Below are 139,088 nucleotides of genomic sequence, written 5' to 3' on the forward strand. Positions count from 1 at the left end.
TTGGTACACTTCACGTAACAGTGACGTCTTTAAAAACATTGGATAAAAATTTTTGTAGTTACCCTTGTGTGTGCTGTTCCCGCCAAGGTCCTTGATTCTCCTTCCTGATTCGTCTTCACGAAGGAAGGTCATTCCTGAGCATCTCAGCCCTCGTGTGTGACAGCAGGACCCTGGGACCCGCTCCCCCCCAGCACGGCCGCCCTGGGACCCGCTCCCCCCCCAGCACGGCCCCCCCGGACCCGCTCCTCCCCAGCACAGCCCCCCAGGGACCTGCTCCCCCCCCAGCACGGCCCCCCCGGGACGCGCTCCCCCCAGCCCGGCAGCTGCAGCTGCCCCCTCTTCTCCTGAGCCTTCCCGACGGACTCCCGCTCGCCTGGTCAGCCCCCACCATCATCTCATCCTGGTTCCTTGTGGGTTCTCGGGCGTCCTGGACCTCCTGAGCCCTCCAACGTCGGGTGGGAGGCTCTCCCGGCACCCTAACGTCGACCTCCGTGCACGGGGCGCATCTTCAGGATTTTCATTTAAGAGCGAACCTCACAGTGGCCGCTGGCCATTTGCCGAGAGCCACGGCGGGCAGCCGGAGGGCCTGGCACCCGCGCGGGCACAGGCTGGACCCCGCCTTTGGCCGTGGACGTCCTGAGTGACGTTCCGGAACTCCTGCGGGAGAGAGATGTGTGGCGTTCACCCCAGCCACTGCCGGGGGTGGAGCGGGCTCGGGACCCCCGTCCGTGCGGTCCAGGCAGACAAGTGCTGGCTCTCTGTGTTCCCTGCCCACGAGACCGGGGAGTCTCCCCCTCGGCCACCATTGCTGAGGACCTCCTAGGTGTCTGTCCAGCTTGTGAGATGCTCCCCGCCGGGAATGCCTCCAGGCCACGGGGACATGGTCTGTGGCTGAGTGGCAGCCCCGGCCCCGGAGCATCTCCTGGCGGGCGGCGGCGGCGGCTCACGACCCCCACAGAACCCACGGGCGTGGTGCTGCAGGGGAGTGTCCCCCGTGCGCGGACGTCCGACGAGCCTCGGGCTTTGCTGGAGCTTCCCCCGGTTCGCTGACGGGACACGGGCAGGAAGCTGCCCGGCACAGCTGCAGCCCCGCGATGAGGCCCGCGTGGTGGTCACACCACAGCTGCGGTGAGCCACCCCCGCGGGGCCCCCGTCACGGGGCAGCAACGGCTCTGACACACGCTCCTTGCGACGGTCCAGGCCGTGGCTAGGACAGACCGAGGGAACGTCCCAGACTGGACGGGGTGAAGGACTTGGATTGGATTCTGAAGACGAAAAAGACGTTGTTCGCGGGTCAGCCGCCCCCGGAGCCCACTGGGCCTGCAAGCCCGGTCCGTCCAGACCTGCGTCTCCAGGCTTTCCTGAGGAGGGGAGCAGGGCGCTGTGTCCCGTCCTCTCCCGCATGGCTTCCCATGACAGACATACCGAGGTCAGACGGGTCCCCAGCAGGGAGGACCCCAGCCCCGCCGAGGCCCCACGTGGAGAGCCGGCTTCCTCGGTGCCCCCGCCCTCCCTGGCTCCACATTCTAGATTGCTCTGCGTGGGACAGGCTCCCGTTTGGCCCCAGGTGGCAGCTTTGTCTTCCTTCCCCGGCTGCGGGACGGCGGGAGCGTGGGGCCAGCGGGGCCTCCCGCTCGGTGCCTCCGGTGCCGCTTCCTTCCGTCTTGTCGGCACGAGCGCCCGTCCTGGGCTCTGGTCAGGGTCTGCGTGTTCGAACCAAATGACTTTTCCAACAGAGGAAAGACGCTGCTCCTGTCCTGTTGTGCGCATGGAAAGTGCCCGGGGGACACGCAGGCTGCCACCGCGGCTGTTGTCTCTGTCCTGATACAAACGTGGATTCTCACCCCCGATGTGGCCGTCAAACAGGGCAGCGGACCTTGTGGGCCTGCCCTCCATCGGTCACCCTGCTCCTCATGACGACCCGTGTCCCCGCGCCCTCTGGGCTGCCAGTGCCCTCCCTGGAGCCAGAGGCGCCTGGTCTGAGGGAGTCGTTCTTACTGGTTCACTGAGCAGGAAGCTCGTCTTGGGGCCGCGTCCTGGCGGACGTGCAGCCTGGGAACAGACGGAGGAGGAAGGGGCCCGGGTGGTCACGGCCGCTCTACGTGCCCCCACTTTCCTGCTCTGGGTCCCCACCAGGCCCTCCAGGAGCCCAGGGCCGTCAGGCAGCCGACCTCCTCTCCTGAACCCCTTGCCGCCGTCTCGCCTGAAGCAGAAGCTCTGTCTTCCCGCTGCCGTTCCCCGCGCTGCCGTTCCTCGTGCGTTTCACGGACGCGGAGCAACTGGCAGGCGTGCTGATGCGGGACGCGGTGGAGGGAAGCAGGGCCGGACCTTCAGGGGGCTGCCAAGGGTCATCGAGGGGCTGGGGACGAGGGCCGTGGGGACGTTGTGAATCCCTAACACCGTTCTGGGACGGCATCGTCTCCTCGGCTTCTCGTAAACCCACTGGGTCTGGCGCGAGAGCCGGTCGTGGAGCCCTTCCAGCGGGCGTGAGGGCCGGTGCCCAGGGGCGCAAGCTCCAGCCTCGGACGGGCCGGCCGGGTCACTGCCGCGTCCAGGGAGCACAGAGCAGGGTCCCTTTGAGCACGAAGGGTCTGAGTTATGCCCGAGGTCTGTCGCTGGTGATGCTGACCTTGTGGGGCGAGAGGTGCCCCCCGAGGTCAGAATGATTGTTACCAAGTCCTGGAGGAGGAACCCAGACGAGGCTCAACTACTCCAGCCTTGGGCCCCGCTGTGTCCGGCGTGGGCGCGGTAGGGATGGCCATTGGCTGAGGGTGGTGGGGAGCGCCCGAACCCTGCTCTGTCCCAGGCTGAGCCACCGTGGGAAGAAGCCTGTGGGTAGGAGCCCAGTTTCTCTGAGCCTTAGCTCGTGGTCCCGTGGGGCTCACGGGGGGTCCTGGCTCCAGGGCTGGGGTGCAGGATGGGACGCACCTCTGAGGGGGCCTGGAGCCGTGTGTGTCTCCTGACGGCTCGCCTTCCCGAGAGCGTCACCGGGTCAAATGATCCCGTTCCCAAACGGAAGACCCCTGTACGCAACCGCACACAGATGGCGTCACGGTGTTCCCGTGTGCTGCCGCCCCTCACCCCGAGCATGCACTTTACTCGGGGGCTGAGCGTGCCCATTAAAGGGACACGCCCGAGAAATGCCATCGGTTACAGGGAACAGAGCGGCTCTGGTCCCACGTCCTGTCTGTCCCTGAGCACAGCCACGGGCGGGAGTTCCCAGGACACGGCTCATTGGGCAAAACCCGCAAGGGCCGGGTGGGGAGCAAAGCCCCTCATGACTGCACGTGCCTAATGGAAACCCTAATGGTTTTTAAGGATTTCTTGTTTGTACATTTGACGGAGCAGCAGGGCGGGGGACAGAGGGAGAAGCAGGCTCCCCGCCAGGCAGGGAGCGGGGCACAGGGCTCCATCCCCGGTCCTGGAGTCACGACCTGAGCCGAAGGTAGACGTTTCCCTGACAGAGAGACCCAGGTGCCCCGAAACATACTTTAAAAGGTCAGACAGCCTCTATTTTTTAAAAAAATTTTTTCAGTTTTTTTATTTTTTTAATTTCTTTTCAGTGTTCCAGAGTACATAGTTCATGCAGCGCCCCTGGTGCTCCAGGCAATCCGTGCCCTGCTCAGCACCCACTACCCGCGCACCCAGCCCCCCAACGCCCTCCCGACCCTCAGAAGCGGCTTCGTCCAGTCCAGCTCCGGGGAAGGAGCCGCAGCGTGAGCAAGGACGGCGCGGCCCAGCTCCTGGATTCCGGCCGCGAGTTGCCGTCCGGCCCCTGCTTGTTTTCCGTCTGCATCACAGGGTTTGGGGCCACGCGGGCGGGAGCGGCCGTGTTTCAGGGTCGCGGCCCACCGCCCGCTGCTGACGCACAGAAACGAACCGTCAGCGTTTGGGAAGCGCCCCCAGAAGAGAGAGGCCGTTTGACGCAGAAGCGGCACCTTCCCAACTTACAAACGTCTCCCTCCGCAGCCCCAGCGTCAGCAGGGACTCAGCACCTGACGCGCTCACACTGGCAGGGCCCCGCCTCCCGCAGTGTGTCGGGGACACTGTGAGGGAACCCACACCTCCGCCTGCGGGGCCACGTGCTCCGGATGGTCCCCACCGGGCTCGGAGCCTAGCGGAGGCAGGGAGGGCTCAGGCCAGCTGCCCCAGGAGGAAGGCATCATGTGGCATCATGTGCCAGATGCTGGCAGGCAGTGGGCTGGGCACAGCTGAGGGGAGACCCCTCGGCTCCACGGCGCCCCAAGAAAGGCAGCTGGATGCCCTCTGCCCGGCACCTGGCCAGAGCTCAGGATCCTGGAGGGAGGAGGGCCCCGTACCAGCCAGGGAGCATGGCCAGCGGCCTCAACTCCCCCGAGCCACACACCCTGATCCACGTCCAAGTCCTCACAGTCGGGCTGTTTTGGGGCAGGGGAGGCAGGAGGCCCATCCTCTAGGGTGTGTCCAGCCCTTGAGAGCAGGGAGGGTCCCGGGGGCAGTTCCTCAGGATGGCTGTGGACCCCACCCCACCCCGCGGGTCTGCAAGGCCTGTGGGGCAGGAGGTGGGAGGGCTCCGGCTGGCTCGGATCTTAGCCGGGTGCTCCCTGTGACCCTCCGGAGGCCTTGTCTAGCCATGTCCCGCCCTCCTCCTTTCCTCCCTCCATCAACCGTCCGTCCGTCCGTCCGCTTCCCCGCACCCACCCCCCCCACACGCACCCCCCACTCCTCCCCCTCCATCCCTTCAGCGGCGGCAGCAGAGAGAGTTTCGGAGCCCGTAGGAAGCGTAGAATCGGGGCGAGCCTCTCGCGTTGTGTCCGGACTCCAGGCGCGCGGGACCAGATGAAGCCCGGAGCCTGGCTTCTGGTTCGCGGACGTGTTCTCGTAGTCATCCCCTGTGCGGCCTTGTGTCGTGACCTTACTGAACCCCTAATCCAACAGCACTAGCTACTTCGTCCACTTCCCGGACACGCACATTCAGGCACGGTCGGTGCCAGCCATATTCTCCCCGTCACGCGGCCGCAGCGGGCGACCTGGGACCTGACCCTCTTCTCATCCAGGCGGCTCTGACCGCTCCCGCAGGCCAGTGTACTCTGGGGCAGGGCACCCACACCCCCAGAGAGGTGACCAGAAGTGGGTTGCTCAGCCCAGGGTGTGGGGTCTTGTCCCCCTCCCCTGCCCCAAGGAAAGGTCTTCACAGGCAGGAGGGGCAGACTCGCGGGATGGGGAGGAGACGTCTGGTCTGTTCCTGCTCGCTCTGGCGCAGAGACCTGGGGGAGGACAGGGACACGGCCCCCCAGGCAGCCACGTGCTGAGGACAGAGCTCTGCCTCACCTCCAGGGAGACCTCGGGCCTTAACTTCCCAGAGACGAGGTGAAGACGAAACCGACTTCATCAGCAAGCTGGGCGCCCTGGAAACGGCTGTGGACAGCATCAGATTTCCTCTTCCTACAGGGAGGTGGTTTAATTAAACAACAGCTCTTAAAAGCATCTGAAAGCAACAGCAGTGTTGACTCAGACTGTCCGGGCCCCTGTGAGGAAGGGCAGCTCCGCCTGGGACCCAGGAAGGAGTCCGGAAAAGGCTGCCTGGAAACCTCCCTCCACAGGACCTCAGCGCTGGGGGGAGGGTCCCCCGGTGCTGGGGGTTGCTGACCTCGGGACACCCGTGGGGCCTGCGTGGGAGCCCCCAGGGCTGGGGGAGCAGCTCCAGGCCTCCCACAGGCACAGCACCTTGGCCAGAGAGGGGCTCTGTGGTGGGAGGTGCGCGGAGGAAATGAAGTCTGATTTTTCCAGGCAATAGAGCAGGAGAGAGACCAGGGGAGCAGGGAGTCTGCCCTGTCTTGGGGACAGTGGCAGCCGCAGGGCCGGGTGACTGGGTGTGTCCCGCTGGCGTCCCCCGGCTGACATGGACCAGGGGTCGTCAGGCTGCGCGTGTGGAGTTCATCCCCAGAGAGTGAGCTCTGTGGTTTGGGACCCCGTGGCCCCAGGAGGGCACCCAGGAGTCCGACTCCCACGCGCAAAAACCCTACCAGGCAAGGACCGTGGCTCACGTCCTTCACTTACACCTTCTTCAGCCTCTGTTGAGTCCCTGCCGTACGCACCAACTGCTCTAGGTCCAGAAAATGCAGGGTGCACCGGCCGGGCATTGCAGCCTAACTGGGCACACCCCGAGGAGTGATGGGGAGTGGCCCTGTCGGACGCGGGGCCCACGGGGGCCGGGAGCTGCTGCGCGGACAGAACGTCTTCCCAGGGAGGAAGGGAGGTTTCGAATGGCTTCTTCCGGTCTCTGGACAGGACTTAACTTCTGTTCCCTTCTTCCCTCTTTCAAAGATTCTGATTCTCCAGAGAATCGAGCTTTTTAAAGAACGTGCCCGTTGGTGCCTTTGGCGGACCCATGCTCCAGACGCCAAGACTTCACGGCCGTGCCCCCGACTGGCCGACGGCCTCCAGCGTTTCGTGCAGAACTTTCCGGTAAGACTCGGCTCATGCCACCGAGGTCACCAGGTGGCTTTTCACGGAGCGTGGATGTCCTGGGTTGCTTTCTTCACTGCCAAAAAGTCCATTTTTAGAAACCGGCTCCAACAGCAGTAACAGAACCACCGCTGGGGCTCCTCTTGGCCAAGGCCCTCGGAAGCTGGGTAGGGGGTGGCTGCCTGCATTCCGGATGCTGTGGTGAAGACGGACCTGTCCACGGCGGCCTCGTTGCCCTTGTCGGCTCCTGCCCCATGAGGCACCTGCACCCCCTCCCACGGGTGCTTGGTGACGGGCATCTGGGGCCCAGGACCAGCACCTCACCCTCAACTAAGGCTGACGTCAGGGACTAGGTCGCCAGTGTGTCCCTCTGGGGACGGCGGCCCCTCCATGTGCTGGCGCCCTGGTTCCATGGGGACCGACCCCATGGCCAGCAAGGCCTTGTCTTTGCGAATGGGCAGACATACCCGCAGGCAAAGGAGCTTCTGAGAGAGGCCTTGGGGTCTGTTTTCTAAACCCCAGTGCTTCTGGTAGCCACGCGCTCTCCAGTGCTGGCGGCCCTGCCTGGGCTGCGTCCCCGGGGAGGCGGGCACGGCTGGCCCATGCCGAGCGGCCGGTGCCAGTCCAGCTCTGGTGACCGGGACGTGCCATCCACATGCACGAGAACAGTCCCATCCACGGAAGGGCAGCATGGGAAAGTCCGTCCATCCGGCGTGGGAACCGGTCCCCAGAGACCGTCAGAGAAGGCTGCTGGCCCAGCAGGGCTCGTGGGAGGTCCCGTCCCCGGACATGGCCCTGCCCACCTGGGAGGGCCTCAGGCCTCTGCCCCTGCGGGCGTGGAGGTCGGGTCTGGGTGCAGTGTGAGCCCCCGTAGCCAGGCGGTGACAGCTTTGTCTAGGAAACCCGGGGCACACAGAACGTTCCCAGTGGCCCACTTGTTCACGGAGAGCCAGAGGGGTCACCAGCACAAGGAGACACAGGACACGATCTGGAACGTCCCTCTAGTGGGTGCGGGAGAACAGAGGACAGAGTCCCAGAACAACGCTACGTGAGGGAAAGGGGTTTCCCTCCTAAAATCCCAAACCAGGCAAAATGAACCCTGTTGCGGGGAAGACACACTTTGCTCCGAGGGCTGAGGGGTGGACGTCGGCGCCCCGGGCTCACAGGTCAGGGACCGTTCTTGCTGCAGACGCGGTGGTCACACCAACCCGAACCCGGTGCTGAGTCCCAACAGACCGCTCTTCCTCTGAGAGTGAAAGCACTTCCAGAAATCTGACTGCGGGGAGGGCTTGGAAAAATGCGGAGTAGGAGAGACCCTCTTTTACAAAGTTATAAAACGCAAGAAGCTGAAGGAAACTTCAGAAGGCCTGGTTTTATTTCCCAGGATGCAACCGAACAGGACTGGAGGTAGAAGGTGCTGGGGCCCGGGGCAGGCACAGGCGGACGCCGACCAGGAGACAGGGGCGCTGAGGAGATGCCGCTGGGCGGCCCCTGTGCGCCCTGACGGCCGTGGCAGCAGGTCAGAGGACCCGACCCTCTCGAGAACTGGACTGGAGACCGTCGGACACGACACCAGACACTCCCCCAGAATTCAGGACGGAGGACAAAGGGATACGGGGTGAGAAGTGACAGGAAGGGAGGACAAGGAACCGCAGAACGACAAGGAAGAGCTCAACAAAGCCACTTCAGACGAAAGGACCCTCGCGCGGGGACTGGTCCCAGCCCAGAACCCCCAGGAGACAGGCCGCCCGAAGAAACCCGGAGATAAATCAACGCGATTCAGATAAAAATCCTGAAAGCATCCGGAGGAAAGGGCAGGCTTCAGCGCCCTGACCCGGTTGCGACGGGGCCGGCGGGCGGGCGAGGACTAAAGCCAGGAGGACCCCGTGCGGCGTGGCGAAGCCGGCTTTCGGGTCCGCGAGGCCTCCGGCAGCCCGACGTACCTTCTCAGGCCACGCGCAACACACCGAACGCAAATCACAAGGATCATGAAACTGTGGTTAAGAAAGACAGGAGGGTTTCCCTTTGGAGCCAAATAGAGGCAAGTTCTGTGGCGCAGGGCAGCTGCTCTGCCCGCGGAGAAGGGGTCCTCACGCGCGTTCCCGTGCGGACTCTCTCTGCACACGACCACGGAGAACGCGCCGCCATCCCGCTCTTCGCGGCAAACGCTCCCAAACCTGCTTGGAAAGACGGCGGGGCCGTGGCTGTGTGCCGGCCGTCTGGGTGGGGGTGGGGGTCTCTCTGTGCGTTCTGACGTCCCCGCAGCTCGCCCTTGGTCAGGGGACACTGCGGACGTGCGGGAGGCTCAGCGTCCGCTCGGACGCACGGGGACAGCGCTCGCATCCCGACCCCGTCTCCCGCAGCGTGTGGCTCCGTCTGGTGCGAATCCCAGGCGTCTCCTTCAGGATGTTCCTGACAACTACGGACTCGAGAAAGCGCGACCTCTCACACGCGCGGCGGTCGAATCGCTGACCCAGGCCGTGTTGTCAGGCCGCGTGCCTGCCCCTCGCCGTTCGCTTGTATCGTGACCCAAATGAGCCCCACGCGGGAGCGGCTGGCGCACTCCTGGGCTCGCTAACCATGAGGGTCCCTCCATTTCTTCCTTTTTCCCCTTAGAAATTATGTTTTAAAGAAACCAGCTTGTCTGTCTCAAGAAATTTCTGAGTCTGGATTTGGGTGCTGGGTTTGGTGGAAACACGGGGGCACCAAGTGCGTGTTCCCCGGCAGGGGAGGCCGGTCTGCGGAGCTGCGCGCTCCGAGTCCTGGAAAAGGCACCACCACAGGCACAGAGGAGCCTCGGAGGTCGCCGGGGGACGGCTCAGGAGGGAGGGAGGGAGCGTGCAGAGGACCTTCAGGGCAGCAAAACCACCGTTCGGTGCTGTGATGGTGGGTTCACGACCTCACCCATGCGTCTGACTCACAGAACACACACCACGTTACCCCACCGCAAACCACGACGTTGGTTGACAAGGACGCGTCAGCGTGGGCTCATCGACACGGACGCACAACCCTGCCGGGGGATACAGATAATGGGGAGGCCGTGCATGTTTCGGGGGGCCAGAAGACTATGAGAAATCTCCACACCTTCCCCTCAATTCTGCTCTAAAAAATAGTCTATTAAAACCATATGCATAAATGGACTAAAACAGCTCATTGAAATGTTAACGTGGTTAAATTTAGTACCAGGATTCTAGCAGTTTTTCTTCCCCTTTGATGGGCAGATGTTAAAAGGTCGCAATGAGATTAATTTTAAAAAACAAGGGAAACGATTTCAGCCAAGTACAGAAAACGCTGCTGTGTGACCGTGAGACCCGGGGGCTGTGAGGGGTGCGTCTTGTTTCCTCTTCTGCACTGGTTTTCCACCTGCGAGGCACTTTCCAAACAGAAACTTCGCTTACAAACCAGACTGCGGCCTTGCACGAAAGCACACCCGTGTGCAAACACGGGCCCCACGCGGCATCAGGCGCCGGGCTTCTCGGACACGACTCCGCGCCGTGAAGCTTCCCGTGTACAGCTGCGCAAGTCCCAGTGTGTTGGGAGTGGCAAACCCTCCAGGCCAGCGCCTCGGCTGGTGCCGAGCAGGGGCCCCCACTTGGCCCCGACTCCGTGCCCCCCTGCCGGACATGGCCTGCAGACGGGGTAGGGGCAGGGTTGTTTGGAAACATAAAAAACTCAGGACGGGAGATCTACTCATAGTCACACAAAATTTCAACATTCTATTTCCCACGGAAGAAAAATTTCATTGAGTTTTCAGTTTGATTTTTCAATGTTTGTAAATAAATGGCCAAACATTTATTACCTACTTGTGCAAAGGTTTCTTGTGGACCGAGAGCTCTCTTCCCATTCCCCAGCACACATCTCCCTACGGCCCTTCTCCGGACCGCAGACGTCTCAACCGGACGTGCAGGGAAGCGGCTGAGTCTCCTGTTACGCTTCGGAAGGCGACGCACAGACAACTCTGTCCCGTGAGCAGACGGCAGTCGGACCCACCGTCCCTCTGCTGCAGTGGGGGAGGCCCTGAGCCCCACAGCTCCCCCACCCAGGCTCCCGGGGGCAGGAGGGCTGGAGTCTGTTTAAAAAGTAGTTTGGTTCATTTAGGGCACAGACACATTATGAAGCAAGAACACCGAAGGCCAGATGGTCAGGGCAGGCCATCGAGGGCACCCTGAGCCGTGTTCCTGCCCAGCTGTCCCACAGGGCACGTCCCCACGTGGACGCCTGCTCCCGGCCAAGTCAGTTCCCGGCGTCCAGAGGAAACCACCACCTGGCAGAGTCCAGCACCTTGAGGCTGCAGAAGCCCGAAAAGCGTCACGGCCCCGACACGCCGGGCCTAGCAGCTGAGCTCACAGCAGGGGCGCCCTTCGTGCAACAACGGGTCGACCTGCGTGTTCTCCTGCTCAGTTGAGCTCAGGGCTGGGCCTCGCCTTCCCTCCCAGACCAGCTTCTCGTGGTCCCAAGGCTGGGGTTTTCCTTCCCGGTCACACCAGGTCCGGGTCTTTCCCTCCGATTTGGTCATTGTCCCGTTGCTGACTGGGGTGGTGGGACACCGGGGTGTCTGAGCACAGAGGAGCGGTCTGGTCTCCCTCCAGGACCTGCTGGAAGGGGCCCAACCAGCTTAGAAGGACACCACTTCCGTCCCCCCCTCCTGGGTGCACAAGGCCCCACCTGCCCCTCGCGAGCCCACAAGGTCGCCGACCTGAGCCCGCTGGCAGCTGCCCGCCTCCGCTCACACCCTCTTCAGCCCCAGCTACCGATCAGCGCCCGAGCCCTTTCGGAAACCGTGGCCTGAGGCTGTCTGGCGTTTAAGGCGGAAATCTCCAGCTTCTTCCGCTTCACAACCCCGGCCCGGCCTCCTGCCTGCAACCGCTGTGCGTGTTACAGAGGCTCCTCCCCTCCCAAGCCAGCCCCTGCACGCTTCCCCGATTGCCGTTGTGGAGAGAGGAAATCAACAGCTACGCTCACCTCCTGGAGAAGAACAAGGCCAAGGCGGTGCCGTGATTGCTGGCCGTGTGCCTGCCTGCCCGCCCGTCCTGTGTGCAGGGTAACACCCCCCCACTCGCCCTGCCCGGCACCGGAAGTACAGACGGGATCTGAGCGTCACACCCCATTGTGCAAAGACCTACCGAGTGCAAGTAGCAGAGGGTTAGCCCGAACTCCCGGAGGGGGATTTGGGTTCTTAATGATGCCTGAGTGGCCAGTGAACACCCAGAACCAGCTATACCTGAAGCTCATCCATCGCTTCTCCGACAGGTGAGTATCACAGCAAGGTTACCCCAGCGAAGCCGTGATTCTGTTACCTGCGCTGGAAGGCAGTGTGCACAGCACACAGCCGTAACCCAGCCTGTTACCTCGGACTCCATGAGCGGTCCGGAAAATGGGGAGGAGAGGCCCGCGCAGCTGACCTATGCTGGAGAAGGTGCGCCCCACCAACAGCGTCTTCCAGCAACACCTCAGACTGTTGTCGAGGTTCAGGAACACGTGCCGGGTCACCTGCCGCCCAGAGTCCGCCGACAGGAGGTGCCGTCCGGGCCGTCTCAGAGGAGGTAGGGAGACCACCCCCACGGGCAGCTTGACCAAGGCTCGCACCCAGAGATCTCTGGGCGCTGTACCAGCTCCTCCTGGAGCTGCATGAACGCGAGGGCTCATGGGTCAGACCTGGACCGAGCGCCAGGAACCAGGTACCATCAGGCCGTCTGGGGGACACGCCGTGTGATGAACCGTTCTCTGGCTTCTCGGACGGCTCGGAGCTGCCCGGGGTCCAGGCCCGTCACCTGAGAGCGAGCACTGACCGAGACCCTCCGTGTTCTCAACGCTTCGCTACGATTACCGCCACGTCGGTCCCACGGGGCGGCCTGCAGGACTGAGGCCCGTCTGTTCTCCCAGCGACGGCCCGCGGCGCGCCAGACCGAGCTTACAAAAAGGAGTTTTATTCAATGAAAGAGAAATTTGCTTGGTGGGTCACCGCGAGATCGATATACAAAACTTTACATCCGAGTCCCGGGGAAGGACCCCGCGCCCCCGCCCCCCGCTGCCCGGCCCCCACTGCGCACTCTGGCCGCCGCCCGCGTCCCACCTGCCCGATCCGCGCCGGGCTGCGCGGGGGGCGGCGACATCTTTGGCACACCGCCTCCCGGGACACCGTCCCTTAGAAAAGTAGACTTTGCGTAGTAAAACCTCTAAAAACATCTATTTCTGCAAAATTATGTGTTTCTGTATGTGGAGCTCCGCCAATATACACGCCTTTCTGGAGAAGAGAGAACATCCGAGGGCCCACGCTGCCTGGAGCCCTCCGGGGACGGAGTGCACGCCCGCCCCGTGCCCCACAGGTCACATGAGGTCGTTGAGCTCGGCCTCCAGCGCCGCCGCCATCTCGTCCGCCTCCGAGCTGCTGCCCTCCTCGTCCTCCCCGCTGGATGCGCCGCTGGACGCGCCGCTGGACGCGCCGCCGACGTCCTCCTCGGGCAGCTTACGCTTGTGGCCCCTGCAAGACAGACGCAGACCATGAACGGCTCGCAGCGGGGCAGGCCCGCCCCGGCACCAGTGTCCACGCCCCGGCACACGCACGTGCAGCCACCCCACAAGAACACCCCGGCACGCCCACGCCCCCATGCTCGCACACACGCTCCACTGTCCTCTGGGCAAGGGCGCTGCCAAGTGCTAGTTTCACGGCGAGAGCCGACGGCCAAAGCCAGCTGACCCCGGAGCAAGGCACTCGCTCCGTTCCCCGTGCCGCCGGGCCCCGCAGAGGCAGCCCCACAGCAAGAGTCCGGCGCGCAGGAGGGAGTCCCAAGCAGGTGAAAGAACGAGGCCGGGACACCGTGAGTGCAGCAGCTGTGGCCGAGGCCCGATGCCCAGCCCTCCACCTGCGAAGCTGTGACCCGCCTCCTTGGCAGCAGCACTCCAAGGACCACCAGACGTGAACCAGGACGCAAAGACCAGCAGAGAGGCTGGTCTGTCCGAGGAACCAGGCCGCCGCCCACACACCTGGAAGCCCAGGCGCACCCCAGGTGACCACATGGGGCCAGCACACGCTCCACTGCCCCCAGACTCCCCGCTCCCAAGTGCGCGTCCTCACGAGCCACCCTGATCACAAACTGAAGGGCACGGAAGGTCTGTTTGGCAAAGTCACAAGCACGAGGTCGGGGAGACTATCTGCATCACTAGGACTCGTGGGACCTAAGACCGCGAAGAAACTTTTCCAAAATGGTGAGACAATAAACCACCCGTGAGAAACACTCCCGAATCTGAAAATGGCAACGGTCAGAGCTCAAAAAGCAGAGAAACCCTGAGGACTCGGGAAGCACGGGGGCTTTCGCATCTGGGGGGGAGGCGTCGGTGGGAGCCCGGCGTGCATCTGTAGGACTTGAACCCGCCGTCGGGCCCAGACCAGGCCCAGGCGCAGCCTGACGGACACGCAGTCCGGTAACTCAGCAGTGGCTGACTTCTGGGTTTGCAAGATATCCCGAGACAAGGTCTGTCACAAGGATTTTACTTTCGAGGGAGCCCACGTGCGTGTGCCAGCCAGGGGAGGGAGAGGCACAAGTGACTCCTCGGGCAGCCTCAATCGGGGCTCGACCCCACGGCCCTAAGATCACAACCTGAGCCGGAATCAGGAGTCAGTCGCCCAAGCGCCCAAACAAGCTGCTTCTGTGCCCACCTGGAGGACTGTCCGCTTGCTGAGCGGAGAAGAGGCCGTATCCGCAACACCAGGCAGGCCAACAGCTGACCCGCTTCGCGTGCGAGCGGCAAGGGGCCGTCAAGTTACTACAAGGGGGTAGTAACTTGTTTTTATTGTTCACACGACTGTCCCACCGGGCACTACCCAGGAAAGCATGCGTGGGCCCGGTGCCCAGACCGGTAGTGCAGGAACACGTCTTGGCTGCTGGCATGCGGTAGAGGTTTACCAAAAATGCCAGTGATTTTGAGAAAACTGGGAAAACACCGGCTGGACCCCATCCTCCGGACACCCCGTCTCCTGGCCCCCAGCCCGAACCCGGCCTGCAGCCGGAGAGCACGCTGGGGGGACACGGAGGCTTGTCCCCCGTTGCCCCACGATCTACCGTCAGGATGTGCTCCCGGTCCTGGGCTTCCACCCACCCCCGGGGTCGTGGCCGGACTGGGAGCCCAGCTCGCGCTGCGTGCACACACCCCGTCACTGCGTGGACACACACCCCCGTCTGGGGGTCCTCTGGTTTGCGCAGAGCCGGCCTCAGGAAGGGACAAACGCGACCGACTTCCCTTGCCGCCTCCTACGAACGGTCTGTTCCCTGTGGAGAGCCCCGTCCCCGCACCCAGGGTCCCTTTCATCCCTTTGAGAGCTTGAGACAAAAAAGCAAGGACAGAGAGTTCCTGGTGCTGGGGACGAAGGCCCTGAGTCCAGGAAAAAGCTGGACCCACTGCTGTGCGGACACGGATCAGGAACCCCAGGAAGCAGCTCAGACGACCCCCCAGGCAGAGGCGTGCCGGCGGGAGCAAGATAGCAGAGGGAGAGCTCGGGGAAGAGCAGGGACCCCCGGGTCAGGACCAGGACAGGCGGAGGAGCCGCAGCGGCTCGGAAAGTTCTTTCGAGACAGCCACCTTACAACGATGGTAATTTTAGGGTAGAATCTTTTGTGAAAACCTTTCTTCTTTTAAAGAAAGATTTTATTCATTTGTTTGAGAGCAAGAGTAGGGGAAGGGAGAGAGGAAGGGGGGAAGCAGGCTCTCCGCAGAGCAGGGAGCCCGAGGCCGGGCGGGAACCCAGGACCCTGGGGCTGTGACCTGAGCCAAAGGCAGCCCCTCACGGGCTGAGCCCCAGGCGCCCCTGTGACCCTTCCGCCGGCTCCAGACCGTCTGGGGCAGCGGCGCCCGGTCGCGCTTGGTTAAGTAACGTACAGCAGGACTGAACTTGACTAATCAAGAACGACCTTGGGACACCTGAGTGGCTCCGCTGAGCATCTGACTCCTGATTTTGGTGCAAGTCGTGATCTCGGGGTCATGGGATCGAGCCCCAAGTGGGGCTCCATGCTCAGCAGGGGGTCTGCTGGAGGCGCTCCCTCCCCCCGAAACTCATCTCCAGAATTGGAGACGGGGCTGCAGGCGGCCGTCAATGCGCCCCTCACAACGCACGCGCTCAGCCTGGAAAACCCGACCGTGGGCTCCAGCGGGAACACCACGGCAGCACCGGCACACGCTTCCTCCTCGGCGTTCCCGCCTCCGAACGCGCTGCTGGTGGCCGCCCCTGGCGCGCACAACGGGTCCCACGGCCGTGACAGCCGCGCACGTGGGTGTGTAACGACGACCAGCGCGCAGTGTCCACAAACCGTGTGCTTTCAACTTGCCGGTTAAAGCAGCTTGGTTTTTGAGCAGAAAGAAAGGAGCCGCCGTGCTGCCCTCGGCGAGGCCGCTGCCCGGGCGAACACACCTGTTCCGTGGACGCGTGTGCCCGTGCGTGCAGGGGGGCTGGGCCGGGCTCCTGCAGGGACAGCTCATACGAGGCCGACCAGGCCACTCCCTTCTCAGACGTGTGTGCGGCACAGAGCGAGGGCGGGCGTGCTGGGGTCTCCTCACCTGAGCGCGGGTTGCAGGGAGCCTGCCTTTTGCTGTGAGCGGGCACCCGGCCATCCGGTCGCCTGACACGCCGGATTAGACACGCTCAGCCTCAGGGCGGCCGTCAACCCCCCACTGTGTGGTCGGCGTGTCACGGCGGCTGTGGAAGGCAGCTGGGCCCGGAGCGTGCGGACAGCCAGGGCTCAGGCTGGAGGCCGGGTCCCCTGTCCCTGTCCGCAGGACCCTCAGCCGTGCGCGGGAGCTGGGCCACACTCGAGGTCGCGCCGAGGAGCACACGCTGCTGTGAGGCCAGGCTTGTCCCGCCCATGGTACGGGCGTCTCCGGGAAAGGGGACCCATGGTGGAGTGGAGGGCATGTCCCCAGCCCTGTCCCCAGCGACTACGTCCATGGAGAGCCTGTCAGGGTACCTGCTCCATTGCAAAGCTCGGGGCCACAGTGACACCGACCAAGGTGACAGCCGCCAGCCCGTGCGGCCCGTTTACAGAAGGACCAAGACGACATCCACGGCTCCCGCTCGGAGACACGGGCAGGCACCAGAGCGGCACACGTGGGACCCGACCCGGCAGTTTCCTACACTCCTGCGCCGAGCGCACCAGCTGCCCCGACGTGCGCTCAGGGACGTGGCCGCCTGTGTGGCCGGGTGGGCCGTGCGCCGCCTCAGGTCACGACGTGGAGAGCAAGGACGCCCGTAGCCCGATGGTCTCCGAGAGGCTCTGCCGCTTCCTCAAGACAAACGCCAGGTCACATCCCAGGAACCACGGAGGGGAGTTTTCACCAACAGAAGCCACGGCCACCGCTGCATCCCCCGGACGGCCTGCAGCAAAGTCCCAGCAGGGGCAGCGAGCGGCCCGGTCTGCGGTCCGCGTGCAGGCGTCTGGCGGGCGTGTCTGCAGTGGAAGGTTCTCCGGACCACATCTGTGACAGCTGTTTTTGAGAAGCCTGCCGACGGCCAAGACGACATCGGAGCGCCCTCGCAGAAGGAGCAGGAAGGGCACCAGCGCCCTCCCTCGCTCCACAGCCCAGTCTCCCGAGCATCCGGCCTGGCGGGCACCGTGGCTGGCACGAGTGTGCGCTCACAGACGCTCACCCCGACCCCGTGACCACTGCCCGCGTGCCGCAGCCTCACCGCCTGGGACCAAGAGGCGGGGTCCTCTGGCTCCTTCTGCCGGCGGCGTGGGCTGCCGTGGGGCCCGACGGTCGTGCGTGTGTGTGTGATGGAGCAGCCGCCGCTCTGCCTCCCACCTCTCGGCCCTCGCCAGGATGGATGGCGGCGGCCAGCCTCTGGGCACTGCCCGCTGCTCCCCCCGAAGGACACGTGGGCCCGACCAACCTGCTCACGCTGCAGGCTCGACCCCGTCCGTCTCCCCTGCCCGCCGGGACGCCATGGGACGGGCACAGGCACGGGCTCCTGGCCTTCCCTCCCGACGGGGGCTATGGACGCCGCGGCACACGGTCAGGATGGATGGTGGCCAGCCTGAGTCTGCCCCGGTCAGACACGGGGATGGACTCTTCCCTCTGCTCAGGCCCTGTCATTCGCATGGTACCTGCGTGTGCCACGCGTCCCCACAAGCCGTACACCGCGCGTGATTCCACATCTCGCATGTGAGCGGGCGGACGGAGCACACACTCACGGCGCGACACACGAACCTTCCCGTTCACCGTTTCTTCCGAGCTGCGTCGTTCCTCCTGCCTCTGCCAGCCGACGGCCGGCTCCCCGCAGACAGCACCGCACACGTCGCCTTACACGCCTGCTCCTGCTGCGTTCCCGTCTCCGTGTGGCTCCCCGGCTCGCGGCCAAGTGCGTCCTTCAGGATGTTCTGAGGCAAGCTGGCTCCCAGTGAACGCTCTCCGCCGCGGGCCGGGGACGCCCTCCTCTTGCCGTCGTGTCTGACGGGGTCCGCCTGCTGCCGGCCTTCCCTCCCACACCCGTGCGGGCCCGGTCTCCGCAGCAGCGGTCACGCGTGCCCGGTCCTTGGACCTCAGCCCGGCTACTATGGCGTGTGCAGGTGGGGGTGTCTGCGCCGACCACCACCCTCCCCGGAGCTGGAGCTGGAGGAGCTTTCGGGGTGTGTGTGAGAACGCCGACCCTCCGCCCCGGGAGCTCTTCTGCCCCTGCCCCGCTGCGCCCCCCGGTGCCCACAGCCCACGCGTCTAAGTGCACAGGCTGGGCCGCTGTGCTCCTCTGAGAACGCTCGCTCCCCTGCTGCGCTTTGCACCGCGACTCGCTCTCACTCCACGGGCTCCCCGGGCCGCGCTCCCGGCGGCTGCTCTGGGAGTGGAAGCCGGCGGTGCGGTTCCCACACCGTGGAGGCTGCTTTGGCCTCGCGCCCGCCGGGGTGGCCGCTGTACGCCAAGGGACCCGCTGGGCTGTCTGGGCGTGAAGGCCCGGCGAGCAGCTCGGCCAACCAGACACGCGGGTGCAAAGCCGGCCCTGCCTTCCTGACGTCCCTCACTTCCGCATCCAGTCCCCGCGAGCGAGAATAGAATACAACTGGACACACACATCGGCCAACTTCTCTGTTACAGGAAGAGCCACGGTCGCAAACCCAAGTCACCCATGACGGCGGACGGGGAGCCGCTGCCGTCCGACTCTGCTGCGGTCGGGGGTCAGAGCCGTGGGGCACCCCAGATCCCCCGAGCTCCCGCCACGGCCACACGTACAAAGCTCAGCAGAAGCAGAGGAAGGCAGGTGGGAAGGAGCACCGTGAGTGTCTCCAGGCTTGGTGACGACAGAAGCCCCTCGGACGTCCCACACAGCAAGCAGAGCCTGAGCATAGTCTGGGGGTGCCCTGCTCTCCTGGCCTCGGGACAGGTGTGGACACCGGGCGCCTGCTGGGGGCTCAGCCCCACATCCGGCCCTACTTACGTCGGGCTGCCCTCCCACCCCGTCACGCTGGAGGATTTCAAGCTTCTTATCGCCTTGCTGGCACCTTTGGTTCCGATGTTCTCCACAGCACGGACAAACTTCCAGCTGGAAGCCTCTCCCTGGGCGGGCTGGCCACCGAGACGCAGGAGACCCAGGCCCCGGGCCTAAATCCACATTGCTCCACGCGCCTGCAGGGCAGAAGGCCAGCACCCGATCCACGTCAAGGGCGCTTTCCGACCAGCCTGGAGTCTGTTGTCGGTGGGCACGGCCCCACGAACACACAAACGGTAGAGCATGTGCGCTCGGGGGCTCAGTGGCGCACCCACGGGCCCAAGAGAAGAGGACACTCCTGGTGGGCTCCCCCAGGCCTTTCTGAATCTCTGCGAAAAATGCCTCAATTTCTTTTCCACTCCACAGGGAAAGGCGGAATCAGCGTCCCATGTCACGGCACCAGCCGGCACCTGCACCCCCGGCTCCGCAGACCCCAGGGCGCCCCCGCAGCAGGACGAAGACACAGCCGGCGCGACCACCGAGCACGGCTTACAGCACCTCACGCGGCATCTTAAACAACTCGCTCCCGAGGCAAGCGACGGGCTTCCCGCCGGCTCTGGAGAGCCCCGCCGTGTGGCAGGCGGGACGGCAAGCGCGCCCGGGAGGCTGAGGTCCTCCTGCTCCGCAGCCGGCGCGTGCACGGTCCTTCTCGGAGGGACATTCCCACACGCGGGGCCACCAATCTCTGCGCCTCCTCCCCCGCTGCTGTTGGCACGTCTGGCCCAGTCCTGCTCTGGAACTGGACTGCTCACGTAAACAACTCTTCTGGGCTGTTTCTTTAGCCACAGAACGTCTTGGGGTCAGACCCGATGGGTGTGCGGACTCAGTGGGGAAAGAGCAGAGCCCCGGCACAGAGGAGAGCCCAGGCACGGGGTGAGCACACGCGTCTGTGCTCTGTGTCGGCCCCGGTGACCCGAGACAGCGCCACCGACGCCCCCGTCTCAGCAGAGGAGCTTTGAAGGCAGGCCCACCGGTGTGTGGCTGGGAGGAGACTCTTGGGACGCGTGTCTGCCAGCTTCTCATCGTGGGGGTCGACCGCGGCTGGGGCGGTCCTGCTGAACCCCCGCGGGGCGTGAGCAGCCGGGGCTCTGATGGGGGGCGTGCAAACCGCCCAGCGCATGGGGCAAGGGTGCAGTCCTCCCCGCGGCAGACGGCGGTGCCCCCGCGGACACCGTGCCGGAGAGAGCTGGAGCCACGCCGTCTGCAGACCCCACCCCACCGTCAGGCCGGTGGGGGCGAAGCCAAGGTGGCCTGTGTGGCCACGCAGTGTGTCCCACACGCACTGGCCCAGGAAGCTTCTGGAAGACGCACGGACTCCACCAACACGAGGGAGCAAAGCAACGAAGTGTTGACGCCGGGAAGTGCGGACTTAGTCTGGAGGTGGGAGGCCAGTCCCAGCATGCCGCGGGGCCCCGAGGCAGCTCAGGCACGTGGGGACAGTGGCTCTGGCTTTGGTGGGATTGAGCCGGGCCACTGGAGTGGGAAGACTCAGAAAGAGGCAAAAAGGAAGGAAACTGAGCAAAGAGCAAATGAGGTGATCAGATCCAAGGGAGACAAAAAGAGGCTTCGGAGAAGGAGAACCGGCAGGCCGCCCTCGGTCCAGGAGAGGACGGGGTCAGTGTCAGTGCTGGTGGAGAGGCGGCTGCGGCCCGAGCTTGCTGCCCACGGACGGGGCCGCGAACAGGGCAGGGCACGCCGGAAAGTGGGCGCTGCGCCCCAACGTGCCAGCCACGGCGCACCTTGCCCTCTGTCCCAGGCTGGCGACCGCTGGCCCCGTGGGGTGTCTCCACCAACAGCACCGAGGACGTGCTCCCCCAAGGGGAAGAAACTGGGGTCCACGAGGAATAAACTGAAGCACGAGACGTGGAGAGAAATTCCTGTCACCGAAAACCACGCCTTCTGGAAACGCCCAGGTCTGAGGACTCTGCTCAGACTCCGGCGCACCCACCGACGTCTCCAGGCTGGGCCCCTCCCCCCGGCCCCTCACCTGGGCCCCCGGCTGCCTGCGGTGGTCCTCTCCCCGCACGGCGTGGCCTCCAGCGTGGCCTGGGGCTCCCGGGGTGGGGGCCGCTCCTGCCGCTCCTCCTCTGGCCTCTTCTTCTCACTGTCGCTGTCATCACTGCCCTCTCCTAGGATGTCATCCACCTGGCGGAGGGGGACAGTCAGTGCCGGAACACAGCCACCGCCCGTCCCGCGGCCCACGGCCCCCACCCAGTCCCAACCACACGCACACACTCCTGGTGCGTGGGCGGCACGTCTGGCTCCTGGGTCTGCAGCCGCCGGGCCCTCGGCCGCGGGGCTCTGGGTGGCACACAACAGGTTCAGGAGGCCGAGGGAGAGCCGAGAAGGCCAGGCTGCCTGTCCTGGGCTCCCAGCACCCCCCATGTGACCCTGCTGCAGGTCACGCGGGCCTGGGCAGTCACTTCTTGGCGGCACGATTCTGACGGGTTTCTAGCTGGTGCGCGAATGAGCTGCGCCGTGAAAAAGGACCCTGTAAAATGCTCGAGACGGAGAAGCCGCACAGAGTGACTGCTTCCCAGGAGGCGCTCTGGAGTGTCGGGGGGGCTGCTGCGGCGGGGTCCCAGCTGTCTGGGGCCTCGCTCTCTGCAAACTGAACCATTTGGGGACATGCCAAGCAAGGGCGATGGGGACGAGGAGTCATGGGCCCTGGCACGGCCCTTGCTGCTCCTCTATAGCCGGGGCAGGGCTGCTTCCAGAGGCCAAGCGCCAGGCCCCCAGGGACGCCAGGTCCCCAGGAGAGCCACCGAGGGGGGCTCCCGCGGCTCTCCCACCGGAACAGCTCGGCCGGGCAGCCTCCCAACACCCACCCAGTCAGACGGAGCTGTCACATCAGGTTGGGGTGGGCCTATGGACAGAAGACAGGGGAGGGTCGGCCTTCGACCTTGGTCTGACCTTGGTCTCTCTGCCTCTCTCTCAAATTCACTCTGGTCTTCTTTTTTTTTTTTTTTTTAAAGATTTTATTTGTTTGACAGACAGAGATCACCAGTAGGCAGAGCAGCAGAGAAGAGGAGGAAGCAGGCTCCCCGCCCTAACCCCGGGATCACGACCCGAGCCGAAGGTGCCGCTCGCCCTGGTCTTCTAACACAGACAGCATATGTGCTGCCGAAGCGAGCACTAACACAGAGAGCAGGTAACGACGGAGATCGGGCGGAAAGGGGAAAAATCAGGAACGGAGGTCACCCACGGCAACGGGAAAGAAGCGTCCTGCTCACTGCACTGCGTCCCGGAGCACCGCGAAGGGCATTTCTGGGGCGCTGCTGTTTTCTCAGGGAGCGGCGCTCTGCTGGCACCAGGGAAACCGCGATCCTTCTTTGTTCTGACCTAGTGTGTGACGGAGAAGCCGGGGGCTTCTCTGTGCCCCACAGTACCCGGCGGCAGGCCTGCCTTCTGCAGCGGCGTGTGCTCAGGGCAGCCAAGGCCAAGGCGGACGCTCGCAGAGCCGATTCCCAGGCCAGAAGCTCTTCTTCGACGGCTCCGGAACGCCCCAACCGCACGCACGCCTGAGAAGTGCCGCAGCGTTTCAGGAGGTTAACAGCAAACGTGTGGCTACGTCACTACAAACATCAACTTCCTACAAAAGGCACCAGTGGAGCGCAGAGGTGACCGCACTAACCCGGGGCCGCTGAGCCCTGGGTACCGCACTTCGGGGCGGAAGGCCTCTCTTTCTCCCCAGAAATACACACACAGAAAAAGCAAGCGAGGATGTCAAACACCATATAAGTCAACAGGATTACGTCTTTAAGACGGCAAAGTGGATCCTTACGTAACAAGATTATCTGCTGTATGAAACAGTGAGAGAGAGATTCGCTGGCCTCTGTCCCTCTGACCTGACACAGCGCTCCCGGCGACACGGCAGACTCTTGGTGGGCTCTGGACGGGGCGGGGAGCAGAAGCCTGGAGCCCTCGGCCCCAGCCCCGTCCTCCAGAGAGGGGAGGGGCCCGGAGATGGAGCCAGAGGCTGGGCCTGGGGCGCTTCCACATCCTGGCAGGGCGGCCCACCCCAACTCCACGGGGGCAGCAGGGACCCCAGGTGGCTCTCCGTCTGGCTGTTCATCTGTCTGTCACGTTCTTTCTTACGTAATAAGCCGTAAAGGTTAAGTGCGGAGCAGCCCTAGCGAAGCGTGGGACCCCAGGAGCGGTGGTGGGAACCCTGATTCGCAGCTGGTCAGTTACCCGTGGGCGCGACAAGCCAGGACCCCCACATGGTGACTGGCATCAGACAAGGGGGAGTGTGTGGGGGCAGGTGGCGTCAGAGCTGCTTGCTGTGACCCCCGCCCATGTGGTGAGCAGAGACGCGTCCGAACGGCTCCTGTGGATCCACGTCTCAAGACGAGAGCCATGGGTGTGTGGGCCCCGTTTCCCCAGGCCACACGCCGCAGCCGAGGACAGAGCCGTCTGTGGGAGGCCTGAGGGAGCGCACAGTGGCTTCCAGGCGTTGCCAAGGGGAGAAAGGCCATCAGAAGTATTTAAGTCACAAAAACCCACTGGGCAGTACCCCCCCACCGGCGGCTCCCGGCAGGGCTGGCCAGCAGCAGCCCCTCCCTACAAAGGCGAAGGGCACGCCCCCCCCCCCCCCGCACACTCGGGGACTGGGCTGCCCGCTCCTCACCTCCCCGCCTCGTGCACCCCAAAGCACCCCTGGGCTTCCGTGCACGGACTACGAGTGAGGTCCCAGCACAGGGCAGCTTCGAACCAAGCCCAGTCCCGTCACTGCCACGCTGACCTCAGTGGGAGCGTGGAAACGGCACAGCGGCAGCTACGGCAACACGGCAACACGCGGGCGTCGCTTCTAAGCTGAGGGCAGGTGCCGGCAAGCACGGGGTTAACTCTGAGAGCGGGCGCACGCGCCCTTCACCGCCGCGCCGCTCTAGGCGGATGAGCCCGCCTCCTGTTGGGATGTTAAACTTCCTCTGAAGACACTTCAGGCCTGAAACTCTGCATCGTACCTTTTCAAGAGGAAAAGGAGGAATTAAAAAACCAGGTCTCCGAACAACAATCACGGCCTCCTGGAGACCGCGAGGCGGCCCGTGAGCGTCAGCACCGTCCCCAGGCAGGAGCCCGTCGACCCTCGCGTCTGCGGATGGCAGACCCGCGTGCGGCCGTCCTGCCGACGGCTGGCGAGATTCAGACGAACGCTCTGCACCGGCGGGAGTCGTGCGTGGGAGGAGCCGTACCTAAGTTACGCTTCAACCTGCTCGGGTTCCTGCCTGACGCGGCCCAAGGTCTGTTTCCGGCCAAGACAGGGTTCCAGGCCTCTCCTTTCCACGAGGGTAACTGGGCTCTTTGAAAAACAGTAAGGTATAATGAACTATTTCATAAACACTACTTGAAAGATGCCGGGTAAAAACTTTAGAATCTTAAGGAAAAACCTAAAAGCCAAGTATGTGAAGAGAAAAAATTCACTTTCTACTGAATTAACGACGGAGGGCTGTCAGAGGGCCCACACGGATCGCGTCGCAGGCCCTGGAAAGCGTTCCCATCGCCTTGTTTGGAAGACGCAGGACCCCGGGGATCCCGAACTCCTCATGGCCTCCGCCTGCGCAGACGTGAGGCCGGCAAGCGGGGCACGGTAAAGAGAGGAACAGAAACGGGCCCCAGGCTGGAAATGCGACCTTCCCGGTCACTCCCTGTGCCAGGCGACCTTCTCTCTTGATAGAACGGAAATGTGCTCAGACACGTTAATGATTCCTTTACCCAAGGAGGACACAGAAAAGGGGACAGAGGCAGTTCCGTCCCAGTCCGCCTCGGCCCGCACACTTGGAGCAGACAAGGCCGAGGGACGCCTGGCGTTCCCTCCAGCTTTAGGCCAGCAGCGCTTGTCACAGCTCCTTTGGCCACGGCCTCCTGGACGGACTGGCCCGGGAGAGTCTGCAGGACAGGCCCTCTAGATCACGAGAAATAAATTAGGACCTGTGTTCCCGTTTCACTTTCCGACTACAAAGACGCCGTTTTCACGTATTATCTTCAACCTCGAGTGTTTTCTCTAAAAGCTAACGTCTGTTAACGATCTCAAGCCGTCCGGAACGTTCATGACGTGGCTCGCGGAGCTTCCCAAGTGCGGCCCAGCACCGAGCGGAGACACGGGAGCCCTCCCGGCAGCTGTCTGCTGAACTACCTCGGGGAGCCTGCTGACCCACATAAAGCCCTGAACGGCACAAGTGAATCGGCTGGTCCACGAGCTCCTGCTCCAACAGAGGCGTGTGAACAGAAGGGTCACTTGGCAAAGTCACGGCGGTGTCCCTGCCTGATGTCCGTGCCGGACTCCAGTCTGAGGAAGAAAGCCCAGTGGGCGTGACCGCGAGCCGCACACACGTAAATGAGACGGCACGGGAAGCCCGACCGCCACGAGGGCTGAGGACGCAAAGGAGACGTTCCAGCCGTCAGACAAACAGGCAGTTGAAGCTCTGCAGGCACGTACCGTTCCTGAAGTGTGCCCACGACACCTAGAACGAGAGACCCGCGTGACCGCGCCTCGAACAACTCTCCGCACGGTCTCCAGCCGTCTCTTCTGTGCACGTGTCTGCCCATGAACACCGAGTCCTGCCAGGCGCCCGGTCCCTGCGCCCCGCCGGGGAGACACGCTCTCTGAACACGCACGAGGACTCCCGGGGCTCCGCAGGGCCCGCGTCGAACACAAGCCTTCCGTGCGCGGCCTGCTGTGGTCCTGGGGAGGAGGGAGCCACGCGGAGACACAGAGCGTGGACGACACTCTGCTTTATGAAATGCTATGACTGGCCAGACTGGTCTGCAGCATCAGAAACCAGCAAATTGATGGCTTTGACCAAGTTCCTGGGGTCTTCAGCCATCATTCCTCCAAGTATCTGGCCCATGCCCCCGTCCTCCCCAGCTGTGGCGTTCCAATGGCGCACACAGAAGGCTCCGCTGCCCACCGGACGTACCTGTGGCTCTGACCACAGACCCCCATCTGTCTTCCGGCTCGTCTCCAGGGGGTCTCCGTGACCCTGTTTGTGGCTCTCCCTTCTTTGCCTCCACTGGGTCGGGCGTGTGGGGCGACCGTCAGGGACCCCGCGGAGCGTGTGTCTCTCTCGGTCCTGAAATCCCCGCTGCTCACTCGTCATTGCGTGTGCGTTCTCTGGAGGCTCTGCGCCTCTGCCCGGGGAGCCCAGCCCCCGAGCGGCTCTGAACGTGCTGGTCTCCTAACCCCGACGACTGGGCTGGCCGGGGGTGGGCGTCTGCTGCCACTCAGGCTGTGCCCGGACGGCTCCGACAGGTCAGCTTCTCCAAGCCTCTGGGGAACACGGGTCTGTGTTTGCAGGTGACCAGCCTGGCGAGGGCCTTGCCTTCCGCGGACAGCGACGTGGATTTTACGCCTCCGTGATGCCATCTGTCCTACGTCTGCTCTCGGAGGCAAGCCTGGGGTCTGCTCCTCCCCAGAACTGGGACGTTCCTTTCCGCTCTGTGGTGTGGCTGGGGCCCCCCAGGGGACACAGAGGCAGAGGAAGGAGCCTCCATACTCTCTGGGCCACAGACTCCGGTCCCTCGACCCTCTGTTTTGGGTGCCTGTCCCAGAGCAGAGCTGGGAGAGGGGCCCCGCCTGCAGGTAAGGGCAAGAGCTGGGGGCATCCTGCTCGTCCCGCCGCACCCACGCTTTCAGGAACCGTCTGCTCCTTCTTCCGAAGCGGTAACGTGTTTTCTTCCTTAAAGAAAGCTCTTGGTCCAACACGGGGCTCAGACTCCTGACCCCGATGGAGAACTGCCCGCCCGACGGACTGAGCGGGCGCTCCCTTCTCTGTTCCGTGGACTTCAGCTGCAGGGAGCGGGAGGCGGGGAGGCGGGGAGGCCGTGCTGGCGGCTCCCCACCCGGGGCCGACACGGGGGTCAGCGACAGGCCCGTCTGCCTCCCGCCGTGACGCTTCCCCGTGCTTCGCGTGCGCCGGCCCTTCTCCTCTCTCGTGGCCGGCGCTGCCCCGCCGATCCGACTGCAGGCACCTCTTCTGTCCTGATGGGGCTGCGAACGTTCCCTGTCGGAACAGACTCGTGCATTTTAACTGGAAGGGTGGACCTTTCTTTCATTCTGGAGACCCGACCCACACACCCCGGCACAAAACCTGCTCACCAGCCTGTGGCCACACAAGAGCGAGAGCGCCACACGCCTCGTGTGTTTGGCTCATGCGGCAACACAGGTGCGCAAACCTGGTCCGCGAGAGCAGTGCAGGACGGCGGGACACGCAGCCTCCGGGAGGGACACCCGGTGAAAACACACAGCGTCCGATGCCCCACTGACCCCAAGCATCGTCACTTGGGCAAAATGTTGTGGACGTGTCCTGAGAACAGCCCTGAGCCCGGAAGGCTCAGCCAAGACCGCGGCCACACCCACGCCCGCACCCACAGGCACCCCCACCCGCCCCAAGCTGGGCTCCGCGGTAGCTTCTGAAATACACTTGCTTCATCTCAACATTCCGAAGCCAAGAGACAATGAGCCCGTTTTACTCCGCATATACTTGCAAAACAGCACTTGCTCCGGGTGGGGCACGCCTGCCGCAGGGATGGGACAGCGGCCCTGAAGGTCTCCCCGACGCACGCGTCCCACACGGAGTGCGGCTTCGAAGCAAAAGGGAGAAGGCGGTGTGCGCGGCAGGAGGCCGAAACCACAGCCGGGCAGCGTCGTGCGAACCCTCCGAGAGCCAGCCCAGTGGGCGAGACCGTGTGCGGGGACAGACGCCAGTGCACGAGCATTTTGTGGACACTCAGGTCAGCTCTCAGGGGACCACCTTTCAACCCCCGACAGGGCACGCCCATGCCGGCGGCCCCACTCTCTCAGGAAGCCGTCCCCGCACACAGCAGCGACGGAGCCGTGACCTCACGCCGCTCACCGCCGCCGCTTACTCGGCAGCAGCAAACCCACAAGCTCAGTAAACCCAGAGCGCCCAGGCCACACGGGAAGGCTCACGGTCTCACACGTGACAGAACCCGCCACCGTGCCGGAAGGAAGCTGCTGCCCACGGGGGACACTGGTGTCCAGGCCCCAGCACATGGTGGTCGCGGCCCCAGGGTCTTGGCAGAAGGCTCTTTGTGCGAGCCCCAACACACACGAAGTGCAACCCTAACCCAGCACAACTACCCACAGAAATCCTCACACTAGACACACGCGGACCGTAGTCGGTCCCTCGCCCACGGGGCAGGCTGCAGAAGCCCGCGGACGCCTGAAGCCTGTATGAACACCGCGAGGACAGCGCTGGACCGACACGGAGACTTCCCAGGGCCCCGCGGTGACACAGATGGTCACAGCAACACACGGCCGGGAAGACGTGTGTCAGCGCAGGCTCTCGGGAGCTCGCGCCGTCTCTCACCGCCCCTGCCCTTCCTCCTCCGACGGAGACGTGAGGGGGCGAAGGCCGTGGGCACGTGGTGTGCCGTCAGGGCACTACCGGCTGTCTGAGCACATGTCCAGAGGATGGCCCCCAGCCTCCTGAGCGCAGCTGGCCACAGTACCCGGGACTTGAGCTGAGCTGTGTTTACAGCGAGCTCTGGCAGAGGAGGGACAGAATCGAAGGGGACCGTGGCTGCTGGGGGCCGGGAGAGGCGACGGGTCCCAGATAGGGCCTCTGACAGACACGCTGTGGAACACCCATCAGTGTGAGCTACAGCCCATCGGAACGGCCCTCTCCAAAGGGTTCGACAGACACGACAGGCACGGGTCACCGCACAGGTGAGCACGGGGGCATCAGGACAGGGCACAGGTGAGCAACGATGAGAACGAGGAGATGGAAACAGGACACAGATGAGCACAAATGAGCACAGCAAACCTGAGCCGGGGCACAGATGGGCACAGGCGAGCACAGAGGGTACAGATGGGCACAGGTGAGCACGGAGGGCATGAAGACAGGGCACAGGTGACCTCAGTGGGCATGAAAACAGGGCACAGGAGAGCCCGGGGGCATCAGGACAGGGCACAGGTGGGTGTGGGGATCTCCTGACAGGAGACAGGTGAGTAAGCTCACAGTTCTCAGCCCTACGTCCGAGGACCCCCCAGTCACTGAGCGGAGTGAGACAACTACCTGGCACGTGTGAATTGTGCCAGGGTCCTGCGGTGGATCTCACAGTCCCCAGAACCCAAGTGTACTGAAAAACATGTTTTTGGCAAACAGACCACTGAAGGAACTCATACAAAAGACAATTTGTTATTCAATCGAATGTTCTTGATAAACCAAGAACTGCACGAACACCAAACCACCTACATAAGGTCCCCAGTGTGTACAAATTTAGACACACACAGGGACAACTGTAAAAAAGCAATCCACCCTGAATTATCTCAAAAGAACAAGGGCCACTAGAAAACAAAACCAAAACAAAACCACGTGCTCATTTCTGCCAGCCCATTGCCGGCAGAAATGACCCCTTCCTCTCGCAACTCACTCATTTTCAAGAAGCTTCCTGGGATTCTCTGGAGGTTTCAGAATTTCCTACATGCCTCACCCTCCCTTCCGACCTTCCTTCTACTCTAATGGAAGACCTGGGGGGTCACTGCCTTGCAGACTGGGGTGCACTCTGAAACCCACCGGGAGGCAGGACTGGCACACGTTCCCTCATCTTACGATGTCTGTTCCCTCCCTCAGCCCCGACTGCGAGTGGCGCAGCGCACAGGACTCAGCCACACGATGCAGGACTGTGAGCCCGTCTTCAGGCTCACAGAGCAGGGACCGGAGACAGCGTCCGCTGAGACAGTGCGCCTGCCCTCCAGTAGCGCTCCGCGAGGCCCCCAGAGCAGGGGCATCTCCTGCTACCTGAACGCCGCTTTACGACCCTCTCTGGGCGTGCAGACATTTCAGAAGGGACACAGGTGGTGACGGCTTCTTCTGACACCCGGCTGTCCCTCCCATCGGCACACTCTGTCCAGGATGTCCCCATGTGACCTGCACGAAGCCGCTGGGAGGCCACCCGTGGCCACTGCTCCACCAGCTGACCGCACCCAGCAGCCGGGGTACAGGGACTGCCTCTCCAGTCTCTGCTGATGCTGTGTCTCCCAGGGACCTTTTCTGCTGGGGACAGAACTGCAGACAAGAGGGACCCTGTCGGACCTGGGCCTGGCCGTGCACATTTGCTTCCCCGCTTCTCCACTACCGGTTTCCAAACCCTGCAGTCTGTGGCCCGCCGTGCTTCCCAAGAACCGGGGATCCGGGAAGGGGAACAGGGGTGGAGGGTCAACTCTGGCCACCACCAGCCCGGGCACCCACCGTCCGTGCCCAAACACAGTTGCGGTCTCCCCGGCAGGGCGCGTCGGACCTGGATCTCTGGTCTCATTGCGTTTGCAGTGCAGCCCGGAGCCCGCCGGGTCCAAAGCCCGAGACGGCCTGCGCCTCCCACACACGCAGGTGCTGAGGGGCCCGACTGGTCTTCCTCAGAATGACAGGTTGCCCTGAACACTTATTCCGCGGCAAGATTCCAAACCTGCCTGATACGAAACCAGCGCCACCACTGCCGACCCCATTCAATGCCAGTGTGTGTCTGTGGGGCGGCTGTGGGGCCGGGGAGGTGGAGGCCAGCGGGCCCCTCCCCCAGCTCCCTGTGGGGTCAGCAACTCCCTGAGAGATACAGGAGCATGGAAGAAATTTGCTTGGCGAAAACATTTTTATGAAACAAAGAACAGCACATCCACCAGCTAATGTTCGAAAAACGGGAGCACGGAACCTAGCACGTCTGCGAGTAGGGTCCAGCCGTCGCCAGGTAAGCCATCCTCTGCACACGATACTCTGAGCTGCTGGGGAGACTTTGCGCTGACAAGAACCACGGACACCTTCCTGCTGCTACTCAAAATAAACTAAAATACGTCCTGCTCTGTTCGGGGCTTCCCGGAGTGTGGTGTGGGGCTGGGGCAGAAAGGCCACCGAGCACCGGCCGGCACACGGCTTCCGTCCCCAGCGGAGCCCAGCAGGGGTGCCAACAAGGGGCCACGTTTTCTCGGATGCACGGTATGGTTTTCTGCAGAGGCTGCACGGCCGCCTACAAATGGAGACCCCCACGGGCAGGCAGGACCCTCCTCTCGAGGGCACTGGCCCAGGGGGGCCGGTGGGACTCTGGACCGGCTGACCCAGGAGACAGACAACAGACTGACCTACAAAATTACCTGCAGCTTAGTGCCGTTTGGTTCTGAAGAAAAGCCCCACTGTATTTAGTCTCCAACTCAAAACGTCGTCAAGGCCCTGTGGCCCTTACTCCCACAATTAACCCTTTGACAAAAGAGAAACCCCACCGATGTGGCCTATCTTCGGGGCGTAAGGCTGAGATCCTACAAGGGACTGCTGGCTGCGCCCCGGGCAGCAGGTCATCGAGGGGGTCTCGTGGGGCAGTGCAGGCCGCCAGTGGCCCCGGCCCCAAGCGGCCCGAGGCAGGGCCCTCGCCAGCGCTGCCGACGCCCTGACGCGTCACTCAAGGCCGCTGCGCGTGCCTCGGTGGAAGCGTCCCTGGGAAACCAAGGGTGCTGGTGAGCACGGTGCGCCCTGCCCCCGGCCTGGCCTCACCTCTTTGTCCATACTCTCTAAGTCCTCCTTACACAGGGTGTACAGCGGCATTGTCTCCGACAGGCTGGGCTGTCGCTTCCGTCCACTGGGGCCGGGCTGCTCTCCGGGTCGGCTGTCCGGCAGCTCTTGAGCAAGCGTCTGCCGCGGCGGCTGAACCACTCTGAAATGAATGTCACAGGTCCCACGTGAGGAGGGTCACTTGGAAGGACTCCTGACTCCCGGAGCAGGTGCTCACGCACACCACACGCACACAGCATTCTGGCCACGACAAACCACCGTGTCTCTGCACAGCACCTGATCGGGCTCTCTCTGAGCGCCGCCTCCCGCTGGAAGCGAACACCCGCCTCCTTCTGCCAGCATGACCCTGCTTGACCCGCCACCCCCGTCTTCGCGCAGAGGGCAGAACGGGAAGAGCTAACGAACCACCACGGCCTAGAAAGCAGCAGGAAGCGTTCCTCATCCTCAAGTACCATCAAGCAAGCAGCGGGGTTTCTAAAACGACAAAGCCGACGACCGCCTCCCCATGGTCACCGGAACAGGAGGACGTGTGGCGCGCAGAAGCAGGTGACGGGCTGAGGTCAGCCGTCCGCGGGAGGGCACAGCTCTGCTGAAGGGTCAGATACGCACGCAAAACCCAGCAGCCCCGGGGGATGCTGTTCCCCGGGGCCGTCCCAGGCTGGGCACGGGGAGCCTCTCCCAGCACCTCCCGCAGGCGCACGCTCCATGTCAGACCCGAAGCACGCTCTGGCGCGTCGCTGCCTCGATGCGGAGTGGCTCGTGCGTGCCCGGCGGGTCCGGCACGAGTGGCTGTTTTGAGAGGCTGCTCACGGGGCTCAGAGCCTGCACGAGGTGCCTCGGGCCCCACGGCCACAGCCGCCCACACGCTCCCTCCCCGAGATGCGGAAGCGGGAAAACCTCAGGCCTGCGAGCTCCACCCACCCCTGCAAGCGAAGAGAAGCAGCTGGCGTCCTCTCGGGGATGCGGGACTTCTCCCCGCGAACACGGAGCGCCCCCCTCCGCGCCCCCAGGCGTGGGGACACGGGCCGCCTCGCCGGCGCCGCCCACGCGACAGTGCCTACCCAGCTCCCCGCCGGCATGGCTCGACACTGCCACACGCACTGGCCGGCGGACCCGACACGGGAAAACAGCAGAGTGTCCGAAAAACAAGTATGTTGAGGTCTCCCCTTCACAACAACGATTTCAGTTAAACCAAGACCTGAGACGTGCCAACAGGTCAGGGCACGTGGGCCGGCCAGGCCGCTTCCGCAGGCTCCGGCACTCCTGGGTGGGCCCACCTCCCGGGCCCTGGCCCCCGAGTCTCCCTTTACCAACGACAGGCCACACCGGAGGTGGGGTCTCCACGAAGGGCAGCTCCCAGCCGGGGGCACAGGCAGCCAGGAAGCGCTGTCCTCGGCCAGAAAGCCCCCAACACGCAAACAGGCCGCTCTTCTTACGCGCCTCGTCCGCTGCGCGATCCAGTGTTCACACGAGACGGCTCACGGCTCCTCTGAAATGTGCGAGTGTCTCCCAGGCGGCTCAGGTCCTGTGTCTGACAAGGTCAGCTCTGGGGGACAAAGGCCCAGAACAAAGAGCTCTGTGTTCCCGACACCAGGCCGCTCGCTCAGCTGCCCCCAGACGGCACCACAGACTCGAGAGGACATGAAACACAAAGGGATTCTGCATCTACTCTGAATCGCAAGCTGACCTCCAGTCCTAGGCAGGCTGGCGGGCCTCTGTCACCCTCCTGGGAGCTCAACCTGAGACCCGGGCCCCCAGGGGACACAGAAGACAGACAGTGGAGGAGGACTAAAGCCGGCAACGTGAAGTCCCAATGGGCAGACACGATGCCCCGAGAGCAGGCTGCTCCCTGCAAGGGAGGCTCAGAGAGAGGCCACTGCGTAGGACAGGACTGCCTGGGACAGGCCCTCTCCACCGCGGGCCACCACCGGCAGTTGCGGGCCCCACCAGGAGTCTCCGGGAAGGCTGAGTGGGGAGCCAGGACCTTTCCTCCTGTCCAGCCTAGGATGAGCGCCCCACAACCGTGCAGCGTCCGTGGGGACCACGGCAGGCAGAGCCTGGACAAGCACCTCTCCCTGCAGCTGACAAGGCCCCCGTCTGGGCTGGGAGGCGTCGGACTCGGACGTTCACCTCCACCCAGTGGTGCACGCGGGGACCGCGGGGAGCAGCCGGACCCCCACGGCCTGGCAGCAGCAACCACCCCCAGCGGGTGCCACGGCAGCCCGCGCAGACCGGGACTGCTCCCCGCCGGGCACAGGGGAGGCGGCCCGTCCACCTGTGCTGTGGGCGTGGCGCCAGGCAGAGGCAGCCAAGCTCTGGGTCCAAATAAGGTCCCGATGCTCACGGTGTGACGTGATGCTGTCCTGGCTGCCATCAAAAATCACTCGTCCTACCCAGAACCAGGAAGGTCTCCAGCAGAACGAACGTCCACTCGGAGACAGCGGAGATGCTAGAACTACCCGAGGCAGACGCGAGGGCATCGCAGTAAAAACGCTTCCACGAGAATGACAGGCGCACGCAAGGAGCGTGAGGAAAAGCGAGCAGGGGCTTGGGAGCGGAAGACGCGGCAGCAGCTGCAGTTTCTTAAAAATGCAGGGGATGGGGTCAACTTTATAAGGAAGGAGACAGAAAGCACAAAAGCAGTAAACCCGAGGAGTCGCAGAACAGGGAGGAGAGAGACTGATCAGAGCAGGCCAGACGACAAGATCCAGTCCTCGCACCCCGGAGCCCGGGAGGAGCAGCGGCCGAGGTGGAAACGGCCTCAAAGAACAGGGGCTGGAAATGTCCTGAATCTGGTGAAAGACATTCAACTTTCCGATTCAAAATGCTGGGCGAGGGGCGCCTGGGTGGCTCAGTGGGTTAAGCCGCTGCCTTCGGCTCAGGTCGTGATCTCGGGGTCCTGGGATCGAGTCCCGCATCGGGCTCTCTGCTCAGCGAGGAGCCTGCTTCCTCCTCTCTCTCTGCCTCTCTGCCTACTTGTGATCTCTCTCTGTCAAATAAATAAATAAATAAATAAATAAATGAATAAAAAAAAAAGCCCCGAATCGACATTAGGACACATCCTCATCAAACTTATTACTCAAAACAGAACAAAACAAATCTCGAAAACAGCGAAAGAAACAATTCAAATGACAGGCCAAAGGAAACCACGTGACCGTATCGCTGCAGATAAAGCACCTGAAAAATTCCACGCCCGTTCAGGATAAAAACTCATGGGAACTTGGGAAGAGGGGCGAACTCCCCCTGCTTGGTAAACAGCAGCTGCAGAAAACCTAGAGCCAGAAACGGAACATTTTCACCTGAAGACCAAGACAAGACGAGAACGTGTGCAGGTGAAGGGTCAGTGGGAATGCAGACGTGACCCGCAGGCACACCCCGACACCAGCACCGGCACCAAAGCCAAGGACAAGGACGTGCACGAGCAAAATCGACCCGCCACCCAAAGTGTCATTCCCTGTGCAAAAACCCAGAATGGGTCACGGTCTTAAATAGAAGACGGGAGAGCTATGAAACTTCCAGAATAAGACGTAGGAGGAAACCTTTAGGATCTAGGACCCCAGAGAGAGTCCACAGACTTGAGAGCAGATGTGTCCTTCACGGAAAGAAAACGAATCCACGGAACCGGATTCACCGAAATGAACCACTTCTGCTTCGCCCGGCTCGGTGAAAATGAGGAAAAGCTACAGAGAAGAAACACCTTCCAGCCACACCGTCCGCGGACGAGAAGTACCTGGTGCGCAGCAGGACACACCCTCCGCAGTCCCGTGACCGCCCCGTGGGCAAACAGGCGAAGACAGACGCCTCACGGAGCAGGACGTGGGGGCCCGCGTGCCCGTCAGTGGGACCGACAAGAACACAGTCAACCCCGAACACGGGCGTGGGGTGTGGGGAGGGGACCGCGCTGCTTCTGGAGGGAGTGAGAGAGGGAAGGTGCTGCCCCTCCGGAGGGAAACCGTGCGCACGCTTGGCACACAGTGCGGCAGGCACGGCCCCGGGCTTCGGTCCCGCGGAACCGGACGCAGACACAAAGGCTAGGAGCAGCCCTCCATGGGGGGCCCACCTCCCGGGGGACCCCTTGGCTGAGGGGGGAGAGAACGAGGGAGTACTCGTGAGTAGTGCGACAACGGTGACCGGCCCGGGGCCGAGGGGGCCACAGATGTGCGAGAGCCTGTGTGTGGGGCACTGCTAGACGGACCGGAGGACTGGGGGGCGGGTTAGCGGGCTCCAGGTTATGGAGGCGCGGGAGGGGGGCCGGTGGCGGGGGCCTGGCGGCGGCGAGACTGGGCTGCAGGTGTGCACGGGCTGAAGCAGGGGAAGGGCACCCGGGCACGCTCTCTTTGTACCCCTGCCTGTGGGTCCACAGTGACCTCAAAACAAAACTTTCCTTTCTCTTAGAGGATTTTACTTACTTATTTGACAGAGAGAGAGATCACAAGCAGGCAGAGAGGCAGGCAGAGAGAGGAGGAAGCAGGCTCCCCGCTGAGCAGACAGCCCGATGCGGGACTCGATCCCAGGACCCTGGGATCATGACCTGAGCCGAAGGCAGAGGCTTAACCCACTGAGCCACCCAGGCGCCCCTCAAAACAAAACTTTTAACAAAAGCAACAACAAAAAAACCCACAAACGTTCACAACTAAGAGCACAGCATCACGATGGGTTAAAAAAAGAGGAATTCAGAATTCTGGACGCCGTCCTTGCAGGGGAGTAAGTCCAGACGGACCGCGTGGTGAGCCCTGGTTGCTCTAACCCCACCCCACCCCCAGTCCAGGGCGCTCACCTTCCCCTGCAGGCACATCCTGGGGTCCCTGCCAGGGGAGGCCCCTTGACCCAGCCTCAGGAGGGGAGGACGGACCTTGGCATCATGCCAGCAACAGCAGGGGCGCCCCAAGGAGCTCTGACCTCGAGTCTCCAGGTGAGCCAGCAGCCTAGAGCCCAAACCGTCAAGGCAAGGCAGACACTCACAGTTCCCCAGGCCTCGGTCAGACAAGCGCACAGAGCAGCGTCCCTGCCCACAGGCCCAAGCGCCATGTCACAGTGGGGTCTGCACAGGGTTCCAGCTTCAGGACGGGGCTCAGCCACCCCTCCTGGGGCTCTTCTTCCCACAGCCCTCGACACACAGGGACAGGGTGGCCCCGGGCAGGAGGGGCACCAGAGCCTCGATGGGGGGCTGGTGCAGGCTCGTAGCCCGTGATTCCAGGGACCTGCCTGTGTACACTGGCACCTGTGAGGGCAGACAGAGCAAACGGAGGTGCCCTGGGTCGCTGTGCGTGGACAGGGGGACTAAGGACACAGGCGTGTGTGGGCGCGGTGTGAAATCAAATGAACAGGGAGCTCCAGCTCCATGCAGCCATGAGCCGCGCGGGCAAGCTCCCGCTACAGAGCACCTGCGAGAGCGCGACCCGGGCCCTACCTGGCCCTCCGGCCTCTGGGCCTGGACGGCTGCCACCCCTCCCTTCGCAGCGGGGCACTGCATTCGCTAGTTTTACAACGCAGACTGCTCTGTACGCTAGGAAGGAGAGAGACGCGGGCCGCCCCCCCTGCACGCGCACACGACTCACGTGCCCTCCCCCACGGGCAGACGCAGGGCGGCGGTGACCCGTGACTCGTGTGGTGCAATCACCCTCCCGAGCTCCAGAGAGAGGAGAAAAGCGTCGGGCGGCACTAACACAGTGTGCGCTTTCCCCCGGTTAGACGAGCCCGCGGGTCTGTCCACCTGTGCCGTCCACTCGCGGGCCGCGGCTCCCACACAGCTCGCACGGGGCGCTGGCAGCTGTGGGACCACTGCAGCCCTGTGGAAGGACAAGAAATGGGGCGACCCCCAGGGACGCTCCCCTCTCCACCGCATAAACACCTGTGAATGAAGGCCGTGAAGTGAGGGGGAAAGGCACTGCAGCCTCGCACGCCCCCAGAGACTGCAGCACAGGGTCCAGACGGCCACCTGCCTGCCCACTACTGACCCTCTTCCCGGCACCCCCCAGTGTCCCGCACAAGCGAACCAACGGTGTCAGCGCCAGCTTCCTGCAAGCGTCCGGGCAGCGTGCCCACACACACGAGGCTTTGCACGCGGGCCCCTGGCATCAGGGTCGCAGAGCCTACGCCCAGGAAACCACTGAGGGAGCCAAGCGAGCCTGCGCTCACGAGACAACCAGCTCCTCCAGAGGGGAGACGCATGAGCACCAGCTTCTGCCCGGCTCGGCACCTGGCCTCCATCCCCCTGCCCTGGCCTCCATCTCCCTGCTCTGTGCTGACTGCGGCCTTGAGGGCTTTCTCAAGTTCTGGTGGCCGCGGCTATGGCCATGGGGAAGCAGCGGTCCTCACGCACCTGCCAGCGCTCAGCCCGCTGGGACCGTCTTTCCTCGTGTCTCCCGGCTCTGCCTTTCTCCCCCCAGCTCACTCCGGGCCAGGAGAGCAGGATCCTGCCCACGGCCCCAGTACGCGCCCAGTGTCCACCCAGCACACGGTGCCGCCTCACGGTGTCAGCTGCTGTCCGCAGCCCACGTGGCATCGGACGCCTCGTCTTTCTTACTTACACTGTCACCGTGAAGCTCACTGAGCTGTACGTGCGGCAAACGAGGCCAGCCGCTCTCCTGCCGCTGCCGCGTGTGAACGCTCGCATCCACGGCGCACGACGGGTCTGTCACCTGAACACGTGCGTCAGCTCGTGCTGCCGGTCGCTTAGGACCTTCACCGCACACCCTGAACATCGGTATCGGTGCCCGTGGTTAACGGCACAGGACACACACTCTCTCGCCGCACCTACAAAAGCTGCACTTTCACAACCCTGCAAGCAAGAGCCCTGACCGCGACGGCCGACTTTGTTCCCTGCTATCCAGCTTGGGTCGCAAGTTATGGGATCTGAGGATTTGTTTCTCCCTGGTGCGGGGCCGTCTGCAGACGTTAAGGCCCTATGCTGACCCGCCCCGGCTCCTTCCCGTTCTTCTCCGCTGCGTCCAGCATGTGCGGACTCGGAGGACTGTCCTCCGGTTAACTGTAGGTTGCGACTTCACGGTTCCGGAACAGGCTTTTGTTTTCCGCATCAGCTACAAGTCTCTGCTGACCTTCTCCACCGTCCACCTGTTTTGCCCGTCCGACTTCATCAAGCACAGCACTGTTACTTGAAAAGCTCTGTCCCCTTCTCTGGGACTCGATCCCAAGTCCCAGCGACCGCTTCAACCCCGAGCTTGGTCCCCAGAGCCCAGGTGCCTGGCTTCGCTCCACACAGACGGAGCCGTGAGCCTCCCACCACAGCTTCTCCGGCGATCCTTACTTGGCAGGACAACAGTCCGATAAAATGCCCGCCACGCGCCACGGCCACATGCCACGGCCACGCTCCAGCAGCGCGTTTCCCAGAGGGCTGGTCGAGGGGGCGCGGCACCATCCACGTGCTCAGGCCCCGGCAGGCGGCACTGAGCCCAGCCCCCGTGAGCGGATCGCCGCCCACTGCCCCACCCTGCTCTCCCCTGCTGGGAGCATCTACTCACACCTGCCTCTACCTGGACCACATCTCAGGGGCTGCCCCGGCCCAGAAGCCAGCTGTCTGCCCTTCGAGCTCCGGAGCCACGTGGTCCTCCCGCTGCCAGGCTGGCCTCCCACTGGAGCCAGAGCCCCTCTCAGAGCCCCGCTGACGGCCTCCGACAGGCACTGAGTCTGCGGCGCCTCCTGAATCTGCATTAACCGTGGCCTTCCCCCCACCCCAGACCTATGCCCACACAGCCTGGTCCAACACCTCGCTCCTGAGAGCGAGCAGACCGGCCTGTCCCTCAGGGCCCCTGGGGCAGCGCCCTGTCCCCCGCACGCTCCCTCCAAACGGAGGAAGCTCAAAACCGGGCTGAGCCGAGCATCTCAGAAAACATGTCAGCAGTAAAAGTGACCCTTCGCAGCGTATGGGACGAGGCAGCGCACACACAGTGTGTCCGGAGCATCTACACGGTGTCAGAGCTCTGAGGGGAGAAGGCAGAACTAGCCGAGTGAGGGCTCTCTCCCCCACGTCTCTGCTCACAAGCAGCTGCCACCACCACCCCCTCAGTCTCATCTGGGCCAGAAAGTGCGACGGGCACCAGGGGACCCCAGAGCTGGCTCCCCCTCTGGCCCTGCCACCCCTGCCCACCGCCTCCCACCTCCAGAAGGGACGGACCAGGGGCCACTGGCGCGGAGGGTCTCCTGCGGGGGGATGAGGGCTGACAACAGGGTGCGGCTGCCAGAGCTTCTCAGGCAAACCACAGAGCGAACGTGCGAGTGTGGGGCTAGACCCCGGCCTGAAACGTTCCAGGGTCGGGGACCAGGACGGAATAGAACCTGCACGAGGCCCAGTGCCTCCGTAGGGAAGCCCACCCCAGTTCAGGGTACGGCAGAGCCCCAAGTCCACGTTCCGCCAGCACCGGCGGCTCAGCGCTCAGCGAGCGTGGCAGGCCGGGCACCCGGGCACCCCACAGCAGCGCGGCCGCGCAGGCTCATGTACCTGAAGGAGGAGTGCTCCGCGTGCACTGCCAGGGAGCCAGGGGGCCCGGGGCCCGCAGCACCTTTCCGGATGAGCTTGCCCGTGTTGGCGTCATAGATGCGAACGTCCGGCCCAGCCTGGGCCCGGGGATGCACAGGCGTCGGGTGGAACAAGGCAGCCGGTAGTGCGCCCTGCCTGTCAGGAAAGGCGGCTGGGCCATCCTCCCTGCGGGGACAGGACGAGGGCTGTGAACACGCGTCGCACGGCTGCCAGCCTGGCCGCACCTGCAGGCCTGTCCAGACGAGGACGGGCAGAGCGTGTGCCCCGTGCCTTGCCCGGAGCCTCACACAAACGGCAATCACCGCCCCTCTGATGCCAGGTTCAGGGCTTCACCCCTGACCACAACAGCCGAAGTCTGACAGAGAACAGGACGCGCGTTCTCAAGCCGTCTTCGATAAACAGACCGTCGCCCCACAAGCCCACAGAACCACTAGACCCATCAGGCTCCCACCCGCCCCTCGCTCTGGTCACGGTCACCCTGGCCACCGGCCCTCTGCGGGGCCTCCGTCATTCACGACGCTGCCCCCGGCCAGGAAGGAAGCGCAGGCAAGTCGGTCCTCCCTGCCAGCATCGCCCGGCGGGCAGGGGACTACCGGGCTTTCGGGAGGGGGCGGCGTGGGAGTCTGAGCTCTACAGGGTTAGGCTCGGGGGAGAGTGGGCAGCAGGTGCGGGCTGGCGCTCACCTCTGCACTCGGGCGTAGTCCTCCCTGAGCGGGAAGAGCTGCTCCTCCACTCTGTCCCAGCGTTCCAAGCAGCTCCACAGCCAGTCGGGGTTGACCACGTGCAACTGCCCGCACTCCTGGGCCTGGCGCACCTTCTCCGTGCCTGCGGGGAAACCAGCTCTGTCAGTCCAGCCTGGGCTGCGGGCGCCTGGTGGCCTCCGATCACACGGGCTCTGAACCCTGCCCGGCACCGTCTGTGTCTGAAACCTGGGGCTTCGCTCCAACCACCGCTGCCCACCCCCCAGAACAGGGACCCACTGTGGGGTCTCACAGGACCCACGGGTAGGGGAGGGACCGACGGACCCCAGCAGAGCAGCCAGCAGGCACCCGTCCGTTTCGGTGAGGAGTGTCCCACTGGTCCGAGGCCGGCCGCCGACTGCCAGAGATCTTCCCCCAGACCACGGGCGGGGCCTCGGCAGAGGCTGGGCCTCCCTGCTGTGGGCTCCAAGCCCCACCCAGCCCCTCTGCCAAGGTCACCTTGTTACCGCGCCCAGTGCCGCCCGCTGAAAGGCAGCGGCCAGTGGCCAGGGTGAAAGCCAAGAGGAGGACGGCGATGCGGTGTGGGTGCGTCCCTGCCACACATGCGTCTGTGTCCTTGGAAAGGCTCTTCAACAGTTGGTGAGGACACCTGTCCCACCCGCCGCAGGCGGACCGCACAGTGCTGTGCCCAGGGCGCAGAGGCCAGGCCGGCTACCAGCACTGTCAGCCATCAAGCGTCCCCGAGCGAACAAGCCGGGACACTGAGATCGGGGAGGATGAGGGGCTGGGCACCCAGGCAAGGGTGAGCCACAGGCAGAGAATGAGCCCCACGCCTCCTTCCCTGCACCCCTGGGCTCACTGCCCATGTGCGATGCCTGAGGGAGGCAACAAGCCTGCCCCTACCTCCCGGTTAAGATCTTCCCACGTCTCACACCAGGACAGGCCACCCAAGAGCCTGCAGCTCAGTCCTGGCGGGCGAGTGGGCCCCACGAGGAGGCTGTGACCTCAGAGGCCCGGCTGGGCAGGTGCAGGTGTGGGAGGAGCAGTGCCCGAGCAGCCGGGGGCGGTCTTGGTTCAGAAAACACTGCACCATCACGGGTGAGGATTGGTTATTTTAGCAGCCCCGTGTGTTTCTTCTTGATCTGCCCATCGCCGAAGGGCTGTTTCCTGGACTGAAATCCCGGGAGTGTAAGGGGGACGTTGCTACAGTGACTTTCCCAACCTCATCCCTTAGAACGAAGTGGTTCCAGCCGGAACCTCCGTGCTGCCTCTTCTCAGAGCTTCGCTGCCCACTCCCCACCGAACCGTGTGTGCTGACGCCAACGTACTTGGGCTCCATCGTGAACTGCCCATCCCCTCTCCTCTGCCCGACCCACGTGTGCCCCCCCATTGCAGGCGGAGGAGCCCGACAGCGGCACGCAGTGACGGGGGGGGGGGGGGCTGGGAAACAGGGAGGGCCGCGCCTGTACCTGGAGTGCACACACCCGCCCCCACCCAGGCAGGGACACAAACAGCCCATGCCACCAACACGCAGCCAGCAGCAGCCACGTAAGAGGCAAGGATTCAGGACGAGGCTTCTGACAGCTCCGCAGAGACACACAACCGTGCCCTTCTGGAGTGGCCAGCGCGGACAGACCCCCGCCCAGGAGCACCACGGGGGTCTTCCGTGTCCGCCCCGCCCCCGCAGGATGGCGGGAGGGGGCCGGCCTGGCGCACCTACCTGCCCTCGCCGCAATCAAGTGGGTGGCCCTGTTGGGGCTGCCGGGGTCCAGCGCCAGCTGCGTGAGGACCTTGGCTCCGAGGGCCGTGGCGTGGTAGTGCTCCCGCGTCTTCTCCACCGGGAAGTTGGTCGGGTGCAGCCCGCTGAATATTATGACGACGTCCGCCAGCACCCGGCTCTTGAGCTCCGGCACGATCTTCCGGATGTCGGGGGCCTCCGGGCTGTCCCCGAGGAGGTGCCGGTCGTACCTGGCGTAGTAGTCGGAATGCACCCGGGCGAGGATGTCCTCCAGGTGGACCAGGTGGTCATCCCCGTCCCCGTCGTCCTCGTCCTCGTCGTCCTCCTCCACGCTCTGGTCCAGGGACTCGCCCGCGGTGACCCCGGACTGCTCGCTGTTCTGTGATTCCGTCTCAGCCTCCTTCCGGTCGGCAGAGCCGCCGCCCAGCCCACAGAGGCCGTCCCGCTCACCCTCCTCCTGCACGTCGGGGTGCAGGCCTGGGGCTGGCTCTCCGCATGGCCTCTCCCCTCCTGGGCCGGGTGGGCCACCCCGCTGTACCACCTTCCCTGCACCTTGCGCTCCCTGAGGCCTTTCCAGGCTCCTCTTCTCCCCACTTTCACCGTCAGACAACGACTGGGCGTCTGACTCGCTGTCACTGGAAAGGTCAAAGTCCAGGTCACCGCCTGCTGTGCCCTGCGCGGCCCGCTTTTCCAGCAATGTCCGATCAGGTTGCTGAGCACACACTGGGGGCCCCTTGCCATCAGTCAAGGGGCCACGGGCAGTGGGTCGGCTGCCTCTCTCCTCCTCCTGCCCAGGCAGGGGCCAGTCCCCCCGGGCAGAAGCTCTCCCGTTGAGCTCCCTCGTGGGCTTCCCAAGACTATTACTCTGCTCGACCCCAGAGCCTGGCCGGCCCTCCTCGGTCTCCCTGACAGACAGAGCTTGTTCTGGAACATCGGCCCCTCTCGGAGATGGATTTACTACAGGTGTGCACAAAAGAAAAGGTGACTGTTAGTCAGCACCCAGTGTGAAAGCCCTCATTAAAGGAAAGGCACCCCCCAGCCCCCGTCCCCGTGTTGGCTCTGACCATGCTCTAGACCTGGGCTCAGCAAACTCCGGCTGTGAGGTTTCTGGCCACAGATGGTCACTCTGCCTTGGTTTTACAATGGTCAGAAATGGAGAGGACACACTAGGCTTCCCCGCTGTGGATGGACGGCCCGCGGGCAGCTTCCCAGCCCTGCTGTGGCCGCACGCCGCAGCGCATCTCCTTCAGGCCCTACAGCAGCCGGCCTGGGCCTCCAGCTCTTAAGTCATTGCCGCAGTCCCCGCAAGCCTCCAACAGCCTGAAGACCACCAGACACACTTCACACCGCCGCTTCCAGTCCCCTCAGACAGCCTCTGGCTTCACGCTTGCCAGACAGCTTGAGCCAGGGGGCTCCCTGCAGGCTCCGGGCCCAGCGCCCACCACCGGCAAGCTGGAGCTGCTGCGCCCCACAGCTCGCTCTTTCCAAGGATCGCAATGGCCCAACTCCCGCCGTCCTGCTTGCCTTTTACTTTTAAGAGAAACTAGGATGACAGGCAGGATTCAGACACAACGAGCTATGCTAACTCTTTAGTCTTCGTCCAACTGAAGAATGTTTAGGTTAATGCTATTCAAAAACAAAACAAAAAAAGAAAACCAAAAACCAAAGCGGAAACCAAACATGCCAGTGTTCACTCTCATAACTAAACTCCACCCTGTAAGGACGGAAATACAAAGGAACAGAAACAACGCAGCCGCAACAGAGGCAGGAAGCCTGTGCCACCCGCTGCTCTGCCGCCCAGAAGGTCCTCACCTTTCCTTCTCGCCTGGGACTCCCGAGACCCAGAGGGGGCGTTGATGTCCCCTATGCCCTGGAAGTAGACGTATTTCTTCACGGTGATCAGATTGGGGGCAAACTTCCAGACATCTTCTCGGTCATCAATAATGCAAACCATGGAGTCTCCACAGGGAAAGAGATTTCTAGAAGTAAAAACCAGAACTAGCACACTTCACAACAACAATGACGAATCAATTAAAAGTCACGATGGTCTTCGACAGGCAGCGAGCAGATCGCAGATTTATCGGAAACGGATGGAAACTACGCTGAAGGCCTTTTGCTCAGCTCGTGTTTAAACTCTCCAAGTTTCCAGACAAAGGAGCATTAACGCGATTGTGCTTTCTCCACGGCACTGCCCCTCATGGGGCTGCAGCCAGAGCATAGTGTCTGGGGACCATGTCCCGTCCTGGGAAGCTGACACACAAACGGCCGCATCCCAGTACGTTTACAGACGCAGGAGAAGAGCCTGTGGGCGGCCTGCAGGCGCCCGCTCTACGGCGAGGGGCTTTCCTGGTGAAGGCAGGAGGGCAGCCCTCAGTAAGAAACAGCAGGTTCCTGCAGCACAGGACCCGCGCGGTCTCTGCTCAAGTCCAGAAAAACTACTAGAACGTACGGGGTCGGCAGGCATGCTAGCAAGGCTCAGCCGTCTGACAGATGTAGACACACACTGCTACCCTCACATCGTCTCATGAAACTCTCTGTCCATGATTCCAGGATTCACACAGGCTCGCAGCATTCAGAATTCAACGTGGACTTCGTCTCGGAGCTGGGAGCAAACCCCAAGGCCCGCCTGCCACTGCTCCGTCCTGTAGCTGCCAATGGCCGACGACTACCCAAGAAAACACGTTCACGTATCCACGAGTAACAGTATCTCCCGAGCCTGCTCCCCTCAAGTAGAACAGAAAGCAGCTACAATAATTGACACAGTCCACGCTCTCGGGCACATTTAACTCCAGATGAGAGAGAAGAACTGGGGAAAGAGCATGCCCTTGCCTGTACCTACACGCGCCACAGGCTGGCCACCCACGCCCGCTGGGGAGCACGCCGCTCCCCTCTGGTGCTGTCCCCATGGGGAGCTTCCCTGACTCCTTGACTGACAACACCCCTCACGTTCCTTTGTCTTCATCCACGTGCTCGGATGCTAACTAGGTCGGTTTCTGAAGCAGAGAATTTCAGATTCTCCTCCTGGTTCCTGCGGCTTTGAATAGGTCCCTGTGCGTGTGGACACCCTAAATCTGAAACACGCAATGTGCAGGAGGATGGTGCACACCAGTGGAAGGCCAGAGGCCAGTGTCAGTGCCCAAACACCCCCGGGATGCACACGCACGGGAACGCGTTACAGCGGATACTGTGCTGTATGGGGGGGAGGGAGAGAGACAGTGTGTGAGCATTCGGGGGGGAGGGGTTACTACCGTTCTGGGTAGAAATGGGGAAATTCCTTGGGCAGAGTGAACATGTGCAAGAGCCTCTGGACGGGGGTAGGCGTGCCCACCGTGAAAGCACAGAGGCCAGGACTCACAGGGCACTTGGTGACTAAGGGAACGGAACCAGGAGCCGATAGGGCTGTGACTTTGGATCTGGGAACACACTAAGAGGAGCAGCAGCAGCTCCGCGGGAAACACAACTGTGCGACACCAACACCCCCTCCTTTCCCGCTGTCCTGCACCTGCGGGAGCTCTCGGCCCCTCTGCTTGTCACCTCCCATTCCCCGCTGCTCCAGCCCTGCTCTCACTCCCCCTCCCCAGACCCTCAACCTGCGGGGCTCTGGCTACATGCCCGGGGAGCCCGCCAGGGAGCCCAGCACAGCCTGGACACTGGGGGAGCTGGGGGAGGAAGGAGCCCGGCTAGAAGACAGCAGGGTTCTGGGCGCCGTGCGAAGCGGGGAACGGGGACGGGAAGCACAGAACTGCCGGCCGCACGTGCTTTCCGCTGGACACTGAGCAGGAAGCCGCCTCGCGAACGCAACGAGGTACATACCTGAGGTTCCCCGTTTTAGAAAATGGGTCAATACATTCGTCCCTCGATAATATTCGATGAGAAAAAAGCTTCTTCTCGGGGTCTAAAAAGCCTTTGAAAAGAAGACAAAGTGAAGGTCAGACATGTGACAGGCTGATGTCCCCCTCTGTGTGCGGTGAAGCCCCTTCTGTCACGACACTTGGACACTAAGCGTCCCATACTGGCACCAAACGCTCTAGTCTCTCTTGGTAGGACCATGGTTCACTTATGGTCGTGGTTCACTTTCACCATCTTTAAGGGCTTCTGTTCACTAACCATTTGCGGAATTTAACATGACCTGGAATTTGGCTGAGCTCAGGACCTAAGGACTAAACAAAGCTTCACATCACCCCCCGGGGCGTGGTGTCTGTGGGGACAATAAACATGTGAGTACATCATTTCTACCCACCACGCTGCACGTATACGAGGGGCTGGGCCCCAAAATTCTGGTTCTGCCGCCGTGGGCAGCTTCCCTGTGCCTTGGGCTGTTTGCAAAGCAAGGCAGGGAACGAGGCGCCCGGCAGCCTGTCCTGCTCACCCCAACAAGCCGACCGTATTCCCTGCACATCGGGAGACCCTGTCAGCGCCCTGACGGCAGACGCGGCAGCCCACCTACGCAGCCCGCCGCTGACGGCCAGCATGCTGAGCAGGCTGGCCTCCCGTCCACCTCCCAGCAGGACCCCGAGACCACACATCTGACTCACGCCTTGTCGGAGAGAAGGTGCCCCATGCTCTGGTGTCTGCACACGCGAGGCCGGCCACACAGCAGGGGAGGGCGGCCCCCTCCGGCTGCTAACATCTGTGGGCTCCCCAAGCCAGCAGCACTTACTCACAGAGACTGCCCGCGCCCACAGGAAACGTTACAAACGCGCATTCTTACTAATTAAAGAACACACACATTCTGCGTGGACAATGATGCCACTCGGTGGCTGCTCTCTACGATCAAATCCACGAAAAGCACCCCACCTCTCACTCGCTGTAACAAAAATGGAGCTATCCTAATCATACTGAAAACACACACCCTGCGAAAATGGTAACTTTCACCACTGAAACCTGACAAGAGGAGGAAGCTACAGAAGCCGTGGGGGTTACACACCAGGGCAGGACCTCCAGCCTCCTCTGTCCGCAGACAAACCCACCCTCGATTCCAAACTCAACTCCCCCAGCTCCGAGGCCTTTCCACGCCAGCGACCTGCTCTCTGAGGGCCGACCCCCCTCAGAGCCACGCCGGGCACACATCCCATGGACCCCAGCTTCCTCCCAAGCCTTCGGGTGGGCGCAACGCGCTCGCCAATGCTAAAAGGCAGCCACCTGGCAGTGATGGGCCCCTGGCCTGTGGCAAGGGTACTTCTTGTGACGTGTCCACAGGTGTTGGGACGCGGGAGTTCTAAGCCAGACACAAGGAAGAGGCAGACGGTCCCAGGGCCGCTGGGAACGTCCTCTCGGCCTCCAGGTCCCCGGCACCCCAGGCCCTTCTCCCTAAATCAGTATTATCTTCACTACCTCTCCGTGGGCCCCACTGCCGGAGAGCTGGAGAGACACCACGGCTCCAGATCATCCTGCGGCCAGGAGGCGAAGCCCAAAGGAGGCACCCGAGGACCCAACCACCCTTTGGCTTGGGGTGCTACTGGTCACTGCATGGAGTGGGGACACGAGGCCGCCACTCCACAAAGGCAAACGCAAGATGACGGGATCCCAACACACGGCCGCTGTGCTCACGGAGAAGAGGTCAAAGGTGCTATGTGTTCAAGGAGGATTCAAAAGTCACTTCTCCATCAAAAAAGACCAAGACCAACCAGTAAAATCACCTCCACGGTGAAGGACTTCATGTGGCCACTGTGGAATGACTACGGAGGTGCCGTGGCCAACATTCGTGGACAGGCCGAGTGGGCTGGGGCCCTGCTGTCCCCAGGCGGCACTGCCACCAGCTCGCACCACTCCCGGCCCAAGAAGGGCTCCGCACACACTGCCCAGCACAGCTCCAGCGCCCAACCAGCCCGTCCATCACGCACAAGAGACAGCCAGGACGCCTGTGCTCCGACTGTCCGGTACGGACAGACACAAGCAACCTGATTCCGGGGGGATTTCCAAACCAGTGAGCGAAACGACCCGACGCTGCTCACGTAGGAAGTTTCTTCCACTATCGCAGTCCTGAGCAACATGCGTCCGGCCAGAGTGCGAGCAACCCCACGTCTGGGGAAGCAACCGCCAGCCGAGAGCGAACTGAGCTTGCGAGAGCTGGTCTCTTCTCTCCCCCTGCAAGAAGCCCACCAAACCCACCGGGGACGAGGTTCACGCAAAGCTCGAGGCCGCACAGGGGACCGCGGGCGGAGCCGCGCACCTGCGATGGTGTGGGCATACAGCCGGCTCCCGAACGTGAAGACGTGCAGCTCGTACAGCCGGGCGATCTTCTCTAGGAACTCCCTGCAGTGCGGGCGCACGCGCGTGTGCAGCATCGGCTCGCCCCGGCCCAGCTGGAAGTGGAAGATGCCCTGGAGGAACACACATGCTGGTGAGAAGCCGGAAGCTGCCGGACGACACCCCCAGGCCGCACCCCGCAGGGCGCCCACCCACAACCGACACTGAAGGTCACCACGGAGGGGACTAAGTGGCCTTGGTGGCTGAAGGACCACTGAGGACAGCACCCCGTTGCCACGGCCTCAGCGACATCGCCAGACCCTTCGGCTGTTTCATCTATGATCTTCTGGCAAGGGATAAAACTAGCGTCCGGAGTGAGGATGTGCACGTCCTGCTCAATCAGGAGCCTCGGCAGGGCTGAGACACAGCAGGTCACCCGGGGCACGTCTCCAGGGACCCGCCGGCAGCGTCCTCCGGAGGCCGTGACGGGGGCAAACCACAAAACTCAGTCCCGCTCCTCGGCTGTCGTAACGTGCTAGTTTATGAACCCACAAACAGCACAAAAGCTGACACGGTACCCTAAGCCCCCTTCAGCAGACGCAGAGAATCAGTGACACCAACCTGCTTCCGTGTGAAGAATACACCAGTTAAGTTCACTTTCCTAAGGAGGCTAACGCTGATCCTTTTCATTCTGCTTATCATTAATTTTCTCAGTAAAAATATGCTGAACTGAAAACAAAAGCAAGCGACCCAGATGCTAAGTGGCTTTCCACTAGCTGTGAACTAGTCAACCCGCCCAGGATGCGGCTGTTCTCTGAAAACGTGCACGCGTGGGATCAGAGCCACGGTCCCCTAGGTCCCCTACGGCACAGGTGCAGCAGAAACGTCCTCGGAAACACAAGCTGGGATCTCCAAAGCTCAGAACTGAACACGCCTTTCTAGCTGCCGCGGGCCAGGGCGGCACCGGAGGGCCGGGCAGGGGCAGAGGCGAGGTCGGAAGCCCCCAGGGCCAGCTGCAGCCTCGGCCTGTCTGCGCGGGCGGGAGGACGCCTTCAGCCTGTAGATCACACAAGCTGAGCAAAAGGCATGCCACGGCGAGTCCCAGCTTCTACGGAGTGAATGAGAAGCGCCAACTTCAAAGGCGCAGGAAACCCCCGGCTGGCGGGCCAGCACACACTGGCACGTCCGTGCAGCAATCCTCTCTTTGCACGAGGTCCTCCAGCTTGCTGCCACACTCGCGAAGCAGAGTTCTCAGGAATGACAAACCCCAAAGGACTTCCGAACCCCTCCTGTCCCACGCTTGTATCACAGACTCGGACCGCACCGTACACAGACTCGCTGAAGGCAGCCGGACGGCACAGGCTGCCTCGGGAGAGGGCACCGGGCCTGAGCGGAGAGCGTCCCTGCTCACTGCCACGGGCAGCAGCGTGGCGGCAGAAGGACCCCGCCGCATGCGGGACCGTGAGGATGGCCCAGGGACGCCAGCGTCACCGCGCGTGCTCACGAAGCCAAACTGCTTTCCGGCCACGTTCGCAACGACTCCCAGGTGACATGCAGCTGTCACCGAGTGCTGTGACCCAACCTCCCCCACCCCTGCTGCTGGCCTGGCCTCGCCACTCCTGTCAGAGGCCTTCCCACGGGGCTCGGCCACAGGTGCCGACCTGCTGACGGCCCAATGTCTGACTCCAAGTCTGTGTATCGACTGCCCGACGGCAAAGGATTCTGAAAATGACGGTTTCCGTGTGGGTCAGGCCTCCTTTGTTAAGGGGGGCATAAGCTGGTCGCAGGCCTCGGTGAGCCATCTGAACAGACGCTATTAAGCGCCTTCCAAAGGGCCAGAAGAACGTCAACTTCTTCGCGTCTGGACCAAGGAGAAGAGGTGGAACGTGGGAAGTTTTAACGAGGACGTTCCCTGACCCTTTACTTCTCTGAGAAATCCGCTTCCGTGGGGCGCTGCAGGCTTTACCTTCAGTCTCGAGTACAGACCCAGCGCCCACCTGGGCCCCTATTCCCAGTATCTCAGCTGTCCTTGGAGGCCCAACACCACCTTTGCCCGCACCAAGACTGTCCCTCCTTTGCTGTCCACCTACCCCGGGGCCTCGGGTCTTCCAGGTTCCAAACCATCGACACTCCCAACGACCCCGCCACGCGTGGCTCTGGCGATGGCCGGGCCGAGTGACCTGGGAGACGGGAGTGGTCCCCGGTGGGGACCAGCTCGGGGACGCGAGCCCGGCAGCACAGGCCTTGGCTCCAGCCCCAGGAGGCACTCACTTTGTTGGACATCTGCTGGCAGTGCTGTTCTGTCGTGTGGATCAGCGTCTGGTCCAGGTCCACCATGAGCACCAGCTTCCTGTTCCGGTGCAGCCGCTCCTGGTCCTCCTTTGCCAGCTTTGCAGCTTGCTGAAGGCGGAACGAAAAGAAACATCATAAAGTGTGTACGTCTGGGTCCAGAACCAAATCCGATTCTGTCAGGAAAAACAGAAGGAAGCAGGGCAGTGGCTTCGCCACTCCCCGCCCCAAAGCGCAGGCAGCCCCACGGCCCGCTAACACAGCCCCCGGGGCCACACGGCCTGCCCCCCGCCCCGAGCCACCTCTGCGACACGAGAATTTCCGCCCATCATCCCGTAACTCAGAGTTAACCAACGAGAAAGCGGCGGACGCAGCAGCTGGTCAGTGAGGACGGGCTGAGTGCGAGGCCCTGCGGGACAAGGCCGGCGACGCGGCGGGAGAGCGGCCAACTGTGGGGCACCGGGCGGGGGGCTGCGGCGGCGCCTCGGGAGAGACCTGCAGATGGGGCGGCCCACCGTGGCCTCTGGGGCAGCGTGGGACTCTCGGCCGGGGAGGGGCCCCGGCCGGCAAGCCATGTTGCAAGGTGCACATCGCTTCTGCCTCCTCAGTTGGGTCTCCGTTGCCACAGATGAGCTCCGGTCCCGCTCCCGTCAGCCAGGGCAAGGCCGCGTCTGCCGCCGAGAGGGGCCGCGGACACGGCCAGCCAGAGTTCCGCCCCGGCGGCAGCAGCGGGGACCCTTTCTCGTCTCATGCCCAGCTTCTCAGGTCTGTGTCCGGCTCTCGCACTCACTCACATGCTTTTCCGTATGTACATTTGTTTAAAGCTCAGTAATTCACGGAGGTCAAAATCCTGTCTTGCCCACAAAAAAATAAAGCTGGTACGTACCATTCCAGAGCCCAGACCCGACAACTGCAACACTGAGAAACGTGTCACCGGCTCTGAAACGGTCTCACAGGAAGGGCCCGGAGTCCCCAGCACTTGTGGGAGGGTCGTCCTGCCGGCCCCCACCCCCGCACCGCAGCCCTGGCCCGTGACAGTACGGTCAGGACGCCTCAACCCGCACTGCCTGTGAGGCCCTCGAAACCCGTGCGAAGCAACGATGCTCACAAGCACACCCACCTGCGGGCTCCCGGACGCTGCCCCGTACGCTTGCCCGAGCACCGCGCGGCGTGTGTGTGTGTGTGTCCCCACGCCGTCCACTCCCCCAGCCCTGCCGGTGGGGACCTGACACTTCTCCCGTCTCAGGCGGCTGTCTGCTCCTGCCTGTGCCCGGCCCGGCTGCTCTGCCCACGGCGGGGCGCACACCTTCCCCTCAGCCCCTCTCAGCCTCAGGCTCTGGAAATGGGACCGCGGGAGCCACAGCACCCCAGGGGGCTCGGACTCGGGGCGACGGGGCTGGCCCCTCCCCAGGAGGCACATCCCTTTGGGAAAGAAACGCGTGCGGCATTCCGTACAGCAGGTAGACGGCAGGCGCCCCCCAGCTGCCCGTCTCCCCAGCGGCTGTCCCGGAAACCATCCCGACAGGCCTGGTGCCTCCCCGCGCCGCTCTCTGCACGGCGTGAGAGCCCCCCCCGAGACGCCCCGCTGTGCTCAGGAAATGTTCTCGGGCTTTGCCTCCGCCAGAGGCAGGCCTTACCTCGGAGCTCACCATGAGCTCGGGGACGCTGTGCACCATCGACACCGTGGCCGTGGACAGAGGCCCCTGCTGCCCCCCGTTCTTGCTCCGCAGCCTGCAGACACGAGAAGGCACACCGAGTCGGACCCCCGGAACCCACCCACTTGCCACAGAACGCACGCGGGGCGCCGGGCCGAAGAGGCCCACCCCCACTCCGGAGCCAGGGCTGGCCGGGGCAGGGTCTCCTCCCGCTGCCAGCTGCCCAAGTGCAGCCTGTGGGCCGACAGCAGGCAGGACAGTTCTCCCCGAGCGCTCCCCAACGTCACCGGAAATGAGCAGGGACGGCCGCACGGAAACGTGACAACACGGGACGGGCCGTGCCGCTCTGCATAGCGAACGTGGGTGAGGGAGCCCGGCAGCGGGGCAGGGGCGCCCGGGGGGCTGTGAGGTGCAGGCCGACCGCGGACGTGCAGCGGGCCTGGCTGCACGGGGCCTGGCTGCACGGGGCAAGCACACCCGCCACGCCCGGGCTTCCGGAACTTCCAGAACTAAACCCAGAAAGGACGCCTCCCGCGGAGTCGGACCTGACTCGCCGGTAAGGAGGTGCCTGTCATTTGCCGCCAGAGGGGGCCGCCCCTTTGAAGCTGCGGGTCACCGTGTCTCAGGCCCAGAGGCCCCGCCCCCACCGAGCGGCCCGTACTTACTGGGTCAGGTCTTGGCCACACTCGGCACACAAGCCTTTCATGACAACCGGGTGGCTACATCCTTCCAGCCGCACCAGAACCGACCTGGAGACAGAGAGAACGGTCCCCGGTGAGGAAGGGAGCCCGCGCGCCCGCAGAGCCCGGGGTCTGGGACCAGCTCTCCCAGGGACCCCCACCTAGCTCCTGGCAGGTCGCGCCCCCCACGCTGGGGCTCCGCCTCCCCGGCTGTGACGCGGAGGGGGCTCCGCACGCCAACAACACAGCCGCGGAGGCCAAGCTGGAAGAACCGGGGGCGCGGTCAGGAGACGGGACTCAGGAGAACCCCGACTTCGGACCCTGCGGGGCGGCCTCTCGCGCTTCTGCTCACGGCGCGTAGGAAGCAGCACGCCCCGCGCGACCGACAAGAACGGACGTCGTCTCCCGTGTATCATGCCCGGCCTACAGAGAAGCTACGAGTCCCCAGGACTTTTCTGGAGCGACTACCGCACTGCTGGCTTTTACCAATACAAAAATGCCCATTTCCTTCCTGCACGAGCGGCACAGACCGCCAGGCCGTGTGGTCAGAGCACCGGCGCCAAGCCGGAGCTCCGGGGGCTGGTAACAGCGCCACGGGAGCCTGCTGATCCCGCAGAGCCTCTTCGCCAGACCTGGGGCACCCAGGCACCTGGCAGGCCAGCGTCTACGAAGGGGGGCCTTTCTGGGTGCTTCCCCGCCAAGGCCACAAACCAGACACTGTGAGCTCTGAGCCCACCAGCAAGTGCCATGCACTTCTCCTGTCTCCCCCACACTGCCCCAGAGCTTCTGGACCACAAAGGCCTTCCATGGGCTCACAGAGGGGCCAGAGCCGGCAGCACCGTCTTCTATAACCGCACACTAAGTGCCCGATGACTGGGCCCAGGGCTTGCCACCCTGTGTGTCCGCAGCCCAGCAGCATGCTTGCCCCCAAACCAGGGCCCCACTCAGGTGGCAGGTGCTGGCGTCCTTCAGGGAGGTGCTCACCCAACACACACGCCACCGCCCAGACTCTGCCTGTCTCCCCGGTGTTGAAGGAAGCCGCCCCTGCAGCAGACGACACCCATCCCCAGAAACCTTCCCATCTGCATGGCGCCGCTCAAAGATGTCTTCTTGCTCCAGGCTCCTGCCGGCCTGACGCTGGGGATCTACGTTCCAGGAGAAACCCCGATGTGGCCCCCGTGCCCGCCGAGTGCCGTCCACCTCCACTGGGCAGCCGGCACTTCTCCCGCCTTGTGACAGCAGCGTCTGGGCCGCTGGCGTCAGAGCTGGCCGTCGAGCCTGGCTTGGGACCACGGTCCAACTGACTTTCTCCGCCGGGCTGGCTCTGCAGCACTTTGCCCCACCAAGCCCAGCCGCCGCTCAGAAGCCCTCATGACAGCCTCTTCGCTCCTTTCTGACCCCACACGACCCCGTCCGAGCGGCTGCCGGGGTCCAGGCCTCTAGTATCACGGCCCTTGTGGCGGGCACTGCCAAATCAGCCCTCCCTCGGACACGGACACGCCCTCCCAGAGAGCAGCCCACTTTGCAAACAGCCTGCAACTGAGACTCTGTCCTGCCGGCGCCCCAGCCTGTCCTGGTCGCCTGCACGCAGCAGGCCCAGGAAGGAGACCGTCTGGGAAGACAGCAGAGCCGGCAAGGGGACTGACTGCACTTGCCCAAAAGTCAAAGGTGTCTACCATCTGTCTGTTGGCTAGTGGGTTTCTGAAGGTTTGTCAGGGCTTCTGGAACCTGGCAAAAATCTGCTGTTTGCCCCCTGGAATGCTGGGGGTAGGTTTGTTTGTTTGTTTGTTTTAAAGATTTTATTGTTTATTTGACAGAGATCCCAAGTAGGCAGAGAGGCAGGCAGAGAGAGAGGCGGGGGGTGGGGGGAAGAAAACTCCCCGCCGAGCAGAGAACCTGATGCTGGGCTCGATCCCAGCACCCTGAGATCATGACCTGAGTCAAAGTCCGAGGCTTAACCCACTGAGCCACCCAGGCGCCCCTGGGGGTAGGTTTTATAAGAAAGAGAGTAAACTGGGCCATTAACCATTCTTTAGGGTTTACAATGCTGATGTCACCTGCACTTCAACGACAGGCTCTGTGGACCCACTACTGTGTAAGAGCGTGTAAGGCTGCGCAGGCCACGGAGACGGAAGGTTCACGGTCCAGCGGCCAGGCCCGCAGACGCTGCCTCTCCTCTGTGCCCGCAGCACATGGATGCAAAATGTACAAGATGGTCTGCGTTTACTCACTTCACTCATTTCTGCTCTAAAACATGGCCTGCGGAGAACTCTCTTCAGGAATATCAGAAACTGGGCTAGAAGGATTTCGCCCATCTTTCCTAAAATGTTAACCTGAAGACACACCTGGTGCCTCGAGGTCAAGCGACAAACAGGTCGCCACACTCCGTGCGGTGCGTTTCCGCCCTGTAGTCAGCTTTCTCCTTTTCCCTAACGGTGCTTCTTGAAGGTTTGGTTTTGTATTTTGATCAAGTTCAACTTATCAGATGTTCTGTGTCCTTCAGAAATCTTTCTTACCCAGGTCACCAAGATTCAAGGGGGACCCCACTAATTCTAGAGCATTAACAATCCTTTGGCAGGACACTTCTAGGATGACCACCCCCCCAAAATGACAGGATGCAGGTGGGGTGGGGGGAGGCATGGCCAGCCACACCGGTGAGGGGCACCAGGCTTCACATCCCCCAGCTAAGAGCTGAAAGCGGCAGCTTGGGGACCAACAGCTCTGGAGCCCACAGGTGGTGCTGGGAAGGGAGCCCGGGGTGGGAGGAGCAGACGGGCTTGCAATGTACCCGCAGGACAGAGATGCCAGCAGAAGCGTGAACCGCGAGACACAGGAGTGTGTGGACCCTCCCGGGCGTCCCCGAATGCACCTGCCAGGGACCGAGGGTAAAAGGGACCGCTAAGTCCGCATGGAGCACAGAGCAAGGCGAGCGCAGGCCCCACCAGCCGCCGGCCGGCGGAAAGCACGGCTGGCACACGGGTCTGACGAGCTGTGTATCCCGGCCCAAGGTGTCACCATCTCACAGCCTTTGGGGACCCCTAACAATTAAGGCACAGGCAGAAAAAAAGAATGTCAATTTTAAAACTCCAAACCAGAGCACTGCCCACAAAGGCTGAGAAGCATATGCCAAGGAGCAAACGTCTTGAGAAAGGGGTGTCAGAGGTAAGCACCCCCGGGCCAGACCAGACAGGGTGAAAATCCCACCCAGACCAAGATGTCCGCACTGTGACTGGGGGCGCTGCCAAGGCACACGCTGTCTAAACTCACCGAACTCTGCCATTACAGTGCACACCCTACGCTGTCAACCAACCACTGAGGGCCCGACGCACCGGACTCAGTGAGGAAGGGGCGCCAGTGACCTTTCCGAAGGGCCATGTGGTGGAGCCCCATAGCGAGGCCCAGAGGAGCACGGGGATGGGGATGACCCCTGGACCCCAGGGACACAGCTCAGTCCTGCCGGCCCACTGCCATCCAGTCCCCGGGAGCTTCTGGGGTCACCCATGCAGGCCCCTGGGACCTCACTGTGCCACTCCATGGCCACTGGGACCCACATGGTTGGCCTGGGACATGCTCCCAATGCTGCTGGGGTCCCCCCAACATAATAGGGTCCCTCTGCTCAGACCGGCCTGCTACTCACCATCCACCTCGACCTCATCCTTTTGTCTGAACCCAAGCTTGGAGCCGCACTTCCTCCCAGAAGCCCTCTCAGCTCCCACTGCTCTGGGTGACACACAGCCCCCCCCAAGAGGCTGCAACGCCGAGGGCCAGCAGACACAGGATCCTCGCCGGAGCAGGGAGGCGCCAGCAGGCAAGGAGGCGGCCGGCGGGGACGAAAGGGCACCGAGGTGGGGCACGCAGGATAACCGTGCCACCCGGCCTTGGCCACGTGGCCTGGACGTGCACCTTTCTCTGGAAAGTAGTTCCCCTACAGGTCGCATTCAAGGTCACATAACCTTCAGTGCTGGGGTCAAAGCGTTTTGTCCGTCGTATTCCAGAGCAGATCAGGAGGCATCTCTGGCTGTCACAATGCGGGGGTAGCTCCTGGCACCTCCAGGGTGGGACCGGGGTGCCCTGAAGCTGTGCCCCGTGCAAGCCCCAGTGCACATCACTGACAGGCGGGTGTCAGCCTCTACGGCTGTCCTGGTGGACGACCCAGAGCTCTGTGTGCCGGCGGCCTCCGTCCCCGAGAGGAGCGCAACCAGCGACCGCCAGTGGCAGGCACGGGGAGGCCCCTGCTGCAAAACGCACCTGGGACAAACCCAACCACCCCAAGGCCTGAAGCGAGGACTTAGTGTTGACAGGGAGACCGCAGGAGACGAGCGCCACACAAAGCTTCTACAAGGACCCCTCTGTGGTGATACGGCACGGGTCTCGCTGTCACCGAGACGTGTAAGATACAAGGATCACTCGCAGATCAACGTAATCCCTCCTCCACTGCCTTTGCTTAAATCGTGACGTCTACTCTCCCTGACACAGGAGCCACCCAAGGGCATCAAGAGTTCAGAAGTCCACACTGCTGAGTATCCACAGAGGATCGGCTAAATGTAAACACGTGGTCTCCACCTGAACTCACCCTGGCAGTGCGTGTCACATTTCAGCTAACGGGGCGGGGGGCTCAGCCCCGGGGAGGGAGTCCACGCAGGAAGGGCGTGGGAGAGCTGGTGGTTCGCAGGTCACCAAATGCAGAACAAAATGGCATGAGGTTTCCTCAGCCCACGGGTCCGCAGACACCACGTGCTACAATGTAACACAGGGGGCCCCACAGCAAGCGGCATCCCACCAGAAACCCCCCCCACGTCCTACCCCTAACCATGCAGGACTGGCCAGGCTGGGGGGCAAGTGTCTGCAAACACAACACCGTCTCCGCTCACGGGAGAGGAGCCCTAGGTCTGCAGAGATGTTTCTGACCAAGGCTGGCCAAAGAGAAAGTGAAGATACTGTGAGCGGCTGCGGAACCACCCCAGCCTGTGCGGTTTCAGGAACTTCTGCAGCCCCGCGAGGAGAGCAGGAAAGGCTGGGGGTCAGGACGGGCAGCGCACGGCAGCTGGGGACTACCCCAAAGGACTCCGAGGGAGCCGTTTGTCCCACCCTGCCGCACGGAGACACACACAAGACCCAAGGACAGCATCTCAAAAACCTCCAGTCCCCATGAAAAGGAGGGTAAAGAGACTTCCTTCTTTGAATTAAAAGATCATTCAGGTGGGTCCTGCAGGCTCAGAGCGTCCGACATTAGCCTGTGGACTACTGCTTCTGCATCTCTGCATGGGCCAAAAGAATTCTCAAAATCAACCGAAGGAATGATCGAGACAGAGGAAAAGAGTATTTGTAAAAAGTCACAGTAACGTCCTATTACAGCGTGAGACGGTTTCATCCTTGCAGATACTGATGCAGGACGGGACGAGAGGCAGGGCGCGATCCTAGTGTTTCTGCCCTCGAACCAACGAGCAGCCCCCGGTGCCATACCCTAAGGGGAGTGGCACACTGTGACCTCTTGAGAAAACAGTTCAGCCAAGGAGACCAGCCCCAGAATGTCAAGTCGGTCTGCAAAAAATGTTAACTTTCCTCGTTTGTCCTTGAAAACAAATCTATAGGAAAATCATGAAATGCAATTTCTGAAGAAGTTATTTTCCCCCAAATACAAACACCAAACTCCCCGGAATCTTTTGTACTCACTGGCTTTCCTGTCTGCTCTGACGGGCCACCAGGGTGCACGCACTGGTGCAGAGGGCAGAGGGGAGGACACACACCCTGAACTCGTGCTCCTAGAAGCCATCACTGTCACAGTTGGGTCCGACCCGTCCCTTCTCCCTGCGGGTTAGGAGAGCTCAAAGACCTCCTCCAAGCACTACATGCAGACCTTAGCACGAGTGCGTGCGGAAAACGCATTTTGTGCGCCCAGATCCTGCTTCCTAAGTGTCACTCTCCATTACAAGGAAGCAGGGCTTCTCGGAGCAAGGGGTGGTTCCAGAGTTGGGGACCAGGGGCCTCAGTAACACTTGTGTCGGAAAACGTGGCCGTGCTCTCAGACCGACAGGGCCTCACCACAGCGGTCAGCTTGAGGGGCTCCCGCTGCCCAACCTGCGTCAGGACAAGTAACAGTGGTGGACAGCAAGAACCCAAGAGTCCACACTGTAAACTAGCCGTTCCACAGCGGACAGCCAATGCAGAAACGGAGACGAAACAACAGACTTACGAATGTCACGACTGGACAATCCTGAATAAAGTGAATAAGTTAATAAATAAATAAAACTCCCCCAAAACAGGAGATTCAGACAAGAGTCATCAAGATGCCAAAACCAATGGCTGACCATCAGATGAGAGAATTTTAAGATATTTCCTGAGGAAGAAAGTATCCCTCACAAGACACTGAGCAACTACAACAGGAAAATTAGTCCGTTTTCACCAGAGCCACCTCCGTAACAAACCACAATGGGCCACGCGGAGGCCACCTGCTGCCTGATGGGCCCGCTCAGGACACACAGGCGCTCCGGCAAGTCCTGCCCAAAGGCACACGTGGGAACCGACAGCCAGTCTGCAAAACCACCAGCGGATCAGGAGATGAAAAGGACTGGGCTGAGGAACCACCAAGGTCAGAGACCCAGGAGCTCTGACAGCGCAGCCTAACGCGTGATCTGGGGTTTCTTTTGCTTCCAAGGACAATGCTGGCCCCTCGGGGCGCTCTAGTGAGCAGAAAACCGCCCCGCGTGGACGTTACTTCTGATTCTGATCGTTGTACCACGGGTAGGGAAGAGAATTTTTTTTAGGAAACTGAACATTAGGGATAAAGTGCGTCACATCTGCAACTCACTCCTAACCCTCAGGAAAGAAAATACCCCACGTGAGGGGGAAGAAGGGTAAAGCACAGAGAGCAGCTCGCTGACCTCTGGAAAAGCCGTGTGACGCGTCCTGAGGGTTCCTGGGGGTTCCTAGCGCTTCCCTAGGTCTGGATTACGCCCGCAAAGAAGCAAAAAGGCAGACGAGCTTTGTGAATGTGGCAGGGGTGGGCGAGGGGCCAGCGACGGTGCAGAGCACAGCAGGGCACAGAGCTGAAGCAGCCCCCCACGGTCTGTCACTCAAGCTGGGCCCCCGCAGACGTGAGAGCCAGGACAGGGCCACTTCGGAGCGCCCCGGCCACCTCCAGGGCTCTAAGGGACAACACCTGCTGACGGCAGGTGTGCTTGTAAGGGACAGCACCCAAAGCATTTGAAGACACCAAAATAAAAAGACGACCCAGTCCCAGGGCCACATAAAGCCCACAACTAGCTACTGAGACTCCACAAAGCCAGTCTTGACAGAATTCTCTCCAATCTGTGTGCACTGCCAGCGTGGCCTCCTAGGACTTACCGGACAAAACTCCATTTCCCTAACAGGTTTCCAAAGCAAGTGGCGCCACCGCCCGCAGATCCCCGGGCACGGCTGGGTTACACGGGCAGGGGAGGACTCCCAGCCCTGGGGAGGACAACGGCCTCCCTCGCCTCTGAATTTCAACATCGTCTCCAGGATGCGCCTGCAGCGCTGCCAAGTTCAAAGCAGCCACAGCCAATGCTTCCAGTTCGGGGCGCGGGGTGGCTCCGTCAGCTAAGCGTCTGACTTCAGCCTGGGTCACGAGCCCGGGGTCCTGGGATGGAGCCGCGTGTCGGGCCCCTGCTCAGCGGGGAGTCTGCTGCCCCCCAACGGCGCGCTCTCCCTCTCATACTCTCTGCCAAATTAAAAACAAAAAACAAAACGGCTTCCAGCCTTAACACGCGATAGCCACCATCCCCCAGACAGAAAGCCCCACAGGGCGTGTGGAGAATCAGCTAACAGGTAAGGCAGACCGAGCTCCTGACCTCCATCATCCCGACTCGCAGGCGGCACGAGGCCAGCTGGACGGGAGGAAGTAGCGCCACCCACAGCCCAGAGCACGACCGTAAAGCCAGGACGTCGTCTCAAGTTGCCTCAAAATACGACGACTACACAGGTCGACATTTAGCTCAAGTGCCTGAAGTTCTAAGGAACTTCATCGACATCAAGGGCTAAATAAGAAATACTTAAGATCTAGCGACAATCTTTAGAAATTATATTTATCTTTCAAGATATCACACAAATACTTTGAAATGGACTTGTTCTACCTTGTTTAGGTTCTCACTCCCCTAAAAAAAACACTTTTTCTGAGATAACAGATAAATTACTTCCTTTGTAATGACTTTTGGGTTTACCATCAGTATTTATGTCATTCAAAAAAATAGATGAAATTAAAGACTTGCCTATTCCTCTGTAACTTTTTAATTTCATATAATATACTCTGAAATTAATATGAAAATGGAAATAAATATGGTAATGCATGTTCCAATCTATTCAAAACTACCCATCAGTTTCTAGGCACACCAAGCTTCAAAACCCATTTGGTCCAAAGGTCTTTATTTAAAGGATTAGACAAGATGCTTAAAAATAAAAAAAAACAATAAAAATAAATCATGCATGCATGTAAAATTAAGTAGATGAAAAGGTCAATGCTTTTCTGGCTAAGTGAAAACTAGGAAAAAAAAACCAAAAACTCATCTGAAGTGGGTTCAATTAAATGAACTGACATTTTCCCCAATTTTAGACATTATCTTTTTAACGGAGTAATCTTTTATTTAATATTTTTTTAAAAGATTTTATTTACTTATTTGTCAGAAAGAAAAAGAAAGCGCATGCAGGGGAGCAGCAGATGGGGGGAAGCAGGCTCCTCACTGAGCAGGGAGCCTGATGCGGGACTCGGTCCCACAATCCTGGGATCGTGACCTGAGCCCAAGACCGATGCTTCACAGACTGAGGCACCCAGGGGTCCGTGGGGTCGTCTTTTAAATAGTGCAGACGTCAACAGAGAAGGAGACCGTCTGAGTAAGAGAATGTTCTGATTCATCAAGATGGTCCGGTATCAGAACGGAAAAGTAGTTTCCTCCCTTCCACGGCAAGACCTCTGCAGAGGTCACTCGGCTGCTCGAAGGAAGGAACGGGCGGACATCAACTAGAGACAACGACCGCCCACCACTCGGGTCCTTACCCACCACCAGACGGGTCCCCAGATTATTTCATATAATGCTTTTACGTCTGTCGTCCTGCACTGGGAGGCGATGACGTCCAAAAGAAGAACTCTGCTGCCTCCCAGTGCAGGACAGCGGACGTAAAGGCAGACAGGTGGGAAAGAAGACATCATAAAGTCTCTGACACACGTGCCGTGTCAGGTTATTTTCAAGTCAAAATACTTTTAGGCATGTAGAAATTATGAAGAGACATAAGTACTCTCATTCCACCCATCTCCCCACACTGGGACTCCCTGGACGCCGACCAGAAGCCTCAGCAAGGTGAGGTGCGGGCACGTCAAAGCCCCTGGGATCCCAGGGCCCTCCCTCCTTCCTTCCCTTCCTATCAGAGCAGCAGGGGGGACACAGTTCCTACCGCTACCTGAGAGCAGGTACAAAACACGCAGGCCTAGTACAGCTCAGAACGGCCGTCCGGCGATCAGTTTAACTACACCCAGAAGCAGTTCCTACAACTACCTGTTCACTGTCTGAGAACAACGGCTGACGCGGGGGAGAAAGTCCGCGGAGGCCAGCGGAGACGAAGACGGCAAGGGCAGCTCCGGGACCTGGGCCGGCTGGGCCTGGCTGTGCCGGGCTTCCGCCGCACACATGTAGCCGTGCACCCGGGACTGCCAGCATCAGACTCTGGAGAGCCTCGCCATGAACCACAGCAGCGAGTGACCCTGAATCGCCAACACCAAAAACTCCAAAGGAAAGAACTCGTCAGCACTGAGAGCTCATCCGGTCAGCTGCCTGCGTGACCGGGAGACTGCTGGATGGGGTCACTCTGCTTCGCTGGTCTGGCTGATGCGATCCGAGCGTCGCACGTGGAGTTCCTCACCAGCTGGCTGCAACCGGGCCCTGATCTGTCCTGGCCTTTTCTGGATAACTGGAAGAAAAAAAGGACACCCAGAAGCAGCCTTCCCCTTAGGAATCTTCTACACCGGGACACACCAGCACTGGGTTTCATCTCCACAACTACGTGCTCATGGGTTTACAGGCCCAGTATGGTCAGGTCGGCTCCGACCTCGAAGTAATGATGGCAGCGTGCCACAGCGTGCGGCTGCACAGCCCAGCGAGCCTCTCCCGTCCAAAGGAGGCCAGCCAGACCGTCCCATGGAGGGTGCAGCCCCATCCCACCCTGCCTGCATTCACTGGCCAGGCGTGGGCCCTTACCCCAAAGCCAAGGACCAGGGCGCGGGGTCCACACAGTGAGCTGGAGGAACTGGACACAGGAAAAGGCTCGTGGGGTTCGGAGGGAGGCCAGCCCTCTCCGACCCGCTGGGGAAGGGGTGTTTGGTGGGGAGTGGCGGGAGCAGATGCCCAACAGTTGCCGCCAGAGACCAGAGAAAAGGGCACAAGCAGCCGGTCGGGGTGAGCAGTGGCCCCGCAGAGGGAAGCCGGCACCGGTCACCCCAGCAGGAAGCCGGGCGCCCGCCCGGGCTGCTTCTCCGGACAGCGTAAACAACCACATGAGTCACGCCCACGATACACCCGGCGCCCACACCTCAGCGCGATGTCCCGGCCCAAGACCAGCGCACGGAGCCACAAGGCGCCCGCCTTCACGGCGCGTTTCCCGAGCTTTACGAGCAGCCGGAGCGGTGCGCCCCGCCCCAGCCGCTCACGCCGCCACAACCGGGTGTGGGGGGGGGGCGCCCCGCCGGCAGCCTGGGGGAGGAGGCACCGGCGAAGGAGGCCCAGCCCCTCTCCGAGGGCCGCCCCCCGGGTGCCCGACAGCTGCCGAAGTCAACGCCGCGGTGCGGTTCCGTCCCCAGCGGCGGCCGAGGGCCGGCCCTTTGGCTGCAGCCCCGAGGACCCTGCCTGCCCCGTGCCCGGCCCAGGGCCCCCCCAGACCCCAACCCCGGGCCCCACTCACCCGGGGGCCACCACCTGGCCCGGCTGCGCGCACAGCTCCCGCACCACGCCGGCGCGCTCCGACCTCAGCCTGCGCTCGGCGCGCACGCAGCCCCCGGACCCGGCGCGGGCGGGGGCGGGACCGGAGGGCTGCGCGGAGGCGGCGGCCTCACACACTGCCAGCACGGAGCCGATGCGCACGGCCGCGCCCGCCGCCACCCTCCACTCGAGCAGCCGCAGCGGCCCGGGGCCCGGGCAGCGCACCTCGGCCACGGCCGGCGGCGGGGCGCCCTCGGCGGGAACGCGGCCCGCGGGCGGCGCCTCCATGGCGGCCGGCCCGGGTCGCTGGGGGAAGGCGGGCGGGCGGGTGGCTCAGGGCCCGGCGCCCATCGCGGGTGGGGGGGCGGGACCGCGACCCCGGCCCAGGCGGCGAAGGCGACGGCGCGGCACTTCGCGCTCCAGCACCGGCTTCCACCCGCCGCCCGGCCCGCGCCAACTTCCGGGACGGCGTCTGACGTCGCGTGACGCCGCGTGCGTCCGCCGCGGGGCCCGCGCGTCCACACACGCCCACGCGGGGCCGCGCCGGCGCGGAGTCGGCCGCGGGTGCCCGGGGCGTCGCGGAAGCGAGCGTATGGGGCCGGCCCGGCGGGAGCGGCGTGGCCGCGCCCCATGTGCCCCGGGAGCGCCGGCGGCGTGGGGCTGCGGGTCCCGGCGTGCAGCGCGCGCCGCGGCCCAGAAACCCCGGCATGCACTGCGACGTCCCGGCATGCCGCGCGTCCTCCTGTCCCACAGCTCCCAGGGTGCGCCAGGGCCCAGGGTCGTTAAACCATGGGTCCCGGCATGCAACGCGGCCGGCCGGCAGCGTCCCCGTCACGTGCTAGGGCCCGTTGTGGAAAGACTGCGAGTCCCGGCATGCCGCGCGCCCATCGGGGAGGGGCGGTCCCGGCATGCCGCGCGCCGTCCCGGGTCAGAGGGCGGCGGCGCCCCGCCCCGCTCGCCTGTCAGATCGTGGGTTTCCGCGCGCCGGTGCCCGCGCGTGCGGAGAGGAGCGGCGGGTCGGTGATGACCTCTGGCCCCCGGAGCCCGGGGCGGGGGGTGCCGGCGAGGGGGGACCGGCCGCCGGGCTCCTGAGTCCCGGAGCGGGGCGTGCGGCCGCCCGCAGTCCCGGAAGGCGGCGCGGGGACGCCCGGGGGCAGGAGCGGCGAGTCCGGCCGGGAGCCCGGCCGGGGCGGCCCTCCTCGTCCGCTGCTGCGGGCGTCCGGCGCGGGGCTCCGCGGTGTGCGGGGCGGCGGCCTCCCACCGCGGGCGGGTCCCCTCCCCGCCGCCCCGGGCCCCGCCGCCCGCGGAGTTCCGACCCGCGGCGCCCGCAGCCGGACGAGGGGGAGTCGGGCAACGGGCCCGCGGCCGCGGCGAGGAGAAGCCCCGGAGACGCGGAGACAGACGCGACCGCCCTCGCCGTCCGGGCGCCCCGGAGCTCGGCCCGCCGCGGGTGCTCCGCGTCGTCTCCGCAGCTGCGCTCCAGCCCCGAGTCCTGAGCGCGGCCCGGCGGCCCGGAAGCCCCTCTGCAGCCCCTTAGGGAGAGCGTCCTGCCGGCCCCGGTCGTCCGAGGAGCAGCGGCCTCTGCCCGGGACGACGGTGACCGTCCTGCGGCGCGGACAGCAGGGCCTCGCGCTGGGAGCGAGTTTAGGCGAACACGACTTGGACCCCGACCCCTGGAGAACAGCGCGCGGGCGCCGGGAGGGGCTGCGGGCTCTCCCCGGGCCTAGCCGCGGTGTCCACGCCTGTTACCTGCCTGTGAGACTCGTGTGGTGATCGTAGATCTCTGGTTCCCGAGTCCTCTGGGACGACAGCGGGCGACCCTTGAGCCCTTCCCATCCTCAGGCCGCCCCAGCTGTCGCGGACACCAGCTTTCTCAGGCTCTGGCTTTGCAAGTTGCCCGGCCCCTGCCTTCCCCAGCCTTCCCCGGAACAGCCCTAGAAGCCTTCCAGGTCAATCTGTGATGATCCAGAGAGCCTTCTGGACTCCTGCCAAGGGGTGTTCCAAGGAGACCCTCGGGGCTCACTTCTTGGTCCCCCTTGCTCCCTTCTGTGTACGTCTGCCCGGCCTGGTGCCCTCGGTGGACGCACCGTGCAGCTGTCCCGGGTGTTCCCAGCGGCGCACCTGCATGCTGGGGAGAAGCCTAGAGCCTCCACGGCTCAGCCTTCTGCGGGTGCGCGGCGGGCGGTGGGCGGGCGGCCTCCGCTGGACAGCTGCGGCTGGGATGGAGCCTCAGGCATGCCTCAGTCCCCGTCTAGTTTCACACTTCCTCCCTGGGTGCCCTGTAGGGTGCTGGTGGGGGTCTGTGTGGTCTGGGGAGGTCTCCCCCGCCCTGCAGGCCGGCCACACCTGAGACGCCCATGCGTCCCTGACACTGGGCAGACGTCCCCTGCGGCGAGCCAGCCCTTTCGGCCCTCTCGGCTTCCAGAGCTCTCTGGTGTCCGTTAAAACACGGTGTTTGCAATCACCCATTTTCCCCGCGTTCTTGAGGCAGGAGCAGTGGCTGGTTTCTACCTACTTCTCCCTTCCTGGAAGGAGACCTCGAATGGGATTCTGACAGAAGTGGAAACAGGCGTCCTAGACGCAAGGACCATCGTGGGTGGGGTTCTGGGGTACCCTTGTTGGAGTCCTTTATGGCAAAAACGGGAGCATGGCCAGGTGTTTGAAAAGTTGTGGACACCACCAGTAACAGTTGCCTTAACTGGCTTGGGAGGGGACCCAAGCATCAAGGTTTGCTCTCTGGGTTATTCCGGTGTGTAACAAGGTCTGTAGGCAGTGGGTGGTTCCTCCATGTTTTTGAGCAGACGTCTGAGCCGATCTGATCTGTGCTTAAGACTCCGCCGGCAGCCGAGGGCAGAGTGAGCTGGAGCTACAGACCTGGGTTCCCCAGGGATCCCAACCGACGGGAGTGCTTGCAGGGGAGTTTCTGAGCCTGACCCCCACCAGGTCTCGTCACTAGCTGGGCAGGTTAGTGAGAAGGAGGGCTCCAAACTGGCCCCTGGAAGAAGACCCACGAACCAGGAAGGAGGATGGGGGCACATAGGGAAGAGACACGTTCCCTGGGGGCCTGTCCGGTCTGAGCTGCCTGGGCACGTGGGAGAGCTGGCCAGTGGGGGGGAGAGCAGGGCTGGTGTGGTGGGTTCCTGGGGACACCAGGGCAGCACAGAAGCCACCAAGTGAGGGGAGCGTCTCTCCTGTGGGCAGGGTGGCCACAGTGTTGTAGGCAGGGAACCCAGGCGCCCAGCAGCCAGCGGCCGGTGGTGTCCGAGGCTGGCAAGGAAACAGGAGACCAGGGCTGGTGGTGCCCCGGGGGGCGGGGGAATGGTTTGTGCTGGAGGGTCCAGGCTGGGACAGGGAGCACAGGCAGGAGCGGGGCTTGCCAAGGAGGGAAGCGGTGTTTCTGCAGAAGAGCCGGGAGGGGCACACGCAGGTGCTTGTTGACCCAGGGGTAGCACGGAATCGCTGTCAGTTGACTCTTCCTCTGTTCTCTCCCCCTTCCCTGCGCCTGGTTAAAAACTGTGTAAATTCAGCCGATACCCCCATCTGCGTGTAGTCCTGAAACGAACCCAGCAGTGGACCTGGAGCCGGCAGCATAGCAGTGTTGTCAGGGCGACCTGCGTGCGCCCCCTTCCCATCCCCCCTCCGTTCCCGCAGTGCGTTCGTCATGCTCCTTTGCTGTGGAGTTTGCTTACGCGTGTACGAAGCCACAAGCGTGCCGCGTAGTTAGGCTTGCTTTGGAGGGTTGTAGTAATGCATCACACGTGCGGGCTTCTGGTCTGTGAGTGGTTCTCGTCACTGTGTGTTCAGAGCTGCCCCACGGCGCTCTGTGTGGTCCCTGCGCGTGACCTGTCCGCAGTAGCTTGCGCGGGAGTGCGAGACGGTGTCGTTACCATCGTACGCGGACATCAAGGTGGTTTGGGTTCTTATGAAAAGGGCTGGTTCCCTGGTGCCCTGCGCTGGAGCCCAAGGGTAGCGCTGCTGGATCCCAGGACGCAGGGTTGGGGGCAGCCTCGTTCCCACGCGGCGGTCAGCTCGCGTCCCCACCGCGCTCTGGCGGCCCCGAGCCTCGTGTCCTGGTCTTTGGGGGTCTGCGTGAAGGTGTGTGCGGCGGCCCCGGCTGTGGTCTCAACCTGCATCCTTCCCGGAGCCCCTCCGGTCACGCCGTTTCCCTGTTTCCCCGCCGGGGCACCTGCTCTTCCCAGAAGCGCCCGCCGTGGTGCTCGTCCTTCCCCCGGGCCGTGTCCTTCCGACGGGTAGTACCGCCTTGGCCTCGGGGCGCCTGTGTTGGGTTACCCGCGTCCTCGCTTACGTCTTGCCGTGTTCTTGTCACCTTCTGTATGAAACCTTAGCTGAACAGAGTTCTTCGTTTTGGGAAAGCCTTGCCTAACCTGGGATGATCAAGACAGCTTCCTTTTTACTTGTGAAAGTCGGTAAACCTTTGCCTTTCACGGCCAAGTGCTCAGTAGTAAGAGATGGAGGTTTCACATGGGGTGTGAGGCGGTGATCGGATTTCATTCCCGTGGGGATAGGCAGTTGTCCCGGCCCTAGTGTGGAAAAGCGTGTCCCGTTTCCGCCGACCTGCGGCGCATCCCTGGTGTGTGGCAAGTGCCTGTAAAGGCACGAGCCTCTTCTGGACTTTGTCCTGCTTTGTTCTTGGACTGTCTGAACTGCTGTAGCTTCACAGTAAGTCATGACCTCTGGGAAGTTCCTTTACATGTGTTGTGGCTATTCTTGGCCTTTGCTTTCTCATAAATTCTATAATTAGTGCGTCGGTTTCATTGATAAAACGTGTTAGAGTTTTGATCAGAACTGTACGGAGACTGTAGGTCAGCTTGGGGAGGGACGTCGCTGTGACTTGGATTGTGCCCTCCGTAAGCCCTGTGTTGGCCTCGTTACGTAGGCTCTCTCTGAGGTCTTCCAATGGGATTTCGTGATTTTCTCCATATAGGACGTGCACATTTTTTGTTAGGTCTATTCCTAGCTTATTTTTTTGCTGGTATTTTTGTTGATACATGATACTTAAAAAAACCAACAAACCCGACTTCTTCTAGTTGGTTGTTGCTGGCCTAGGAAAGTGCAGTAGATTTTTGTGACCGGACGTTATACCTGGTAATCTTTCCAATTTCTTTTCTATTTAATTCATTAATTTTGGCTTATTTTCTTTTCAAGGAAAACTTCAATAACAGACAAGTCTTACCGAGCATCATTTTTGCCTCCTTTCAGATGTTTTGAGATGTGATCTTCTTGTGGCCAATCACGCAATTGCCCTTCCGTGTTCTGATCTTACTTGGCGAATCAGTTAGAGTAGATTTTAAAATGTCCACACGTGGGAGTTTTTCCCCATCTTTCTATGGTTGATTTCCAGATGAATTGCGTTATCGTCAGACGGCATAATCTGAATGATGCTACTTTCTTGAAATTTAATGCGGTCGGAATAATTGTGTGCTTCAGAAGAATGAGTATTTTTTCCTTATTTGATTCAGGGTCTACCTCTACCCAGTACGTCAGCCCTCTCGAATGCGTCGCCCAGCTCTTCTAGGTTTACCCAGTTTTCTGTTTGAGCAAAAGCAGCGTTTGCGAGAGCCAAGTTGAGATCTCGTCTACGGTTGCGAATTTGCCCACTCTCCGTGTCGTTTTATTGTGTGTGTGTATGTGTGTGCGCTGGCGTCACGTGTGTGCATGTATACGTGCGAGTGTGCTGTGTTTGGGGGGAGAGGCTGCTATTAAAGGAGTACACACGTGGCATTTTCAGGTCCTTGGTGAATCGAACCTTCTTCGTTGCGTGGAGCCCTCTGTACCCTGAACAATGCTTGGCTCTTCTCGTGTCTTTCCTTTGAAGTCACGTGACCATCATAACTTCCTTTTTTCCTACGATTTTGTTTCTTTCTTTGTCAGAGAGAGAGTGAGCACACGAGCAGGGGGAGGGGCAGAGGGAGAAGCAGGCCCCCTGCTGAGCAGCGAGCCCGCTGCGCTACGGGGTTCGGTGCCAGGACCCCGGGATCCAGACGCTCAGCCGACTGAGCCACCCAGGCGCCCCGTCGTAACTTTATGTTCAAGCCCGTTTGCCTGGCGTACTCTTCATTTTTACTTTTAATGTTTGTTTACCTTGAGTGTAGACATTCATGCTATGAACCCCACAAAGCTGGTCCGTCTTTCAGCTGCGGAGGCCAGTGTGTTCGTGTCGAACCTCAGGTTCCAGGGTGCCTGGGGGCTCAGTCATCAAGCGTCTGCCTTCGGCTCAGGTCATGATCTCAAGGTCCTGGGATGGAGCCCCGCATTGGGCTCTCTGCCTCCCCCACTCCCTCTCCCACTCCCCCTGCTTGTGATCCCTCTCTCGCTGTCTCTCTCTGTCAAATAAATAAATACGTAATCTCCTGTTTCTACGGGTTCTCCTTTCTCATCTCTTTTTCCCTTTTGGTGATACATGACATCTGCTTTTCTGTTTATTTACTTTTCACTCTATTTTTGTCCTTTTCGTTATCACCACTGAAATTTTACTTTGTATTATATTCCTAACTTAATAAATGTAAAGTTAATATTCCAGTTCCTTTGCAAACGATACATAGATCTTAAAGTACCGTACCCACCTCTGCTCTTCTCTGGACTTACATGCGGAAATTGTGCAGAATTTTAGTTCTGCATCTTAGGTCCCCAAATTAGGGACTCTTGTTACTCTGTAGACAATGTTTGTTTTCATGTGATGTATGTTTACCACTTTATCTGGTCAGCATTTTCCTTACATTTCATGTCTTCTTTTTTTAAGTGATAAATAGCTTGCTAGGAAAAAGAAGAATTCAAATGGAGAAGACACTTGCTGTTGAAGTGAGGGATCTCGCACACACGTGGGTCGCCCCCACGTGCCCCGTGTGCTTCTCCACGCCGTGCGTGCGCGGCTCTCCGTCTGCTGGCGGACTGGTGCCGGCTTCTCCGGTTCTGCCCGAGGGAAACCCTCCGTTTCTGTTCCCCCGCGAGCGCTTTATTTGGCGCTTCTCGTGGGCAGCGGGCGCCGGTGGATGCGCAGCCAGAGGGAGACGTGCTCTTTCATGAGGAGACGTTTCCCGTTGGATTCTCGTTTCTGTGTCTGTTGCGGAAAGTCTGTTGGTCTGACCGGGGTGACCCGTTGTCTTTGGTGTTCTGCACTTTCGTCCCAGTTCAGGCGACCCTGCATTTTCTCCCGCGCGTAAGTTCCCGGGCGTCGGTCCGCTCGCGCTGTTCACCCGTTTCCCCTCGTCCTCTCCCCGCAGCCGGGCCTCCCGTTCACGGACCTCCCTGCAGCCGTGTGCCGTCTGCCGTCTAACGCATCTTTTGAGGCTTCGAAAAGCATCGTTCTATTTGGATAGTTTTCAAATTTGCCGGTTCGTTGATAGCCTGTTTTTACTTGCTCATTTATTTTGGTAATTCTACCTTTTTTTCTTAATAGTTCACACCTAATTTTTAAGATTTGGCATCCGACCGTGTAAGCCCTCAGTGTCACTGTGGGCTCTCGTCTGTGTGGCCGTCGCTGTTCCTGACTCTTGCTCTCACAGGTGGGTTCCCATGGAGGCTGGTGCTGTTCGTGGGCCCGGACCGGGTGGGTGGCAATTCAGGACTGTAGTGACCTTGCTCCTGCGAGAACCTGAGCTGGGTGACGCTCTTCCCAGCCCTCACTGCCGGGTCTGAGCTCCGTCTGCTGCTGTCCCCCACCCCCTGCCCCCAGTCCCGGGTCGTCCTGATCCCGGCGACTCTCCGAGGACACCCCATTCACATTTTCCCACTCACATCCCCTCCCTGGACCCAGCTCCTGAGGGGTTCCCCTTTTGGGGGTCTTCAGGGTGCCCCTTGCTGCTTATAAACCCAGTCCTGGCATGAAAATCAAGGGTTAGAATCTACATGTAGTGACGAGGGCCCTTTACAGTGTCTCGACTGCCCTCCGGCCTAAAGCAGATCTCTTCTCTTCCTTTTTTCTTCTTAAACGGCTCACATAGACGGAAGGGAGCCGCCACCCCTGGTTTCCAGCCTGTTCCCTGACCATGGAGGTGCGGTAGCGTCACGGTCCCCTCTCTTTGAGTGGGGACTGATGTGTCACAGGGCAGACGGGCCCCACGAGGTGGAGTCTGCCATCAGACGGCGCTCCTGCAGGAGGGACTGACTTCAGAACGTGTGTTCCTTACACGCGCTGCACACGCCCGTGGCATGTGCTCTCTCAGCCGGGCAAGTGCCAAGACCAGCCTGTCCCCCCGGGCAAGCGGGCGCCCGACTCCCCCACTCCCGCGGGCTTCACTGCACAGCCCTGTGCGGTCTCGAAACCGGCTCTTCGAGAAGAGAGGAATAATGAAAACAAATGCATTTTGGCTCAAAGGAACATGCCACCATTTTTTTTTTTAAAAGGGAGCCAGTCATACACATTGTGTGAGCTGCGGACAGGGATGGACAGCTGGGGGAGGGCGGTGGCCCCGGTGGTCTCCGGGAGGAGGCTGAGTCGGGGGCGAGGTTCCATCCGTGGTGCGTTGCTGGTGAGAGCAGGGGGTCTGGGTAGAGGGTGGACGATGGCTCCTGGACTGTCCTTCACGGACGGAGAGGTCTATGGCAGAACCCCTGTGCACGGCCTAGGGACACCTTCTAGGGTGCCCTTGAGAGGAGCAGGGACTTTTCCAGGCGCAGCTCCTGCAGCTGGAGGCAGCCAGGTAACCCTGCGGTAGCAAACGGGCCAGGAGGTCTCCTGCGCTTTCTCTGTGCCGTTCCACTTCCTCGCCGAGGGGGACGCCCTCGGGTCTGGGGCTCCTTCTCCTGGGCTATCTAGGGGAGTGTGATTCGGGGGACAGCCCACAGGGTTCGAGGGTCTGGTTTGTCTCAGATTCCCGGCACGTGTGTGCGTGACAATAGGGAGGTGGGGCCCGGAGGTCTGGGACTATTGCGTCTTCCCTGTGACTCAGGTTTGTTTAACTTTTTCAATAATTATCTCAAGTCAGGTGTGAAGAAAACACATTTTAAAGTGAATCTGATTTTCCAAGCCCCGAATTTTCCTTTGAAAGCCCGCTTTCTGAATGCAGAGCTGGGTGGTAAGCCTTTCTCCTAGTCGAGGGCCTGCAGGCGGCTCTCCGCTTTTCCCGCACTCTGGTGCCCCCCACCCCCGCCCCATCCAGCACCCCCAGGCGCTGGCAGGGAGGGACCCCCGACCCCCGCACCCTCCCGCTCCCGGCACGTTCGCCCTGCGCAGCAGTGGCAGCAGGCTACCGACCGTTGCGTGTGGGAGCGGTGTACGTACGCGGGGAAGGAAGCGTAGGGCCCATCCGACTGCATCGCGAGACGGTGTAGAAAAGACTCGTCCAGAGAACTCGGGGCCCCACCGACTGAATGGGTACTCGCTGCAGCGACTGTGCGGGTGTTCTTTCTGTTGAAAAGAATTCCTGTGGGAGCTTACTGCTGCTTCGCGCGGCCACCGGTTCTAAAGAGCCCTTATCCTGTGGAGGCGTGCGCTGGCGCTTCGAGGTGCGGCGGTGCGGTCCCGGGGGCTGCTGTGTGCGCCGCCCGCCGCGGGGGGTGGCGGCGTGGCCGAACGAGGGAGGTTCTGGACGAGGTTGTTGGAGTACCAACCACGCCGGCATCTTCGCGTGTTCTGGAAACTTGTGTAGTAAAAACCTTAGGGCCGTGTTAGAGGAAGTAATCCTCTTGTACAATCTCCACGTGCAGCTTCTGTACAAATCACTTCTCGTGTGCGTCTCCCCTCGCGACTGCCAGGCTTCCTTCGCAGCCGCGGACAGCGTTTGCGAGAGACACGCGACCCGGGATGAGCCCCTCCGGGCGATTCCGGACGAGAACGGGGTGGGTCCCGCCCGCTGCTCCCCGTTCTGAATCCTGCACGCGGCACGCAGGGCTGAGAGAGCCCTTACGAGAGAGAAATCTCCCGTGACTCTCCAGAACGTTACTTGGTGCTGGGTTTTACCACGTAGACCGCGAGCGTCCTGCCACTTGAGGCTCTGCCCCCGTCTCTGTGTCCGTCCCGGTGCTGGCACCCCTGACGTCCGTTACGGCCAACAGTGCAAGTTCTCGAACTTGGTTCTAACTCAGAATTGTTTGGGCTCTTCTAGGTCCTTTTCATAACCATAAAAATAATAGGCTCGTGTTGTCAGTGTCCACGGAAACACGCCAGCACTTGGGGACTGGCCGCATGGGGCTGAAACATTCACCGTCTTGAACTTTCCGTCGTTGAACACGACCATCTCTTGATTCATTTAAATCTTCTGTAATTTCTTTCAGTGACGCTTTGTAGTTTTATGTGAAAAACGTTGTGGTTTTGTGTGAAATCTTGCTCTTTTGTCACACTTACTGCTGAGTATTTTGTTATTTTTGATGCTGTTGCAAGTGGAATTGTTAATTTCCAGGTTATTGATACCCGTGAAAACAGGGTTGGGTTTTTTGCGTTACGATCTTGCGTCCTGTGGTCCTCATGGGATAATCTTGCACGTCCGTTCTGGTCACTCCTTTTTGTTCGGGTGTTTTCGTTTTGTAGAATTCTTAGAATTTTTCGTGTGCAGGACCAGGGCATCTGTAAATGTTTCATTTCTTCGTTTCAGTCTTTATGACGTGAATGGCTTCTCCTTTCTCTCATTCCCTTTTGCTTCAAGGGGAGGTGGTTATTGTGCCGAGCAGAAGCGGTGAGAACGGATACCCTTGCCCGGGTCACAGTGGTGGGAGGGAAGGGGTTTCATCAAAGGCGGCTGTGGTGAGGTGGCTGGTGGCTCAGTCTGTTAAGCGTCTGATTCTTGCTTTCGGCTCAGGTTGTGAAATGGAGCCGTGGGTGGGGCCCCACGGCAGGCTCTGAGCTCAGTGCGGACCCTGCTTGGGGTTCAATCTCTCCCTCTCCCTCCAGCCCTCCTGCTCCTGGGCACGCGCTTGCCCTGTCCCGCAAACAAACCCTCTAAAAACAGCTGTTAGGGTTATAACTGTAGCTTTGTTTTTTTCACATGTCCTTTGTCAGGTTGAGGACGTTCCGTTCTTTTCCTTATTTGAGAGTTTTTTCTTAAAGAATTTTTTAATAGAAATTAGATTTTGCCAATAATATTTTCCCACAGCTGCTGATTGATCTGTTTCCAGGAGTTCGTGCATCGACACTCCTGGGATAAATTCTGATTGGTCATGGCGTATCATCTTTTTGAGGATATTTTTAGGGATTTATTTGAGAGGGAGAGAGCGTGCGTGCACAAAGGGGGAGAGGGAGAGAGAGAGAGGAGACCCCCTGCTGAGCACGGAGCCTGACGCGGGGCTCGGTCTCATGACCCTGAGATCGTGACCTGAGCTGAAACCAAGAGTGGACGCTCAGCGAATGACCAGTGGGTGCCCCTGTAACCCTTCCAAATGCTTTCAGGTTCAGCTTGCCCATATCTCGTTAAGGGTTTGGTGTCGGTGTTCGTGAGACACTGGTGTGAGGTTTTCCTGGGATGTTTTGTGGGCTTCGGTGTCACGGTGACTCCTGCGGGACCGTTGGGGGCCCCGTTCCTGCGGAAGGACTTGGAACCTCACAGAGACGCCGAGCAGGTGGGTGTTGTTTTGCCGTTTGTCTTTCTGCGACTTCGGCGTTTCCTTCTCGCTGGCCCGACGTTGTCCGTGACGTTCCCGTGTGGCCCTTCCTTTGCCGGGCTTGGGAGTGATGCCCGCGTCTCTGTCATCTGCTCTTCGGGCCTCGTTTCTCCTGGTGGGTCCAGCTCGGGGGCGGGGTGATGTGCGCCCCGATGCTGTGGGGGGCGACACGCAGGGGGGCTTGCCGGCGTCAGGTGTGCCGGGAACGACTGCTGTGACAGCACATCCTGGAGCTGGGGGGGCTGGCATGGGAGCTGGGGGCCGGCGTGGGAGCTGGGGGGGCCGGCGTGGGAGCTGGGGGCCGGCGTGGGAGATGGGGGGGCCAATGTGCAGCGCGAGCTTCACTGGCCTCGCCCCCTCGTGGCACTCTGGATGGTGTGTGGCCGTCACCGCTGTCCCCACTGGCTGCTCCGGTCTGTCTGTCTGCCCTGATCAGACCTTGGATGTGGGTCTGGGCATCTCGGGTGCACCTCTGGCTGCTTCCTGGGGGGCAGATGGGGCGCCTGGTGCTTCCGTCTACCCCTGTGGCACCTTCTCTCTCAAGCGTGTGGACGAGGAAGTGGATCAGGGCCGTGAAGACGCAAGTCGTGGCGGGGGCGGGGCCGATTCTCTGGAGGCTGCAGCCCCCCATTCCAGCACGTTTCCCTGGGAGCACCCAGCCTCCTTGCAGTACAAGGGACACCCCCCTCGTGTTTTCCCTCCCGGAGGACGTGCTGGGCATGCGTGGCTCTGTTTTCCTTTGTCCACACCTGTAGCTGGCAAGGCTGAGGCCGCGCCGCAGCTGGGGAATTAGCACTTGAATCCTAAATAATAATAATTACTGTTTCTGGTTATTTTGAATCCACTGACAAAGACCTTTACAAAATAATTGCACTGATCAATCCCTGCAGGTTCCAGGGGAAGACGGCTGAGTTGGTGTGTGACGAGAACATTGGTGGGGGCTCGGTCACGCCGCTGTGTGGGGCATGTCCCTGGGAGGACACGTCGCGCTCAAGCGCCTGACGTAGCGTCTTGGAACAGCACATGGTTCCCATCAAGCAGCAGATGTTTCCTGGCCTCCCCTTAGAATAAAAATCATAGTCCGGCCACACCCACAGCTCCCCGCGAGCAGGAGTGGATTCGTAGCACCTGAGAGCCGCGGGCCGGCGGCTTGCAGGCACATTTTGGGGAGAAACAGCCTTAGAAAGAAACAGCTTTTCAGAGTGTCAGATGGAGGAATCCTGGGGAAAGCGTGTTGAACAGGAGCCATGGATGTGGGTCGCGGACACACGCACAGCTTCGTTTGCGTTGTGCCGACTGCCGCTCCCTGCCTTCCTGCTGCTGCAGCTTCGTGCGGGTCCTTCCTGCCCTCGGGGGGCACAGCGAAGTGGGGGTTTGTATCGTCAGCACGAATGCCAGAACTCTCCGTCCCGAGAAAGGAGCGGTGGGGGGGCCTCCCCTCACTGGCTTCCCCGCGTGACGAGAGGCGGACACCGTCGGGGACGGCACTCCCCCAGCGGCTGTCCCGAGTGCCAACAGTGACGTCGGTAAATGCGTTAGGTGACGGAGCGCAGAAGCGGCACCGGCGGCTGCAGCGTGGGGCCCCGACACCCGCGGTCGGGGGCGGCGCCGGATTGCAGGAGGGCTCGGTCCCCGTCCCTTGACCACCGCGAGGATGGGAACGTGCGTTTTCTCTCCTGTGGTTTGGGAGTCTCCCACCTGCTCGTCCGTGGGGGTCGTTCCAGCTCCAGAGCCCTTCTCCCAGGCCTCTGAAGCGAGAGGCCTGGGATGGACGCCCTGCGGTCCGGTCCGTGCGGGGGAGCTTCCTCCCGCTGCTAATGCAATCAGGAAGCCGGCCCTTGATAGAATTAGAGGCCCAGGGTGCGTGCCGGGGGGACTAGCCTCTCCCACTGCGTGCAGTGGGAAGGAGGGGGCAGGTAGCCGTTGGTGTGATTTAGCCAGTCATTGTGAAACCTGGAAATCAGGTTTTGGAAAATAAATTGGAGTAGATGAGTTCTCCGGTGTTCTCCAAACTTCTTTCTGGTCCTGTCCTGTCTTCCTGTGGCGAGCCCTTGCCTCCCACTGCCTGTCCTTACGGGGTCCTCGGCGCGGTACTGATGGCATTGTAGTGCTGGTCCTGTGGACTGAGGTCCCCCCCATTTCTCAGTGAGGAGGCCGAGGCTCAGAGCCGGTGCCGCTAAACTGCTTAACGGGCCGGGGTTCTTGGGGTTCGGTCAGCTGACTCCGGAACTCTCTCGTTGCATTGTGCTTTCTTGGAGCCGTCCGCACCCAGAAACACAGGGCACCTGCTGTATGGTAACCCCTGGACCTGGTGCCACGCGGCCGCCAGCGCTTTCATGGGAAGACAAGTGGATAAGGAAACCCAAGACGCCACAGGTTCCTCCACATCCAGAAGTTCGCGCACCAAGGAACTGGCTGTGGGGCTTGGACAGATGGGGTTGCGTAAGCGGGGTCTCCTTTCCTGCCGTCAAGCAACTGCTTCAGATGCTCGGGGACATCAGTTGCATTAGGAACTGTGTGTTGAGGAAATGCGCCGATGGACAAAGCGGCTAACAAGCACGGTGTCTGGCCTTAAAGAACGGCCACGACCATAAGATGAGCCATTACAAAAGCCAAGTTTCGTGCAGAAGCTGATGTGGCCACACCGTCAGCCCTAAGCACCTGCTGCGGCCGCGCCCAAGTGCGCCCCGCCCCCGGGAGAGCAGGGCCGCCCGTCTGCAGTCTCTTCTGTCCCCACACGGGGCCGCCGTTGGCCCTTGAACGGTCCGTGTGCGGCTGGCGGTGCCTTCTGTGTCTCCGGGAGTCCAGCATCCTCCGACGAGAGCGCGAGCTCCATGCACTCAGCAGGGGAAGGAGGGACGGGCTTCCAGGAGAGAGGTGCTGCCGCGGCGCCCAGGAGACGAGGCTTAGGAAGGGCCTGGTACAGCTGGGAGGTTTGGGGCACCCGCAGCAGCCTGATCGCCTGTGCTCCCCACCCCAGGAGGGAGCAGCCTGATGGTCTCAGAGCACGGGGGCAGGGCAGCCGCCAGGCCCACCCGCAGGGACCTTCTGTGGGCTGACTCCTGGCCGCCGTCTCGGCCCACACCCGCCGCCCAGTGTGGTTATCCAGGGTCCCTAGCACCTCCCCGTGTCCTAGTTGACAGAGGACTCGTGAGCTTCCTGGATCTAAGGGGTTGACGGGGGGGGGGGCGCTGTGGGCGAAAACCCTCGGGGTCTGATCCCCGGCACATGGACTAGGAGTGGACAAACCATCCAGACCAAAGCGGGGTACTGGGCTGCTGTGGTGCTGGGGGCCCGGGAGCTCCTTCGCTAAGCCCGCAGGGCCTGCTGTTGTCCTTCTCCATGGGGACCTGCACCGAGCAGAACCCTGGAGCTCAGAGCCCGTGGCAGCGGGGACACGCAGGGACACGGCCTGTGGGGAGTGCCCACGGCCAGCTGTCCCCAGCCGGGGGGACACTGGGGACACAGACCAGGATGGAGGCCTGGGAATGGGGAGAGGGTAGAACTTCCAAACCTCCTTCCCCTCCCCCTCCCCCCCACATAATGGAATGTTACTGAGCCTCAAACAGGAGGACTATTCTGCCCCCCCCCCCGTACTGCACTCCCCTGTCCTCCTCCCCTCCTTCTCCCTCCTCCCACCGTCCCCTCCCTTTCCGCGGAACAGAATATGACCGAGTCTCAAACAGGAGGACTATTCTGGCCCCCGATACTGCACAGATGAGCCTGGAGGACTTGGGGCTGTGTGATGAGGTCCCCGGAGCCCAGATCCGGAGACAGAAAGCAGGAGTTGGGCGCGGGGGCTGGGGGAGCAAGGGGTTTAGTGTTTAGTGGGTCGGGGTGAGGACCAAGGCTCAGTCTGCCAGGGGAGCCGAGTACGGGGACCGGAGTACCAGGGGGTGAACGTGCTGACCTGTTCGTGTCACAGACTCTGTACTTAAAAATCATCGCGATCCTAGGTTTTGTGTTACGTGTGTTTTGCAGTGAGTTCCAAAATGTCGGAAGGGCCTCACCCCACTGATGCCCCTTTGGGGGGTTGTGGGTCCCGTGGGACTCCTGAGGCCCCAGTGTCTCCGGAAGGACCATGATGTCCAAGTCAAGACACAAAAATTGGGGTTTTTTGATTCCTTTTAAATTTAGTTCAATTTTTATTTTTTAACAATAAAAATACTTCTTAATTTTTTTAAAAGATTTTATTTGTCAGAGAGAGAGTGAGCGTGAGCAGGGGGTGGGTGGAGGGGGAAGCAGGCTCTCCGCAGAGCAGGGAGCCCGGACGAAGGACTCGATCCCAGGACCCCAGGATCACGACCGCAGCCGAAGGCAGACGCTTCACTGGCGGAGCCGGCCAGCCACCCCTTGACCGCTTTTTTAAACAGGAGGAAATCTAGAATCACGGTGTGCAGGGCTGAGGGCAGCCTGAGCCCAGGCTCTGGGAACAGCGGAGATGAAGGCCCTTGTGGTGCAGCTGGGCGGGCCAGGGCGTGGGGACACCCACAGGCTCCCCTTGAATGACATCTGCCCGTTCTGCCCCTCGCCGTGGACACGCTCTGTGGGGGCTGTTCTCGCTGTGGCCTTTTCCTGTCCTTTGCTCGGCGGCGGTGCCGGCACTCACCGGTTCCTCAACCGACGGCCTGTCACAGGTGGATCTCACTCTGGTTTTCAAGGCCAATAAAACCTGTCCGAGCAGTTAAGGCCCTTTCCCTCCCACCCAGACTCCGTGGGGACAAGTGTTGGGGCCACCAGGAGCCTTCGTGGGGGCACCTGTCCTCTGGGCTGACTCCGGCTCCTGCGGGGCAAGAGGCTCGAATGGCTGCCCACACCGCGCGCCTGCCTCAGCGGAGGTGGCCAGGGAGCCTCAGACCCCTTCTGCTGCGAGGGGCCGTCTCTGGCAGCCACGTTGCAGGAGTGAGGCTGGGAACAACGGGGTGGAAGGGCCTGCAGGACGGGGAGAGTGGCCCCCCTCTGTTCAAGACAGACACTCTCCTCTTGCACCAGGTTTCTCAAGAAACGTTATTACCCAAGTATATCCACCAAAACGTTTGCCTTCTGCACAATTTTAGGTCAGAGTTCCTCGCTGATGGAGTTCCGATGTGGGCCAAGTTTGCCTTGGCCCTGACGGCGGGCGGCCAAGGAGAGCAGAGCCCCACCAAGTGTTCTGGGTTTGAGCAGAGACAAACACTTCCGGAAGTTTGCTGACAACCCCCAGAGGGGACACACGTCCAGTCCACGCCCCCTGTGCAGGCTCACCTCCGATTCCTGCCAAGAGGAGGCGGCCACCTGCCAGTGCCAGGAGGCCCCACGGCAACCTCCCAAGGAAAGCCTGGAAACCACCGCCTGTCAGAGCCTGGAGAGGCTGGTGGGCAATTCACCCCAACGGCTCTCAGACCCTGGGCTGTGACGCCCGTGCCGTTCTGAGGGGGCAGGGCCGCCTGGGGTCCGCTGCTGCCTTGGGGGACACCCCGCCCTGAGCCCCTCGTTGGCCAACGTTGCTCCCACCAGAGGGTGTGTGCAGCCCAAGCCTGCTCACCACAGGGCCCAGGGCCATTCCCTGGACCCCACGGGCTTGGTGTGGGCACAGAAGGTTCCAGAAGCCGTGGGCCTGTGTCTGGCCCTCGGCCCATCTTGTAGCCCGAGCAGTAGGCCCTCCCATCTGGTGGTCTTCAGGACCCCTTCCCTGGCTTTCCCAGAAGATAATTCTTGCGCGTAGACACTCCAGGTCGGTTCCCCTCCTTTTTTTTTTTTTTTTTTTTAAAGATTTTTATTTATTTATTTGATAGACAGAGATCCCAAGCAGGCAGAAGACAGGCAGAGAGAGAGGGGGAGAAGCGGGGTCCCCGCTGAGCAGAGAGCCCGATGTGGGGCTCGATCCCAGGACCCTGAGACCATGACCCGAGCCGAAGGCAGAGGCTTAAACCACTGAGCCACCCAGGCGCCCCCATGGTGCTGTTCTGACCAGGGTCCCGGGCCCGAGCAAATGACTGAGGCCGTTTCACAGAAAATTCCACGTGCTGTGCTTTCCCTGGTTTGAAGACACCCGTCTGAGGCCGTCCCTTCACAGCTGGTCCGGAGGCATCCTGGGCGGCAGTCAGAGAGTGAGCCGGGGTGACCCCCGCTCCGCTGTGACCCCCGCTCCGCTGTGACCCCCTACTCCCCTGTGACCCCTGCCTCCCCAGGCCAAGCTCTTTCGGGTTTCCAGCCCTTCTGCTCTGGTTTCCTCGGGAGTGATGACTGAGTTGATGCCTCCGTCTGCCTCCCGGGTCCACCTACCGGACTCCCCACAGGAGTCAGGAAAGGGCTGACCCGTTTCCTGTCCTCAGAGGCTGAATTAGGTGATGCCTGGCGTGCGGCGGATGCTCAGAACGGCACTGGAGCGAGGCAGCGGTGACAGGTGTGGCGTGAAGCCTGTATCTGCCAGGGCTCTGGTGGGGGGACAGACATGCGGATAGTGACAAGTCCAGCGACGTCCTCCGCGACTGTTGGCACTTCACAGACACTGACGTGGGGCACCCCCATCGCTCGCCCTCACGTGGAAGTCTGTGCAGGAGCCGTGGCCCCCGTGGGCCTGGTTCCATGTCCAGAATACGGGTGGCCCCATCCCAGGCCGTGGTGGGGATCAGGCCGGCCACCCAGGGCAGGACGCTGTCGCCCCCTCCACAAACCCCACGTTTACGTCCATCCCGCTCGGCCCTGGAGTCCATGTGCGATCTTTCGTGGCAGAAAGATCCTTTAGTTCATTTGCACTCCCAGACTTTAGAAACAGGCAAACCCGCTGCACACACGTGGAATGAGCACACGCGTCTCTCGGACCAGGGCCGCTGCGGCCACCTGCCGCCCCAGCTGCCCCCACGCCGCGGCCTTGGCAGTCAGCTGGCTCTGGGGGACCCGCCAGGGTCATGGGTCATCCGTCCACACGGCCACCACTTCTCACGTTGCTCTGAAGGTTTAAACGTTCCTAAACCCAAATGCGACGAAAGCTCAGGACGCCCAGATGCACGCGATGAGGGCCAGCCAGGTTGGGGCTCACTGCCAACAGGAATTGGTGAGAGGCAGCAAGACTGAGGGGCGTGGGGACCTGAGCGCCGCGCTCCCCGGCCCGGCGGGGACATGAAGACCGACTTCGTCACGCGGCCCCTCAGGCTGAGAAGCAGAAACATCCTGCCTGCGTCTGGAGAGGGCTTATGTCGAGGACCCAAGGGTCCAGGCGCACACCACGGAGACGTTCCCGCAGCCCAGCCCCGCCCCGTCTGTCTGAATGCGGGTGGGAGCCAGCCGCGCCCTGCCCTGTGCTCCCCGGACGCAGCGATGGGGGGCGGGGCGGGGTCTGCACCTGCAGCCGGGGACCTGTTCCGGGGACCTGTGCCTGCAGGGAGCGGTGTCTGGCCCCGCTCGCGGGAGGGAGCGGCTGGGGGTGCTCCCGCAGACCCCGAGGGTGCGCGTGGGCCGTGGGAGCAGCTGCTGACTTTGTCAGGAAACCCCCCGAGAGGGCCCGCGGAGCATCGCCTGTGAGCGGCCCGAGCCCTGCAGCGTTCCTAGCTGGACCCCATGGGCCCTTCTCTGTGAGTCTCTGCTGGAGGCCGGCGGCGCCCCGGGCTCTGCGGGGATCGCTGTCCCTCCGGGGCGGACGCAGAGGGGCCCGCGGAGCCGGAGCGGGGTGGGGCGCGGAGTCCAGTGGCGGGACTGCAGGGGAAGCGCGTGGCCCTCCTGAGACAGAGGGACCGGCCGGCCCAGCGGCTGCGTTTGGAGCAGCCCGGCCCGATGCTGGGGGTCAGCGGGGCTGGGGGAGAGGTGAAGAGGAGGGGTGCAGGGGCCGGGGTGGCGGGGCGGGTCGCGCGGCGTGCACGGGGCCGAGGACGGGCGGAGCGCGGACCCGGGTGCAAGACGTGCGCAGGGCGGGGTCTCGGCTTCCCGGGGACGCTGTGCGGTCGGCATCGCCACCTCCGCCCACGCAGGGTCCGGGTGCCCGGACGCAGCCCCTGCCCGCGCCCGTCAAGTGGAGGGTGACCGCGCGCAGGCCCACGCCGCCCACGGCGCTCGGATTTCACCGGAGCCGCGCGTCGGAGGGTCGCCGCGCGCACGCGCGCGGACACGGACACGCGCGCGCACGCCGACATGGACACGCTCGCGCGGACACGGACACGCGCACTGACATGGACACACGCGCGCGGACACGGACACGCGCACTGACATGGACGCGGACACGGACACGCGCACGCGCGCTGACACGGGCACGCGCACTGACATGGCCGCGCACGCGGACACGGACGCGCGCACGCACGCGGACACGGACACGCGCACTGACATGGACACGCGCGCGGACACGGACACGCGCACTGACATCGACACGCGCACGCGGACTCGGACACGCGCGCCGCTCTACGTGACCGACGACCTTATCCTCCGTCGCCGTCCCGGACACAAAGCTCCCGAGAAACGTCGCACACGGAGTCCGAACGCGCCGTGCGGCCGCCCGGAAGCCGCGGGTCGGGGGACCGGACGCTCGGACGCGCGGGAGCACGAGCTGCGGGGACAAGCCGACTCCGTGCCCGCGGCGCGCGGTGCTTCCTGTCGGCTCGCGCGGGCCGCCACGCGTACGAGGGAAACTGAGGCACGGGGCCAGGAAGCGCCGTGTGACCGCTCGGCCCCGGGTCCCCGGCCGCGTCCTTGGACGGCCCCCCGCCGCGACCGTGCGGGAAGCCCCGCGGCGCGTCCGAGCCGGGACCCCCGCCCCGCGGGCACTTCGCGCATCCCGCGTCGCGTTGTCCCGGGAGACCTGCGGGGGACGGGGCGTCCGGGACCCACGAGCCCGCGCCGTCGAGCTGCGGCCGTGAGGGCGGGCGGCGCTGCCCACCGCACGTCCGGCTGCGCCCGCGGGATGCGCCGCAGGAGGCCGCCCCGGCCGCGCACCTGCTCCCGACACGCGTCTCCTCGGTCCCCGCCACCGTCCGTTCCGGGACGCTCGGGGGGACCGCGGGGCCGACGCTGAGAGCCGCGGAAGCCACGGCGGGAGGCCTTCCCGCCCAGAGACGCCCCTCGGGTGCTGGGGTCGCCCTGGGGTCGCTGGCCGAGACCCCGTCTGTCCCCCGGGCCGCGCTTCCACGCGTCCACTCCCGCGTCTCGGCTCCGCGCGAGGAGCTTCTGTTCCAGGCGTTGCTGCGGCCGCGGCCCCGTGCTCGGTCCCGGGACCTCTTGTGTGGGTTTGAGCTCTGGGTCGGGGTCAGCGCAAGGCACAGGCGCGGCGCCTCGCGGAGGGCGGAAGACGCGGTCTCCTGTCCAGGCTGCACGGACACCGGGGGCCCGGCGGCTCTGAGACTGGGCTTCAGTGTCCAGGGAAGCGCCCGGCTCCTGACCTGCCCTGACCTGGGAAGGGGAGGCGCGCGGCGCGGGGGTGGAGAGAAGGTTCTAGAACCAGGCTGGTAGCCCCGGGGCCAGAGCTGTGGGTCAGGCCCGCTCTCGGCCTTCCTCTCTGCCGTGTCGCTGGCCACCACCCTACCCACTCTGGGGTCTGTCCCTCTTGGCTCTGCCGTCTGCTATTTGGGTCCACTGAAGGTTTGCAGGGAATTCCCAGAAAACGGGAGCAGGTGTGTTTGCACGGCGTCTCCCCGCTGGGCAGTTCTGGCGTCATTTGCAACCCTGTAGGGCACCCCACACCCGGCCCCTGACGGGAACAAAACGGCGGCATGTCACAGTCTGTGTGGCTTCGGGACGTTTCCCTCCGCCCCGCAGGCCCCATCTCTGTCCGCAGGCGCTCAGGCATGGACACCGTCCCCGGCGGGGAGCCAGGGCCTGGGGCCCTGAGCCTCGTCTGCCTCACAGGGACGTGGCTCCCCTCCTCAGCGCCTGCCGCCCCAGGGCCAGGAAAGCAGCCTCCTCTCAGGGCCTCGGGGATGTCCGGGAAACACGCGCACCGGCTCCGGGGGAGAAGGCACCACATGCGGCCCCGCCGGCCCCGCCGGGCGTCGGCACCTCCGGCCCCACGCACCTGTCCTTCACACCCTGACCTCTGTCTCCGACGCGGCTGGTCCCCGACCGCAAGCTGGGGCGGGAAGAACGCGGCGCCCATCCGCTCCCATCCCTGCTCTGCAGAAGCGGGCGGCCAGTCCTGCTGAAATCTGGGCACAGCGCGTGGGAGACCGAGGTCCAGAGAGATTTCACTCCCAGACATCAGGCCAAGCCGACTCCCTGCGGCCACACAGGCGTGGGAGTGGCCATGGCCTTGCGGCCTGGCCTGGGGGTCTTCCTGGGGTGTCGAGGCTCCAGGTCCCGAGACGCTGAGGTCCAGGGGTGGACTGAGGTGGCCGACACCTCTGGGGAGGGTTTCTGCGGTGGCACTGCAAGTCCCACTTCCCTCGGTGACCCGCAGGCCTTGTAGCCACGTTTGCCCCTCCCCACACCGGCTCTGCTGTCCCTCCAGGTCTGTGGGTCCCCCCTCCGGCTGTGCGAGTCCCCCCACCCCACCCTCATGATCCTCTCTGGCCAGCGGAGCCCTCGTGCCCCGAGGTTCCAGCCAGCATGGCCTCACCTGAACCCAGCACAGCCTCTGCCCCGGACGGCACATTTCAAGCAGAAGAGAGAGGGAGACGTCGTTGTTTAGAAGTCCAGCGGCAAGCTGACACCCGCTAATCTGGGCGTTAGAGATGAGTGTCTCCACTGGACGGTCACTGCACTTGTGCCTTGGAAATCGGCGGTCTCCTGGTTCCAGGTCCAGATGGCCGGCGCTCGCCCCACTGAGCCCGTCAGGCTGGCTTCACGTCAGGCGGGCTCCGGGCCGAGTGGACAGCCAGCTGCCATCTGCCTGTTAGGAGCCTTTAAACACAGGCTTCTCCTAAACGCAGATTCCAAAAGTGGGTGGAAAGCGCCAGTGACTTCCTGATGGCACCGGCTGTGGAAGTGATGTGGGTATACTTAGCGCCCGGGTGACAGCTCCCGCCCCGGGCAGACAGCCGTGGGCGCTGATAGGTCCACAGCTGTTGCTCCAGACCTCTGTGCTGTCGGCGCGGGCCGGAGCCCGTCCTCCCGGGAGTCACGAAACAAAGGCACAAACACCCTTCGCTTCTGGGGAGCTCGGCAAACCCCCCGCGGCCTCTGCATGAGGCTTCGTCCCCCTGAGCGTGGCTTCGGGGGCGGCGAGAGCAGACTTGAAAGAGACGACTTCGTCCGTCCGCCGCTCGAAGCGTCCGAGAGGGGCCCGTGAACTGAACACATACCAAACGGCAAACAAGCGTCCCCCGAGAATCGGCACAACGGAGGCCGGAGGGGACACAGGGAGCCCAGATTCGTGGCCCCCGGGGTACACGTGTGGGCTGAGATTTCAGGTCCGAAGACCTACCATTACGCAGCTCGTCACTGTGCCTGGGAGGGGAGCCCGACCTCGGCCCCGGCTTCACTATAGCCCAGCAGCTGGGGGGGGGGGGGCACCAGAGGCTCCTGCAAAGGGCTCTCGCAGGGAGAAAGACCTGGTGCGTGTCTGCCCCCTGGGATGGTGGGGACAGTGGGCCCCTGACGCTCCTTCCCAGGAGGCCGCGGGGCCTCCCCAGGAATCTGTGCACATTTTCTCTGCGGTTGGGGGTGGGAGGCCGTGCAGAGCGTCCACGGATGCGGCCAGAACCGATCTGCCTCATGTTGGCGCCAGAGAAGACGGAGCCCGTGGAGCCTGCTGGCGGAGTCAGGGCCCGGCGCCCTGCGGGGCGGGGAAGCCCAGGGCTGGAACATGGGTCTGTTGGGCACCGATTCCCACACAGGTTCTGCATGAACCGTCCGAGGTGGTCTCCACACCCTCTCTGCAGGGGCCTTCTGTCTGCCAAGGATACCAGCCCCCTGTGTGGGGTCTGCTGGTCTTCAGGCCCCGTGCGGGGCTGACCCGGCCCTTCCTCCCGCCTGCGCTGAGCGTGTCCCGCACTGATGCAACGTCATAGACCTTGAGCTGAACGGGTAGCTAGGATCCTGCCCGCAGATGGAAGGTTTTCGGTGTGTTTTATTTTGCCATTCTTGTATTTTCCAAGAAGGGTGCCCATGTCAAGGCAGGCGCCCGCTCCCCTCACGGTCACTGCCTTCTGGCCACGTGGCCTGGAAACTGCTCGTCAGCAGGCCCAGCCGCCCAGGCCATGGGCAGGAGGGTCTCGCGAGGGGCCTGGGCTGCCCAGACGCCGGCCACGTGTCCCTGCACCTGCGAGGTTTCCATAAGAATAGGGAAGGGGAAACTTCCAGTTTTTCACTGAAAGGGGAAGCTTGGATCCATCATGAGTGTTTTCAGTCCGATTACTGTTCCTGCTTTCTCCAGAAATAGTTCCCGGCGGGTGAGCCAGGCTGACGTCACAGACAGGACAGTCACACAGGGAAGCCCCTCTCTGCCCCGAGGACCCCACATGTTGACTCAAAGCCTCCTTCACGAGTCAATGAATTAAACGTTTATGGAACTGCTTGTTGGTCTCCTGAATCAGAGCTGGGACACGGGTTTGCTCTCAAAAGCAGAATGTTGCTGTGATTTTAAATATTCCCTTTGATATAGAAGCTCAGGGTGTAGACAGAGGTCTGTATCGTGGCGTTTCCTCGGTGGGGGTGCAGTCCTGAAAGCATAGCAAGCAGTGGCACCAGCTGCAAGCCGTCCACCTAAGACTGTGAACGGGCAAATCTTTACAAGACTCCACGGCGGAAATCCCTCATGTAGTGCCATTTTGTAGGATTTTCAAGGCCATATGAAGTTAATGCTAACTTTTGACTTAAACCCAGCTGTATCCTTAGGTTGCTGTCAATTCATACTCACTTATATAATAATATAATCAGGAGACTTGTTGGCTCCTGTAGTTGAACGTCCAGAGGATCAGGCTTTAGGGATGGTCTGATCCAGCAGCTCGATGATAACATCAAATTATTTTAAGTCTTTCTGTTCTATTGCATCCTGTTGTATCTCATCACAAGGGGGTTTCTAACAGTGACTGTCCCATGAGAGTGAGATTCTCCCTGTCCCCTTATCGGATAGAGCTCAGATCTGGAGGGGCGCTCCAGCAGACCTACTTTAGGCCATATCTCCAGCTGGAACTAGTGAAAATGGCAGAGGAGAGTTCTGTGCTAGACAGCACCCATGAGGCCAGGGGGGGTGTGACCTTCCCAAATGCTAGGTATCAGACGGGTGATCAGCCTCTTCTGTGAACACAGGATCTGGGGAGATTCCCTCGCTTTTTAGTGTATGACATGATGGTGCTTTCTTTATACCTTCTGATGTTCTCAGGCTTGGGCAGGGGGCTTACCCGCAGAGCCAATAAAATCTGACAAACACACAGGGTAAGGGCATAAGAAACACTTTCTCTTCTGAATATAGGTAATTGTAGAACATTCCAGAGAATTACAGAAACCAAAGCCTTCTCGTTCCCAGTGCTTGGTGAATTAGCACTTGGATTTAGATGGATTTTGCCTCCTGCATTGGCAAGGTGGATCTCTCCCCAGAGCCCCACTAGGGCATCACTCAGTGGTCCCAAGAGGTGCACCCATGTGAATGGGGGGGTATAGTTGGACTTCTTTAATAATAAAAGGAGGATTTCCTACAGTTCCCTTACCCGAAGGATTTGATGGGACGGCAGCACCACCTTCCACTCCTGGCCCTGACACCCCCCCCACCTTGGACTACTGCCCAGGTGGACAGGGGTGGGGGCAGGAGGTGGATGTGTGGGGGTGGTGAAACCAGCGTTAACTTACATGGGGGCCCTGCCCAACTGTGGGGTGCAGGGCGGAGGGAGGGGACGGGGGAGGGGGGCATCTGTGGGGGACCGACATGTCTGTTGGAGGCAGGAGGCCCCCAGGCCCCACATCCAGGCCGGGACCGGCCGGGACCCGCTCCAACCCCACCCGCTGCACGCAGACTCTGCAGGGAGAGGGACATCCGTGCTCTTCCTCGCGGTCCTGGAGGCCCCCCCAGCCCCCCAGCCCGTCCCCACAAGCTTGGCACCCCCTTCAGCGCTGGCTGTGAGCGTTCTGACCCTGGGGCATGTGTTTGCTTGGACACACCCTCTCTGTGGTTACCCGTGCTTCTCCGGGGAGCGCGTGACTATGACGGGGCCTGGGGCAGCCTGGCCGTCGGCTCAGGGAGCGGGGCCACCGGGTCCCCCCAGGCTCCTGCCCTGCCACTCACGCACGCCCTGGCCACAGGGCCACATCGCTGGTGACCCTGGCTTCTATTCCTGCCGTTAAGGAATCCTGGGCTGTGTCTCTGCTGCCCCCAACGGTGAGGACGCTGGCTTTCGTCAGGGTCTCCCTGCTCTTCAGCACCCGGAGACCCTGTCCCCCTGCGCCCCTCCCCCTGCAGGGTAGGCACACCCGTCAGCGTTGCACAGTCCCTGCCCACCGACTCCGTGGAGCCGCAGTGGACGGATGAGGTCACCGCGCCTTGAAAATCCCGTGCTTTAACACAACTTAGAAACACTTCCGGCATTAAGTCAAGAACGCTGGCAAGGTCACCTGGCAATCCTCCGCCGGGACGGGTCCTGTGTGCCCCTGCTCTGGCTACACGGAGATTTAAAGACACCGCAGTACGCACCCCGCTCGGGAGCCCATGTTCAAGTCCTACAAGGGGCCCTGAGCGCAGTACTTTGCCCGACCTCTCCGGACCCCGCGGCGCCTCCTCTCAAACAAGGAGGAGCGGGACACAGGCTGTGACCCTAGCTTTGCCGCAAGGGGCAGCCCCACGGCCCTCTCCCGTGGGCAGACCGTGTGAAGGGCGGCAGAGACGTGGGTGTCCCCCACAGCGGAACCGAATGTGGGTCCAATCAGGAGAGCACCTTTGGGCAGAAGGACTGAAATTCTTACCAGAGCGTCGTCCTGGGGGTCATCATCAGATAACCACACCTTGTGAGAAACGACCCAGCATTGACTGTGTAGAAGGTGACAATGCGTCTATGTATTGGAAAGTTACCATAGGTTTGGCCTATACGTAGTTTTTATTGTAAAAACATCTGTGACGAGATACAAACTGTTTGAAGGACATCGCTGTTTCATGACGCAAGGACTTAGGTGCATGTCAGGTTGGGGATTTCGTCCAGGGAGTCTGAAGCACGGTTTTCCACCCGCATCTGCCTGGTCCGGTTCAGCGGGGATGTGTCCCTGTGCGGCACACTATCTACAAGGCTTGGCTGAGAAATGATTCCATGTTTCTCTGCTCTTGGGGCAGCCAGCAATGCCTCAGATCATCAGGGCGCCAGACTTAAGGAGAGCCCCTGCCGTGCGCACGCACACGCACGCGCACACACGGAGGGGCCTCTGCTGCTGTCGGGAGCGCTGGGAAGCTTGGCAGACCTCGCCGCCCACCACCCAGGCCTTCCTGGACCAGCAGCCGTGCTGGGTCCCAGAGGCCGGTCAGGTGGGGCCTCGCTGCGTGGTGTCTGGGAGGGGGGCCCAGCTGGAGCCCGCGCACAGTCCCTGCTGTGGACCGAGGGCAGGAGGGGATGAGGTCCCTACTGGTCGGGTCTCATCAGGGTCTGGGTCTCCAGACCCAGAGCAGCAAGCTGAAGCTCTCTCCGGTCGTGGGAACATTTGTGTCATTTTTGGGGACCTCCCCCCACAGGATGCTGCAACACCCTGTGGAGAAAAGCAGCAGGTGGAGGGGGCAGGTTCAGGGTCAGACCAACCTCTGGCTGCACCCGTCCCCCAACCCAGGCCTGCACAGGGAGCAGAACGTTCAAGGGCTCCCGGGAGCATGGAGATGCTGGGCCCATGCAGCCCGAAGGGTCATCTTCCCAGCTCCTTCCTGCCTCCCACGCTGAGCTGACCGGTTCCAGATGCTGCAGGGGCGGGACTTGCGCCTCCAAGGCGGGGGGCCTTCCCTGACCCCAGCTCTCCTGGCCAGCCGAGGGATAGAACGCAAAGTGGGAGCACTGGACATCGCTGGTTCTCCTGGGGAGGGCGGAGCACAGGAGGCGGCCACAGATGAGGACCTGGGGGATGTGGTGGCTGACCCAGCAGGGGCTGTGGGCAAGCCCTCATCCTCTGATCCCTGAGCCCCGGCTTCTTCATCTGCAAAATAAAGGGTCATCACAGGGGTCTGGCATCCAGTGGTGTTTCCACACTTGCTTCACAAAAGCTACTCTTTCATTCATTTGTTGTTTGTTTCCTCCGAGCTTGAAAAACATCAGAGCTTTTCAGTACATTCAAGGGGCTGTGCAGAGATCACTGGGTCACAGTAGGGCCTTCCGGTCGGCTACCCCCGCCCCTCTGCTCACCGGCCCTGCGAGCACCGAGCTCCTTCCTGGGCACCATCCACCCCGTCCGGACTTCCTGGGCACCATCCACCCCGTCCGGACTTCCGTGTGAACAGGACCCACAGCACCGGGCCCCTGGGGACCAGCTTTTCCCACCCAGCAACCCGGCCCCTGGTTTCCAACTGAGAAGCCCTCCCTCTGGCACTGACAACGTCATTTGCTATTTCTCAGAGGGTGTCTCAAAAAACCTTCCTGAAATGCTCTCGAATTCCTTAGGTCATCCTGGTTCGAAGGTCTTCACCGTGGAGCCGAATACGTCAGGACACCTTCCTGCTCCGAACACGCCGGTGGCCACACCGGCGGCACCAGTGCGTCTCGGTGAAGCAGGACAGCGCAGTGGACACACCACATCCAGGGACACGAGCCCCCATCAGGCTGGCTGACGAGGGGAATCAGAGGTTGAGAGTCGACCCTGGCTGGTCTGGTGGGAGCAAACAGCGGGTGGAAGGTTCCAGGCTGCTCCCCAGGCTGTGGGTGAGAGGGGGAGGGGCGGGATGGTGCAGGGGACCCTGGCCACGCACGCCCGTCCCCTTAGCCGGCTGCTCCCCGAAGGGCACGTGGCCGGCAGACGGGCCAGCAGGCCGGCGCCCCCTCCCCCTGCGGCCGGCAGCGGCTACACCTGTGCGTCCTGCTCCCCTCCCCTGAGGCCACCCCCCCACCGCCCCTGGCTGCTCCCAGCCTGCCTCTGCCCCCAGCTGCCCCTGGGCTTCTACACCTCACCCCCCGCCATGCCCCTATGTGCAGACGCCAGGGAGGTCACCTTCAGGGAGCCGTGGAGTGGCCTCGGGTCTGCAGCACGGCCGTCAGACGGCTGGTCCCCGAGGAGGAACGTCTGCCGCCGGCCGTCGGGGCGATGTGGCCCCTGTGGCCTTCCTCCCTGCCCACCCTTCCGCCAGGCATCGCCAGTGGAGACGACGGAGGTGGGGATGGCCGTGACGCCGTGTCGCGGTGGAGGTGACGTCACAGTGCCACGGTGACACAGGACGACAACGTGGGGACGTCACGGTGACGCCACGATGACATCCCGCGGCCACTGGGTGACGGCGAGGGTCAGCACGTGCTGTGCGCCAGGCATCACTGTAAACACTTGGCGTGTATTAACGCAGGGAGCCCTCTTCACCCCCTTTTACAGATGAGTAAACTGAGTCCCGGGGGGTTCCTCCACGGCGCACGGCTCGGGGCTCCCACCCTCTCCTCGGCCGGGGGCACCCGCCAGCTCTGAGCCTGTCGTTCAAGCCCCGCTGGAGGGGCCGGTGCTCCCTACGGCTCTCACAGCTTCCCCCTTCTTGGGGCACCGGGCGGGCTCTCCGGAGTCCTTAAGAGCAGGCCCGTGCCATGTCCCGTGGACAGCCGGGCCACGAGCCCTGAGCTGGGACCGTGTGCAGTCTGTCAGGAGGACCCCTGCGGACGGAAACCACCCCACTTCCTCTCCCTTTGCTGACAAGGCGCGTGGGGGCTCCGTGGCCGCTGGCCGCTGGGGCTGCCGGCGGTTCCCACGCTCCTCTGTGTGCCGGTGGCCGGTGGCTGTCCCGCCGAGGACCCCGACCCTCCGAGGAGCCCCTCCTGCGCTGCCGCGGGGCCCTCCGTCCTGGTCACGCCCCTCCTCGCCCAGACCCGGGTCAGACGGGCTGTCCCGTTCGCCGGCCGCCAGATGTGAGGTCTGGAGCAAGCAGCTTCCTGTAAATCACAGTGAAAGCGTGTTTCTGTGAGGCCGACGGGCGCTGGCACGGAAGGAGGCGCAGACGCCGCTCCGGCCGCCGAGCTCGGGGGCGGCCGGTACAAGCGCGCCCCGCACAGCGTCGCCGAGGAAGCCGCCTGCCCCGTGCAGGCCGCTGGGGCCCCAGGAAGACTGTTCGGGACCGGTCGTCTCCTCTCTGGGGCTTTCACAGCGCAGCGTGTCCTCTCTTGGCCTGGAAACACCAGGATAGGAATCCATGAAATCAAACGTATTTGCCATTTCAGTGAAAATTGTGGTTATCAACTTTTGCTTAAAATCAATGACAGCGTTCCTTAGTTTATGTGGTAGAGGTGTCTTTGTAAAGCAGATCACAGAGAGAATTTTGGAGATTAAGTCTTGTTCCTGCAGAATCTCTCCGGAGGAGAGGTGCGTGTTTGAGTAAAAAAAAAAAACCCTCCCATAATGAAATTCTCTCAGTCTTTTGTCCTATTCACTTAGCTTCGGGGTATGAGACTTCCTCCGGTTAAGTCTCGCCAGCCGGTGAGAACCAAGTTCAACGAACCCCATCGCTACCTGAGCCTTTGTCTCCTGAAGCTGTGCTCAGATCAGGACCCACCACGGCGACCGTCGGACCCATGTGGGCTGCCTCATGGCCTTCGTGACTCTCGCCTGGTCGTTCAGTACAGACGGTGCGTTGGTTTGGGACTCCTCATTCGCGCTATTTTCTACCGCGAGATGAAATTACATCTACAGAATGCAACTTAAATTATTTTCCAGGGCTGTGGGAAAATGTCCTGCGCATCTCCAGACCAGTCTTGTCAGCTGCAGTGTTGCCAGGAAGCCCTGCTGGCAGTTGCGGCGGAGCGCACCGGTGTCTGTCCTGCTGACCGCATCGATCCAAAGATGTTCCCCGTTACACAGACGCAGTACCGACCGTCTTCGATGCCGCCGTCTCCAGTACGCAGGCCACAGGGGCACAGAGTGGGTCGCGGAGTTTGCCCTCTATGCCCCCCAACCTCGGTGACATGGCGCCCTTCTAACCACTCTCCCAAGCCAGGCCACCTTTTAAAGAGCACACCTGACCCCTGTGTGTGGCAGCGGGATGGGGACAGGACCAGGGCCCTGAACTCCAGGGGCTCTGGACCTTTCTCTGGACCTTTGTCTCAGACAGAATCTACTCCTACAATACTGAGGTCCCCTTGGTCCCTGAGAACCCCGTCGTAATGTCCCCGCCGAGACTTTGTCCCAAAAGGAGGGAGAAGAGCCTGGTGCGTAAGACTTGCTTTTGTTGGCGGGAGTCAGCAGTAGGTGGCTTGTTCTGGTCCGTCCGGGAAGGCATTCCTCCCTCCATAAGACCCCCGAACTCCCACGCCCACTTCTCCAACATTTGATGCAAGCGTATCCGTGTACTTCTCGAACTCATCTCTACAACCATCATTTTAGCCTTGGCCTTGTTACTTTGCAAGTGGTCCCCACTTAGTCCCAGCATTCACTTCTCGCACGTGGGCTTGTAACAAGTACCGCCGTGACAGCAGCAGGCGCGGGGTCTCGTTCTTGGCCCGCCGAGGAGACGCGCCAATCCAGCAAACGTAATGGAGTGTTGGGGGAGGTGGGCCTGGGTGCTCGGGAGGGTCCCTCTCGATGGAGAACTGGCATGTTTTCTCGGGAGACTGACGTGGTGAGATCTGCAGGTGTTGTTACTCATTTACTTATCTGTTTGTACTTTTTTTTTAAATAAGCTTTATACCCAACATGGGGCTTGAAGTCATAGCCCTGCGATCGAGGGTTTCACGCTCTGCCGACGGAGCCAGCAAGGCACCTCTGTAGGATTTGTTTTTTAACAATTATCTTACATTTTAATCAAAATAATACAAGAAGTGAAATAGAACCATAGTGTTTATTAAGAAAGTTAGGAGTCCCCAGCCCACCTCCCACAACCCCCCTAGAGGAACAGCTTCTCAATTTTAGTGATTTCATCCAGTGTTTCAATCTGTATTTCTAGGCAGTGTGAACACCTGCTCTGCCGTCCCTGCGGGAATGTCCCCACCGCACGGTCGTCACCCTGCTGGGTTAGAAGAGGGCTTTGTTGTCCGACCCGCTGCTCCCCATACTCCCCCCGTAGCCACTGCACTTATTGTTCATGCCAGTATTTGATATTTGTAAGTTTTGCTCAATAGTCATTGGTCTATAGGACGGCCATAAAATCCAGAATCAGAGTTATTTTTTTTAACATGAACTGTTTTACAACATCAGTAAACCATCTCGTTAGTTAAATTCTGAATTCATCTGTGTTTATGGCGGCCGTGCTGCACTCTGGCAACACGCTCTCTTGTGCAGCTTTCTGGTTTTCTGGAGTTCGCTGTTTCTTTTGTTTTCTTGGTGTTTCTAAGTTCCTGTCACTAAGTCTTCCCAAACTGCCCAGCAGCTCTGCAAAGTCTCACCGAAGAAGCTTTCTACATGGTTCTACATGGTTGCAGGGACTAGGTAATCCACCTGCTCTAGGTTGGATGGTGGCTGCCCCGGCCCTAGGGGTCAGCACGGGACCCCTGCAACCTGCCTGGAGAATTCATCTACTGATTCACATGTGACCTTTTCTGTGGCGCCGTCACTGAGCCCTCCGGGAGCCACTCTCTGTGGGACTTTGCGGCCGCCTGTGCCACCCCACTCCAGTGCCACTGGCTCTTCTCACCGAAGGGTTTCAGGGTCTTTGTATCCCTGGTGACCTAAAACTTCAGAGTACGTTGCTTTGACCGTGGAGGCCAACTCTGCCTTGTCCACCAAAAGGGGTGCCCGCGAAGGTGATGGCCACTCCTGGACCAGTGTGGCCCACCCAGTGGTTTGGTGCTGCCCCGGGCTTAGCAGCCAGTACATGACTCAGAGGGGGAGGGCACTGCTCGGAGAGGGAGCATGAAGACAGAGGAGTGAGGAAGGGCCCATCTCAGGGGAAATCAAACCGTGTTCTGGGGATCCCTGACTCAGACATTGTTGTAGCTCTGGGCCTCTTATTGAAGCCGTCCACTGCTGAGGCCGCAGGGGACAGTGGGGCTGTGCGTACTCTGGCCCCCTTCCCTGCCCTGGGCCCAGAGTCCAGTGGGCTTTCATTACCAGGGAGCCAGCAGAGCACAGAACTCAGATTGTCACCCGTCAGGTGTCCCCTAAGGCCACCTGCAAGGCTGCCTCCAACACGAGCCCACCGCAGAGAGCTCCAGAGAGCTGAGCGCACGGGGGACCTGAGGGCTGCATGGAAGGGAAGAGGCATAGGACTGCCCACGCCGTCCTACGGGGTGAGCCTGGGTCGCCCCGGCTCCTGTGTTCCGGAACTCACTTGGTGACCACGTAGCCACCAAGCTGGGGCCGGTCAGGTGTGCTGCTTGTGGGGCGCTGGTCACCGGGTCCCTGCCTGGCTCGGCCCCACTGTCCCTCAGGTCTCCACACGGCCTGGTCCTCACCCTCTGTGTCCTGGTCACTGGTCCTCCGACTGCCCTCGAGGTGGCCCACAGCCTGGAGGGCACAGAGGAAGCCTGGAGTGCAGACAACCCCACACCCACCCAGACTGAGGTTTCTGGTTCCCCATGGCCAGCCCCTCACCTCGTTGCCTTGGTCTGTGTCTTCTCTGGCTGGCGGCCTCCTGGAGCCATGGGGAGTGCACTGTGGAGGCTGCGTGAGCCCCCAGGATGCTGCCAAGGGCCCGCTCAGAGACTGACAGGCCCCTCCCTGCTTCTCTCCCCCTTGCCCCCTTGCGCCGAGTGATAAGTAATTTGGGACAAATTTTATACTAAAATATGAGTTGCTGTTCTGAACTTCAGACCCAGCTCAGCATCTGGTCCATTATCTGGCAGACTGACAGGGGCAGGGTGGGAAATCCCGGCTGGGTCGGCGGGGGACCGGGAGTCCCGGCGGCTCCGAGCTCACCGCCCCTCCTACTGGAGCGTCTTTCACCCCAAGACCTAGGACGGAAGGCGGGACGCTCTTGGCAGCGGCCAGTCGCTTGCCCCGACCGTCCACCAGGGGCTCTGCGTGCTCTTTCTCCGGAGTCACTGGTGTCAGCCGGGCAGACTTTAGAGGAGGGCACCGGCTGCTGAGCAAGCCGCAGTCCACACGCCTTGTTCGTGTCCCCGTGATGGCGGCCCCTGACCCCCGCCCCCGTCCCTCCCCCATGGGGACATTTTCTTATCACCAAGGAAGGCATGGAGGGTAAGACCAAGACTCTTGGGAGGGATGTGGGGGCTTCATGCCCGGGGACCCACAGTGGCCGGGGTTGCTGCCAGCCAGGGAGCCTCCCTGTGGCAAGGTCCCTCCAGGCCACTTGCTGGTCTGAGGCTGCTGCCCTTTCGGGCTGTCGGCTTCCAGGTCCTGGGGTCCAGGCTGCCGGGGTCATGGGGGCAGGGCCTCTCGGAGACCAGGGGCTGGTGGATGTGGAGTGAGCACCCTGGTCCCCAGGGCACAGACCCTACAAGCCCCGACGCTCGGTCTCACCTCGCTCAGCTGTCTGCCTGGGTCCCCTCGGAGGAAACAGGTGAGGCCAGAACGACACACCTGCTGTGGAAGGCAGAAGCCAGAAAAGCTAGTAGCGGGAGTCCCCCTTCTCCACGTCCGGAGCCCCTGCAGAGGGCACCACGATGGCCCTTCCCCCAGGGGACTCGCCTGGACACCAGGCCCAGCACAGGGACCATAGGTGGGTTCCAGGGACTGTCCCTGTCCTCGCCTCTCTGCCCCGGGGCCTTGCCTGACAAGGTGAGGGGGCTGGTACCAGCGTGCACCGGGGGGCGTCAGGCCGTGTGGACTCGGGCACCGGGGAGGTCTTCCTCCCTGACCAGCCTGAGGGACCGCCTGTTCCTCCCACCCCTGCCCCCGCCCCCACCTTCACCTTTGACTGGGGCCTCGCCCCGCGGGGGGCCCAGGAGAACGTTTTCCTCTTGCTCCCTCAGCGGTGTGCGCTGCCCCGTCCGCGCCAGCCCTGCGGTCCTGACCCCGGGGACGGCCTCTCGTCTGTCCTTCGGACACGCTCTCCGGGCGCCTGGGCGGCTGAGTGGGGTAAGTCGGTCGTCGGCCCCGGCTCAGGTCTCCTGCCTGCGCGGGCTCGCTCTCGATTTAGTACATAAAAAACAGAATCTTAACAAAAATAAACGTACCAAAACTCTGGTAAATAAACCAACAAAGAAATAAATGCTCGTTGACCCAAATGTCCACAGCAATGCCTTTCAATGCAGAACATTTGGGAAATACAGAGAATGTGCCCCAAATCTGGATTCTAGGGGAGTAAATTCTGAGTGACGAGTCCGTGGGTTATCAGCCTTGAACGCAGGCAAACGGAGCACCTGACGTCACCAGGGTCCCAGGAAAAGTCACCCAAGCAAAGCCGGTGCCATCCCGAGGGCGGACCCCGCCCCCGCGCACACGGGACGCGGCACCCACGCGCCCTCGGGGTCGACTTAGTGCCTGTTTTCACGTGTGGGTCTTTGTTGGCGATGCCACCGTGCGAAATGGCCCCGAGCAAGGCGCCGGGGAGCCGTCGGGCCGTGAGCGCAGGAAGGCGGACGCGCTTCGCGGAGAAGACACGCGTGTCGGCGGCGCTTCCTTCAGGCCCGGCTGCCGGCTCGGCCCGAGCCCAGCGTTCGCGCGCTCTCCCCGGCGCCCCCGTGGAAAGCCGGCACGGCGGGCGGTGTGCCCCGGCGGCGGAGCGCGGCGAGCAGAGGCCGCGGGAACCCAGCGCTGCGTCTCCCTGGGTGGCCGCTGACCACGGCACAGACACGCGGGGCGTGAGTGAGAAGTCGATGGAAAGGATGTGCGTTCTGCACGCAGACGCAGCGCACGTGTGTGTGCAAACACGTCCACGCTGGTATCTGTTTAAAGCAATCCTTCCTGTGACCAGACACCGGTGCCGTCGGCACGGTCACTTCTTGCTTGAGGACAGCGGGGTGACGAGGGGCATCACTAGGTCTCCCACGGACCGGCCCCTCGCCAGCCGCGCCTCGCCTGGGAAGCCCGGGAGGGCCGAAGGGCAGAGTGTGGCTTCGTCTGCCTTCTCAGGTCCCCAGGACGTAACTCAGACTCTGACCATTGCCGCGGCCAGCCCGGCCGACAGGGCGTGCGGGATGAGGGCCTCCGTGGGCCGCGTGCTTTAGGGGAGCCAGGCCAGGGCATGCTCCTTCCACACAGAGCTGCTCCGTCTTTACTCTCCTGACGACATCTCCAACTTCGTCACTTCTAAGCCACATTTTTCTCCGCATCTTCCCTGCCCGAGGCCGGACGGGGACCCTTGGCTACAGCAGGGGAGACGGTCTGGCTCGTTTGGAGCCGGGTACCCTGGGATGCACGGAGGCTTGTACGCCATGGTCTGGCTCCGGGTACTCAGAGCTCAATGTGCGGCAGGACCACACGCCTGGCTTATCTGCACAATGACCTTGCCCCCTGCACAGGACAGAGAGAGGGAAGTGACCCACACTGTCTCCGCGGAGACGTCCGAGCACAGGGTGGACAGCAGAGAGCTGAGGGGCAGAGAGCACCCAAGACTTCCCCTCTGCAGTGTGGTGAGCACACGGGGTCCCTTCTGCTGGGGGCACGGAGCCCATAAGCCCCTGAGATGCAGGCCAGCGCCCCTAGGGAGGCAGGCTGGAGCCCCCGGGGCCGGCCTAGTGGCCAATGGCTGCATGTATCAGTGGAGACGTGGCCTGAGAGAGCAAAGGCCTGGGGGGTCTGTTGGTGCTCCTGGGGGCCAGATCAGCCTGCACTGCCCAGAGCGCTTGAGCCTCGAGCAGCGTGGACTTCGGAAGCGTGACCTTGTTAATGGGGGTCAGGGACACACAGACCAGCCTCAGTGCAAGCTGGAGGCCAGGAAGGAGTCGGTGACCTCCTCCATCAGAGGGAAGCCCCGGCTAGTCAGAGGGACGGGAGGGGCCGTCAGGCAGTGCTAGCCCAGGGAGTCACACGAGTGCAGGCGATGCCCCCGGATTCGGAGAAAAAACCGCACGGGGCCGCCAGATTCAAAAAGTCATGGAAGGATCGGCCTGTGCAGGAACGCTCTTGGGGTCGGGTGCGGCGGTGGGGGCGACCGCAGAGATCCTGGAGACTCGGACAGGAGAGTCCGGGTTTTAGGAGAGCAGGTGCTGCGGACCGCTGAGGGTTAGGTGAAGTCTTACGAGTGTGGCTCAGGGATGGGCCAGAGAAGGGAGGACCAGGATGAGCCACTGGCTTCTTGTGGAAAACGCAGGGTCACGTGGGAAGGTCAGCACCAGGTCCAGTACGGCCCCAGTTTTCATCTTCTTCCCGGGCTTCTGACTCTACAAACCTGGGTGCCCAGGAATCTCACCCCTGCTCTGAGGGGGTCGGTGTCCAGCGTTCCCGGGGACTCTCTCCTTCTCCGGCAGCCCCCCTGAATCTAGGAGGCCTTGGCGGTGCCCAGAGACTCCCACCTTACACACTGTGGGCATCTTCCTTGCCCCTTGCCTGTACCCCCCCAAAGGGCAGGGGGCTCTGCTGTCCCCTTGCCCGGTCGGGGCACTGGGTCTTGGCTATTTCTGGAGACCCAGTGCTTGTAGCTCAGCCTCCCTGGGACCACACATGACCTCACTTCCTGAAGTGGGTCTCGCCTGCCCCAGGAGTGGGACCCAGTCCCTCCTCCCCACCCCAGAGGGCTTGCCCCAGGGCCCCAAGCGTCACGTCCATGTGGGCCAGTCATGACCATGCCAGAAACCGAGGGCATCTTCAGGCAGCTCGGCCCTTCTCAAGCCTGTGATTGGACTGGCGACCCTGACCCACTCCAGGTCAGGCCATTGTTGAAAAGTCCCAGAAGACGCACACCCTGTCCCCAAGGACTGGGACCGTGGGCCATGAAGGTCTACTCAGCCTGTCACACCCACTCTGCTCCTCGGGGTCTGCACGGCCTTAACTCCCAGGCCCGGCCCACCACTGCGGCCTGCTCTGAGCCCAGCTGTCCTGGAGGACGGGGTGACAGCGGCCGGCCTGTGCAGCCAGAGGGCCGCTGGGGAGCCCGTGCAGCACCCGGGAGTCTCTCGCCTCCTCCAGCGGGGACTCAGCTGTGCGGGAAAGAGGGCACTGGGCCTTCCCGCCACTCTGCAGACGAGCGGAAGGCCATCCTGCTTTCCAGCCCTCGCTGATGCCTCTGAGCCTGCGTGTGTCAGCCACGCTGGGCTCCCCTCCGCGCCTCCCAACACGGCTGTCCTGTCCTTGGAAACGGTCCCCGAGGGGCCCTGCTCATCAGGCCCTGCGACGAAGCCTCTTCAGACTCAGACCGCAGCGTCACGCTGTCCGTGCCTGGGTCTCTCGTGGGCCGTCCCGTGGATTCCCACAGGCGCTGAGGCCACGCTGGGTTTGCTTGAGTGGGATCTGAGTGTGCACCTCAAGGACGCACGTGTGATACCATGGAGGGTCGGCGGGGGGCCCAGGCCGGCCTGCACTCCATGCCGGCTGCAAGGGCGAGCCTGGTCTGGGAGCCCCGGGCGTGCGCTCCCCTGGCACCCGCTGGGCTGTGCTGGGTGCGGGCACCGGGTCCCATCGGCTACTGTCTTGAATCAGAGCTGATCTCCTACGTGAAGGGATTCCGTTCCATCCTATGATGGCTCAGAGCGTGGTGTCCCGGCTGCAGGGGACGTGTCAGTGCTTTCGACCCACCGGGCACCTTCGTTCCTCCCCCCGAAGCTCGGCCAGCCCGGAAGCCCGGAAGCCCAGCTGCGTGCTCGCCGTGCCGGTGTGGAAGGCAGAGTCTCTCAGGGGCTCCTGACGGCCCAGACCCGCAACCATCGGTCATGCCGCTCCAGACCCGCTCTCTCACCAGGGAAGCGGGTTATGGCGCATTTGCAGCCCCCTGGGACCGCACTGCAAAACAGAGGCCCAGCAGCGAGTTGCTGAATCAGATTACCTTCTGTTAAATGAAACCGGCCTGGATGCAGGGAGACCGCGGTCTGGGTGGGGGAGCCCAAGGACCTTAGGAGACAGGGAATAGCCCCAGAGCCAGCGGTGGGTGTGACCTAAAGCCCGAGGGGGCCCAACTCCAATGCAGAGAGGGGCGTGGCCTTCAGGGCAAAGTGGTGCCTCCTCCAGGCAGGCCTCAGGGGACGCACTTCCACCCCACAGAGAGCCCCCACTGCACTTTCTGGAAGGCACTTACAGCCATTACGTGGAGGACGTGGGCTGAACAGTAGCTCTGCTAATGAGAGGGCCTGTGGACGTCACCGACTGATGTTAGATATCCGGCAGTAATTGTTTTTTTGGTCTCAGAACATCTTTAAAAATGACGGAAGACCCCGAGATCCCAAGTTCATGCGTGTGCACCTACCGATGCGTATCACATTGGCCATTAAAGTTGGGAAATTAAAGCGAAAAATATTGATTGATCGATCCACTTAAAAGTAGCAATGAACCCCTTAAGTATGAGCAGAAGTAACAACCTCAGGAAACATCACAGAACGTTTTAGTGAGAAGAACAGCTTCGTTTCTCGTTTCTGCCAATCTCTTTCATGTCTCGCTCCGTGGTTAGACTCTCATCTCTGGCGGATATTTAGCTGGAAAAGGGGCATTTTGTCAGTCTCTTCAGATAACTGTGTGCATCCTTTGATACCACATGAAGCATGATAAATGCTGGTTTCTTACAGGCCAGCTGCCACGGGGGCCTGTCGGCACGTGGGCCAGCGAACCGTGCTGCCCCTTGAAGGACGCCCTTCGGAACACCGCGTGCCGGTCGCTTGCTGCTGGGCTGTGAGGTCTACACGGTACCAAAAAGTCCCACTCCTCCGTATCACCCCTGACCTCAGGAAACTGGAAAATGGAGAAGAGCCTGGTGCCTGGTACAAGTTTTCCAGAATTCTTTTTTTTGCTTGAGAGTTGAAATACAGTCCATAGTTTTCCTTAAAGCAAAGTGCTCACCTTGTTCATTTCTGAGAAAATGTCAGCCCGACACCCACATCCGAGGGGCTGTCACTGGCTCTGGACGTCTCGAGTGCCCTCCCCACTCCGGGCAGGGGCGGCCACTCCACTCGGCTCACGTGGCCCCTGCAGCTACACAGAGCGTTAATGAGACCAGGATGTGAGGGCTGAGCTACAAGAAAGTCAGTGTTTTTTTTCTTTATTAAGGGTCCTATTACGTGACCTATTACGCAGTTTCAAGGAAAGTGGTGACCGTGGACCAGCTTGCTTCCGGTGGCCAAGGGCAGCTCGGCATCGCCGCGACCGGTTCTGGTCTGTGGCTTGGTGGGTCCGTGGACATGCTGGCCCGTGGACTGGTTCTGGCTTGCTGGACTGGCGGGTCCGTGGACATGTTGGCCCGTGGACCGGTTGCCTGTGGACTTGTTTGCCCGTGGACTGGCTGGAATGAGCGGGTGATACGGGGGAGGTCTGTGCATGGTGCCGGAGCTCTAGGGTCTGGACTTGGTCTGACAGCCACCACCACGGCGGTGTGGGGTGTCGCTGAGCTCCACTGGGCCCCTCCCTGGTTATGAACCCGTGGGCAGCACACCTGACCTCCAGTGCCACCCTGGGCGCTGTAGACGAACCTTCCTTCCCTCCCTCAGGCGGGTCTGCTTCCCCCGGAGCAGGAGACCCGCAAGCCCGGGGGACTTGGGTGTTCCACTTGCGTCCGGATCGTGAATCTCCGTCAACACACTTCTCCTTACTCTCTGTGCGTGTGCAGCTTGGAGACAGGGTCTGGCGGCCGGGCCTGGAAGGAGCCACGCGTCCATCTGCCCGGGACGTGCGTGGATGTACAGCGTGGCCATTCTGCGTGGCTGCGGAGCTCCGCGGCGTAGGTGAAGCTCCCCGGAAACACTACTGACAGACGCTCCGTGTGGACAGCTGCGTGTCCTTGTCAGGGCCTCAAGCCACCTGCTGAGTGGGATTAGCAGTGACTTCTGTGCCTCAAGCAGCAGGGAGGGCTGCCTCCTCGGAAACTGTCCTTGGTCCAGGCAAAGCAGGTGGACAGACGTTTGAGAGGCCCAGGAAGGGCTGTCCTCACTCACCCTCCCTCCTTTGTTGCCCCGGCCCTGCGCTCCCCGTCTCTGCAAACACTGAACGACGCAGAGACAGACAGGTGATGGCTCACTCCCCTCCCCCGCCCTCCTAGCTTTGCCCCCAGCGCGAGGCAGCAGACGCCTTGCTGCCCCGGTTCCACTTACACTTTGGAGCAGGTTAGAGACCCCCATGGACACGCACGGTGGAGGGACATTGGGAAAGAACCGCACGATCCATAAAACACCCCGCGGCCCGCAGGGGGAGTGCGTCCCCCCCGCAATGGTCCAGCCCACAGGCAGCCGCAGGGCACATCTGAGTCAGGCTCAGGGGCAAGGTCGGGGGAGGTCCTGTTAGAAGCAGGGGCCGTGGTGACCGCAGACGCGGGCCTGTGTGTCTGGGGCCTGCCTCGCGGACGCCCTCCTGCTCCACATGCATCCACGGGCCAGGGGCTTCAGCCGTGGAGTCACAGGGGCTCGGGGCTCACACTGGAAGTCTGGCAAGGCTCCGTGCTGGAGAAGCCCGGCGTCTGGTCTGCCATGAGGCCGGCTCCCCGCCGGGGCACCAGCTTTCTCGGTCTGCCCCGGTGGACGACCGGAGTAACCGCGAGCACCCTCGTGGCGTGGCCATGGCTGTGTGGGAGAGGAGACCCCGTTCCTCTGGCCTGTGACGGCCTTGCCTCCTCCGGCAGCCCAGCCTGGGTCCCCGCACGAGGGCCCTCAGTGGCCCCACGGCCCCTGGGGCTGGACGCCAGCCCAACAGGTGCAGAGACCTCAGCGCACGGCTGGGCCCGGTCTGAGGCACGGAGCAGCTCATGCGCTCTCCTGTTCTGCACATCCGTCCGCTGGAAAGGTCTCCTGCGTCTCGTGAACGCCGCTGGGGAGGCTCAGGGCTGGTTTCCTGTTTGTGTAATGGCTGGAGGCTGCCTCCCCAGCAGACGGCCCGACAAGAAATTCACCTGAGGCTTTGGTGAGGCCAACAGCGGGTGGGAGGAGCCGTTTGGCCCAAGGACTGCTGCGCGGAGAGCCCACGGCTGCGAGAGCCTGCGGGCGGGGCTCCTGCATGACCGTGCCTGCGGCCGTGAAGATCCCGGGACCCTCAGGCCATTCCCGCCGTCAGGCACGCGTGACCTTGTCTCAGGGCTCCAGGCCTTCGCGAAGCCCACGGCCAGGGATCCCCTCCCCGGGGTCGGGGGCGTCTTCCTCTGCTCGTGGGGTGCTCTTCCTCTGCTCTTTGGCGGCCAGGGCCCCGCACTTTGCACCACCCTGAGCTTGTGCGGTCGCACTCTGGCAAAGGCTGCCGGGAGCCCCGTCCCTCCGCGGCTCCCGGCCCCTCGTGTAACAAACGGGAGGCCCGCGTCGGGGTCTCGCGGGCTGGGTCCGCGCCAGCCGTCTGTACACTGCGCAGGTTGTGAGGGACAGACACCTCGCCGTAGGGAAGAAAACACGGCCACGCGAGGCTGGGCGCTGGCGGTGGCGTATCCCGCGACGTCTTCCTTCCAAGCGCGTGGGTGTGCTCTCCCTGACCCCGGCTTCCCGGGACCCTCCTTCCCGCCGGGGCTTGCCGGGCCCTCCCGCCCGTGCCATCAGCTCGCCTGCCGGCGGGGAGTCTGGGTCCACCGTGCGGGGCAGGCGGGGCTGGGGGCCCAGACGAGGGGCCGATGATCTAGACGGTTCGGAAACAGACGACAGATCGCTGCCCGCGGGCCCAGGATCCAATCAGAGAGTCGGGAGCCTGCCGCTCTCCGGATTCCGCTTCCTTGACGGTTTTCTAGCTGCTCTCCAGGAGCAAATGCTCCCTTCGTGCACAGCGGGTGAGGCCCTGTCCCTTGTGGCAGAAGGAGCGAGGAAGACAGAACAGCATCAGGGCCAAGGCCGCAGGCCGGAGAACACGGGGACCCCAGAAGCCACGGCTCAGCCAGATGAGGAGAGATCCCAGGTCTGGACAACCTGGCGTCCTGCTGCCCCCACGGCCCCCGCCGGCCAGAGACCCCGGCCCAGGGCAGGGAGGGGCTGCAGGCCTGTGATCCCCTCAGAGATTCGGGGAGCGGCAGGGTCGGCCCCGCCTTGCAGAGCCGGACACCCGGGGGTGAGTGACCCGCCCCGGGCCCTGGACCCTGCCAGCGCCTGGGAAGTGGAGACAGCTCTGGGGGGTGAACCTCAACCCAGTGAGGCTGCAGCGTGTCGAGGGGGAGAGACCGACCGCCGGCCGGCCCGGCCCTGACAGCCCCAGGAGCAGGACCTGCTCTGCCAGTGCACAGGAAGCAGGGCCCATGTCTGCCGCCGGGTGCAGAGCCCTCACCCCGCAGGAGGGGGGCCAAGGAGACCACCTTGTTGGGGGAGTTGAACCCACTCCAGGATCCTGGTCAGCATGGGGTCCCCGCTGCCCCAGGTCAGTGGGGCGGTCCCCGCTGCCCCACTCCTACGTTTTGCTCAGCTCCTGCTTCCTCTGGGCACCAGGTGGTGAAAAGCAGGGGAATTCCCACAACGGTGTACACAGCCCCACAGGGGTCACGTAATCGCAGGAGGTTCAAGTTTCAGGAACGGGGTGATTCCCCACAGTGTTGGGTGTGAACCCTTGAACATGGAACTGGTTGCCTTCCTTGGCCGAGAGTCTGGTTGTGCTGCCCGCCTGTCCCGTCCTCCTGAGCCGACAGCTGGGCTTGTCTTCCCGAGCCCCATTTCCTGGCTCGTCTCCCGGGTCACCTGCCTTTGTCGGCACCCCGGGGGCTCGCGAGCCTCAGGGCAGGGGAGGTGCTCCTGCCTGCGCTGGGCTGAGCGCCCGGGCTCGGGGGCCTGGATCTAGAGCACGCCCGCTGTCCAAGAGGGATGTGGATTGCTCGACCCTCCTAGGTCCCCATTCCTGCTCCACTGCCCGTGATGGTCTCCCCTGTCTCCAGCCCAGCCTTCCTGACCCCCCGGGCAGGCTCACGGGCTTAGGAAAACGCTGTCCTCACGCTGCGATGTTGGGCTGTCAGCCGGGTCAGGACTTGCTCTCCGTGACTGCTAGCGGGAGGGGGAGCCCCCAGCTTCAACTCTGCAGGTGGCTCGTGTTCCCCACGCTGCAGACAGCCCCGGAGGCTCCTCACCGCGTGGCAGCCAGGCCCGGGGCTGCGGTGCGGGAGGGGCGAGGCGGGACGCTGCGGACGGGCTCCTACCCCCAACTCTTCTGGGCAGATTGCGCCCCAGGTGGCCCGGGACGCCCTGCCACCGCCTGCCTCAGCGGACCTGTGCGGGCAGGACGAGCGCCCCAGCGCTGGGCCCGAGTCTCACAGACATCTTGCTTCCAGGGCAATCCCCGTTCTAAGAATCTGGCCCTTTAGGGGAGGTTTTCTCTGCGGCGTTTCCAGGTGTGGCACGGACCTCAGACAGATTCTGCACCTGGTCTCTGTCATGAACGTGGGGGCAGACACGGGGGACAAAAACCAGGCGGTTCTAGATCCCAGAGCTGTGGCTGCCCCTGGGCTGCAGGCCGCGTGCCCTGCTCCCACCTGCGTGCCGAGCTCCCCTGCGGACCGGGCTCTGTGCAAAGTAGCGGGGGCGTCCAGACTTGCCTCGGGCGCCTGGAGCATCCTGTCTACTTAATAGATGTTGATTCCCTTTGCAGCAAATAAAACAACCCGCAAATGCATTCTTAGAGCTCGCTGTAAGTTAATTAATACGACTCTCATGGCCTTATTATTCTTAGATACAAAGCTAATTTGGAAAGACACATGTTTCTTTTAAAGTTGCGTGGCTGAAAAGACTCAGGGCCCGAGTTGATTAAGAGAAAGCGGCCCTTAGCGTGCGGCCCTCGCGGGCAGAGGGAATATTAGATTAGGGTTCTCACGCCCTCCCACACCGCCGCTCCTGGACACCAAGCCCAGCCCACGTGAGCTTCTCACGCTCCCCCGAGCCTGAGGTCCCGAAGCACAAGTCCGCAGGCACCCCTAGGTGGGCGTCTCCCTCCAGGATGAGCCCTGCAGGGACACACATGCGTGTGGAGACCCCCGAGAAGGGACCTCGGTCATGAGACCCCGGGGGCCTGAGGTTCCTCTCGGCACCACTGTGGGAGCTGGAGCTGGAGCCCAGACTTCCAGGCGCCCCAGGCGCCCGAGGCTCTGCCCGTCTGCAGTGGGGCTGACCCTGCAGACCGCCCCCAAGAGGAGAGCCTTTGCTGCACCTGGGATGCTCCTGGGGACAGAGGATGCTGGAGGCGTGGGCCTGGCCCTGGGCACGTGGGCGTCTCTGCGACCAGCCCCAGGCAGAGGCCGGTCCTCATGGGGCTGCTGGGGAGAGCTGGGGCCCAGGAGGGGACGGAGCAGAGGGCCCCCACCTCCTGGAGGCATGCACGCGGCCTCGCCGGCTCCTCTTCCTGCCCGCCTGTCCCATGGGGCCTCCGATCGGCTGGGATCTGGCATCTGCTGGAGGCCCGAGGCCTCCTCGCGGTCTGTCTCGCCACCTCGGGCCACCTCGGGGGCTCCACCGCCAGCCCGTCCCTGGCTCTACTCCCTGGGATCTGAGAAAGGCCCAGCCCCCAGCACAGACGGCCCCAGGGACGCTCTGCACACACGTGCTGAGCGAGGTCGGTCTCACGCAGAGCTTGGGGCAGCTGAGAGCTCAGGACGAGCATGTCTCGGGTGCGGACACCGAGGGCAGCGCCGTGACTGCTGTGGCCAAGGGCAGACTGCGTACCCCACGCTGAGCCCCGTGTAAGGGTGTTTGGGTGCCACCGGCCCGGGAACGATGTCCTTCGTCTGTGATCTGCAGGCCCTGCCTTGGCTGCCGCCCACCACACCGCGAGGACCACCTTGGCTGGTCAGTGGGTGCCCTTGGCCCCTCACGGGTCTTGATACAGTGTGGGGAGCTGGAGGCGGCCGGCGTGGTCTGACCTGGTGGGTGCAAACTTCCCTGACCGTCATCGAGCACCCGCCGAGGGCTCTGTGTTCTCACGCGCCTGCACGGACTGGAGTTAGGGGAGGGAGGTGGGTGCGACGGGCACCCAGGAGGGTGGGCTCAGGGGGCACAGCACTCCAGGGCATATGGGGAGCAGATGGGGGGAGAAAGTGCCGCTGGGGAGGGAAGGGGCTCCAGTCAGCACAAGGCCAGTGTGGGGGAGGGGGGCTGCCCTATGTTTCCTGGGGGAAGACGTCAGATGGTCTCTGACAAGGTCCAGAACTGACTTTCTGCGTGGCCCAGTGGTTGCCTCAGAAGTGAGTCGGGAGAGAACCGTCTGCAGAAGACCTGGAACTCATTCAGGAGGCTCTCCGCCCCCCAGGAGAGAGCACGCACCCCCGCTCCCAGGGCGGCTCTGTCCAGAGACCCCTCAGGACCTCAGCCCCATGCTCGCAGCCCTGTGAGGTGCCACGCTGCCTGCACGGGGCCCTGGACGGAAGGAGGACATCAGGGCTGCTGAGGAAACATGAGTCACGTGCGGGCGTCGCTGGTGGCGGCGTGCGGGTCCCGTTTCGTCCTGCGTCCTGTGGCTTGGCGTCTACGGGGCTGTTCCCATCGCGGCGCGAGGTGTTGTCCCGGGTGGGGGACTGTGGGAACTCCCTGTACTATTCCCGTGAGCTTTATGTAAAATAAAAAGTACGTCCAACAGCTTTAGAACTGAACTTAAATTACAGAGGTAAACCAGAGAGAATAAAATCTCTTCCTTCAGTTAGAGCAGGAAAGAGAATTATTCCCACCCTTGTGTCCTGTGACTTTTGGGGCCTTCGGGCAGCAGGCTCCGGGCGCGGCCCTGACCGCCGACCCTAACAGTGCAGGCGAGGCGGGGTCGTGGGGAGGGTCTGCCTTTCAAGGAGGGGTGCTTGGTCTAAGTACCAGCTTCCTACCTCAGGCCCTGACCTGGGCTGACAGGGGCGATTCCCGCAGGGCCGGAGTGGATACAGCGTGGGGTGCGGAGGGGTCCCCTGTGGACCTGCGGCAAACAGGACGCACTGACCAGCAGCCCCTGCGGGGGACGTGCCGGCTCTCGCCTCGGATCTCTGCCGGGCGACAGCCATCCCTGGGCACCCGGGGTGGGGACCGAGAGGGACGTCTGCAGAGCCTCAGGGGTCAGCTCCGTCCTGACCGCAGACAGCCTGCAGCTTTCCTGGCACCCCCGAGGCTGGTTCTCCGGGAGGCAGAGGGCCTGGAGCAGGGCTGTGGGGAGTGGGCTGGCCCTGAGCAGGGGGAAGGGGCTGCGTGGCCCTCTCTGAGCGCCCTGGATGGTTGGGACCTTGCAGGACGTGGTGTCCAAGCCCTTGGGGTCCAGCCGTGCAGGGGGTAAGGTGGGTATTGGAGACTGAGGACCGAAGGACCCTGCCCTAGACCTCGGGAGGGGATTAGCTGACTTCGACCAGCAGGTTAGAGCTGCGACTGGCTGGGGGGCGTGGCCTCACCACCGTCTTGTTGTCACCTCGTCCTGCTGTCCCCACCAGAGCCCGAGCCCACCTGCTGCCCACCATGGGTCTCGCATCGGCAGGAGCCTGCAGAAGAGGAGCCCGCGCCATCAGAAACAGTGGTGGTGGCCTGCCCGGGTCCGAACAGGGCTCTTCTGGTCACTACCTCAGAGGCGGTGACATTCCTCACCGAAGGGCACTCATGGCTGGATGACAGCACTGGCCGCTGCGTCCTCCACGCCGTCTGCCAGACGGCCCGCACGCAGCTTTCTGATCTCTGGGGCGGCGGGTCGGGTTGGGGCTCCCTGGACGCAGAGGCTACAAGCTCAGGAATGCTGCTCGGCCCCGGCTACTGGCTGTCCCGGGCGAGATCTGTGTGAGGGGCCATGAGGCCCTCAGTGCGCCGAGCAGGGAGCAGACCCTGCGTGGTACCTGGGGCACCAGGGGAGCGGCAGCCACACCCTGTGGCCTGTGGCCAGCCCACACTCCCAGAGGCCACGGACAGGACATCTCGGGACATTTGCTGCTCAGGGTTTGGGGTTCAGAGCGGCCTTTCTGCAGACAGTGCCTGGACAAACCCCATAATTGATCAGGTGGTCCTCAGCCCCCGGAGAGAAACCGGCCGACACACGCTGCAGACACACGGTGCGCTGTGCGGAGCAGTGGCCCCAACTCATGGCCACCGAGAACCTCAGGTCTCTGCAGGTGTATGAGCTCAGAGGACGTCATCCTGGGCTAGAGTGGGCCCAGAGGACAGGACTGGGACCCTCCTGGAGGACGGATGCCACAGACCCCCCATGGAGAAGCCACAAGGCAATGGAGACAGAAATGGGGACCCGTGGTCAAAGCCGGGGCTGCCGGCACCACCAGAGACTGGAAGAAACTGGAAGGGTCCCCTGGGCAGCCCAGCACGGAGACACCTTGACCTCTGAGGCCTGGAATCCAGAGAAGGAATTTCCACTGTGGGGCTTGCTTAGGACAGTCGGGGACGCTCCCACGCCAGGCTGCAGGGAAGAGGACGTCAGAACGTCGCCAGGCGTCCCTGTCCTAGAGGGGACGCCCCCCTTCTTGCCCTCGGCTCTCTGGGGTGCCAGGAGACTGGGACAGCACCTCCAAGGCTGGGGCACTCAGGAGTCTGACGAGGAGGTGGCCAGCTCTCTGGGGTGTCCACCACCGGAGCTGCCTGGGACATGGGGCTCTGAGTCCTGGGCACCCTGGCTGGTCGGTCGCCATCCTGGGTGTTCCAGGGAACGAGGACTAGCCTACCTTGTGCTGCCGTCTTTGGCTGAGACTCTGCTTGAAGAGCGGCGTCAGGGTGGGGTCCACACACCCAGCCCTGGGTGCCCCAGGGAGGCCCGTCACCCTGGCAGGGTCTGCTGCTGGGGACAGGGCACCTGCAGGCTTCCTCTGGGGTGCTGGCCAGGCGTGACGGTGGTCAGGATGCTGGGCCTGGGTGGGAGGCAGTGTCGCTCCCCGAGCACCCTGTGCTGCCCGGAGCAGGGCCCTACGGGAGGCCTGGCAGGGTGAGCCCCAAGCAGCGGGTTCAGAGACGAGAGAAGCCGGGCTGTCTGACCGGGGGTCCAGGCTTGGCTGCGTCCTGGAACACGTGGCCGGCATTACAGCCTCAGTGCGGAGGAACCCGTTCAACTCGGGTCTGAGTATTCGGTGTGTCCACATGTACAGACACCGACCGTCCCATCCGCACGTCTGTGAAGAGATGTTTGCACGAGCATCTCGGGGTCCCCCCGCCACAGGCCCCAGTGTTCTCCTTGATGCACTGAGAACCCAGCTCTGAGAAGGCCCCGCGGGAACCAGGGCCCAGCAGCTCTGTGCAGGGGCAGGTCGAGGACGTGTGCGGGGCAGGGACCACAGGGTCAGCCAGGCCGGCTTCTCCCTCCAGGCATCCGGTTGCTGCCCACCTGTTTCCAACAGGAACGCCAGGTTGTTTACAATAAAGAAAATACTGGCAAAGAGTGAGTGTCTGGTAACTGCGGGCGGGGGTGGCCACTGCATCTGGGTCCCTGCGCTTCCCAGCAGAGACGATTCGTCTGAGCCTCCCCCGTGGAAGGAGCAGGGGGCAGTCGGCTTCGGCAGGTGCGTCCTCGGGAGGCCCCGTCTTCCCTCGGACCCAGGGCCCTCCAAAACCTAGGGGGGCACCCGTCCACCCGACTGGATGCCCGGTCCCAGCAGCTGCCCGGCTCCGGAAAGGGGCCTCGCCACGGGAAGGAGTCTCCAGGGGGTCTTTGGGGAAACCGCTCCCCCGGGACAGCACCTCTGGCCCCGCCAGCGGCCCTCAGCTGCGGCGTGCACAGAAGTCACTCTCTGACCGTCCCTACCTTCGGCTGGAGAGGACAATGACCACATCACATTAGAGGTCAGAAACTGCACTGAATTTGAATTATTGTCTTCTCTGCATTTAAAAAACATCAACTCATTTAATGCTTTTGTTTTAAGCAAAGGCATTGGGAGTTATTCCTGGATGTGCTCCAGGGGACTCCCTTCCCATTCTCTGAGGTGGCCCTCGGCTGGCCCAGTGGGCTTCCCTCAGGGTCAGGGCAAGCCCAGGACTACAGCTCCCCAAGGAAGAGGGTCCCGGACACGCAGATCGTCCCCAAATACGGAGACCTTCCCCTGGACATGCAGACTCTACCCGGACACGCAGACTGTCCTGGGCAGGCATGTCGGGGGGCTCTGAAGGGCCCGTCTTGAGGGGAGCTGTTTGACATTGTGACGCTGCTCCTGGGGGTAATTACATGTTGAATCACACGGAGACATTCAGCTCACCCCACGAGTCCTACACGGACGCGCTACCTTCTGGCATCTGACTTTCTTAAAGCAATTGCACAGACCCGACTTTGAGGTGTTGCTGGGTGTTCAGGGCAAGATTAATAGATTATTTGTAACTCTGATAATGAAAACATTACGCACGCCGCTGATCTCTGGGGGAGACGGGTCGGGGGACGGAACGCATCACCCATGACCTCAGCCGCATTTACTGAAGTGGGACTGCGTTCAGGAAATGTTATGGAGCAAAGCCCATTTCAAACAGAACGTTGCCTTCATGACGGGCGACTTTCCTGGCCAGTTACAGAAATGACTGCGACTCTCCGGCCTGACACACGATGGGCTTCTCCGGGCCGGTGTGTCGGGAACCTCCAGGGAGGCCCGGCTCCCCACGGCTGTCTGGGCCTCCCCTCTGCGACTCCGCAGCCGTTGGAAACGCAAGGACCCAAAGCCTCCCAGGCCTCTGGCCTCCCCGGGAGGCGGGAGGGGGTGTCAGGGCTGCTGCGGAGGGTTCCCTGCAGGGTGAGGCTGCCCCTGTCTCCCAGCCACCATCCCGCCCGCCCCACCCCTGCCATCGCGGCCCTGGAGTTCGCCTTGCGCCCGGAGCCCGGAGCGCCGCTGCCTCCTCCCGCCGCCAGAGGCTTCTCAACCGACAAATGAGAAATGGGTGGACGGCAGGAAGCTGTTAAACAGGGAAGGGCCTTTTCCTCTCCGCCTCAAGCCAGACACTCGCTGCCGTAGGACTCAGTTTCCCTGTCTGTCGAGGGCAGACGGTGTCTGCGGTGCACCCGGCTCCCAGGCCATCGCTGTGTTGCCCGAACCGCAGACACGTGCCCCGTCTGTGAATCGTGGGCCGTCCCCGCTCTCGCCCGGGCACAGGCCAGAGTGGGCTCTCGGGAGAGGGAGGGCAGGAAGGGCGCGACCCACTTTTCTTCGCCGCCCCCCCCCGCACCCCACTAGCGAGAAGCTAGACCGTGTGCTCAGGGCAGCTCCTCAGAGCCGCCTCTGAGGCCAGTGGTCTGACCGCGGCAAGGGTCAGCGCCAGGCCCTGTTTTCGGAGGGGAAGCTGGCTGCCCGGCGCGTGGTCCTGAGGGCCAGAGCCCCCCTCTGGGCGAGAGGCTGGTGCTGGGGCCCAGGGATGCAGTCTGGTGAGCGCCCTGAGCAGGGCTGGGGCGAGGACGTGCAGCTGGAGCCGCTCCACCCGAGGTCACCAGCCCCGGCCGCTCAGTCCCCCTGCGCTCCCGGCCCCCCTGGGACCAGCATGCTATGAGGCCTCTGAGAAGTCACCGTGGCGGAGGGCGTGGCCGCTGGGTGTTCGTCCTGCCCGCGGCCCTCAGGCTTCACAGGGGACCTTCCCATAGCCCCGGGCCTGCGCCAGCCCCTGTGGAACTCCACCCCTGCCCAGACCCTCAGGGGACTGTGGCCTCAGGGTGACAGCAGGTGAGCTCAGCTCCCTGGCAGCTGCCTTCTGCAGAGAAGAGGGGAGGGGGGAGGGGGTTGGGGGTGGGAAGAGAAGAGCTGGAAGGGAGGGAGGGGAGGGGGAGGGGGCAGGCTTGGCCAGAGCCCGCAGGCAGGTTATCCATCCCCCTCCCCCGTCCAGACAGCAGCAATGGGAGCCGTGGCCTGTGTCGTGGCCCTGACGCAGGGAGACGCTGAGCCACCTGCCCTGAGGGGAGATGCGGACGCGGGGCTCCTGCCCGGAGAGGTGGGGGGACCTTCCCGTCCTGGCCCGTCCCGTCCGTTGGGTTTTGGAGCAGACGTGACCAGGCCCGAGGGTTGTTGGGACATGAGCTTCTGTGTGGTCTTGGGAAGGCACTCTGGTTTCCTGACGGTTTTCCTGCGGATGGCGGACGGGGGGCAGCTGGTGCCCGCCACGGGCCTCTACCCCCAGAGCCGTCTGTGCCCCCCGTGCACCCCTCTGTGGCCCACCCCCACCGCTCCTGGCCGGCCCCCACAGACCAGGGCAGAGCGTGGGCTGAAGGCCACAGAGGGCCTCCCACCGTCCCCGCTCTCCCACAGGCAGCCCAGCGCCACAGCGTCCCCGTCTGTGACAAGGGACGGTGGCAGTTCTGGGAACATCTGGATAGTCACTGGATGGCTCCAGGCTGCTGGCCTTCCAGGGTCTCACCAGGAGGCAGGGACAGGAGGGGCCGCCGGTGAGCAGCGGTGCTGAAGCAGGCCCGGCCGGCAGCCGTCCGCAGGCGACATGGCGCGCGCCGGTTTGTGATACTGCTTGACGGGGGCCTCGTGCCGTCCAGCAAAGCCGCGTTCCGCAGGGTCCGGCGGGCGAGCTGTCCCGTCTGCGGCGCTCCCTCGGTCTCCGCAGGCGGGGGCTCGCGGACCCTCCCCGAGCCCCAGGCACAGTCAGGCGAAGCCCACACCCGTCTAGTGGGGGAGGCACGAGCGGCCGGATACGCAGCTCACGGATTTCCCTCAACCTCAGGAACGCGCTTCCGGAGAACTTTCTGTGTCTAGGCAGGAGGAGGGGTGCGTCCAGGAGCACACGCTCAGCTCCCGGGAGGGGACGTGGCGGGGGTGTGGGTCGAGGGTCGGGAGGTGACCCCCACATGTGAGGGACCGACAATGAGTCCTGGGGCCCGTCCCAAGCCTGCGGTGCAGGGCAATGAGTGGGCAGAAGCACCGTGTCCTAGAGGTCACGGCTGGGGACAGTTGTGGGCCTGACCCTCTGCCTGTAGAGGTGCATGGGGTCCGTGGGGGCGGCCTGCTGGGAACGGGCAGTGTGCATCTAGACCAGGCTCCCACCCTGCCGAGGAGAGGCCAGAGTTTCACCGAGTCCGGTGTCCAGCCTGGGCTGCGTGCTGCGGTCCTAAGGCCCCTCTGGAGGCTGCGTGTGTCCGGCAAGCATGTCGCTCTCTCTCTCGAGCCCTCAGTCCACCCCACGCAGCGGCCTCTCCCCAAGCAAGACGTCGCTTCACCTGCCTCCTCCCTCCAGGGAAGGAAACCAAGGCCAGAGGCCGCTGCTTGCTCGTGGCTGTGGATCGGTGACGACATGATCCCCACGGGGGTGGGGGGCACACACAGGCTTCCTCTCCTCGCAGACCCACTGCATCTCGGTCGCTTGCGCCCGTCCCCGACAGACCCAGGACGGGTGCGATCCTGGCGCCGTGTGGGCCTGTAGGAAGCAAGCGGGCCTGTGTTCACGGGGCTGGCCTCCCCCAGCAGCCCCCGCGGCCGACCCTCTGCCCTTCGGATGCGAGGGGAGGGGCAGCACCAGGGGTACCAGCAGAGGAGCCCCTGGGGGACAGTTGAGGGCCTGGGGGCTCCCTGGGGAGGGTGTGTGTCACCGCAGAGGCCCGCTGGCAGCCCCTCACCCCCATCCACCTTGACGGAGCCGCCACTGGGGCCTTGCCGCACCTCTGAACATCCGCCCGTCCGTGCCCCTCCCGCCAGGTGCTGGGCCTGCTGGGGCCTCCACGTTGCTGGGCCAGCCCCTCCCAGAGGCCTGCTTTGTTCCAGGCCCTTCCGAGGGCTCTTGCCAGGGAGGGGGCAGCTAGCTGCTGGGACCTGGCTGCCAGCCAAGTGGGGCCAGCCCTTCCGGAGCCAGCCGGGCACACACAGCCACCCGCAGGCGGACGCGGGCTCCTGGGCTGCTGGCGGCTTGCCCGGGGCAGGAAGCCCACTGCTGGGAGGGTGAGGTGCCAGGGTGGGGGCAGGTGAGCACTCGTGCAGTGGGGCGGGCACCCCTTCCGTGGGCCACTCGGGCTCCTGGGCAGGAGCCCTGATGAAATGAGACGTTTGGGACGAAGACCTGCCGGGCTGCGGCAGAGCCTAGTGACGCTGGGGCATGGGAACCCCGGCAAGGGTGCCTCTCGGGAGCTCCGCACGCCCTGAGCCCTCACCCCTCGGACGCCCTTGTGCACAGAGGAGGGTCCAGGGTGAGGACCCCGTCCGCAGGTGGAGCCGGAAACTTGCGGGAACAGGCCCGTGTCCTCCTCTTCCTGAAGAGGTTTTGGCATCCAGGGCTTTGGGAATCCAGTGAGGGGAAGGGATCCACCGGCAGGGGCTCAGGGCCGGGGCTGCCGTCACGCACCGCCGTGGTGCCGGTGGCCATAGGTGCCGCTGAGGAGGGACGGGCGCACCAGAACCCCGCCGAGACAGGGCCGTTCCTGAGCTGCAGGGTCCTCGGCCCTCGTCCCCCGGGCTCCTGCGGCGCATGCCCTGGGCCCTTCCTCCATGCTCTTGCTTCCTTCCACCCCCACAAGCCCCACAAACAGTGCAGGCTGCGGCCTGATGTGCAGGAAGCAGGGCCCCGGGGGCGCACGAGGGGCCATCAAGGGCTCCGGGGACAAAGGAACAGGGACGCCAGCAGGCCACCCACCGCAGGCCGAACAGCACCGCCGGGGACAGGGGTGGGGGGCACCCCGCGACCCCTGCCCCAACTCTGCCCTGGGGACTGTGCTCGCATTGCCTCCCAGGGCTCCGCTCCGGCTCCAGCCCACTCCCCACACCGGTGCCCCACGGGGGGAGCTGCCTTTCCTCCCCGGCCCACGTCTCACTCTCTCACCCACCCCCAGACCGTGGATGTTCCTTCCGCCGGCGCCGAGCCTGCGCCGTGTGCTCAGGCCCAGCAGCCCCGGGAAGTTCTGTGCCGCTAACAGCACACTGACGTGGGGGATCTCCCCCTCAGCAGGTGCTCAGGAACCACGTGAGCTCGAGTCCCAGGCTCCGGGCCGGACGTTGGAGTCCGAGGGTGCGGGAGCCTGTACCAGCTCAGCTCCTCGGGCGGCAACACCGGCTGCCGGCCCGGGTCCATCGTGAGGCCAGCGGTCGCCGTGCCGTGAGGCCGAGTGCCCCCCTGGTGTCCAAAGGCCTCTCATGTGCTTACATCCCAGAGGCGTCTTAAGAACGACCTTGAAGAAGGCGGCAACCCTGTCTCTCGGGGCCTCAGAGCGATGGGGCCCGGGCGCCTCCAGAGAACGACCTCCTGCCGGCCACTGTAGCCTTCACAGGTCGGTGTCCCGGAGGCGGAGGAAGGACCCCGCGCTCTCTGCCCGGAGAGGGTCAATCTCAGCCCCGGCCATGTTTTCCAGTGCTTCCAGATGGCATCCGTGCGGCCCGCATCCCTGAGCCGTCCCCAGCGCGTGCGCCAGGAGGGCCTGCTTAGGTCCCGCTTCTAGTCGGGAGGCAGCGGAGGCCTGCTCCGAGCTTCAGGCTGGGAGGTGCTGCCGGGCCCCCGTGCCGCTGCGTTTGGCCGGGAGTCGGAGCAGCCAGCTGCCGGTGGTGTCCCAGCAGCTTCAAGGGAAGGGAGTGCAGGCCCAAAAGCCACCGCGAACACGTCAGAAACGAGATCAGGTATGTGGCTTTTCTCCTTTATCACCTGGCCTGGTTCTCGAGCTCGGCCTCCCACCGTGGCACCACCGGCCTGCGGCCCAGGTGACTGCCGTGGGGAGCCCCTGGGGGGTGTGGGGCACCCTGGCCTCTGCCCGCTCAATGCCAGTAGCTCCCCGGTCTGGGCACCCAGAACCGTCTGCAGAAGCTGTGGTGCTCCCTGGGGCTCCGTACGGCTGGTCCGGGCCTCGGCTGGCAGAGTGGCTGCCAAGGCTCCACGCTCTCCGCTCTCGTCCCCAATTCCCTCTGCCCCACGTCTCCTTCAGCTCCTGACGGGACAGGCGCTGGGCGATGTCCCCTCCTCAGCCTGTGGGGGTGCTGCTGCAAGCCCATGAGAACGGCCCGGACGGGGCAGTGTGCAGCCGGCCTGCCTGCGTGGCCCGGTCTTGGAGGTTTTGCCTCGGAGCCTGGACAACCGCTCCCAGGCCTGGCCTCCTCCCAGGAGCTGGGCGCGGCCGGAAGAGGCCCGCAGCGGCCAGGGGCCTTCCGAGGGTCTCCCTGCGGCTCTGAACACAGCCCGTGGGCGTGTCGGAGTGGGTGCGTCCACCGAGTGGAGACGAGAAAGACGCTTCCTATAGTGCTGCTGCGGCACCAGTGTTTGCTGCTGCAGAGACGCTCCAAGGGTCGAGTCCAAAATAGAACGTCTAGACAGACTCCCACCGCCTGACCTTTTCTGCATTTCGTGATCCACCCGATCTGGCCAAGCAGACGGGTGAGTAAGCGGCGGTTCACTCGGCACCCTGTCACCGGGCCTGACGAGGCCCAGGTCACTGCTGTAAATTTCAGTCTGGCCGCCCCGGCGACGCGCGGCTGCCTTCCCTACGGGGCTCCCGTGTGGTTTCCGAGCTGCGACGTGTGTCTGCATTGTCAGGACTGACTTCAAGTGTGCTAAGCCCCAAAGCCCCCAGGCTGCTGAAACACAGAACTCACTTTCAGCTGCAGGACCCCCAGAGTTTCCATAAAACACGGAGAGGAAGGCGGGACAGGACTGGGTCTCCCCGGCTGGGAGGAGCCTTGGCGGCTGGCACCGAGGGAGGGCTGCGGGGGCCCAGGCACAGCCAGCCGCACGCACGCAGTCACGCTGGGCTCGGGGTCCCTGCCGAGCCGAGTCTGAGCCCCGGGGAAGCAGCCTGGTGTCCGTGGGTCCCGTTGTTCTGAGCGAACTCAGAGTGCAAACACTCGGCTTTATAGAACGAGGGACTGATTGTTCCCCAAACTTAAGGCTTTGAATGTCCAACTTCCGGGCAGGGCTGGTGCCCCGTGGCTGTGCTACGGGAAGGTGGACCCCATCCCTCGTAAGCATCCAGGGCCAGCCGCTGAAACTCCTGTGGGAGCTAAGGGAAGGCCCAGGCCATCCCGTAAGGGGGGCCACCGACCCAGCCCCCTGCCCTGGCTGTCTCCATGAGGCCCCCAGGCTGTGGACTCGGGGGTACAGCTTGTTCTGGACACCATCCAGAAGCGCTTGTGGGTGTCACAACTGGGAGGGGGGCAGGGCTGGCATCCGGGGGGGGCGGGTGTGTTGAGCACCTGCAGGGCACAGCCGCACCCCCCCACCGGGAGATCTACGCCCCCGTGTCCTGAGTGCGGATGGTGCGGGGGCGGCTGCCGCTGTTCCCGACCTCACTCTGCGAGGCCCTGGCCCCTGGCTCCCCTGTGAGCTGAGCTGAGGGGATTAGATCTGACAAGGATTAACATTCAGAACATGAAGAGAATTCCTGAAAGTCACCGCCACCACAAAAAATGTTCAAAAGTGGGAAAAAGACTTGAACAGACATTTCTCCAAAGACACACAAATGGCCAAAAAAGACATGAAAAGATACTCAGTATCACTTGTCATCGGAGAGCTGCGAGCCAGAACCACGAGGACCCACCGCACTCAGGACGGCGGCAACGGTCAGGAACACGGGACACGGAGCATGCGGAGAAATGGGGCCCTTGGGACGCCTGGGTGGCTCAGTTGGTTAAGCGGCTGCCTTCGGAGAAATGGGGCCCTTGCGCGTTGCCGGTGGGAACGTAAAACGGTGCAGCCGCTGTGGGAGACGGTAGGGCGGGTCCTCAAGACATTGAAAACGGAATTACAATTTGATCCATAAATTCCACTTCTGGGTACAGATCCCCAAAACGGAAAGGGGTCTCGAACAGATATCTGCACATCCGTGTTCGCAGCAGAATGATTCCCGACAGCTACCGCATGGAGGGGACCCAGTGTCCACGGACGGATGACAGGAGGGCAGCGGTGGCCTACGCATCTGATGGAGTCTTCGTGACCCCCGACAGGTGCGGCAGCACAGACGGCCCCCGAGGACACGGTGCCGAGAAATACAAGCCGGTCAACGTGAATGCGTGTAGCGCCCCTGATCTTCTCAGTGCTTGGGGTGGTGAAATTTATAGTCTGTGCATCTAACAGTTTTTAAGTGGCAGAAAAAGGACATGTGCAAAGAGGCAGCTGGTCCCCTGCGCTCCGTGTCACCGCACCTGCCGCCCTGGGAAGACACAGATGTGCTCACCACAACGTCAACATTTTGTGACCCCGGGTGCCTTCTCCTAATATAACTGTGCTGTGAATGAGCTCCGTCATTTGGAAGAAACTGACATTATCCAAAATGTAGAAGTTCTTCTGCAAAAATTTGAGAAAGGATCTCGGACTGCAAAGGCTCATCTTTTGTGAGGTTTTTCGTCCCTGCTCTGACACCTCTGGCCGCCTGGACAGGGAGGTCCAGGCAAGCGTTGGGGGAGGTCTGGGGGCAGGGCTGGGGCTGCCGGGTAGAAGTGGATCCCCTCAGGGGGACATCCATGGAGCCTGCTTGGGAGTAGAGCAACCAGCTCCGAGTGAGGGACCCCCGGCTCGGAGTGAGGGACCCCCGGCTCCGAGTAAGGGACCCCCGGCTCGGAGTGAGGGACCTTGGCTCCAAGTGAGGGACCCTAGCTCCAAATAAGAGACCCCTGGCTCCAAGTGAGGAAACCCCATCTCCGAGTGAGGGACCCCGGCTCCGAGTGAGGGACCCCGGCTCCGAGTGAGGGACCCCTGGCTCTGAGGCACAGCATGCCCTGGGATGTGACGGGCACTCCCACTGTGGACGTGCCCTGGGTTTGAACCCCGTCACTAGGCCCCATGTCTGATGGTTCGAAGCAGACAACGTCACAGCTGGGGATGCTGCTTAGAAACGGGGCTTTGGTCAAATGTGGTGTGCAAGGGGAGGCCCTCCGTCAGAGACCCCGACTCCCGGAGGCCCGGGAAATGGCCCCACCCCAGCAGACCCTCTAGGACAGTGACAGGGACAGACAGCAGGTAGGAGACGGAATGGGTAGCCCAGGGGGCTCCCGGGGACCACAGGCCACGTGCTCCCACTGGAACTTCCCACCCGCCCGATGGGACACCTCCAATCACCTGCCTCGGGGGACGGCCCAGACTGGCTTCCAGACACCGCAGATGGGAGGTCTATGGACTTGTCCTTCGGACGGCAGGACCCAGGTCCCCTTCATGCCTCCCAGGCCCTCCCCTTCCACGTGCCTCTGTCTGTAGCCCTGACGCCTTTGCCCCCACAGAGCACACGGCAGGCCCTAGGTCTTCTGGAGCTCCAGGCGTGAAGTCCTGTGGCCCCCGGCAGGCCCACTGGCAATGGCGCCAGCGTGACCCCCCCTTCAGGCCAGGGACCTTGGGCAACCACGCCCTCATACCCTCTATCTTCTGGCCCCACACGGTGCCTGGTGACCCTACGCACTGACATCCTTGCTGGGAGATGAGAGAGAGGAGCTTCCGGCCAGAAGCCTCAGGTCCCGCCTGGTTCTCGGTGACCTCTGACTCTGGACCTCTGGTTTTCTGAGGTCCTCTCAGTCCTAATGGTCAATGTTTGCATGCCGTCCCCCCACAGCGGGAGCAGCCCACCTCCCCGTGGGAACTGTATTCTCCCTCCTCCTGTGGCTGGTACTTTGTGGCCTTGCCCGGCCACGTCCTGTCCACGCCCTACCCAGTCCCTGTGTCCCCGGGCTCTGCAGGCCTCACTCACCCCTGCTTCAGCTCTGTTTCCTCGGGACGCGAACACCTGCTATGCCCGTGGGCCCACAACAGCCCCGCCACGCCTCCGCTGGGTCTGAGCTCCCCTATAGCTCCCAAACCGGAGCCTGCCTTCTGTTGACCCCACACCGGCATTGCCCGGTCTCCAGCCTCCTTGCCTATCCCCATGGCCCAGGATGAAGGGCGACTGGCCATCCATCCCTCCCAGGCTGCCCCATCCCTGCACAGGGTCCGATTTTCCAGAGCCTTCCACATCCATCCCCCACTGTGCAGACCTCTCCCCTTGAGCTGAACCGTGCCATACCTATAGCTTCAGCTAAAATACCCCTTCTTGAGGAGGTGTGTCCTGACCCTGCTGTAGGTTCCTCACCAACCTAGAGGGTCTCTGTGGCAAGGTTAGTCCATGGATCAGGTCTCACCCATTCCTGGGGACATCTCCTGGGTGCTGTGAGCTCTGGGGACATGTCCTGGGGGCCTGAGTTCTGGCGACACATGTCTTCTCTGGCCTGATGGACAGGTCAGAGTGTAGGCCCCTGGGGGGACAGCTTTCCCGCCCCTCAGAGGACAATGCTGGTGACTGTCGTCAACAGGAACGAGCCACCCACAGAGGGGACCCCCAGTGACGCTATCGGCTTCCTCCCTTTCCACTTGAAATCATCTCCCAACAAAGTCATTGTGTCCAAGCTCCATGGGCCCACAGTCAGCACATAGGTGGCCTGTCTCACGCCCTTGGGATAGCAGTGCTGTGAGACCACACGCCCAGGACACAGTCCGTGCCAAATGAAGTGCCCACGCCAGACTGAGCTCAAGAGAACAAAGGGCAAATCCACAGAAATGTCTGGAAGGTTTGCTGTGGGGCTCACTGGATCTGTCTTTCAGTTCTAAAGGGAAGGGGACAGGAAAGGGGAGCCTGCTCCCTGCTGGGGGTAATGTTCCCCACGTTCATTCCGTCATGGCTGGAGCCCCCGGAAGTGGCCACCTTCTCACGCTCGGGGAGGGGGGCTGGCGCTCCTGTCGGGCTGCTCTGAGGCCCCTGGGCCACACGCTGCCGTCCCAATGCTCATGGGGTTTGTGCACGGGCCTTCCGTGCCAGCTACGTCTTCGCTGACGGGAACTGGATGGGTCCCCTGCAGGCTTCCAGGACAGCAAGCCACCCTCTATAGGGAACTAGGGGGCAGAATTTAACTGTCCAAAGGGTCGGGAGGTGGACTCCCATGGCCAGAGAAGGCGGGTACCTGGGAGGGAGGCTTTGCTAGGAGGGGACAGCGTTTGCGGGGAGCCCCAGTCTGGACTCGGTCCTGCGGGTCTTCATGCGTCCCCTGCTCCCAAGGAAGACCCGGGGTGCGTGTGGAGTGACGGACTGGGCAGGCCCCGTCCGAGCCCCCGTCCGACGTGGCCCTCCACACCTGTTTCCTCGTCTGTAGGCGTGGGCCTCCGTGGCACCTGCGGGGGTGGGGACACAGGTCCTAGTAGGAGCAGCCCTGCCACTGAGCCCTCAGGTCCGGGAGAGCCTGGGCTGGCTGCCCGAGGGCACCAGGCCTCTAGCGCCCCTAGGGGCTCCGATTAGCCGGGCCGGGTCCCGCGGATGGGGTCACGATCTCGGGGGAAATGCTGCAAGGCTAATGGACAGGGAAGGCTGATGGACAGGGAAGGTGAGCATCGCGGGCTGAATACATCCAGAGGGATATGTTCAGGTCCTAACCACCCTCCCTCACCCCACCCGGCCCTGTGAATGAGACCTTGTTTGGAAATAGGGTTTCTGCAGACCATCAAGTCAAGATGAGCTCCTATTAGGGTAGGCGCCGATTCCATACGACTGTGTCCTTCTAAGAAGAGGGAACTTCGCGGAACAGACACATGGGGAGGCCACCTGCAAGCCGCGGCCACAAGTCCAGGGCAGTGGGAGCCCCAGAAGGGGGGAGTGTGGCCCCGGGTTCCCCAGATGTCAGACTTCTGGCCTCCTGAGCGGCGACAGAACGAATTTCTTTTGGGTTGAGCCACCCAGCTGGCAAAAATGTGTCATTGCTGCCCAGGACACAAACACAACAGGAAAACATGTCTCTTACGGCTCCAGGTCACTTCTGAGCCCCACACGGCAGCAGCCCCGTGGCCCCGTGACCATCGTCTCCAGAAGGAAAGGCTGGACACAGCCTCGGTGCTCCGTCTCAAGGGGAAGGTTTTATTTGCTTCTCTGCGCACTCGGCTGCTCCAGGCTCCTGGCAGGACGTCGCGGTCTGCCAGCAGCCACGGCCGACGGGACTCACCGCTGACACTTCGCGAGTGTCAATGACTGGGGCGGGAAGCGGAGGCGGCAGGTTCATGACAATCTGTCCGTGGCCGCTCATGGCTCTCCCTTGGTCTTTACTAGAGACGGTCACTGCCGAGAAGGAGGGCGGCTCGAGTCCGGACTATGGAGGAGTCGAGCCAACACACGTCCGCATCCCAGCTCCCCGGGGAACGAGGGGGTCCCCAAGGGCACGCTTGGTTCCAAGGGCACAGAGCCTGCTGCAAGCAGCAGGTGTGTCCATGCGTGTGACGGCGCGCGTGTCCTCTGTGTGCTGGTGTCAGCCCGGCCTGTGTCTGCCGCACGGTTCCCTTGGGAGAGTCTCGGGAATCACCCTTAGGGCCTTACGGGAGACCGCTCCCCTTCTCCGGCCCCTCCTCTCTCCCTGCCTCTCTCCCTGCCTCCCTTTCTTTGCTTCTTAAGATTTAATTAAGAGCGGAGAGGGAGAGACTCCCAGGCAGGCTCCCCACTGAGCACAGAGCCCGTCGTGGGGTTCGATCCCACGACCCCAAGAGCATGACCTGGGCCAAAACCAAGGGTCAGATGCTTCACCGAAGGCGGCCCCCAGGCGTCCTGCGAGACCGCGTTCTGATTCGGGAAGAGCCACGTGCTGTCTTCGTGGGCGGGCTTGGATTTTGAAAGACGTGTTTCCAGAATGAACAGGAAGTTGTCTAGCTACAAGCGAGTTGGTTCCAAGCCTCCTCCTGCTCAGGGCTCAGCCTGCAACGGGGGTGGGGGGGGCTTTGTCTTGTCCACGGCAGGGGTGTCTCTCGAGGCTGGAGGCAGAAAGAGGGGAAAGGGGTCTCCTTGGTGCCGCTCCATCCAAGAGCTCAGACCCACACGTTAGCTCCCTTCCTGAAGTTGGGACAGAACAAGGCTTGCCCTTGTTCATGCTAATGTGTGAATGACTGATGGCCTTTAATGGTGCACAGGTATTTGCATTTTTAGGATAAGATCCTGTTAAACCCAATAGACCTCTAATTGGTTGCATTCCCTGGGAGCTTGAGTGGAAGCCTCTGGGAGCAGACACTGGAGGGGAGGGGCAGAGTCAGCCTCCATCAGTCCCCAGGATCCCCCAGCTGCTCCCCACATCTGGAGGCACGGCGCCCTGCGCTGCGGAAGGAGGCGGGACGTGCAGCAGGGCTTCCGAAGGCTGGCAGGCATGGGATGCAGAGCCCAGCGTGGCCGGAAGGCTCAGGGCCTGGTCCTCCGTAGCCTCCTTCCAAACACCCATCCTGGGATTCCCGGCAGGAGTTCCTCTGCTGGAAGGGGGGTGTGTCCTACAGGTGCGGGCGTTTTGTCCCGTCCTCTCCGTCTCCTCACGTCCTGTAACACTGGGGACCCTAGCCTGGGCGGCCTGGTTCCTCTGGCAACACGGGCAGAGTTGGGGGCGCCGAGAGATGGGCTCTGTCCCCCTTCCTGTCGGTTGCCCCTGAGGCTGGGCCAGGTGTTTGTAGTCTATGTGCCCTGGGTTTGGAGCTGGAGGAGGGGCCGGAGCTGTTTCTCCAAGGGCCCCCGAGGCAGGGCCGCTCTCCAGGAGCCTGGAGGGTGGCCTGATGTGTCGCCAGGGGTGGGCTGCCTGATACGCCAACACGCCCGCACCGCACCCCTTGGGCGGAACAGCATAGCTGGGGTGGGCCAGGGTCTGGATTCCCGAGACCCTGTCCCCTCCGGTGTGCGCACTGGTGAGATGTTATTGCCGGAACCTGGCAGCTGGGGGGAGGGTGAGCTGGGTGTCGCGTGTGAGAACGGGGTCCCGAGATCCAGGCACCCCGGGTCCTGGGCTCTGCTCGGGGACTGAAGGACAGAGGAGGGTAGGGAGCTGCGGGAAGGGGCCTCCTCCTGCTCCCCACAGCCCCCCAGCTGGTCTGACCGTGTGGCACCAGCCGGGGGCCACTGCCCTGTGACCCTCACGCCTCTGGGGCGGCCACGCCCTCGCTGTGGAGACGCGGAGCAGGTGGGCCGGCTCACAGTCACGGTGAGACAACGTACTGTTGCCTCCCCCGACCCGGAAGGGCCGAGGGGCCAGCAGGCTTCTTACAGGACTGCCCTTCCCCGCCTTCTCTGCCCACCTACCTCCTGCCCCAGGTACATGGCCCTGGCTCATGGGAAAGCCTCCCCGCGGCAGAGCCCAGTGTGAACGTGAACGCCCCTGCCACTGAGGAAGCAGAACGGGGCTGTGGGTTTGCCCGAGACGCTGTTGGGGAGCGCCAGGGGCCGGTTGCTGGTTTGTGACCGGGACGGAGCAAGGTGTCGCCAAGCCGTGCCTGCCAGATTGCTGGCTTGGCCACGCTGGTCTGTGGCCCACAGGGTGAGGGGTGCAGGCAGCAGAGGCCTCAGTCCTGGTGCGACCGGCTCCCACGGCTCACCTCCGCACCATGGCGGCCGCGGCCCGTCTCAGAGCCCACCCCGGACCTTGTGGCGCAGGAGGCTGGTGAGCGAGTAGCCTCTGGCAGGGCAGTTCGCAGACGGCTCCAGCGGGAGCAGAGGTTGGAGTCCCCATCCTGACCTCCCGGGGCCTTTCCTCTCTCGTTCTGACCCTGCAGGCTTCCGGTGCCCCTTGCCCATCGACGTGACAGCCTCCTCCACGCGCACCCCGGACACAGGGCGCACGGATGCGGCTGGTGGGCCATTGCCACATGGTGGCCGCCAACACAGGCCGGCTGGTGGTCCGCTGCTCCCGGACCGTCGGCAGCCGCCGCACATGCGTGGACGTGTGTGTGCCGCGTGGATGTGTGTGGGCCGCACGTCTGTGCCGCTGACTCGGAAGGCTGCTGGGCATTCAGTTCCGAATCTGGGCAGAAAAATCATTTCCTGATGCTGCGCTGCTTCCAAATCTTTACTGCCATGGGACAGACGGTTGGCCAGGGGCACGTGGTCAGATGCGTGGACCAGCTCGCTGAGCACGAGCCCTCCCCGGCGGTCCCACAGGAGTGCGGGTTCCATCGGACTTGGGGATGCAGAAGCTGAGGGGCAGGAGAGGCTCGTCCCAGAGGCCCGGTGGGCAGGGGATGCCCCGTGCTCCGCGGGGGACCACGTCCTCCTCAGCAGCCCACTCTGGGGAGCTCCTGGCGGTCTTCCCCTAGACATCCTGGGCCTGGCCGGAGCCTGGGTCTCTCTGTCTCTCTGTTGGCTGCTCTCAGGCTATGTCTTGGGTGTCAGCAGGCCTTGCCCTGGGGGTCATTCTGGGTGGGTGGGATGCGCAGGAGTGCCTGCAGGGTGGGGGGCCCATCCTGCCTGGTGCGAGCGGCTGGGCTCCCCCATGGCTAGCCCCTTCCTCGGCTACACTGGCCTCCGCGGGCAGCGGGAGTCTAGAAGGCCTGAACACGCGCCTCACCCGCCAGGACTCCATTCTGGGGTCGCAGCTGCCAGGAGTGCCCGCCGGCTGGAGGTGTCGCTGGGGCCCACACCCACCCCGGCCGGCCTCCAGCTCACCAAAATACCTGGGGCCTGTAGTCACCTCCTCCCTCGCCCCTGTCGGCGGGCCAAGGCCCGGGAGGTGGCTCTGTTTGGGCGGCTGTCTCGCTGGGCTGTGAGCAGCGCTCTGGAACCAGGCAGATTGCAGGTTTCAGTTTTTCACCGTCTTCTCATTTCAGTTTATGTGACTGAACAGCTTACAGCTGCTTCCAAGGGCTGTACCCGCTCCTTTCTTGGCCACCTCACGGCGGGGAGAGGAGGGGCTGGCCGGCGCAGCTGGAACGAATTAAAACCCACCTACGGAGGCCGACTCACACGGCCCGGCAGAAACAGTCTTTTCATGGCAAGGCAGGAAGGAAACCACAGCCGAGCGTAAAAAGCCTCCCGTGCTGGGCCCGGGGTCTGTGCAGAATCTAACCCACAAACAATGAGCTTTGTGTTCCACCAGTGTCCCCCGCGGGAGTCAAGGAGAGCCCTGCGCGGCCGCAGCCTCCTCTCTCCTCCGGCAGCCAGGCCAGCGGCAGGCTCCCAGCCCCGGGCGTCTCACTCCTACGCCCCGGGACCCACTCCCCAAGTCCCTCTGCGTGGGGCCGCAGTGGAGGGCTCCCTGCACACTTGCCCCGGGGCAGGAGGCCCTGATTCCATGGACTGAAGTCAGACTCAAAACTTCGTTTAAGTGTCACAAAGACCTTGAGACAAGTTGTCCTCCACTAGGATTTGTTCTCTGGGGCCTGAAAAGGACTTTCCTCTCTTTTGGGGGGAACTTTCTGCATCGTCATCACGTGTCCGTCAGCCCTGGGGGACGCCCAAACACGTACTGTCCAAACTGAAATTCTGAGGTCGAAACCACCGTAAAAACAGAGCCCACACTGGGGACCGCGTTCCACACATCCCCCCCAAATTTCTCTGAACTGGGGCATGGGGAAAGCTGTCCTCTGCACGGTAAGGGGAGCCCTGGTGCCGAGCCCCCTGCTCCCTGGGCCCCAGTGGCGCCCTGAGGCCGCTGGCCTCGCCGTGGGTGGGTGCCAGGAGGGGTTCGGGTCCCAGAGCACCTCCCTCGCGTGCGGACAGCACTTCTGACAACCCTAAGTGCAAACGGGTTTGGGGGCGAACACCGAAATGCGAAGAGTGTGCGCGGAGGGGAGAGGTCACTGCCTCCTTCCAGGCCAGCCCCGGGCCCCTCCGGAGGCCTCCTGGCTCTTCGCGCTCTTCCCACCGGCTGCTCCTTCTCCGCCTCTGGGCCCGTCTCCGCCCCCAGCTCCAGGACGCTGCTGGGCCCCCCACCCTGTGCCCGCTGCCCCCGCGCGGCCCGTGGCGCACTCCCGGCCCGGCGCAGGCCTGTGCAGACGTGTCGGGCCTGGCAGCGGCTGCCTCACGCCGGCACCTGGAACGGAGCCCGCGGGTTAGAGGCCCCTCTGAGTCATGGTTTCCAGAGCTTCGCACCCTGGCCTCCGGGCCGTGGCTGCGTCAGGCCTGGGAGTCCTGCAGGGGCCCGGCCTCCACGGCCCACGCAGCATCCGGCCACGGCAGGAGAAAGGCTCCGGCCCCCCCAGTGGGGCGCTGCTTTCGGGGATGCAGGCAGAAATAGGGGTGATCAGTTCTCCAGCGTGGCCATGTGCTCCTTACAAACGACTTCTTGAACGGAACAGACACCACGGACTTCATTTCGCAAGGTTTCTGTGCGTTGGTCTGGACGCAGGAGTCCTCCGTGGTGACGAATCAGACCGGGGCTCGGCCGCCAAAGGCTCCTCCAAGGGAAACAAAGTATCACGTTCACTCTCAGACGCTTTTCAATGGCAACAATCAAGTCTGCAGTTCAGACCCCACCTTTCCAACCGCGACGGTTTAGGGGTCAAACGTCTCCTTTCCACTCCACGCACGTCGCGGGGCTCGGGGCCGGTCTGGAGCTGACAGGCGCGGGCCAGGCTGGTGGAGGGTGTGGAGAGCGGGCGGGCCCCCGAAGACAACCCATTTACTGGTGTCAGCCCGACTCCGAGGAGCTCCGGCACCGAGGTCAGCAGAGGGGGTGCTCGGTGGCGGTCCCCCGCCCGTCCCTCTGCGCCCCTCCCGCGGGACGCTGGGGCCTGGGCTCGGGGGCTCAGCCCCGTCGCGGTGTTCCTCTCTTCCTCGTGCACAGTCAGGCCCCCTGGAGCGAGGCGCCTTCCGTCCGTCCCGTTACTGTCTTCTTTGGTTTTCACGGCAGTAGCCCCCGTTTTTGGGGTGCGGGAGTGCGTCGGCGGCTGCAAACCCCGCCCGGCAGCCGGCACTCTCTCTCCGCCACCCGCCCCCCGCCCCCCCTCGCTGAAGGACCCCCTGCAGTTCTTTGATCCTCCTGACCCCACCCTGAGTTCTGAAGCAGGTGCTGCTGCCGTCGGACGCATTTTAAGATTTAGGCCTCGTCCGCCGGCGCCCGACAACGGACCACGAGGTTTCGTCACCCTCCTGTGCGCCGCCTCCCGGATCCGCCCTCTGGTCTCCTTCCTGCCAGGCATGTCCACACGGGTGCCATGGGGTCCCCGGGCTGGCCGTCCCCCGCATCCATGTCCCCTTCTGCACGGAAGAGGAGGCCCTGTCTCTGTTGATACTTCTCGGCTGCACGAGCGGCCGGTCTGCTCCACCGGCCCCTCACCCCCAGAGGCGGGCTCAGCGCACGCGGCCGCATCGGCTCACCAGCCCCGCCAGGCAGCAGCGCGGCCTCAACCCCACACCCCCAGCTTCTGCAGCGGGGGTCCGGTCGGGGGCTCCCTGGAAGGAGGCGCTGGCTGTGTGACGTGTGCGGCTTCCCGGCGGGATGTGGGAGGGCTGGCTTGGACGGGAGCGAGGGTGGATGCAGCCCCGGGCCACAGGCAGGCCCTGGACACACGGGACCTTGGCTCATGTGCGGCAAGAGAGACTCAGGTGCGTCCTAACGAATGCGTCGTTGAGGGCTTATCCTTTCACGCGATTGTACTTTCTTCCTCAGATTAATAACTGCCCTGATCCTCCCCGTGCTTCTGCCGTGGGTCCTCTGTCCCTCTGACGCTGTCTGGGCGCTCTGTGGGTCTCGGCGTCTCCATCGGGGCGTCTGTGCTCACACCCCGTCTGGCTGCGGACCGTCCCCTGGCCACGCTCTCTGGCTGGGGCCACGCGTCTTGCAGGAGCCTCCACTCGAGTCTGGAGGTGCCCTTTTCCTTTCCTGCTCCACTGAGAAGTGTTTGGTCTGGAACTGGAGGTGGGGAACTACTGTCCTGAAGCCAGGAAGGCCTCCCTGCCAGTGCCTGGGCTCCTTGCTGCTCCTCAGGAGGCCTTCCGGTGCCAAACTCGGCCCAGAGGCTCCGCTCAGGCTTCTTGCGGCCGGAGGACCAGGCGTGGGCGCCGTGGGGGCGGGCACGATGTTTTCGTGGGCGCTACGCTGCCGCTCTTCTCTGCTTCAGGAAACCCCAGAGCTCGGCGGGGCTCCTGCTGGCGTGTCCGCCTGCTCCTCGGGTCTCCTCCGGCCTCTGCAACACTCACGGGTGTCCCAGGACGCCTGAACGCTGCCTTCAGCTTTTGAGGTTTTATTTGTGCCGTTCGTTTTAAATTTCCAGCTTAGTTTAATTTCAATTTTTTGAAGTTTTAATTTCTGAGTGCTCGGCTCTCTGACAATTCCTTTCACCTAGCCTGTCTTTTCTTCTCTGATGGTAATGCCTTTTCCTATCTTTCCAAAATACACGAGGGTCCCCCCGGCCCTTGGTTTTCTCTTGTGAACTTTCCTCTCTCACGTGCCAGGCCGCGCGGCGCTGGGAACGTCTAGCAGTTCGCTCTCTGGGGGGAAAGCCCAATTGGCAGTGTCGTCTGGTTTCCATGCTGTAAACTCTCTCATCATGGGCCATTTCAACTTACCAGCAACTCGCTCCCGAAATTCCTGAGCACTGAACAGATGCGCCCCAGGAGCCAACAAAAGCCAGCTCCGGCCCCGTGCTGGCAGCCAGCCCCCCGCAGGTGTCGGCCTGGTCCCCTGGCGGCGAGCCCGGAGCATGTCCGGGAGGAGGAGTCTCGGCGTCTCACTGTGTCTTTCTGGCTGCAACGTCGCGCCTACGCTCCCGAGGGCCCCCCACCTCGAGACGGCTGTCCCCGCACCGTGCCCGTGGCCAGGGGCCCTACACACTTGGGTCTGCTTCCTTTCCTGCTAAGTCAGCTCCCCCTGCCCCCCGGCTTCCAAAATGTTGTGGCCATTCCTGTGAACCGCGGCTTCCTCGGTCTCCTTCTTCCTTGCGGGTCCTGCCATGTCCCCCTTACTGCCATTTCAGGGGAGTTTGGGATGAAGGAAAGGATATGCAGGCCCTCGGATGACCCATTAAAGGACAGGCCCCTTAGAGCACTCCTGTTCCCGCGGGGGTGGCAGGACCCAGCTAACCACAACCGTCTCTTCTGGGCTTCGTCCTCGAGATCCTGAAGCCTTTTCCAGACACAGCCGTCTCTGACCCTCTGAGCTCCGGGACGATGGCCTCACTGCTGCGGCTCCCTTTCCCTTTCTGCAGAGGAGCCCGTTTCAGTTCAGATAAACGAGAGTGGACTCTCGCTCTAGAAACAATCACTCCTTTGGGGGAGGATCAGGAGGCCTTGGCCCTGGCCCCAGGGTGGGGAGGGCCACAGACACCCCCCTCATCCCTGAGCCCAGGCGAGGAGACGCCCGCAGCTGGGCTGCCATCACGGCTGTACGGCCAGTGGGACCGGCCCTCCTCCTCCTCAGGTGCGTGCACAGGTCACGCTGCATGGCTGGGAGGGAAGAGTGGACCGCAGTGGGTTTAGACAGAGAGAAAAGTGCAGAGAGACCCGCTCTGTGTTTGGGTCCCCAGCGGGGAGGGGCTGATTCACCAAAGAGAATCTGGAGAATGTTCTAGTTGAGTCATGGCTGGGGGAGGGGGACTCAAAATTGCAAGTTCATTTGCATTCAAACCATTCCTAATTGTAATTTGGGGAGGGATGGGAGCCGCCGGGAGCTGGGCTGAGGGCCGGATGGTGTTTCTGAGATGCAGACCACATCTCCCCAGTATCAAGCTTCACCGCCAGATGAGTCATGCAGGGGTGAGTAACTCCTGCCGCGTCTCCAGGGCTCCTTCCCAGAGCCAAGAACACATTCCGGTGGGATGCTCTTTCGTGCGGCTCCGCCCCGCGTGCCCGAGGATGGACGCCCGCGGGTCCTCGTGGGGCCCCATGTGCTGCTCTCCCTGGACCAGGGGCGGTGGGGGTCAGGATCTCCAGCCCGATGTCTGCCCCTGGGAAGCTGGCGTCCCACAAAGGGGAGGGAGCGTTCTGTCTCGCCCCGCCCTGCCGAGAGGGAAGGAAACCAACATTAAGGTTGACAGAAAATGAGAGCCTTCCTTGTCTGGCTCTCATTAGTCTTAATTATGTGACCACGACTGCTTTAATTGCTACTCACCATAATAAGTAATAAAAATGTAAAACGTTTAAATGAACTGTGGCTCCTAAAAGCTATTAGGAAAGCTTAACGATGAGCAGGCGTTCGACCTCGCCTTCGCTGAGAACCAAGCATGAGGGGCCCTCAGAGCCGTGTGTTGCGTCTGGCTTTTGGGGCTGCTCAAGCCCAGTGCACCTTGTCTGGTGGCTACTTGTCCAGCCCCAGCTTCCCCCAGCGCCTCCCAGGAGCCCGGAGATCAAAGCCTTTGTCGCGAGACTGCGGCTGGGCCCACCTCCTTGCCTCCAGACCGCCTCTCCCCGGCTCACTATGTCTGTGATACAAGGACGGTGTCGATATCCTTCCCAATGAGTGTGTGCTTATACAGAACACGGTAATATTATTCCCCCTCAACGGGATTTAGAAATCTGTCTCGTTCCCGGCGGTCAGAGGTGGCGGCCGTTGGGGCAGAAATACAGAAAGCTTCTCATGCTGTTGCCTGCTGTCCTCGGTCACAGCTTAACTGAGGACACCGCACAAGGTTTACGGCAAATCCCACCGAGAGGCCGGCATGACTGCCTGAGCAGACGGCCCCTACTGTGCTCTGAGTGGAACGCAGAGTGAGGCCAGCTGCCAGCCCGCAGCCCCTCCGCACGTTTGCACCGCTCACGCGGCTCAATGCACTTCCACGCGGGGCTGGATCTTGCAGGAATCAAGGATTGTTAATTCGCGCAGACACATTCACTGTGCGCACACGTGTATGTGCGTGTGTACATGTGCGTGCACGTGGGTATGTACATGTGCGTGCACGTGTGTATGTGTGTATGCACACGTGTGTGTTGTGCACGTGCACAGGCACATGTGTGTATATGCAGGTGTGCGTGTGTGCACGTGTGTTTGGAGCCGCCTGCAATCTCATTATCCAGATTTAGGATGCATCTCAGTTCCCTGCTGGAACAAGGCATAACGACCAGCTTTAAGTTCCAAATCTCACCGAGTCCGGCGTCATGAACACTTTCCAACATTTTCCAGGAACCCGTCAGCTCGTGGAGGCACAGAGGTGGCGGGTGCCGGACCCCGAGCGGCGCTCCCGCGGCACAGGTGACAGCCGCTCACGCTGCCCAGAAAGGACGGTGTCAGGTGGGGCTTCCTCCCGCGACCGGGTACTGACGGAGAAACGGCGGGCACGGCGCCAGGAGCCGCAGACCCGTCTGGTCACCGGAGAGGCTGAGCAGCCCACGATGGGAGCGTGAGCGCCAGCACCGGGCGGCCCCACACCCGGGTCAGCGTCGACTCAGGGCGGCTCCGCGGCAGCGCCTGACCCGGGGGCCGTCACCACAGGCGCACCGACGAGGGTAGGCGGGACCGCGGGGTCCAGCAGGGCGGGCGACACCGTGTAGCAGCAGAGCACGTGGCAGACCCCGCTCGGATCCACGGGGCCCGGCCCACAGTTCCTGGAATTCGGTACAACTAAGGCGGAGCCGTGAGCACCGACGACGGCCACTGCTCGGAGAGCACGTCCGCTGTGTCCGCCGTGACGCCCCCAAGAAGGAGACGCGGGACGTCTGGACCCCCCGCCCCACGCCAGCCTCACGGCCTTCCCAGAGGCCTCTGGTGTCTACACTCGGGCCTGGAGCCCACATTCCACACGCGCCGTCCCCACCGGGCCTGCACACGCCAGCTTCGCTGTGCATCTCTTCTGCCGTTGATGGACATTCCCGGGCTGTCCAGGGCGGCTGCGACGCACACCACCGTGCTGAGTACGGGTCCGTGTCGCGGGCAGCGTAAGGCTCATCCCGCGGCCGCGCGCTCGGTGGCCTGTGGCCTGTGTCGGACAGCTGCCCGGCCCGTGTGTGCGGTCCCTCTGCTCCTGCCCGGGAGCTGTCTGGGCTCCCAGTGGGGCCAGGCTGCACCGGGCGAGCCAACATCTCGCGTCTCCTGGGTGGACAGTCACAGTGAGCGTTGTGTCAGCCACGGATCAGACGTGGGACGTCCGTGTTGCCTAATCAAGCCCTCATCCACTTCCAGCCCGGGGTCGTCTGCACGTCAGAGCCCCAGGCCCCCCGCAGGTCTCCCGGACCTCTGCGCCTGCGGCCGGCCCCCTCACTGCCCCAATGGGGCCTCCCGATGGACCCTTTCCTGAAGCCAAATCAGGTCACCCTTGTGTCCGTTGTTGGAGTCTTCCATGTCTGGCTCAGCCATCCCCCGTGCTGCCGAACAGGCTTTCCCCCTGCTTGCCTCAGGGCCATGCAGCGTCCCGCCATTTGCGTGGACGTGCGAAGCCGAGCTCTGTCCTTCTGCCTCGGGGTACATGGATTGGACGGAGGCAACTGGGGACACCCAAGGTCCCCCTGCTTCCCCTATGTCCTCCGGCTTCTCCGTCAGGGACTCTCCCCGGTGCCCGCATCCGAGGCTGCCACACAGGACGCTGCGTACCCCGCCCCCCCTCAGCGCAGCCATGGTGCGTGCACACAGGCACCCACGTGCCGAGCCGCAGGGAGGCTGTCGACGGGCCAGTGGGGGCCAGACCAGCACAGACCACAGGGCAGAGGCCATGAGGCCCCCTCCTCCTCCGCCCCGACCGCTCTCCCGCAGGGACCCTGCCGGCTGCTCACGTGTAGGAGCCGTGTGTGGCTGGGCGTCAGCGAGGCTTGCCAGCCGCCTGGGCAAACCCGGCTTCCCGCACCCACGTCCTGCCTTGGAGGGCAGGCGGTCCTAGGACGGCAGGCGCACCACGGCCCAGCGAGGGCTGCCCTAGACCCAGGCTCTCCCCTCCCGCCCAACAAGGGCTTCATTTTTCTCTTGTTTTCATCCCTATGTTCATGTTCTTTCTGGTTCTAAAAGTCATGTGATCCGTGGACACAGTTTGGAAAGCGTGGCAGAACACATAAAGAATATTTTCACAGCGACCTGAACTCTGGGCCAAGAGGGCGAAGATGCGGCCACCCGGGCTCCAGGGGCCGTGGGAGCGGAGGTGACGAGAGCACGTGTGTCCCGTGGGCAGTCACCGGCCGGGGCAGCTCGAGGAGGACCCGCGTGAGGTCCGCCAAGACTAGGCTGTTTGCAAACTTCAGGTCACAGCCCGTCAGCACGTTGTGAAATCAATTTAATGAGTCCCAACGAGCGTCAAAAAAAAAAAACAAAACACAGAAGTATCCGTTTCTCTAATGATTTCTATCAGGGTATCGCTCATCACGCCGAGGGCTGTTTCGGGAGCGTCTGCGTTCCGCCTGCGTGTCCTCGCTGGTTGTGGAGGTCGCCCTTGGCCGTGGTGTGGGTCTGAGGAGCCCATCGGCCGGGAAGCTTCCAGGCGTGTGGGAGAACGGGGTCCAGTCTAGGCTGTGGGTGCCCACTGTGCGGGAGGGAAGGCTGGTGGTCCTCGGGGGGAGACGTTTAAGACGCTGGAAGACTCTGCTCTGCCTCCTGGCACGTCCTCCGCGTCCCCATGGACATGCGGGTCCCCTTGTCCCCAGCACCAGCCCCCTCTTTCCTGTGGCTGAGCAGCCACAATGCCCGCTGACGGGCGGCCCAGCTTTGCCCGAGCGCCTGGACACACCAGCCAATGTGTATCTCCCAGGGGGGCTCTTTAGATGGGACACAAATTACCAGCCCCCGTGTCTTCGTAACTGGAAGTCGCCCTGGTTCAGACCTGTCCCCGTGCCTGGGCGGCAGGAGCAACCACAGTCCCCCAGGCAGCGTGGATGCGGGGAGGTCTCGCCCACTCTGCCGACACCATGCTCTCCAGACAGAAGGCATGGCTGTCCCGATGGAAAGGTTCACGCGGGACCGGATCCAGCCCGAAACACGGCCACTTTCTTCAGCTCCCAGAGAGTGAAGACAAGGCCAGCCCTGCCTTTTTCTTTGCTTTTTGGTAAAAACCAAATTTGAATGTTGAGATGTCACCAGATGCCTCCCTCTCTATCCCGTGCATGTCCACTCCCCTGCCCCAGATGTCCTGGGCAGCCCCCCAAGGAAGCCAGTCTGAGCAAGGTGTGCAGAGACCCTGTACAATGGCCGTGTTGATGTCTGTGCGATGCCCAATGCCCCCATCCTGGAAAACGTCTGGCGGCCCCCGTTCTCAGCCACGCCCTGTCTGGGGACCCTGGGCAGGCCCCCGCGGCGGCTCCGTGGTGCGCATTGGGCTCTGCTGTGTGAGCTGCTCGGTCCAGGCCCCAGCCCGGGCGCCGGGGGCTCTGCCTCCCACCGTGTTCCTGTCTCTGCTGGAAGCTGCGGGGACTGGTCTGCCTGCGTGGCCCAGGCAGCAGGCAGGGGTCTGCGTGCCGGGGCGGGCTCTCCCACCGCCCAGGGACTGAGGACAAGGAGAACATCCCAGCCCGCTTGGCAGAACCGCCTCGTGGAGCGCTATCTGAAAATAGACCCTCAATTTCACAGGTAATTAGGATCTTCTCCCAAACACCATTAACACGCGGGCGCCGGAAGCCCTGGGCTGTCGTCTCTAATCATCTCACGGCCTGCGTCTGGGGCGGCCGGGACGACTCCCGTGGCAGATGAGCCCGGGCAACCTGCGGGGCCTGCCGGCGCCGTGGCTCGGACGAGGCAGGAGCGGCCGCCTTGACTCCTCTGGCCTCCCGCACCCCCGGTTCCCGACCCGCAAGCCCCGTCAGCCCCGTCAGCCCCGAACGCTTCAGGCAGGGAGGCGGCCCCACGGCCAGAGCGTCTGGACGTGCTCTTGTCCTCGGCGGCTTGGTCTGGAGTCTGCCCGGCGGGCTCGGAGCAGGGTCAGCTGGCGAGCAGCTCGGAGTTAGGCTGGAGGGAGCGGAGAGCAGGCGGCAGGCGGCGAGGGCCCCGGAGGCCACGGGACAGCGGTGAGCAGGGGAGCAGGGTCGGGCACCCGGGAAGACCCGCTGTGTTTGCGGGGCTGCGTCAGACACGGCTTGCTGTGCTGACCTGTGCGAGTGAGAGGACGGGACCCTCTCCACCAGG

General features: G+C 62.7%; 1 protein-coding gene across 3 annotated transcripts; it reads right to left on the reverse strand.

The window, feature by feature from the left end:
* Window positions 1–12,615: 12,615 nt before the first annotated feature.
* On the reverse strand, window positions 12,616–64,408 carry CTDP1 (CTD phosphatase subunit 1). 3 transcript variants are annotated; one of them, XM_044242773.1, is made up of 13 exons: window positions 64,104–64,408; window positions 53,166–53,249; window positions 52,483–52,576; window positions 50,828–50,956; window positions 48,540–48,690; window positions 46,181–46,271; window positions 44,180–44,346; window positions 42,350–43,324; window positions 40,612–40,753; window positions 39,890–40,093; window positions 31,414–31,573; window positions 20,901–21,058; window positions 12,616–12,928 (listed from the first exon to the last, which is right to left on the reverse strand). In XM_044242773.1, the coding sequence occupies exons 1-13, from the start codon at window positions 64,406–64,408 to the stop codon at window positions 12,775–12,777; spliced, it is 2,814 nt and encodes a 937-aa protein (XP_044098708.1). In that variant the 3' UTR covers window positions 12,616–12,774. The 3 variants fall into 3 exon arrangements, with proteins under 3 accessions (XP_044098708.1, XP_044098709.1, XP_044098710.1); XM_044242774.1 differs by lacking the exon at window positions 39,890–40,093; XM_044242775.1 differs by lacking the exon at window positions 20,901–21,058 and having other exon boundaries at window positions 12,816–12,928.
* Between the last annotated feature and the right edge of the window lie 74,680 nt (window positions 64,409–139,088).

This window comes from Neovison vison, chromosome 3 (genome assembly GCF_020171115.1).
Source record: "Neovison vison isolate M4711 chromosome 3, ASM_NN_V1, whole genome shotgun sequence".
NCBI classification, from domain to species: Eukaryota; Metazoa; Chordata; class Mammalia; order Carnivora; family Mustelidae; genus Neogale; species Neogale vison.

What these genes read in the sequence shown, in the direction of transcription:
- CTDP1 (XM_044242773.1), bottom strand. Translation starts at nt 64,408, where the DNA reads ATGGAGGCGCCGCCCGCGGGCCGCGTTCCCGCCGAGGGCGCCCCGCCG. An exon ending in GTCCCAGGCGAGAAGGAAAG is followed by an intron (nt 43,325 to 44,179) that starts GTGAGGACCTTC and finishes GCACACCTGTAG; the next exon opens with TAAATCCATCTCCGAGAGGG. An exon ending in TAGAGAGTATGGACAAAGAG is followed by an intron (nt 21,059 to 31,413) that starts GTGAGGCCAGGC and finishes CCCCTCCGCCAG; the next exon opens with GTGGATGACATCCTAGGAGA.